Source organism: Myxine glutinosa, chromosome 4 (assembly GCF_964187855.1).
Source record: "Myxine glutinosa chromosome 4, kmMyxGlut1.1, whole genome shotgun sequence".
Classification (NCBI taxonomy): domain Eukaryota; kingdom Metazoa; phylum Chordata; class Myxini; order Myxiniformes; family Myxinidae; genus Myxine; species Myxine glutinosa.
In genome coordinates, this window is record NC_136264.1 from 109,256,249 (window position 1) to 109,400,131 (window position 143,883).

At 42.1% G+C, this 143,883-nt stretch overlaps 1 protein-coding gene across 1 annotated transcript; it reads right to left on the bottom strand.

Moving 5' to 3' along the window:
* Window positions 1-53,780: 53,780 nt before the first annotated feature.
* C4H10orf105 (chromosome 4 C10orf105 homolog) lies at window positions 53,781-121,689 on the bottom strand. The gene is made up of 3 exons (XM_068114911.2): window positions 121,622-121,689; window positions 62,613-62,788; window positions 53,781-55,195 (listed from the first exon to the last, which is right to left on the bottom strand). Exons 2-3 carry the CDS (start codon window positions 62,763-62,765, stop codon window positions 54,953-54,955), a joined length of 396 nt encoding a protein of 131 aa, XP_067971012.1. The 5' UTR covers window positions 62,766-62,788; window positions 121,622-121,689; the 3' UTR covers window positions 53,781-54,952.
* Window positions 121,690-143,883: the final 22,194 nt, after the last annotated feature.

The window sequence follows — 143,883 nt, forward strand, 5'->3', positions numbered from 1 at the left end:
TGTATGAATCACTGGTATCTATCTCCGAACCATTGCTCAGTTTGCTTTTCCTGTAAAACCCAAGTCTGCACACAATTTTTTATAGTTCCATACACAATTTTCTCAAAACCTAGTTATAACATCAAATTGAAGATGGATACGTGAATTACCATCCCCCAGAAGTGACGTAGGCAAAAGTGGGAGGGGACACACCTTTCAAATAATTACAAATATTTGCATCTCATTTTTTTTAACAATGGTAGTTTCAGACCTCGTACTGAGACGATTTGTCACAACGAAAACTTGTTTACCAAGCGCATTGGCAAGCCACCATCGATTGTAATTCGTTTTACCAAACACAATGGAAATTGTAAACCAGTTAAATGAATGCTAATTACTTCAGACAACCTGGTCAGACCTGGTCAACCTGGTCAACGTGGCACCAGCTGCCAGAAGTATTATTTACCTTGAAAACAATATCCTTCTACAACCTACTTATAGAACTCAATAAAAACATTTCATAAAATATATTTGAGTATATTTTAAAGACACAACGTAACGGGATATCCTGAATCATTATGGGATATTATTATTATGATATGATTTATTATATACATTATTATGATACAGAATTATGACAATAAGTGGTGTAAAGTTGCCTTTACTTTCTTGAGCACACAAATTTGGTCAGAGTGTCGGAGATAATTCACCTACTGGAGGAAATCTCAACTTCTGCATGGAAATCACAAAAAAACTTGCACACGAGGTGAGCAGGTTGTAGCTCATAAAATCACTCGATAAATTTACACTTCCACAACTGACACTCCCCATCCAACTCCCACTGACGCTCCTCCACATCCAACAGACATACCCAAGATGACTCAAACTGTAATCACTGGCAAAATTGCTTCTACGAAGTATCGGCTCAGGGGATTGAATACTTATGTAAATTTGATATTTTGTAAAAATTTCTACAAAATAAAATCCCACTTTGACATTTTGGGGTGTCATATTTACATAGGTGACCAAGATGTTCAGGTGTAATTCAGGTTCAGGGAGTACACTTCTGCTACCTGTATATAGATGCAATTTTGCTTTACATTAATATCGGTCAGTCGGTGCATCAATGTTTAGAAAGCTTTATACTGTATATTAGATATATTCCTTTCTAACCCAGTTGGGCCGTTAGCCCTGCCCCACCCAAAGCGCACCTCTTTTCAAATTTCCAGTTTTTCCTCTTGAGAGTTTGAGACCCCATGTGTCCTCCCTACCTTCCTACTCCTATTGTTTGTCCAAGTGTTCCTCAATTTTGGCCTTCAACCCTGGTGTTGATGTTTCTCCCCTCTTTCTAGCTCTTCCACGAGCCTTGACTGTATATGTAAAGTGGCTGAACATAAGCTTTGTGTGGGAATGTATGCACCTTGGCTAGAACTTGAGATGATCTGTCTTTGTAAACAAGCATTTAATGACAGGTGAGCACAGAGATTTTTTATTTTTGATGTGGATTCTTGCCCTAGTTAGGATTTCATCAAACTGAGAAAATGTCGACTTCGTTGAAATTTGATGAAGTGAAAGATAAAAGGAAGTGATCGACATTTGTTAAAACGTCGCATCATCTTCGAGCTCTATTTATAAATGCAATGTCCTGGAAAGGATTTCATTTCTGATGCTCCTGACCTCCAATGCTTCCGCGAGTTGAGTTGGTGCTCTTCAATCATTATTATTTAATCTTTTTTTATTCAATCTTCAATTAGGGTTAGGGTTAGGTTAACTCATCTACCATTGATGCATACACATTCCTTCAAGGTGAACAACACATCCGCAGATGGCGCAGACCCATCGGCCGATGGGTCTGCATTGTCATTTCTCGTGCATCCACAGATGGGTCGCCAAACGGGTCAGACCCATCGGCCGATGGGACCGATCCACAGATTGGTTCCAACAGCCATACCACAAGCTACCATTCACCTTCACCTTCCGTGAAGACTCCAGATTGGTGTTGGAACCACGTGACCAAATGCTCATCAGTGTAGAGCACCGGTACCGGCCGGTGTACTTGTACTATGTGCTTGTACCGCCCGCAGGGAAACCACGAGGCCCATAACAACCGCGACTCGCTCACCTGGGCCATACGTCAATCGCCTTTTTTTCCTTGTGTATCGTAATAGCGAAGTTCGTTTTCATGTGGATACATGAGCCTGGTGTTGGCTTAGCGGTTTGGGTGCCGCCCAGCTTGGGATCCCAGGATCCTGGGCTCGAATCCCGGTCGATCACCGAATTAACACCAGGTGGGTTGACTCAGCCTGTCATCCCTCCGAGGTCGAAAAATTGAGCATCAGTTCACTGGTAATTCCCTGTGTGCTGCAAGAGGCGACTAAGACAGGAAGGGCATCCCACCATAAAACATTGCTTCAAAAAGGGGACCACGGTGCCTGAAAAAGGCCAACCCCTGCTCTGTGGTAGAGGCAAAATGGCCTCCAAAGATGGTTGTTGTTTTTGTTGTTTTCTTGTGGATACAGGGGCAGAAGAAGAACGTCTCCTCCAGCTTGATTTGGGTTTACATTGCTCATTTCTGTGGGTGTTTACTATTGTCGACACCAGATACTCCATCCTAGATGCAGATTTTTTTTGCGTAATTTTCACCTCCTCGTCGAGTCCAAACATCACCATCTATTGGATGCCTCAACACAGCTTGATGGTCTCAGGAAAAAAAATCCACCATTTCGTCGCTGAATATCACGTGTCTTCCATCCATGCCCACATGCCCTTTTCAGAAAGTACTATGTCACTTCCCATCCATAACACACCTATCAGGCACCAGATCACACAACACATTAAGACCACGGCCCAGCTGTTGTCGTGCGTGCTAGTCGACTATCACCTGAGAAATTATGTATCGTCCTCCAGTAGTTGACGACATGTTACAACGTGTGATCCTCAGGCCATCGCCCAGCAGTTGAGCTTCACTGCTGCACATGGTACCTAAAAAGACATGGGAATTTCCGGTCCACAAATCGACTGTTTGAGACCGTTACCACATTCCACATATTCAGCATTGTACCACCACAATCCATGGAGCTACATTCCATAAGATTGTAATCTTATCAAAGGTCGACCTCATGTCGTGCATGCCATCAGATTTCTGTGGATCCAGATGACATCCCGAAAACAGTAGTAACCACGTCTTTCAGCCTGTTTGAACTGCCTTTGTATGCCGTTTGGCCTATGGAATGCCGCACAAGCCTTTCAACGTTTTATCCGTCAGGTGCTCCTGGGAATGCACTTCTGCTCTGTGTATATAGATGATATTGTAATCGCCAACGCAACCACAAAAAACATCAGGAACATCCACGTCGCTTCTTCAACTATTTGCAGGACTTTGGCATCATCATCAATCCATAAGTACATATTTGGCATTCCTGAGTTGAATTTCCTCAGCCACTGTGTTACCTGCACAAGCATCCATCCGCTCAGGGAGAAGGTGCATATTATTTGGGATTTACCACTCCCTTCATCTCAATGCTGTGGAAGTGTAACTCAGTGTAACTTATTAATTAACACTGGTAACGAAGCAGATACATTTTACCTGCAAACTCTGTGAAAGACGAGTTCGTAAATGAGTGTCAGGAATGTGCCCGAACATGATAATCTCTTGTCCACCTGGTCACAGCCCCAGGCTGGAGCACCCCTCGCAGCAGGAGGGGAGCGAGCTGATGCCAGGACTTGGTGCATGCATGACCTCGGGGCATTAGCGGAGAAAGGATTAAGATTCAGCGGACAGGGGATTAACTCCAGTTTTGTCCATATAAACCAGAGCAAACATTGAGTCGGGAGGACTTGTCACCAGGAGCTCTGACCGACGGAACGGACGAGCACTCCTCATCATCAGACCCTCTGCCCGACGGGAGTGGCGGAGGAACATCGGCCGAACGAGAAGGACCATGCGAAAAGAGTTAACCTGGTCCATTGTACGAATTGGTATTATTTGGTAATTGGAATGAAGTGAATAACCAGTTAATAAACCAGACCTTTTGTAAAACCTGTGTCCGGTCATTGGAGTCTTGAGTCTCCCCCAAAATACTTCCCCTACAATTTGGAGGCACCGCTGGGATCAATTGTACAAACAAGTCTTTAAAAGGTGAGTGTGGCTTGTTTTTGTCCAATATGATTACGAACTTGGAAATAGTTTTGTACATACATGGGGAAGGAGGTGGTTCTGGGGGTTCCGTGCGCACCGATGCCGCGATAGGTGGCGTGACCCATCACGAAGGGTACTTCGATAAACGACTGTAGCTATTATTCGTGTTTTCCTAAATGATTTCTGTAAATACGTATTTTTTGCGCTGTCTAAATAAAATGCACCAGGTCGGCGCTGGCCATTAAAGGCCTTACTGTGACCTGGGAGCAAACGGAGCATGCGTGCACCATGCGACCATTTGCTTCCAGGACGTGTAAGGCCGGTACTTACACACCCGTACACGTGTAAAGTAGTTTTTTTTTTTTTGCACTTGGTCAAAGCACGCGACTTGCTCAGCGTGCGACAGGGAACCGGGAAATGGAATTATATTTATATATATATATTTTTACCTCATTCCAATTTATGGTATTGCGACAAAACGGCTTATATCTTTGGAACGACTATTTTGTGGAAGAGCAATGGCAGACCACCCATTGTCACCACTTTCATGAGCTCAGAGAAATAAAACAGCTAGTGGAAATCGGCAGCAGAGTGGGAATCGGCAGACAATGGAACAGCTAGCGACGAGTGTTTGTGAGTAACAACCACCCTCTGGTCGAGGCTCATAGGAGGGGTGATGCTTACTGATTCGGCACGCTTACAATAGGTGTTAATGGTGGGATGTCAGAGGTTTTGGTGTGGTTTAATGTTCACACTGTTTTGGAAAATAATGCTCGATGCAACATGATCCTAAAAAGAACCCATCCCTATATCGAAGGATCAGGAAGGGAAGGAATGGAAAATTTGAAGTATTAAAGTTACGGAACTCAAAATGTCTGGGTTTGGATGTAGTCATTAAAGGATTGAGTCATTCATTGGTGTGATGATGGTCCTAATATTTTGATAAATGTTTGATAATGGTCCTGGTAATTTAGTCCTAGGAATAATATTGCTAGTGGTTTGTCTGAAGGTTTTAATGGGATCGGATTTTTATCTATCTATAATTCCACTAATCTCTGTCTGTGTGTGTGTGTGTGTGTATGCGACCGCTGTTTCTCGACAACTACCGGTCCGATATACTTGAAACTTGCCAGGTATATTGCTGGGGACCCGAGGATGTGCCTTTTCAAGGTTTCATATTAATCGGACAAGTAGTTACCGAGCTATGTCCAAAAAACGATTCAACCAATCAGAGAGCAGCGAGCTATCACGTGTGCCGAACGTGCCGAACAGACTCTGCCTCGGACGGCACATTTGAGAGCGTATTCATTTATTTCACGTTGGCAAACTATGTTGGCGTTAAACTATGTTTTAAAACTAATTAAAACTACTTTGCGATTCATCGTAACTGCGATTCGTAACTGCCGTTCGCTTTGGCTTTGCGAATGGACCAAACCATTTCATGTAAATAGAGGGGGGGGGGGGGATTGTCACCGTACTCGCAAGCCGTTCGCTTTGGACCAAACCATTTCATGTAAATAGAGGGGGGGGGATATAATTTTAGATATAGATATAGTACGGGCATGCCCTAGTCTATCTATAATTCCAGTAATCTCGGTGTGTGTGTCGGTCTGTCTGTATGCGACCGCTGTTTCTCGACAACTACCGGTCCGATATACTTGAAACTTGCCAGGTATATTGCTGGGGACCCGAGGATGTGCCTTTTCAAGGTTTGAAATTAATCGGACAAGTGGGTCCCAAGGTATGGTCACCGTACTCGCAAGCCGTTCGCTTTGGCTTTGCGAATGGACCAAACCATTTCATGTAAATAGAAGGGGGGGGGGGTTCTGTGGTCGTTCGCTTTGGCTTTGCGAATGGACCAAACCATTTCATGTAAATAGAAGGGGGGGTTCTGTGGTCGTTCGCTTTGGCTTTGCGAATGGACCAAACCATTTCATGTAAATAGAAGGGGGGGGGGGGTTCTGTGGTCGTTCGCTTTGGCTTTGCGAATGGACCAAACCATTTCATGTAAATAGAAGGGGGGGGGTTCTGTGGTCGTTCGCTTTGGCTTTGCGAATGGACCAAACCATTTCATGTAAATAGAGGGGGGGGTTCTGTGGTCGTTAATGCCACGTGGTTTCAAAGTTTTTTTTTGTTGTTGTTGTTCGCACGCATGTTTTTTTGCAAGCACGTACGGGCAAGCACGTACGTGCGGGCACGCCCTAGTATATATAAATTGAGGTAATATTGAGTTATGGAATTAATTGCTTTCAACAATGCAAAGGGTGACAAGATATGGGATTTTAATGGGATTTTAATGGGATTTTAATGGGATATTGGTTTAGGAATGTTTAGAGGTCATTGCAATGTGATAATTACTTGTGATCATTTGTTGTTGCAACGTTTTGTGAACATTTAAATGTTGGGTTTTGCTGACGTTTCCACAATGTCGCCACAACGTTTCACTTTCGTTGTTGCAACGTTTTGCTCCAACGTTTTGTGAACATTTAAATGTTGGGTTTTGCTGACGTTTCCACAACGTCGCCACAACGTTTCACTTTCGTTGTTGCAACGTTTTGCTCCAACGTTTTGTGAACATTTAAATGTTGGGTTTTGCTGACGTTTCCACAACGTCGCCACAACGTTTCACTTTCGTTGTTGCAACGTTTTGCTCCAACGTTTTGTGAACATTTAAATGTTGGGTTTTGCTGACGTTTCCACAACGTCGCCACAACGTTTCTCTTTCGTTGTTGCAACGTTTTGCTCCAACGTTTTGTGAACATTTAAATGTTGGGTTTTGCTGACGTTTCCACAACGTCGCCACAACGTTTCACTTTCGTTGTTGCAACGTTTTGCTCCAACGTTTTGTGAACATTTAAATGTTGGGTTTTGCTGACGTTTCCACAACGTCGCCACAACGTTTCACTTTCGTTGTTGCAACGTTTTGCTCCAACGTTTTGTGAACATTTAAATGTTGGGTTTTGCTGACGTTTCCACAACGTCGCCACAACGTTTCACTTTCGTTGTTGCAACGTTTTGCTCCAACGTTTTGTGAACATTTAAATGTTGGGTTTTGCTGACGTTTCCACAACGTCGCCACAACGTTTCACTTTCGTTGTTGCAACGTTTTGCTCCAACGTTTTGTGAACATTTAAATGTTGGGTTTTGCTGACGTTTCCACAACGTCGCCACAACGTTTCACTTTCGTTGTTGCAACGTTTTGCTCCAACGTTTTGTGAACATTTAAATGTTGGGTTTTGCTGACATTTCCACAACGTCGCCACAACGTTTCACTTTCGTTGTTGCAACGTTTTGCTCCAACGTTTTGTGAACATTTAAATGTTGGGTTTTGCTGACGTTTCCACAACGTCACCACAACGTTTCACTTTCGTTGTTGCAACGTTTTGCTCCAACGTTTTGTGAACATTTAAATGTTGGGTTTTGCTGACGTTTCCACAACGTCGCCACAACGTTTCACTTTCGTTGTTGCAACGTTTTGCTCCAACGTTTTGTGAACATTTAAATGTTGGGTTTTGCTGACGTTTCCACAACGTCGCCACAACGTTTCACTTTCGTTGTTGCAACGTTTTGCTCCAACGTTTTGTGAACATTTAAATGTTGGGTTTTGCTGACGTTTCCACAACGTCGCCACAACGTTTCACTTTCGTTGTTGCAACGTTTTGCTCCAACGTTTTGTGAACATTTAAATGTTGGGTTTTGCTGACGTTTCCACAACGTCACCACAACGTTTCACTTTCGTTGTTGCAACGTTTTGCTCCAACGTTTTGTGAACATTTAAATGTTGGGTTTTGCTGACGTTTCCACAACGTCGCCACAACGTTTCACTTTCGTTGTTGCAACGTTTTGCTCCAACGTTTTGTGAACATTTAAATGTTGGGTTTTGCTGACGTTTCCACAACGTCGCCACAACGTTTCACTTTCGTTGTTGCAACGTTTTGCTCCAACGTTTTGTGAACATTTAAATGTTGGGTTTTGCTGACGTTTCCACAACGTCGCCACAACGTTTCACTTTCGTTGTTGCAACGTTTTGCTCCAACGTTTTGTGAACATTTAAATGTTGGGTTTTGCTGACGTTTCCACAACGTCACCACAACGTTTCACTTTCGTTGTTGCAACGTTTTGCTCCAACGTTTTGTGAACATTTAAATGTTGGGTTTTGCTAACGTTTCCACAACGTCGCTACAACGTTTCACTTTCGTTGTTGCAACGTTTTGCTCCAACGTTTTGGGGACACTCAAATGTTAAGTAAATCGGATAAGAATTCACGAGTTATTTAATTATGAGCGATTAATGAAGTACTTATTTAATTAATTACATTTCTTATTAAATTACAGTAATTACATTACAGTAATTACCTGAGGTAATTACAGTAATTACAGTTCCGGTAATTACAGTAATTACAGTAATCATTACAGTAATTGCAGTAATCTTATTACAGTAATTACATTACATTAACTCAGGCACCTTTTGAGTAAGGAAGCTGATATTTGGACATGACACTGACCAAGTGATGTGGCTGTCAAGGAAAATATTGATTTATTGATTAATCATTTAATAAATTAACTCGTTGATTTATAAATGACTTATTTAATTAAAAGTCCTCAGAGATACATCTTCGGATGAAATACTTACAGATTGGTTATGCTATGAGCCAATTGATTAAGGAAAATATTTTGTGATGGCCATATTGGCAATTTCGTGGCCATATTCGTGGCAACTCAGTTAGTGCCACTGCACCTTTAAAATGCATCCCTGCGTTCATTTTTCGATCGATTGAGTTGAAATTTTGAACAATCGGATCTGGACTGTCGTTGTTAACGACTCTAGCATGCACTCGTCCAATCAGGATGGAGCGGTATGGTCCCCGGATCATCACTGCCCGCAGTGTTAATTAGTTTTACTTTTTTCTCTTGGTCATATAATTTTGAAGACATGCATGTCATGATAGAGGAAATGTTTGTTCTGTTGAACGGAATAAATGTTGTTTATTTGTGTGGGTGTGTATTTTTGTGTATTTTGGATATATTTTTCACGACTAATTCCAGTTAACATCCTGCAAAATTTGCTCGTTTGCTGGCCGAGTCGAAATTGCGTTGAGTTTCTATGGCATGCGCCATTAAAAGCGCTGTGTAATGGTTGAGCTCCCTTTATTTCGTTTTGGTCATGCGGATGAGCAAACAAAGTGACAAATGCTGCGGCTGGAGCAGTAGAAGCGATGTTTTTTTAAATGGAAACGATGTAATGAGTAATTAAAAGTGGGAGGGGGCAACACCACGCATACCTCTTTTAAGGTGTGTATAAACCCTGGAATAAACGTGGGAGGGGGCAACACCACGCATACCTCTTTTAAGGTGTGTATAAACCCTGGAATATTTCAGCAATCAATACAATGCTGAAACTATGTAAGTTAAGTTAATGAGTAATTTAATGAGTAACTTAATGAGTAATTTAATAAGTAATTTAATGAGCAATTTAATGAGTAATTTAATAAGTAATTTAATAAGTAATTTAATGAGGAATTTAATGAGGAATTAAAAGTGGGAGGGGGCAACACCACGCATACCTCTTTTAAGGTGTGTATAAACCCTGGAATATTTCAGCAATCAATGCGAGGCTGAAATGATGTAATTTACTGTGTAAGAGGGTCGACCTTGGGTTTGTTTGGGTTTGTTGTTTATTTTTGTGGGTGTGTATTTTTTGTGTATTTTGGATATATTTTCACGACTAATTCCAGTTAACATCCTGCAAAATTTGCTCGTTTTCTGGCCGAGTCGAAATTGCATTGAGGTCCTATGGCATGCGCCATTAAAAGCGCTGTGTAATGGTTGAGCTCCCTTTATTTCGTTTTGGTCATGCGGACGAGCAGACAAAATGACGAATGCTGCGGCTGGAGCAGTGGAAGCGATTTTTGAATTGTTCAATGATTATTCGATATTGTTATGACTTATTGTCAATAGGTATACTAAGTGGCCATGAGGTAGCCTGTTGCTATGTACAGTTTTATTCTATTGTTGATTATACCACATAGCTGTGGTGATAAAGGAAATGTTCGTTTTAAATAGATGATTATGATATGACCATGACTATAGAATCATGATGATTATTATGAATGATATCATAGGGTTCAAATGCAGAATGATTGCATGAACTTGGGAAAGAACTTTCAAGCCCTATGGGATAAATTGGGTGTTACAAGCGATGGAATTTCAAAATTTAGCATGATTGAAGGAATTTTACAGTCTTATTTCAGGACGGTGATTCATCAATTGACATGAGGTACGAACCCGAGGTGACGACCGATGAAATTCGATCTCAGTCAATGGATGGACCTGTCCTGACATCATTGGGGAAAGGGCTTATGCAAGGAGTCATCCAAAATGATTAATTTGATTTATTGATGAATATTGATGAATTAATTGAAATTGAATAATTGATTGAATTGTTGATTGATTGAATCTAATTGATTGAATTTAATTGAATAAATTTAACTGAATAAATTGAACTGAATAAATTGAATTGAATATATTGATTGTTTGATTGATGAAAATGCGGTCTCAAGAAAGAAGCTTTGATATCTTTGCGAGATATTATCAATGTGGAGACAACCTGGGAAAATTGAGCAAGGTGGTGAGTTCATATACAGATATATATGTGCGGTTACCATTGTGTGATTTCCCCGTCAACAGAGCGGACACCTGAGGATTCACCCATTTCATACTGACCCTCCGGCTCATCTGCAAATACTGATCTGTGAGATTGGATTGTGCAAAAGCCACAGCTGAGGGAGATTCTCTGGAAATCACCGTGTGAACAGGTGGAGAGATCCTTCCTGGAGGTACGAGTGAAGCTTTAGAGGAACCTGGAACAAGCTACAACACATCCAACGCTACTTTGATAAAAGGCAGAATGGGAAATGGAGCCTGCAACAATACACAAGGACAACCAGAAATTCCACAAAAAGGTACTTGTACACATCATATGTACGACCGTTATGGTGCCGAAGCTATAAGGCAGGTCGAGAATTGGTATTTGTGGACAAAGGGACATGATGAGGAGTTTCCAAGAGATGGTACATTTGAGCGAAGTCGATTGGAAAGATTGGAACAAAGATTGAAAGCCAGGAAGAGACAGAATCTAACGGTAGACTGGCTTGCATTCCATCTTTGGGATGGTGAATCCAGACAACGGGAACAGCAAGAACGGATAACGGATCTAGAACTTAAAATAAAAAGGATACAGGATACAGTGGAGGAGACAAATGCACAACTGCCCTCGAAATTAGGAATGAAAGGGACAGTTGTCCCATCTGATTTCCAGTTGTCTCCCCAAAAAGGACGGTACAGAGAATTTTTTCGTGTTTCGGGAGATAACGAGAGATTGCAGTGGCAACTCAGGGATGTAGAGATGCAGCCCAGCAATACAAGTGCACAGGTGCACAGACCAGGCAACGACAGAAACCGGTGTTTCAAGTGTGGACGGATGGGACATTGGAAAAGAGGATGTCCGTATACCAAAAGGAAGACAAGTTCATAGGGTAAACTAAGATCAAGGGTACCAGTGCTGACCGATACCTCAGACAATGATTAGGCCTTCATTGCGACAAATCCCAAATGACGATTGGCCTCAACAAATTAGATTACTGGACAAACATGAATAACTGTCGATGATTCTTGGGTCTGAAAAGTTTTCGGAGCAAGAATTATTCATTTTTTTCTTTTGCTTGTAAGCAAATTAGTAATTAATTGATCACATGCCGAAATTGGATCTTTTATGTTGGGCACACAATTTTAAATTTACAAAGTTGGAACAATTGCTTTGCAAATTTTTGAAACCAAGTGACAAGGGTCACATGATGATCAGGTGGGAATTTCGGACTAGTGTTCCGCATGATTGATAAGTCAGTGGTCGACTGACATGTAAATGGGTGTGTAGTCAAATTTGGATAAATTATTGTGGGAACTGAAAGGGTAATTTCAATGTGACATCATAGGGGTTTTCTAAGAATAAACTTTTTGGTCCATTTGTGTATTAGCATCTATCTATAATTCCAGTAATCTCTGTGTGTGTGTCTGTGTGTATGTCTGTGTGTCTGTGTGTTTGTCTGTGACCGCTGTTTCTCGACAACCACGGGTCCGATATACTTGAAACTTGCCAGGTATATTGCTGGGGACCTGAGGATGTGCCTTTTCAAGGTTTCATATTAATCGGAGAAGTAGTTACCGAGCTATGGCGATTTATTTACCAAACTCCGCAAGCCGTTCGCTTTGGCTTTGTGAATGGACCAAACCATTTCATGTAAATAGAGGGGGGGGGGTTGTCACCGTACTCGCAAGCCGTTCGCTTTGGCTTTGCGAATGGACCAAACCATTTCATGTAAATAGAGGGGGGGGATTGTCACCGTACTCGCAAGCCGTTCGCTTTGGCTTTGCGAATGGACCAAACCATTTCATGTAAATAGAGGGGGGGATATAATTTTAGATATATATATATAGTACGGGCATGCCCTAGTTTCTAAAATTGAAGGACAAATTTTATGAAATTGAAATAAAATTGACACCCATCTTGATCTGTAAATAATAGTTCCAACGCAAACAAATACGCATAATGCATGTGTGTGTGTATTTTTGTGTGTCAATGTTAGTGTTTTTTATTGTTTTGTGTATCAATCTTACAAGATTGTTGACACCGACAGTGTGCCTGTCTGGAAATGGATAGTTTTATGTGGATGGGATTGAATATGCAGAGAATCCGTAAAATAAAATAGAAATATAATTTGATTATGAACATTATCTCTTTTGTCAAGGGAGATGGAATATAAAGATTTGATGTGCTGGGTTATGAGCAGCCATTAATTAATAGTAAAATTGTGAGTAATTTGGGGATTCCATTTTGATAGAATTTATATGAGAATTTGTAATTTGATATGAGATTTGGGGATTTATGAGAGTAATTTGAGAGATTTATGAGAGAAATGAGATTTTGAGAGAGATTTGAGAGAAATGAGAGATTTATGAGAGAAATATGAGAGTAATTTGGGGATTCCATTTTGATAGAATTTATATGAGAATAACAGCTATTTATGGATATGAGCTTCATAAAAAGAAATGAGGGAGTACAAAATTAGCCAAATTTGGGAGAGGTCTTACACTGACTTTCCAGAATACTCTGCTCACGGATTTATATATATATATATATATATATATATATATATATATATATATATATATATATATATATATATATATATGTCAAGAAACAGCTCTTGGCTCTTAAAAGAAGTTCACCAACAGCTTGAGAATGACGAGGCTTTATTAAGAATACCACTTATACATATCCGGAGGAAGCGAACTTCTACAGCACGAACCAGCTTCATGCCACGTCCAGCCTTCCTGCATGCATTGATTCACAGTCCGCTTAAATAGGAACACGTTTATCAGAAAATCTCCGAGAGAACAAAGGAACTGGCGAGAGTTCCTCCCACCATTATCCCTAGCCCCCACCGTCATCCGTTCTTTCATCTTGGGGGAGTGCAGCACGCACCATTAGTATCAGGACCAGATGTGGTTTCAAGGCTCCGAGGCGACAGAAAATGTAACTCACTGAAGGGAGAGTGCATTCTTTGGTTCCTGATAAGACCATTATCCAAAGGTTTATGTCTGCGGTCCGAGCATCCTACATGAAGCTACACATTCCAAGCGCCTAATCCGTTTGTCCATCCGCGGCTCGAGGCGCCGTCTGCGAATCAAAGAGGGATTTTACGACCGGACTTATCTAGCCTCGAAAGGGCACACGTATACAAAAAAACCATTTGTCCAGCACGACCGAAGCGAGTACCTTCTCATTTAACCTATAGCAAAGCGAAAAACCCTTTATTAACTTTATGAAATAGCATTTTTAAACAACATTTAAATCATAACATATTATTCGACCGACGTCTTATAACAGAACATTAAGCAATAACAAATCTACGACTTGACATTCCTTCCTCTTGTCTCGTCGAGACAAAGTATCTCAAGAGACAACGTGCCACATCGGGCTTTATTGAAAAATAATTGTGTAATGCGGGTATCTCCCAAGGGCATACCGTGCGCCCATAGCGCCTCGCCCGTGCATTTGGGGAACGTGTCGTGTGGTGCGTGCTTGGAGCCTGAGGGCTCAGAACATGAAAGTCCATTAACGTTTAGGATCCACAATGAAGGCGTCTGGTCCAGATGAGGTTCTGCCCCGCCAGGGGGCCACCACCTCCCCTGCGGAACTTGCTCCCCCCACCCTTTGCAGACGCGGTCCTTGCAGATCTTCGAAGTTAATCAACGATCATGCCCATGAGATCTCTCACGTGCTGCTGTTCTGGGGAATACATAATGTCGTCAGTATCTTGTGTCTCATTTTCCTGGTCAGGGTACAGAGCGTAAAAATCCGATTCACTTGAAGCATTTGAACTTAAAACATATGAAGCAAAGAGAGGGACTTCCTTTATGTCAAAGTCTCCCATGGACGCCTGGTCGGCTTGCGGGTCTAGGATATCCACGTCGGGTCCCTCGACCGCCAGACCCAGCGTCGCAATCAGATCCATAGTTGGGTCGGAAGGGGGTGTACAGCTGTCAGCTTGTAATACATAAGCAGCGTTAGCCAGTACACGCAAGGGGTTTATAGCACAAGTATCACAGTCATCACAGACACCATTACAGGCAGCAGCCAGTTCCCACATGGGATCAACACAAGTATCACAGTCATCACAAAATTCAATACAATTTTCTGGAGCGCTGGTCACTTCTGCCTCGTTGAAGGGCTCATTCAGGTCGACGGCCTCTGTGGTCAGGACCATAGTCGTTGTCGGCGGCTTCTTCACTTTCCATCCTGTAAAATACTTTCTCATACAGAGGAGGACTAGAGATTTCATTAGTGCCCCCCAAATTACTACCCCGATTATCACGGCCAGTGCGGTCAATAACCACTTCACTATGGTGCCCGTCCATCCCCGGAACCAGTCAGTGAGCCAGCTAAATTTATAAGAATTCTCGCGCGCGATCCGATCGATCGTCAGGGCGTGGCTAGTTTCCCTTAGTCTCACTATTGCGGCTGACACTCCTTCAGACGGATCAGGTATGTAAGTGCAACATTTTCCCTCTATTATTCCGCATACCCCTCCTTTCTCTGCCAGGAGCATGTCCAAAGCCACCCGATTCTGCATCACCATTGTACGCATGTGAATTACCGTGTCCAATAGTATGTCATGAGCCGTAGCGGTGTCGTTTGCCACCTTTTCTAGGGCCAAAGCCAATTTATCTATCCGGAAACTATCCATGACTGTGCCCGCTCCTGGGAAGAAGAAACCAAACACCTTTTCCCATAGGCTCCCGTGTAGTTTAGTGGTTCCATCTTCGTTCATGACTGACCTCTTATAACGCCTGTCCAAGGACTTTGGGTCTAGCTCATCCAGTATCTCAACGTCAGGAAGGACTGAACCCAGATAACATGTGCCCCCCCAATTATTTGGTAAATAGGGGTAAGCCTTGTCGCCGCATATAAACATTGTCCCATGGGGTGGGACCAGGTGGGTGGATAAGCACTGGAGTCCCTTTACCACCCCATTAATCCTACTAACCCCCCTAGAGAATGTTATAGCCGTTATGTTGTGGTTGTGTTTATCTTGCAGTACTATTCGTAATGTAATCCCCGAGCTCCCTTGTCCCAGCTTCCCGGGGAGAGTGTAGGCGCATTCTGATTCTCCCATACGCAAGTGGCCGGAACCCTGGAGGCAGACCGTCCCTTTCTGTGGTTTGACCCAGACGGGGGCAGGCCTCTCGGCCACATGGGCAATCATTGACGGGCGATAATTAAATTGTCGATTGCAACTCTTGCCGTTGTCAACCCCTTCTCTTTCCAGCATGGTGACTAAACATGGGGAATCGATAGGTTGTGAGCAGAGGTCATTGAGGGACAGAGGTAGCACTATCATGTGTATTCCTGTGGTGCCTGCTTGGGGAAAGTGCATGCACGACCAGCAGTGTGTCCTATTTTGAATTGTTGCCACCTCCCTGGCCACTTTCCAATATGTGTTTTCCCCCTTCTTTGGGGCCTTATCCTGGGGGTGTGGCGTGAGTATGTATTCGATGCATGGTGTGTGTTTAGTTTCGCCACTGGCCGCTCCTGGGGTCCAGACGCTGCACCGGACCTGCATAGTCATGCCTTTCTCTAGGCGCGTGCGTGTTTGTAGCTTGAAATCAGTGGTTCCCCATTTGTATCCTGGTTGGGCCAAGGTCTCAATGCTAGCTTGCCCGTCTTCCCGGAACTCTCGTTGCTTTCGTAGTACAATGCCAACGCGTCCAGGCCCTGCCGACAGTGCTAGCCATTTTACGCTTACCCAATTTGTGTGCAGGGCTTTCTGTTCGAAACATGGTAGTGATACTCTTTGTCCCCATGTTACGGTGAGGTGTTGGGTTTCGTTTTCGCATCTATTGGAATCGGAGCTTCCCCTAGCTGCTGTCGCTATCAATAGTATCGTACCTATGATTAGGCCCATCCTTACTGTGGTTGCTGTGGTGTAGTGTCTGGTGCTTGTATGGCCAACTTACAGTGCGTGGCGTGGATCCACGAGGTCTTGCCCTCGCAAAAGACTGCCGTTGGTGTAGTCAGCAACACCTGGACTGGTCCCTTCCACCTTGGGTCCAAGGCGTTCTTGCAGGTGAAGTGCTCCACGAACACCTGGTCTTTTTCCTCTGGTGGAACACCTGGTCCACAAGCGCCCTGGGAACACCTGGTCTCCAGGTCTCCAATTCATAGATTCAATTCATTCAATTCATAGTTTCATAGAACACCTGGTCTCCAATTTCCTAATCCACTTTTTCCAAGTGGATCCAATTTTATCCAATATTCAATTTTAAATTCAATCCAATTTAATCCAATCCAATTCTTCTCTCAGCATCCCATTTGCCTGTTTCCTACATCAATAATAAATAAAAATAAAATTAAACGAAAATTTCAACTAGAATTACCACAAACAAACCACCATTAACCTCCATGAACCTCCCCCTATTATTTATTTATTTTCACGAATAAACAAATAATAGAAATAACCTGGTCTAATTCCAATTCCAATTATGGTCAGTTCTGGTGTCTGGTCACACACAATGTTTTCTCACCCACTGTGATTCGCTCAAAATAGATTCTCACTGTTATGTCTGAAATTCGTCTCATGAAAACCCATTCAAGAGTCCGGTGTAACAGACAGACAAACACATAGACACGCTGAAGACCCCAGGGTACCCATCAAACTAGCTAGTCCGCAGATTCACAACACAGCGAAACATGTAACTTTACTAAAATAATCACTTACTCATAACTAAAACTCATACCACTAATTACTCATGCCAATACTTACTCAAAATAATGTAATATCCCAATCTTCACCCCCTATGCAAATCGAAGCACCCCGGACAATCCACAACCAATATCAACCACTGTAGCCACCTTCCCGACTCCAGGCAGCCACACACAGCCACATACATCTCCACCCACGTCACACAAGACAACAGCCAACGAGTGTGTCCACCACACAGAAACCTTTGGCAATGCAACAACCGAACTCCCAGACAACCAACAACAAAAACATCCAATCCATCTCCATGGCTCACCAAGCAGTTCCAACTTAATCCAGCTTCACATACCGATTTCCCCAAAAAACTCGTGAAACTTCACCCCCATTCTGGAAAAACCCTGGACTAAACCCTGACACCCTAAATAACTTCAGACCCATCTCCAACCTACCCTTTCTGTCAAAAGTTTTGGAACGTGCTGTGGCCACTCAACTCAAACATCACCACTCTGCCAATAATCTATATGAAACATTCCAATCCGGATTCTGCTCCAGCCACAATACTGAAACTGCTCTCCTCAACATCACCAGCGACCTTCTCTCTCCTCTGACGCCGGCAACCTCAACATTCTCATCCTCCTCACCTCAGCGCCGCCTTTGACATCATCAATCACACCATCCTCCTCACCCTGCTTAGACCAGCTTGTGCCTATTAAACCCAAATCAGTTCACTCCCAAGCCTACAAGGACCACCTACAGCACTACAAAGATGCCCTCTACTCCGCCTACTACTCTCAAATTATCCACTCTGGCTCCGGAATCCCAAAAGCACTCTTCTCTACAATAAACAAACTAAATAAACAAATAAATAAACAAACTTTACAACGTGAACAAACTCCTCAGCGCCCTGGATACCACCACCTGTCATTCAGAGTAGACAACTGCATCTCCTTCCTTTCATTCATCCAAAGCAAAATTGACAGCATCTACAACAGCTTAATCACCACAATTCGCTCTATCCTGACAAACTGCATCACTGAAATAAAATTCTGGCTTCAAATCAACTTCCTCGAACTTAACTACGCTAAATCTGAATTAATCTTCATTTACCCAAAACCACTCACCAAATCCACCCATAACTTTGCCCCCAACATAGGTGGTTTCCCAGTATCCACATCCACTCACAACCGGAATCTTGGCATCCTCATTGACCAAACCCTCTCCTTTGACAAATACACTAAACAGATCATAAAGACAGCCTTATTTCACCTTAGAAACATTGCCCGTCTCCGTCCATCCCTTTCCTCCATGGCTGCAGAAACCCTCATCCACGCTTTCATCACCTCCTTCCATCTCCACCGCCTCTTACACTTAAACAGATCACAATTACTCACTCATACACTGTTGCATCATCGAAGCTGACTACTCCCTTCTGAGACCTGCGCTTCCCAGTCGCCTCTTATACTATTGCGCTCCCCCGTCATTATAATCCACCCATCTGTTACGTCCCCTACTACAGGTAACTCTTCCTCAGCGAGCTTACACTGCCATATTTACCTTACCTATAGCTTATTTATGCTATATTTCACACCTTATGTATCTAAATTTACTTCCAACTTTGATCTCGTTTGGTCCAGTCAAAAGTAGACTTTTATCAACGCATTCACCATGCCGGGTGACATCATGAAATCCCAGTAGGTTGTTCTTCAATCCCAACCATCATGTGATTGTCGACGTCTCCATTTATTTCGTTCCTCATGGGGTTGGTGTTTTATGGCCTTTACCTCCTACCCAATCACACTGCACATCATCCCCGTCCTTGATGGATATATTTGCTAGCAGTCAGTATTTACAATTCTACATCCAGATGAGCACAGCATCCCATTTTTGCATCCAAAACATCCCCAAAACCCCTGAACCAAACCCCTGGACTCCTTGCAGGCTGGACCAAAACCCATGGACGAGGTTGTATCCCAGTACTGACTCTGCTGTCTTCTTGCAAATCACTTCAACTCCATGAATTTTACATGTTTCGTGAACAGAACAAAACACTCTGTAATCATCAGATTGAAACTGCCCCAAACCCGTCCATATAAACTCCATTGTTGTCCTGTCCATCTCTCTGTGTTACATCTACCTTTCCCTGATTCATTGACCTTATATCCCATCCCAGGTCCAAATTTTGTGACTACTTGAGAAGCCCAGAGTTCGATTTTCAGTTCTGGCAACCTCAGCGACTGAATTTCCTTGTGGGTTTGATCCATTCCCATGAGTACCTGGGCCCAACTCGGCCCAAGGTACACAGTACTTGCTTCCATGGAACAATGATGCCTGAGCACTCAATTAGCCCTCCATCGTACCAAAGACTTACAATCAGACCGACAGACAGACAAATAACAGAGGCGTGTCACCAGCCTCAGCACAGGACATTGCCTCTCCAGACAGGCACAATATAATCCACAGTATCGAAATGCCAACTTCTATCTAGAGCCTCGCAAAGCCAAAATCGGGCCTATTCACTGCATTTCAACCTCCAACCACACGGGGTGTTCCACCCTGCGCATGCTCCACCATGCAACCCGATCTGTACTTGGTGCGCCCCCTATAATTAGCGAGTTATAATAACCGCAATATACCTAGGCACCCACCTCTTGATACCACAACTTAATCCATGTTACTTGCATCTCTTCATCCTCCCAAATATCCTCCATTTAACATGACTATCCCCACAGCTCGATCAAGCACGTCACTGTACTCGACTTGGTTAAATTAGATTCAAGCATACTGTACCTGACGCTTCCGGTCGGCACCGGAAATCTGTTTATTTCTTGAGTCCCCTGAATCGAGACGTCAACAACAACCACAACAACAAAAAAGAACTCGATATTCTCTGTTCACTAATTACGTACATGATTTCGGTTTTAACCAACAATATATGTCCCGATATTCTCTGTTCACTAATTACGTACATGATTTCAGTTTTGACCAACAATATATGTCCCGATATTCTCTCCAGATTTAAGTTCTATCCTGCCGTTAAAGCAACACCCAGTAGACTGACAGCCTGTCGTTCTTCCAAGGTTAGTGAATTACCTCTGACCTCTTTCCCTTACAAATCTCGAAAAAAGGTCAAATGAACTTTAAAAGGTCAAACTTCAAATTGGGGTAACCAGCGCTGTCATCCCACAACTAATACAAGTCCGGCGACATTCCCCATCCTTGCAAGAACTCCACATCCGGACAGACAAACGACCATTATTGAGGCTCTACATCGCAAGATGCTAACGCCCTACGAATCCAACAACCGTCACAATCCGCCCAGGAACTTTCGTGGGAGACATGCTTTACAATGCAACACCCTTACCACCTGGACACAACTGCAGTCCCAGTGCGCACCCAGAGTGCCCAATCCGCGATCCACAATTTTCTCAGGGCACACACCTCCTCCTTAAAATCCATGCCTCATCCTGAAATATAATCCTGAAATATCCTGAATATCCTGGAAAAAATTATATCCTGAAATAAAACTCCACAGACAGACAAACACAACCACAACCTCCTCGCACCCACACCTTGGCACAAGCCACACCACATACCGACAGTTGAAACCTCGACCGTCCTCCTTCCTCGGATAAGCGTTCTGTTGAAAACGTGACATTTCTGCTCGAATTATTGAATTTCCAATACTCTCCCTGCAGCGCCCGTGAGGCAGCTTGTCCCACATTATCTGCCCCCAGACCCATATGCATTTTAATAACTTAACCTTATCAGCATCGCTCGCCAGCAAACCCTTTGTCCGGCGCATCGATCAACACAAATGCATCGATGCATCTTCCAGCCGCCACTCCGCACCTTGATCTTGCAACTGCTATTCTATATTTCATCTGCTCACTGCTCTAGACAACCTAATCTACCTCAATCAGAGATCTCTCTGAATCTCATCATTCGCAAATCGCACTGTACCTTACTTACTGTATGAACAAGACTTCCTGTTGGCACCGGAAATTAATTACTCTGTCTTGAAATCCTTCATTCGACTACGACAATCACCTCATTTTATATACTTCGCGTACTATCACCGTTTATTTAGCATTCCCCTTATATGAATCCATCTTAAATAACGTATTCCTCCTGTGACATTGCATGGCATGTATGTCGCAGGCACCCACTATTCTGACATGGCTCATGACTCATGTCTGATTCTGACATGAATGTGCTGGACAAATGGCTCACAGCACTCTGCCTGAAACACACGAACGTCTGACATGAACGTCCGACATCCAGCGTCCGACATTCAGCAAAGTCGTAATGACCCACAACCCCAATGCATTTGGGCACACATCCTCCGAGCAACCTCATAGCAGTATTCTCCCCCTGTGCGGGACACGTCCCCTCTGAGAGTGGGCAAGTTATCGCCGGCACTCTGAGCAAATCCCATGCTCCGAACCCAATTCAACAAACTCAAAACCCCTGCTCTTATTTCCCATCCAACAACAACAACTACAACAACAACTGCCCAAAACCGAGAGCCCCCCCATACAGCGCACACGTGACTCGCGGCTCGCTCGGCTCCTGCCCGAACGCACAATAACTATACCCAAACTTCCACGGAGCCGCACGGCGGAAACCACAGGTTCGTACCACACTTTAATTAAACGAACATCGCCAGGATCCTCGGATAGACGTTAAAATTCACAATACACACGACAAAAATTCAATTTAAATTCAGAGATCGCCGATCGGCCTGGCACAACCAACTCAACGCGGCGACGCCACGCCGCCCCCTGTCCCGGCGCGCACCCTCGTGCCTCCACACGAATCCCAACACTCCCGCCTCGCGGTTTCCTGCGAGGCCCGTTGCCATGGCAACCAGACTGCTCGCCGCTCTATTCGCGTTCACGGCGGGGTTTACCTCACGTTGGGACATGAGTCCTTTCAAATGAGTTTGGCACCTGTCAGCCAATCAGCTGTCATAACATTGAGCTGTCATAACATTGAGCTGTCATAACATTGAGCTGTCAGAACAGTCAGCTGTCATTAACTCATCCCTAGCTCGTAATCATCGCAAAAAAACAGGATCTCTGACCTTGACCTCTCTGACCCAAAATGCACTACATGACATCATCATCACCCCGTGACATAGCATCATCCTAAAGGTGAGCTGCCTCAGGGATATACCCCACACACAATACACAATATCTGCCATTGAATGAACTCTTCAATTCAAGTCAAACACACATTTCGATTCGAATTCTGAATTTAGTTCAACAAATTCCAAATTTCTGCCCGACTGCCGCTCGAAAGACAAAAGCAGCCCATCTTGTAACCATCTCCAAGAAACCACTTCATATCAACAGTAGGTCGACAAGGGCACTCCGAGTGCTCTCCTGACCCGATTTGTATCAAATCGCTCCCAAACACTCCCAAACAACTGAAAATCCGGACTCAGTTAAGGACCTCACCAGGTCCCTCGGATAGACGCTAAAATCGACATTCCCGGCCTGAATTTACCGCACGTCAAGCAGACCACTTACAAAGCTTCACACCAAAACCCTCTGCTTTGCATATGTCATACAGACAAATACATTGGCCAGATACACACGCCAATTAATATCCCAATATACATTCATTCCTCATTCATATACCAGTGAGTCTCCCAGACTTCGCGCGAAAATCAGATCGACTCAAATCATGCCTTTCTCCAGCCACTCGATGTACAATCTTTGTTCATTCATATTACGTCTCTCATTCAAGGAAAAGGATTTTTGGGACGGGTTGGACGGGGTGGGTTGAGGTGGAACGGGTATGGCAGGGCGGGGGGTGTTGGGGTGTTGCCTAGAGCCCCGGGACTGAGCTCAGGTCTTGGGGGGGTGGGGGGTCTTGGTCTGGCATCTGGTCCAGCGGCATCAACCGCTGATTTACTTGCTTAACTGCTTACTTAATTGTCCTCTGTCCTTGTAGCTTCAATAACCATAGCTGCAATGCTTAAAATTTCAATATTTCAAAAACCACTTCTGTCCTTCTTACCTGTGGTTACCTGGCCCCTTGCTGGGAGCCTTTTTATTTTCTCTTGTTCACCTGGTCCTGGCCTGTGTCCTATCTGGACCTCTGTTGCTTGCTTCCTCTGTCCCCACAGCTTCAGCAACTTTCCTGGCTTGACCTCGTAGTTGTCACTACCTTCTTGTCAAGCCTACCTGGTACCTGCGCATTTCCCTTTTCCTGGCCATGTCCCTTTGGCCCTCTAAGTTAGCCACAGCCCTTCGTTCCCTGGCATGCAATGGCATACCCCATCTTGTCTCTGGGCTGTTCCTTCCTGGAAAGATCTTGGCCACCTGGCTCAACCTTTATGGCTGTCCGACCTCACGTTTCCCCTCCTTGCTAACTAACGTTAACCTTACTGTTAAATCCGTTACCCTCTTAACGTTATCCTGGTGAATTTAACAAAGACACGTCATTCTGAGGCCTGAAAATTAGCCTCTACTTACAATTTCTGTTCGGAGTGCAGGCAGTACAGGTGACAGGGGAGACGAACTGTTCCCGTTCGAGGAGGGGGGTACGAATTTGGATTGCCCTCTGATAAAAAAAAAAAAAATTCTCACCTTAAACAAATCAGCGTGCCGGCGTCCCGGCCTCAGGCAGCCCCCCTCGGGTCGTTCAGGATTCGCCTCGACTGTCACTGTCCCGTTGCACCCCACTCCTGGTACCAAAATGTCAAGAAACAGCTCTTGGCTCTTAAAAGAAGTTCACCAACAGCTTGAGAATGACGAGGCTTTATTAAGAATACCACTTATACAGATCCGGAGGAAGCGAACTTCTACAGCACGAACCAGCTTCATGCCACGTCCAGCCTTCCTGCATGCATTGATTCACAGTCCGCTTAAATAGGAACACGTTTATCAGAAAATCTCCGAGAGAACAAAGGAACTGGCGAGAGTTCCTCCCACCATTATCCCTAGCCCCCACCGTCATCCGTTCTTTCATCTTGGGGGAGTGCAGCACGCACCATTAGTATCAGGACCAGATGTGGTTTCAAGGCTCCGAGGCGACAGAAAATGTAACTCACTGAAGGGAGAGTGCATTCTTTGGTTCCTGATAAGACCATTATCCAAAGGTTTATGTCTGCGGTCCGAGCATCCTACATGAAGCTACACATTCCAAGCGCCTAATCCGTTTGTCCATCCGCGGCTCGAGGCGCCGTCTGCGAATCAAAGAGGGATTTTACGACCGGACTTATCTAGCCTCGAAAGGGCACACGTATACAAAAAAACCATTTGTCCAGCACGACCGAAGCGAGTACCTTCTCATTTAACCTATAGCAAAGCGAAAAACCCTTTATTAACTTTATGAAATAGCATTTTTAAACAACATTTAAATCATAACATATTATTCGACCGACGTCTTATAACAGAACATTAAGCAATAACAAATCTACGACTTGACATATATATATATATATATATATATATATATATATATATATATATATATATAAACTTGAATTTTATCAGCATATAAATTGTGCTGTATGAATGGATGTGTATTAGGCATAGATGATATGGGAAAATAGTAAAGAAAATCTTGCTGATTTGAACTATTGTGAGTTTTAAAACGGAATGCATTGTGAATCTTAAACCAAGGGGCAGACATGAACGCGCTGTTACGTTATTTATACTCAGAACGCGCTGTTACGTGTACCTGCAACATATTTGTTAATCTCGCACACCTATATTGGCATACTGGTGTCAGTAGTACTCACTGGGTGCATAGAAATGGATGAGCAACAGTTAAGGGGGTGTAAAAAAAAAAACACTTACTTGGATATTTTCTACAAAAGTAGGGGTTTCAATAAGTGGTAGCTGTACACATGGGATTCATCAAATTAAGTTTTGGAGTTCAAACAAAGTCACTGGTTAACAGATGGGAATGGATAGTAAATAAATTCTTCGATGCTGGGTAAATGAAGTGAGATATTACAAAGACTTATGAGAGCTATTGTTCTGCCTTACAGCAGTGGAAAATTATTGGAAAAAAATTAGATCCAACATAATGAATCTATAAAAGAATGTGATAGGGATAATATCCTCAATTTGTACTAATTATTTGATTGTGGGTAAAGGAATTAATTTATCGTAGTGGATTGTTAACAAGCAGCCTGAAATGTCCTGAGAGTGTGCATCCATGTAATCAGAAATCCCAGATTTGTTTTTACAAACAACATTTTGGTAGAGATCTTATGTGGACGAATACTTGCTTGGTAGATAAAAACGGTACTGCATGTTGGCAGCCACTTCGGTGGCCATTTCGGCCGAACAAATAGGGAAAAACTGTAATTGAATATGTAATTTACAGATGAGTATTTGGGAAGTAAAAAGGGAATTTATTGATTTGGGAGACATTTTTCGAAGGTTTATTAAAGTGTTGCAATATGACATTTGGCAAGGAAAATTATTGGATGGGAAAACTAGATCTGTTTATAAAATGAGTTTGTTGACCCATTGAAGTTAATTCTTTGAATTGTTGTTTAATTAGCATTTTGAGTTCAAATTGGAAATAGTTTGGTAGAGCTTTGGTTAAAACCTTTGGTTGCAGTGGTTTGGAACAAATTGATAAACCGTAGGAGGTTGATAAGAATAGAAACAAATATGGACCTAAAATAGAAAGATTGTTATGATGATATAAATAATACCGAGATTAAAAGAATGAATCAAGCGATGTTGCAAATGAATAGTGAATACAGTAGAATTAAGATAATGGCATAACGACAATGTTATGAGTTGTGTCAATTACAATATCAGTGAACTCATATCACCACGAGTGACACACTGTTAGGAGAAAAAAAAGAGGGAAAAGAAAAAGTGGAGAGGAATTATGGTAATAATACATTATGTTTAATTTGTTGGTTTGGGAAAATTGTTGTTGGGAATTAGGTATTCCCGTTTGTGATTGTAATCATATACAATTTATTTTCTTAGAGTAGTGCTAAAATACCTGCATGAGTTAATTTTTGAACTATATTAACCTGAAAGCAATTGTGGATGCTATTCTTAGTTTAGTAATAAAATACATACCTGATTGAATATTATTTGTGTGACGCATATAAATGAATATAACTTTTGTGTTAAGGAAAAACAACAAATTGTTGAATGTGAAACTGTCGGAAGATATACATGATTATGCTGATTTCATTGTAAGATGTACCCTATCTGATTCAGTGTGTGCGGAAAGCAGATTCAGATGTGACTGAGCATAAGGATAAGACGAGATCACATTTTGGAGGGATTGCTAACGGAATTGGGAAGGAGTTCGAGAAAGAAAATTTGTGGCTAAAAAAAAATGAAGTTAATCATGGCATACACCCTCTTTCTCAAAGAATGATGAAGACATTCTCCCGTGTAACTTGGAGATGAATGCTTACCTTCACCAAGGAAATCTATGTGACCATTTGCCTGGATCACACTGCAACATATGAAAGAAAGGCGATCACTTACTCTTGTTCGAAGGCTTCGAACATTCACCACATCAGAAGTTGCAGGACAACGACATTTTACCTGCAACCTCTGTGAAATGCGGGAACATATGTTATTACTTCACCAACGTCCGGGGAACCAGCATGGAGCTGCAAAAACGGCTGTACCCTTGTCACAACAGCTGTGCACGATTCTGCTGGTTGCTCCTGGTAAGGACCATGAATGACCTGAACACCATGGTCCCAACATCATTGTGGATGCATCCGGCATCCCTGTTCCATATCTTGCTGGCCAATCAACGTCACACCAATACTTGCTGCCCACTCACAATGAGGGAGGAGGCGAGTCGACTACAACTGGGTGAAGGCCTTGTTCAGGAATTACAATGGTTTACAGCAAAAAGTGGCAAGAATGCTACAAGGAGAGCAGGGTCAGTCTATGACTCCGCAATGTTACCACAACAGCGAAATCCTACACGAAGTAGTGCAGGAGCTATGAAGACATTAGGAGAAAATGTTTCATACCAGGATTCAAACACAAGTGATCAGCCCTTCCTTTCAAACAAAGTCAACATTTGTGTGGAGGCAAACGTTTTTTGCCAGATGGTGCAGATGCTTTACAAAACTTGAAAATGAAGTGAAATTGTTGTATCTTGGTGATGGTGAAGTGTTGTTTTGAAAATATATTTGTGATGCAAATGCAATAGATTGAACGATATGGAAGGAGTCAATGACCAACGAAATGTTTTGTGATTCTTGCAGGATGACGGTGTATGCCCAAGGGAATTTGATTACCAAAGTGATTGATTATTTACTTATACTTGTAATGATGTTTACTTGTAGTGATTGATTGTTTACTTATATTGATGTTTAGATTAATGGTTAATATAAACAAAAACAAAAAGATGAGGGAATTGTGGAAGTGTAACTCAGTGTAACTTATTAATTAACACTGGTAACGAAGCAGATACATTTTACCTGCAAACTCTGTGAAAGACGAGTTCGTAAATGAGTGTCAGGAATGTGCCCGAACATGATAATCTCTTGTCCACCTGGTCACAGCCCCAGGCTGGAGCACCCCTCGCAGCAGGAGGGGAGCGAGCTGATGCCAGGACTTGGTGCATGCATGACCTCGGGGCATTAGCGGAGAAAGGATTAAGATTCAGCGGACAGGGGATTAACTCCAGTTTTGTCCATATAAACCAGAGCAAACATTGAGTCGGGAGGACTTGTCACCAGGAGCTCTGACCGACGGAACGGACGAGCACTCCTCATCATCAGACCCTCTGCCCGACGGGAGTGGCGGAGGAACATCGGCCGAACGAGAAGGACCATGCGAAAAGAGTTAACCTGGTCCATTGTACGAATTGGTATTATTTGGTAATTGGAATGAAGTGAATAACCAGTTAATAAACCAGACCTTTTGTAAAACCTGTGTCCGGTCATTGGAGTCTTGAGTCTCCCCCAAAATACTTCCCCTACAATGCAAACTGTGGGAGTTTTTGGGACTCGTGAACTTTTACCATCAATTTATTCCAAATGCAGCCACAACACTGTAGCCACCGAACGAGTTACTCACAACTAGTAAGCAAAGTGTTCTGATGGGCGGCGCCAACCTTTTTATCGTTGTACACCATGAAAGATGGACTGGCCAATGCCTTCTAAAATGCTGAAACCAACAGAGTGCAAGTACAACGTCTTCGATCAGAAATTATTCGTTGGACACGTCGCCATCAAGCACCTTCACCACTTCTTGGAGAGCAGACATTTCTCTGTCCTGACTAACCACAAACCTTTAACTTTCACTCGATCCACCCATTCTGACTCTCGCTCACCGAGCACACTTTGCCAACTCAGTTGCATACGTACATCTTGAAATTTACCACCAACATCTGGCACATCAGAGGAATCGCGAACTGGGCATGCGACTTTCTCTCTCGCATTGAGGTATTGGTAATATCTTCTGTCATCACACTGGCCATCAATTATTTTAATGCAGCTGCAGCAGCACAATGTGTGAACAATGAGCTCCACTGTCCACAGCCAGTTCGCTTACATTTTGTGAGGTACCGCTCCCTGGGACAAACACTGCCCTCGTTTGTGATGCATCAACAGGACAGTCAGGACCTTTTTTTCCTACGGCATTTCATCGTACAGTCTTTGACACTTTTCACTCACTCACGCACCCAGGTATTTGAGCAACCCATCAACTCATTACCATGTGCTACATCTGGCCAATCATCAAGCTAATGTATGCCATTGGACCAAGCAATGTCTTCAGTGTCAATGCTCCAAGATCTAACGTCATACTATCACACCACTCAGTAGCTTTTCAACACCAGATATGCATTTTGACCGGGTCCATGTGGATCATGTCGGTCCCCTACCACCCTCAAACAGGCAACGATATTTACTCACTTGTGTTGAACGCTTGATGCGTTAGACAGAGGCTACACCGATAGCTGACATAACTGCACCTATGATCGCCAGGGCTTCAGTCCACACCTGGATGTTTTGATGTTCCATCAACCATCACTACGAATCATGGTAGCCAGATTGAATTGGCTCTATTCCGCAAGATGACTCGACTCCTGTGTACGACCTATGCGAACCATCGCTTACCATCCAGCAGTGAATGGTATGGTGGGTCTTTTCCACGGCAAATCAAGTCTTCCCTGGCAGCGCATCACGACTCCACGCACTGGACGGATGTCGTACCGATGGCCCTGCTTGTTATGTGAGCTGCTCTAAAAGACGATCTTGGATGGTCCACTGCAGAGCTAGTACACAGTGCAACGCTTTGTCTCCCAGGTGAATTATTCACAGCGTCTGAAGCCTTTCATGAAGGTTAGCCATTATTTCTCTTCAAAAAGTGTGTTTATATTTATCCAAACATACTGCATTCATTCATGCATTCCGTTGGAGTTCTCTTCGTTTGCATTAAAAGTTTTGGGCCGCTAGGTTTCATGGTTTTGGAGTTATGGAGGAGACACACACACACACACACACACACACACACACACACACATTCTCTTTTTACCTCCACCACCAAAGGTGGATGGAGGTTATGTTCACCCCTGTCTGTCTGTTTGTTTGTCTGTCCCTTTGTGAACAAAATATCTCAAAATGTTGTGGACGGATTCGGACGAAATTTGGCAATGATGTTGCGTATGTGACAAGGACGAAATGATTCGATTTTGGTTAAGATCCGGATTCGGATCCGGCTACTAGAATTTTTAAAGTGATTCTTTCACCATTGGGAGATAGGGCCAAAACCGATACAAAGCAGGATATCTCAAAAAGTTGTGGACAGATTTAGACTAAACTTGGTGGACTTGATGGTTGGGTGTCTCACAAGGACGCTACGATTCGATTTTGGTGAAGATCCGAATATGGATTCGGATATGAGAATTATTTCATTTTTTAAAGTGATTCTTCACCATTGAGTGATGTGGCCAACCAGTTGGAGGGATGCTCTCTACTGAGTGCCGTTCTAGTTTATTATGTGTTTAAAATGCCACAGCTCATCTTGCCGTCCCTATCTCTTTTTCTGCTCCACCCTCATTCATGAGAAAGGACCCTATAAAGTAGAACCTTTATTATATTTAAAAGCTCACTATTTGCTATAACGTTTGGTTGTCATTCATCAACCACCATAATCGTTATCTTGTCAAAAATGAAAATATTTGTACTTTTTCAGAAGCAATTCATACTCTTTCAATCAGGTTTTGGATCTCTTGAAGTATTGGCTTTGCATTATGGTATTGGGTGCATAGCAAAGGTTGTTGATCATTACTCCACCAATGTATATCCCTCCTTCATCTCCAAATGTGTTATGCACGAGTATCCATCTTACATAACCAATCTGGTTTCTTGTTCTACTCTCTATTTGGTAACATATTTGCTGTTTTGGCATCTTTCAGTTTAAATATATATTTTATAGCATTATGTAAAGTAAACTTTTCCTTGCATATAATATAAAATACATCACTGTGTTTCTTTTCAACACTCCATCTTGTCACCTTTCTTCAACACGATATAAATGAAGATTGTTCTTCTGCAGTTACTCAGCCAATCTTTGCTCTTCTAGATTTGGTTACAGAGTTTGTGATTGTCTTCACACCTTCATCCCCAGTTGCCTTTATGGGTTAAGTTGATAGCTCATCTGCTCCTAGTGCTTTCCTATACTCCATTCTCTTTATTGCATTTTCCACTTCCGACCAGAGTATACCTGGCTCATTCATCATAGTACTCTCATTTTACTCTCTGTGTTAATTTTTTTAATCTCATACAGTTTTTCACAGTCACAGCCTGGTGTTGGCTTAGCGGTTAGGGTGCTGGCTTGGGATCCTAGTGATCCTGGGTTCGAATCCCAGTCGATCGCTGAATTAACACCAGGGGGGTTGACTCAGCCTGTCATCCTTCCAAGGTCGGCAAATCGAGTACCAGTTCACTGATAATTCCCTGTGTGTTGCAAGAGGCGACCAACAGGTTTGGCAGCAGGAAGGTGCATCCGGCCATAAAACATTGCTTCAAAAAGGGGATCAAGGTGCCCCAAAAAGGGGATCAAGGTGCCCCAAAAAGGGGATCAAGGTGCCCCAAAAAGGGGATCAAGGTGCCCCAAAAAGGCCAACCCCTGCTCTGCGAGGAAAAATGGCCTCTAAAGGTGTTTCCTACACAGTTTCTCACAGTAGTCTTTCCAACGCTTCCTGATGTCCACGCATTACATTAAGAAGTATTATCTTCACTCCATGTTTAGTTGCAGTTCTAATTATTTCCATGCACTTTTTCTCACTCACTTATTAGTCTCCTACCGGTTTCACCAGAGAGGACTATAGGTTTGCTGTCCATCTGTCTGTCCATCCGTCTCACCTGTGGTTTTTCAAACATTTTCTCCATACCCTTTAAACATATTTTACTGAAACTTGGTACATGTCTTTATCATGATAAGATATAGAACAAGTTCCTGTTTCAGTGCATTTCATCAATTTTTCAGAGTTATGCCCTTTTTGGACTTGGAAAATATCACATTGGTAGGGCACATGTACTGTAAAGCAATTATCGATCTTGCTGTTTGTAGTTGCTGATTACCTCCACCACCGAAGGTGGAAGGGGTTTATGTTTTTCACCCCTGCCTGTCTGTTTGGCTGTGAACAGAGTGTTTCAAAAAGTTGTGGACGGATTCAGATGAAATTTGGTGGAGTGGTTGGGTGTGTGACTAGGACGAAATGATTAGATTTTGGTGAAGATCTGGATTTGGATCCAGATACTATAATGTATTAAGGGATTTGTCAGCACTGAGTGATCGATATATTATAACACGATATCTCAAAAAAGTTATGGACGGATTCGAACGAAACTTGGTGGACAGGTTGGGTGTGAGACAAAGACATATTCATTCGATTTTGATGAAGTTCAGAATTCAGATCCGGATACGAATTTTTTTAACTGAATCTTTACTATTGAGTGATGGAGCCAATAACCACATATAGCACGATATTTCAAAAAGTTGTGGACGACTTATAGCAAAACTAGGGGAATGAGTTGGGTAAGTGACACGAACAAGACGCTTAGATTTTGGTTCAGATCCGAATCCAGATCTGGCCTATCACTGGGATACAAAACGTAAACTGTTCAGCCTGGCGGAGTATTTCTCTCTAATGCTCTCTAATGGAGTATGCTCTCTAATGAGTGTCGTTCTCGTTATCATTTTGAGTTTACTTGGTTTATCTCCTTCTCTCTCCCCCTCACTCTGACATGGCATGAACACTTGCTGATTTTGCCTTTTCTTCTCCTCCATCACACTCTTTCAGTAGAAAAGTCATTATGCGGATGTTTTGTTACATCATTTCCAGAATTGTTTTGTGATTTTTTTTTGGTAAAGTGCAAATTGGTCATCAGCAAATTGCTACATATAAATTAGTTGATGAGACCTTCACCGGTTTCAAACTGCAGTGGATGTAAATTGACTAGTGAACCAAAGCCAAGCCATGAAAGTGTTCCTGGGACATTGGCTATTTTTTGTATGAGATTTATGACATCAAACATAAAGCCATTTAATTAATTTGTTAGTGCTTATAAGCCACTATAATGTTATCCGTGATAAATATGTCATAATGAGGAAGCCATTTTAAATCACAGATTATGGTAAATCAAAAGTGACACGATCTCATTGATTTAATGTGAAATAAAATGAGAAATGATCATCAGATGATCAATATTTATATTTCAATCGCATTTGTTGTCTGTGCATCGTTAAAATATGTCAAAAAGTTAGAAATGAAGGATATGCGGTTAGTAACAACAATCATGACTGTTCATCTCATATGCTTGACAAATTTGTTGACAAAATTGATATCCAGAATGTGTGCGCTGCCCCGACAGCCATCTGGTCCACCCACACGGTGAACTCCACACGTGTTTGATAAAAAAAAAATTCGCCAGAAAAGAAGGTTCCTTTCTCCCAAGGGCTTTTAAAGTTATTTTGACCAGAATTGTGCGGGAAAAAAAACTTGGGGGAAAATGAGTCCATTTTTATTCAAGTCATTCACCCCCACGCAATGCTGAGCTAGTAGGTGGTTCGTGTGCAGCCACCCGACTGCTGGTTGCATCATTTATTTGGTTGCATCATTTATTTGGGCACGTCTGCCGCTGATGCAATCCCTCTCCAAAACCAGTTATCTGGTACTCATTTTGCCGACCTCGGAAGGATGATTCAGGCTGGGTCAACCCCACCTGGCGTTAATTCAAAGGGATTTGAACTCAGGACCTGAGGATCCCAAGCCCGCCGTCCTAACCATTAGGCCAACACCAGGTATGCTGAACTAATGACCGCCTCCGAGTCCCGGGGCCCCGACAGAAATTAGATTGTCAACCCCAAACTACACATGTTTCGAAACAAATATTTAGGAACTGCCATAAACCTTTGTCAGAATGATCTTGGAAGACTGCAGCAAACCTTTCACAATCATTGAAATGCAGTTTTAGGAAATGCATATATTTACACGACTGTGTGTCCACTGTAAAAGCAACTAAAAGACTCTTGAGGACCCAGAAGACCCCAATAACCCAGAAGACCCCCAAAGACCCGATGGAGCCCAAACACTCAAAATACCCAAAGACCCAAAATACCATGTAGACTGTTAAAGACATAAAAGATAATGAAGGCCTAGAAGACCCCAAGGACCCAGAAGACCCTAAGGACTCTGAAGACCCAAAATACCCTGAAGCCCCAAAATATCCAAAAGACCCAAAGGACCCCAAAGACTCTGAAGACCCTCGCCAGAGGAGAGAGTATTTCATTTGGTGTTTGTTTGTCTGCACAGAACAATTGTATGCTTTTCTTTGCAACTGTTGGTCCGATTGCCAAGAAATTGTCACCATGGGAGTGACTCCTCCTATAGATTTAGTTATAATTATGACGTCATAAATCACGTGATACGGTCACCATCTTGGAAAAACCGAAAAGCGTTGCACCTCTATATCTCCAAAACCACTCCAAACCAAAAAATTGAAACATGGCTAATTGTCAAGTACTCCCCATGGGGAATAACATATAGTCATGATGATGTCATAATATTAGACAAGTATACGCTTGATCCGATCAGTTTGAAACTTCTTGAACATGATGTACACAAAACTTTATGGGAGAATTAAATTTATGACATTATCGGTCACGTGGTTTTGCAGCCATATTTGGACTGAGCATAAATCTACGTCATCGATAAATCACACAAACACAGCAGCTAATAAACACCACTCAAAATTCACTACACCAACACGTCCTGGCGAGGGTCTGCATTCACTGGTTGCTCTTTCTTGTTTTGTTTCTTGACTACTTTAGGTTTGCATCACATTGTTTGCAGAAATCCGAAGATCTTGTTACACTGTCCTTTTGAAAGCCCGTTCACGCAAAAGGTCTTCACATAGCACAGAAATACATCAGTGGCAAGATTATGCCACCAGTTATTGACAAGCCGTATATTTTCGCCAGTGATTTGTTTTGTGTCACAAAATAAATGCTTTCCTCCATCCTTTACATTTGTCATTGTTGCAATGAATGCTTTGCCATCTACAATTTTCATGTGGAATTGGGCAATTCATGAGATATCCCAAGTTGAAAAGCAGCCTTGATTTCAGCTGCTTCATTCTTCCTTGGCGAATGCAAGCTCTTTGCCAAATTGGCAGGAGTGAAAGAAAAGTGCATCTGGCAAATAAAAATACAGCCAGCGTTTGCCGGAATAGCAAGAATAGATTTCCCTTGTTGATGAAGTGCCAAAGGCACTTGCCCACAAAAAAGAAGAGATCAGCCACCTTTGGTAATTTTTGCTATATTCGTGTGATAATATCGTCGTCACATGTGGTGACCCGAGATTACTCAACCGTGACATCAACAACAACAACAACAACAACAGGCATTTTAAGGCCATTTTCCCTACTAGAGCGGGGGTTAGCCTTGCGTTCCCCATGACAATCTTCTCCATTTTGCCCTATTTTCTGCATCTCCCCTTGTTAACCCCCTTGCCCGCATTTCTTCTTCCACCATCTTTAGCCAAGTCTTTCTCGGTCTTCCCCGTCCTCTACTTCCTTCTACATTCATTTCCATCACTCTTCTCAACCAGTCACTTTCATCCTTCCTCAACACATGACCAAACCATCTCAACCTGTTCCTCTTCACAGCATCCATCACAGGCTCTATTCCCATCATCTTTCGCAATTCATCATTTGTCTTCCTCTCTCTCAACGATACTCCGCACATCCACCGAACCATACGCATTTCCACCCTTTCCAGCCTTCGTTGCTGCTCTACATTCATGACCCATGTCTCGCTCCCATAAATCATAACACTTCTCACACATGCAGCACACACCTTTCCCTTCAGCTTCAACGACACTCCCCTCCTCATCAGCACGCCACTCAGTTCCCGAAACTTCTTCCATGCACATCTCACTCTAGCAACCGTTGCCGTGTCTGATCCACCTTCTCCATTCAGCATGTCTCCGAGGTAGAAAAATCTTTTCACACCTTCCAGCTTCACGCCGTCTCCAAAATCCAACTCAACATTTCCTCCATCTGCAGCTCCTTCTGTGCACACCTTACATTTGAATGTAGCTGCCACACTGGTTAATGACCCTCTCAGACCACTACATTTTTGATGAACCCACTCAGAGCACATTGTGCATTGAATGGAGTTCACTTCGACACCCTTCCTGCACACAGCACATGGCCACTTCCCAGTTCTTTCCACCTCACCACATGCTTTACCACTTGCCATCACCTTCGTCTTTCCTATATTCACATTCAGACCTTTTGTCTCCATACATTCCTTCCACTTGTTCATCTTTTCCTTCAGTCCATCCATACTTTCCGCAATCAACACCAGATCATCTGCATACAACAACTCCCACGGTAAACCCTCCTTTAGGTTCTGAGCCAGCACCTCCATCACAGCTACAAATAGTAGTGGACTTAGCACCGACTCCTGATGCACTCCCACCTTCACCTCAAACTCACCTCTGTTCCCGTCCTTCGTCCTTACAGCTGTGCGTGCTCTTTTGTACATTGCCATCACTACTCTGATCAACCATTCCTCCACTTCTAACTTCCTCAATGCCCATGTCAATACTTCGCGTGGAACCCTATCGAATGCTTTCTCCAGATCAACAAACCCAAGAAACAACTTCTTCCTCTTCTCCATGTACTTCTCCTGCAACTGCCTCACAATAAAGAGCGCGTCTGTCATTCCTCTTCCTGGCATAAATCCAAACTGCATTTCGTCGATCTTCACCTTCTTCCTTATCCTTCTCTCCAACACCCTTTCCAATACCTTCATTCCATGCTCCAATAACTTTATCGCTCAGTACAAGCCACACTCCAGAGGGTCACCTTTCCCCTTGTATAGAGGGACGAGGGTACTCACTCCCAACCACTGGAATGCGGCCTTCTTTCACCACCAGATTACAGATCTCTGTCATTCTCTTCACACCCCAACTTCCTGCTGCCTTCAACATATCTCCCACAACTCCCGTCGGCCCTCCCGCTTTTCTACCCTTCATTGCTTTTATCGCTTCCTCAACTTCCTTCTCAGTTATCTTCTCTGCCGGTCCTAAAACTGGGTTACTCTCAATGTTGCCATCCCATTCATTCTCTGTGTTCAACAGCATTTCCATATATCTTTTCCATCTTCCTTTAATTCCATCTGGGTCCACAACGATTTGTCCCACTTCATCCTTCAAGCAACTCACCACCATCACATCACACCTCTCTTTCGCTATCTGCTTTGCAATCCTGAATACCACTCTCTGACCCTCTTCCAAATCCAAGCGTTCTCCGAACATTTTCCGACATGCCTCCTGCGCCTTTGCTACCTCTTTCTTTGCAGCCTTCGTGGCTGCCTTATAACTTTCATGCTCTGCTTTTTCTGTTCCCGTACCCCTCGCCTTCTGCCACTCCTTGAACTTCTTCCTCTTCTCGTCAATCCTCTTTCCAACTTCATCATCCCACCACCATGTTTCCGAGTGCCTCGGTGGTCCTTTTGTCCATCCACATACCTCACCATCGGCTCCCAACAGACTATCTTTCATTGACATCCAACCACGTTCAAGCTCAACCACATCATCCTCTACCCTACTCAGCTTCTCTTTTAATGCCTCCCTTACTGTCACCTCTTTCGACCTCCACACCTTCATTCTCGGTTGGTACTTTACCCGCCGAGCTCTCCTCGCACCTTTCACCCTTATGTCGCAGACAAACAAGTGGTGCTGTGAAACAGCATCCTCCCCCGGGATCACCTTTGTGTCCCGGAGGTGCCCCCTATCTCGTCTACGCACCGTCAGGTAGTCAACGGTTGTCGTCGACCCACCTGACGTGTATGTAACAAGCTTATTATCCCCTTTCTGGAACTGAGTGTTACAAATCAACAAATCAGCTCCATCAGCAAACTCCAAAATCCTTTCACCTTCTCCATTTCTCACACCATATCCGTAACCCCCATGAACTCCCTCAAAACCGTCCATACTCCTTCCCACATGTCCATTTAGGTCTCCTCCTACCACAACAACTTCCTCATCTTTCACGTTTTCATCAGCTTCTCTATTGCACACCAGAACTTGTCCTTCTCTTCATCGCTCCGACCAACCTGCGGAGCATATCCCGAGATGACGTTCACCAAGAGCTTTCCAATCATCATTTTCACCATCATCAACCTATCACTCACTCTAGTCACACTCACCACACTGTCTACAAACTCCTCAGAAAACAGGACACCAACACCATTCACGCCCTCCGGGCACCCTTGCCACACAAACTTGTATTTCTGTCCCTGCCTACCCTTCACCATTCTCACACCACTTCCCTTCCATCTCGTCTCTTGCACACAACATATGTCCACTCTTCTTCAGACCAATACTTCCACCACTTCTCCTGATCTCCCTGTCATTGTCCCTACATTCCATGTCCCAAACCTCAGAAACCGATCTCCACTTCGGGCTGTACCCTGCCCATATGTAGTTGTGATTGTCACGGTTCTCTTTTTTGAGGCAATGTTTTTTTATGGCCGGATGCCATTCCTGACGCCAACCCTCTTTGTCGCCTCTTACGACACGCAGGGATACGGTGTACCTATTCTAACCAGGGTACACACCGGGATCAACCGTGACATCCATGGGAAGAAATGAGGGAGACTAAACACAAGGTTTTTGATAAATCAAAAGGTGCAGTTTTTGAAACCTTCAAGACAGTGCTGTGTATTTACTGACTTGCTCAGAACATGCTAGAACGCCAATGCGAATGTAATGCTCACCTCGTCACAAAACCTTCACATATTCAATGCGTTGGACAATAAGGTATGGCCAAATCCAATGTCGAATCAGTTGTGAATCTACCACTAGAAATTATAAGTCAACGTCTGACAGCAATTGTTTTCATTTATTCCAAAGTAATCATTCGTTACTTCTGCCACCGAAAGTGGATGGAGTTTATGTTTTCAACCATGTCTGTCTGTCTGTGATGAAAAATTTGTGGACGGATTCAGACGAATTTCGATGAAGACGTTCGTTATGAGACACTGACAACATGATTAGATTTTGGTGAAGATCTGGATTTGGATCTGAGAATTTTTTAAGTGATTCTTCACCATTGGGAGATAGGGCTAAAGCCGATATAGAGCACGATATTTCAAAAAAGTTATGGACGGATTTGGACGAGACTTGGTGGACTGGTTGGGTGGTTGACAAAGACAAATTAATTCGATTTTGGTGAAGATGCGGATCCGGATCCAGATACGAGGGTTTTTTTTAATTTTAAGTGATTCTTCACCAATGAGTGATAGATATGGCCAAAAACGCTATATATATATATATATATATATCATGATATTTTAAATGTTATGGAAGACTTTTGACAAAACTAGGTGGAGTTGGTTAGGCGACAAGAACAAGCCGATTCGATTTTGGTTCAGGTCTGGATCCAAATCTGTGGGATATGAAACGTAAACTGTTAAGTTTGGCGGAGGTATGCTCTCCACCGAGTGCTGTTCTAGTTACTCTATGGTTCCATGATGTACAGACAATAATCCGCCCAAAGTTATATTAACATGTTTACAAGTTTGTTTCCATTCCCTCTTCTGCAGGTTCATCATGTTACACAGGATTTGTTTTGCCTAAAGATGTCCCAATTGGACGAAAAAAAATTCCGGGGCCTTTAGAAAAGTGATAAAAGGAAACGTGTATATACATATATATATATATATATATATATACATATATATATATATATATATATATATATATATATATATATATATATATATATATATTACTTTTTTACTTTACTGCGTCGAGCTAGCTCGGCATTCCATGACACGTTTCTTCCATTCATCTCTGTCACTCATGGCATTAGGTAGTTCGTTAACCAGACACCCAGTATCATTTGTAAGCTGATCTATATATGTTTTCACAGGTCTCCCTGGTGCCTGTTTGCCGTGAGTTGGTAACCAAAGTAAAACATCGCTTGCGAGCTCATCTTTGTTTCTCCAGCAGTGCCGAGCGAAGCTTAGTCTGCGTTGACGTATGGTTACACTGATTGGTGGGATTTTTGCATACAATTCATATTTTGTGGGGTGCTCTTTCCATGAGATGTTAAGGGCTGCTCTGAGCATGCGAGTGTATGCACCATCCAGGGCCTTTTCTAGTGACGATGTCAAGGTCCATGTAATTGCCCCATATACAAGAACTGATTCAACAGCTGCTCTAAAGAAGTTTCGTTTCAGCTCCATTGGAAGCGCAGATTTCCAAATCTTGCCGAGACTGTTTAAAGCTCCCCAAGCCTTTCCAAGTCTGATGTCGACATCTCTTTTTGTGGAGGTGATGTTGCTTCCCAGGTATGTGAATTCGTCAACCTTTTTGATGTTTTCACCAGTGAGTGATTTTATGTCTACAACTTGATTTTGATTAAGACTGATGTACTCTGTCTTCGAGGCATTTATGTAGAGACCAATTTGGCTGGCTACTTCTTCAATCTTGTGTAGTAGTGTCGCTGCATCATTGTTATAGTCTGCTAGAACCGCAAGATCATCTGCATAATCTACATCTGTAATCTTCTTGGATGGGTATCGCCGACTTTTCCGTTTACTTATGGTAAATCCAAGTTCATTGTTGGTGTCTATTGCTTTGCGTAGCACATAATCGAGACATGTTATGAATAAGTAGGGAGCGAGGGTATCACCCTGTAAAACTCCTGCCATGATGTCAAAACAGTCTGTATCGCCGTCAGGTGATCGGACTATTGCATGCGAGTTCTTATACAGCATCATGATGGCATTAACTGTCACCTGAGGGTATCCCGAATGCTAGCATATATGTATATATGTATATAAGATGTAATATATGTATATAAGAAAGTTTTTGTTTGTTTGTTTGTTGTTTGTTTGTCTGCACTCGCTAATCTCCTGAATGGTGAAAGATAGGAGGAAACCTCTGAAACAAAAAATGTCGGGACGGGCCCCCGGGAAGGTTATAGGCTAGGTGGTGAGGCCGGTCGAGGCCTCCTCGGCCGGGGTGGGCCCATTTCGCAATTAAAAGCTGAGCTGAATTATAGTAGTCAATCTTCTACGGCCGCGTGTAAAGCTGAATTATAGTAGTAAATTCATTCAAAAATGTTGGGACGGTCCCCGGGAAGGTTATAGGCTAGGTGGCGAGGCCGGTCGAGGCCGCCTCGGCCGGGGTGGGCCCATTTCGCAATTAAAAGCTGAGCTGAATTATAGTAGTCAATCTTCTATGGCTGCGAGTAAAAGCTGAATTATAGTAGTAAATTCATTCAAAAAGAACTAAAATATCGGCACGGCCCCGGAAAGGTTATAGGCTAGGTGGCGCGGCCGGTTGAGGCCGCCTCAGCTGGGCTCGGCCCATTTCGCAATTATAAGCTGAGCTGAATTTTCGTAGTCAATCTTCTACGGCCGTGGGTAAAAGCTGAAAATTATAGTAGTAAATTCATTCAAAAAGAACCCGGACAACGCCGGGTGCTTTCGGCTAGTGTATATATATATATATATATATATATATATATATATATATATATATACATACATACATACATACATACATACATACATACATACATACATATATATATATATATATATATATATATATATACATACATACATACATACATACATACATACATACATACATATATATATATACGTATATATATATATATATATATATATATATATACATACATACATACATACATACATACATACATACATACATACATACATACATATATATATATATTGTTGCGAATATGGAATTTGGCCTCCATATCCGCTTGTAAATATTCCCCTATTTCTCCAATACTCCCCAACTTTCCCCAATCCCCCATTCCCTAGTCCCATTGCATGTAAATAACACTCAGTTTAGCCGACCTTCCCCTTATTCCCCCATTAAATGTCGTGCCCAGGTCCACCGCACCACACGTAGACAACTTTCGGACATCTTGCTAGTTATTCTTAGTCTATGTCAGTTAAGGCCTCGTTTCCATTAATTATGACTCTTCGTTGCACCAGAATGTGATTATATGGCATCAGTAGTGAGTTTAGGACCTTTCCCATACCTCCTTCCATCTTCTTCCCCAACAATTACAACAACAACAGAGGAGATGGCGGCGGCGCGGGGGAGGATGCGTCCTCACACCGGCTCGATTAGCGCCATTGACCACGCGCTCCACGGGGTTGCCACGGAGGGGCTGGCTGTCAGCTCCTCCTCAAGGGCGGAGCCTGGTAACCCCCCGCACCCAATCAGAAGGGCGGACCGATTCCATCTGGGGCGGCGCTAGCGAGCCGAGGGCGTGTCACTCCCCGCCGGATATACGTGGCGACCTACCGGAAGTGAGAAGAGATGCGCCCCCAGCTGGAGAAAGAGGTACCTGCGAGCACTGAGTCAGATGCGCCCCGCCTGAGAAAGAACGTTGCCTGCGATCGCTGAGAGAGAAAGACCCGCCTGAGAAAGAACGTCCCCTCCGAGCGCTGTGACCTCCCCGCATCTTTGGACCGGACTGTACCCTGCTTTGAGCCAAGAGTGCACCTTGAGCCATCGCTATCTGCCTTTCCCAGCCATCAATCCCCGTGTGAGTCAGCCGTTGTCCCGTTCACCTGTCGTCTGTCCGGGGTTAATATAAGAGTGTGTCTAAGTGCCTGTCTTCCTGTGATATACCTCTAGCCCCTGTAATCTAACCTTTCCTTACGAATATAATTGAGAATCGAAACATTGGTGTCTGTCATTATAACCCAGCCGGGTGTCTTCTTTTTCCTTATTGAGCCAGCGTGGCGCGGCTTCGTCAACGTTCGGGTACAATCGGGTAATTTGTGCGGACACGACGGCCATTCCGCTCGGCCCACCTTAACATCAAAGTCGTGTCTGTAACAATATATATATATATATATATATATATATATATATATATATATATATATATATATATATATATATATATATATATATATATATTCTAATGATAGAGTAATGGTTTTCACAAAGGAACCAATGAACTGATGTCATTAATGGGTTCTGCCGAGGAAAGGTAGATCACTTAAAATAACAGCCCAATACGTTTTCTGCATTTTGGAGTTAATATTTCAACTTGAACATAAAACCAGTGTTCAGATTATGGTCAAAGGATGTCAAACAATTTTATTTAAAAAAAAAAAAAATACAAGATCACTATATGCATTCACGGGGTTATGATGGAAATGTACTGGATGCAGCTTCAACGGAGTGATAGAAACTGCTGAACTGCAGGTATTTCAATCATCGAGTCAGTTTGTATCATAATCTTTTGTGGAGTGCTGAAGGTGTTCCAAACGTATCAGGTTAACTTGTGAAAAGTTTGTGAGCAAAAGCACCCGATGCTTGGAAGAGTGAATTTGTGAAATACTTTCGTCTCGCTAAAATATCATTGCATACATTCATTTGGGTACCTTTGGATTAGCCTGTATGGATCATTTAATACCTTTAAATTAACGCATGTGGATCATTTGGAACCTTTGAATTAGCCTGTGTGTATTATTTTGTACCTTTGGATCCATATGTTTTATACCTCTACCAACTCCCCCCAAGCCCTCTCCCTCCCACAGTTCTCTCGATGTCCCTGCTCTCAAATGTTGTGTTTGTGTCCTTTCCCCTCTCTCCCCATCTTGTCTACCGCTCCCCTAATTTTGTGTTTTATGTGTCGGTTTGACTTTTTGTGTGATTCATGTTCGCTCTTTCACGAGCCTAGAACTTGTATCCAAAAAGAAAAAAAAAAGCCTGTGTGGATCATTGGGTACCTTTGGATTAGCCTGTGCTGATCATTGGGTACCTTTGGATTCGCCTGTATGGCTCATTTGATACCTTTGGATTAACCCATGTGGATCATTTGGTACCTTTGGATTAGCCTGTATGGATCATGTGATACCTTTAGATTAACCCATGTGGATCATGTGATACCTTTAGATTAACCCATGTGGATCATTTGGTACCTTTGGATTTGGTACCTTTGGTACCTTTGGATTTGGTGCTGATCATTGGGTACTTTTGGATGAGCCTGTGTGTATCATTTGGTATCTTTGGATTAGCCTGTGCTGATCATTGGGTACCTTTGGATTCGCCTGTATGGATCATGTGATACCTTTAGATTAACCCATGTGGATCATGTGATACCTTTAGATTAACCCATGTGGATCATTTGGTACCTTTGGATTTGGTACCTTTGGTACCTTTGGATTTGGTGCTGATCATTGGGTACTTTTGGATGAGCCTGTGTGTATCATTTGGTATCTTTGGATTAGCCTGTGTGTATCATTGGGTACCTTTGGATTAGCCTGTGCTGATCATTGGGTACCTTTGGATTAGCCTGTGTGGATCATTTAGTGCCTTTGGATTAGCCAGTGTGTATCATTTAGTGCCTTTGGATTAGCCTGTGTGGATCATTGGGTACCTTTGGATTCGCCTGTGTGGATTATTTGGTATCTTTGGATTAGCCTGTGTGGATCATTAGGTACCTTTGGATTCGCCTGTGTGGATTATTTGGTACCTTTGGATTAGCCTATGTGGATCATTAGGTACCTTTGGATTAGCCTGTGTGGATCATTGGGTACCTTTGGATTAGCCTGTGTGGATCATTGGGTACCTTTGGATTAGCCTGTGTGGATCATTTGGTACCTTTGGATTAGCCTGTGTGTATCATTGGGTACCTTTGGATTAGCCTGTGTGTATCATTGGGTACCTTTGGATTAGCCTGTGTGGATCATTGGGTACCTTTGGATTAGCCTGTGTGGATCATTTGGTACCTTTGGATTAGCCTGTGTGGATCATTGGGTACCTTTGGATTAGCCTGTGTGGATCATTGGGTACCTTTGGATTAGCCTGTGTGGATCATTTGGTACCTTTGGATTAGCCTGTGTGTATCATTGGGTACCTTTGGATTAGCCTATGTGGATCATTGGGTACCTTTGGATTAGCCTATGTGGATCATTGGGTACATTTGGATTAGCCTGTGTGGAGCATTGGGTACCTTTGGATTAGCCTATGTGGATCATTGGGTACATTTGCATTAGCCTGTGTGGCTTATTTGGTACCTTTGCATTAGCCTGTGTGGATCATTGGGTACCTTTGGATTAGCCTGCGTGGATCATTTGGTACCTTTGGATTAGCCTGTGTGGATCATTGGGTACCTTTGGATTAGCCTATGTGGATCATTGGGTACATTTGGATTAGCCTGTGTGTATCATTGGGTACCTTTGGATTAGCCTGTGTGGATCATTGGGTACCTTTGGATTAGCCTATGTGGATCATTGGGTACATTTGGATTAGCCTGTGTGTATCATTGGGTACCTTTGGATTAGCCTGTGTGGAGCATTGGGTACCTTTGGATTAGCCTATGTGGATCATTGGGTACATTTGCATTAGCCTGTGTGGCTTATTTGGTACCTTTGCATTAGCCTGTGTGGATCATTGGGTACCTTTGCATTAGCCTGCGTGGATCATTTGGTACCTTTGGATTAGCCTGTGTGTATCATTGGGTACCTTTGGATTAGCCTGTGTGTATCATTGGGTACATTTGGATTAGCCTGTGTGGATCATTGGGTACCTTTGGATTAGCCTATGTGGATCATTTGGTACCTTTGGATTAGCCTGCGTGGATCATTTGGTACCTTTGGATTAGCCTGTGTGGATCATTGTGTACCTTTGGATTAGCCTGTGTGTATCATTGGGTACCTTTGGATTAGCCTGTGTGCATCATTGGGTACCTTTGGATTAGCCTGTGTGTATCATTGGGTACCTTTGGTTTAGCCTATGTGGATCATTGGGTACCTTTGGATGAGCCTACGTGGATCATTAGGTACCTTTGGATTAGGCTGTGTGGATCATTGGGTACCTTTGGATTAGCCTGTGTGGCTTATTTGGTACCTTTGCATTAGCCTGTGTGGATCATTCATTGGGTACCTTTGGATTAGCCTGTGTGGATCATTGGGTACATTTGCATTAGCCTGTGTGGCTTATTTGGTACCTTTGCATTAGCCTGTGTGGATCATTCATTGGGTACCTTTGGATTAGCCTGTGTGGATCATTGGGTACCTTTGGATTAGCCTGTGTGGATCATTGGGTACCTTTGGATTAGCCTGTGTGGATCATTGGGTACCTTTGGATTGGCCTGTGTGGATCATTAGGTACCTTTGGATTAGCCTGTGTGGATCATTAGGTACCTTTGGATTAGCCTATGTGGATCATTGGGTACCTTTGGATTAGCCTGTGTGGATCATTGGGTACCTTTGGATTGGCCTGTGTGGATCATTAGGTACCTTTGGATTAGCCTGTGTGGATCATTAGGTACCTTTGGATTAGCCTGTGTGGATCATTAGGTACCTTTGGATTAGCCTATGTTGATCATTTGGTACCTTTGGATTAGCCTGTGTGGATCATTAGGTACCTTTGGATTAGCCTATGTGGATCAATGGGTACCTTTGGATTAGCCTGTGTGGATCATTGGGTACCTTTGGATTAGCCTGTGTGGATCATTGGGTACCTTTGGATTAGCCTGTGTGGATCATTGGGTAACTTTGGATTAGCCTTTGTGGATCATTAGGTACCTTTGGATTAGCCTGTGTGGATCATTAGGTACCCTTGGATTAGCCTGTGTGGATCATTAGGTACCTTTGGATTAGCCTGTGTGGATCATTAGGTACCTTTGGATTAGCCTGTGTGGATCATTGGGTACCTTTGGATTAGCCTTTGTGGATCATTGGGTACCTTTGGATTAGCCTGTGTGGATCATTGGGTACCTTTGGATTAGCCTGTGTGGATCATTGGGTACCTTTGGATTAGCCTTTGTGGATCATTAGGTACCTTTGGATTAGCCTGTGTGGATCATTGGGTACCTTTGGATTAGCCTGTGTGGATCATTGGGTCCCTTTGGTTTAGCCTGTGTGGATCATTGGGTACCTTTGGATTAGCCTGTGTGGATCATTGGGTACCTTTGGATTAGCCTTTGTGGATCATTAGGTACCTTTGGATTAGCCTTTGTGGATCATTAGGTACCTTTGGATTAGCCTTTGTGGATCATTGGGTACCTTTGGATTAGCCTGTGTGGATCATTGGGTACCTTTGGATTAGCCTATGTGGATCATTGGGTACCTTTGGATTAGCCTGTGTGGATCATTGGGTACCTTTGGATTAGCCTGTGTGGAGCATTGGGTACCTTTGGATTAGCCTGTGTGGATCATTGGGTACCTTTGGATTAGCCTGTGTGGATCATTGGGTACCTTTGGATTAGCCTGTGTGGATCATTGGGTACCTTTGGATTAGCCTGTGTGGAGCATTGGGTACCTTTGGATTAGCCTGTGTGGATCATTGGGTACCTTTGGATTAGCCTGTGTGGATCATTGGGTACCTTTGGATTAGCCTGTGTGGATCATTGGGTACCTTTGGATTAGCCTGTGTGGAGCATTGGGTACCTTTGGATTAGCCTGTGTGGATCATTGGGTACCTTTGGATTAGCCTGTGTGGAGCATTGGGTACCTTTGGATTAGCCTGTGTGGATCATTGGGTACCTTTGGATTAGCCTGTGTGGATCATTGGGTACCTTTGGATTAGCCTGTGTGGATCATTGGGTACCTTTGGATTAGCCTGTGTGGAGCATTGGGTACCTTTGCATTAGCCTGTGTGGATCATTGGGTACCTTTGGATTAGCCTGTGTGGAGCATTGGGTACCTTTGGATTAGCCTGTGTGGATCATTGGGTACCTTTGGATTAGCCTGTGTGGATCATTGGGTACCTTTGGATTAGCCTGTGTGGAGCATTGGGTACCTTTGGTTTAGCCTGTGTGGATCATTGGGTACCTTTGGATTAGCCTGTGTGGATCATTGGGTACCTTTGGATTAGCCTGTGTGGAGCATTGGGTACCTTTGGATTAGCCTGTGTGGATCATTGGGTACCTTTGGATTAGCCTGTGTGGATCATTGGGTACCTTTGGATTAGCCTGTGTGGATCATTGGGTACCTTTGGATTAGCCTGTGTGGATCATTGGGTACCTTTGGATTAGCCTGTGTGGAGCATTGGGTACCTTTGGATTAGCCTGTGTGGAGCATTGGGTACCTTTGGATTAGCCTGTGTGGAGCATTGGGTACCTTTGGATTAGCCTGTGTGGATCATTGGGTACCTTTGGATTAGCCTGTGTGGAGCATTGGGTACCTTTGGTTTAGCCTGTGTGGAGCATTGGGTACCTTTGGATTAGCCTGTGTGGATCATTGGGTACCTTTGGATTAGCCTGTGTGGATCATTGGGTACCTTTGGTTTAGCCTGTGTGGATCATTGGGTACCTTTGGTTTAGCCTGTGTGGATCATTGGGTACCTTTGGATTAGCCTGTGTGGATCATTGGGTACCTTTGGATTAGCCTGTGTGGATCATTGGGTACCTTTGGATTAGCCTGTGTGGATCATTGGGTACCTTTGGATTAGCCTTTGTGGATCATTGGGTACCTTTGGATTCGCCTGTGTGGAGCATTAGGTACCTTTGGATTAGCCTGTGTGGATCATTGGGTACCTTTGGATTAGCCTGTGTGGATCATTTGGTACCTTTGGATTAGCCTGTGTGGAGCATTGGGTACCTTTGGATTAGCCTGTGTGGATCATTGGGTACCTTTGGATTAGCCTGTGTGGATCATTGGGTACCTTTGGATTAGCCTGTGTGGATCATTGGGTACCTTTGGATTAGCCTGTGTGGATCATTGGGTACCTTTGGATTAGCCTGTGTGGATCATTGGGTACCTTTGGATTAGCCTGTGTGGATCATTTGGTACCTTTGGCTCTCCACTGCACATCCTTTGCCAAGTGCTTTTAGTGTTATTTCTTTGCACTCGGCAGATTGCAGAACGATGTCGCCGATGAAAAAGATGGACGTGACTCGTCCCGATCAGAGAGCATCATCTGTGCGAACATTTGCCTCTTTCTCATATGCATTTCTCCCATGTGCATTTCGTCAATACTTCTTTCAATACGAAGTGGATGTAGGCCTACGTCACTTGTTCGTTAGAAAAGAAAAAAAGGAAATGAAATAACATCTCAAAATGGCTGAACAAATAGGCCACCCGAGTTTTGTGGAGTGCCGAAATTAAAGCAATCATTGTAACTTTCTTTTGCAAAACTGGATAATAATTCTTGCAACGGGTTTTCATGGAAATTGAAGTCCATGCGATGTCAGTGGAAGTGGGCATGAAAAATGGCAAATGCTTGACCCCAGCAACTGAGCGAAGTGTAGCATATTGATTTGATGTTTATGCTGGCGCATCGTGCAGTTAAACATTTTGCAATAATTGAGAGAGAAGCATGGATCAGATATATTTATTCTGCTCTTCTTCAGATGCATCATAGTCACCTACTATTAGTTGCCCAATCTGGGGTTTCATTCTGTATGAAAGAGTAATCGCCACCACACTTTTCCTGGTGATCCGTTGGCAGGGTGTTGCGATAGAACAGTACACCATCCATCGCCGAGGACATCATGCTGGCAGTCACATCTGCTAGCACCCGATTAATGGTGTTAGAGATGCCACAGTGCCTTTAAAATATATTCGGCTATTCAGTGCTAGTAGCCTTCTCCGTGTAACTTCCAATGTCTTTCATCCTCGTCTGCAGCCAGTCCGCATTCCCGTTTGTCACAGTCTCTCTGTGCTGTCAAAACATGTTAAATTTTTTTCAAAAAGAGTGCTTCACTGGCTGCATTATTATTATTTATGGTTTTTGAAAATAGAGTCAAGGCTCGTGGAAGAGCTAGAACACTGAACGGAACAGGACACATCAAAACAATAGAAACAGTAGAGAGAGAGAGAGGGAGAAACACCAACAGCAGAGTTGAAGGATAAAATAGAGGAAGACTTGGACAAACAATAAGTGTGGGAAGAATGATGGGTAGGGTAGGATGCATGGGGTGAACATGATGAATGCAGAAGCAAATTCTTTGGAGGAAAAACTGGAAATTTGAAAAGAGGTGGGCATTGGATGGAGGGTAGAAAAAAATCATGATTTTTGATGGGCAGGGTGATCTGAGGTGGTGGTGAACACCTGGATGGGAGAATAAGATGGATGAGAATGTGGAAGTTGGTTTCACATGTGGGAAAAGAGCAAAAAATGAGTGGAGGTGAGCAGTGATCCTGGATTTAGGTAGTTTCACCAGAAGGGGGTTAATGTTGGACCATGTGAGCCCGGCAGAAACCTGGGGGGACAACGCACTGAATGAGCAGAGGGTGCAAGACCAGAAAGGAGGAGGTAGAAGACAGAGAGACCACAAAACTATCTAAGATGGGAAAGTGAAGGCCCATAGAATCGGCTTCATCGTGGGGGATTCCAATAATCTTGAAGGACTTGGTTTCCAATGGGTCAAGTGAGAGGAAGGGGTACCAACACAGAGTACTCCATCAAGCCATGGACGTTTGTAGGTGGATAGGAGTTCAGGTGTTCCAAGGAAGGACTTTGTACAATGCAGAATGCCCAGTCAGCGGCTAGCTTTGGAGGCCAACTTTGAAATGTGGTTTTCCCAATGAGGATCATGGCTGATAGTCAGACCCAGGAGTTTGAATGACTGAACTTTCTCAAGAGCTTTGCTAAGAAAATGGATGGTAGGGTTTAGAGGGTGGTGTCCTCAGCAAATAACTGAATGGTATTTTCCAAAAAGTCAGAGAGATCGTTGGTTAAGATAAGTAATAGGATGGCGTCTTGGGGAATTCCAATTCACAGGGAGGTGAATTGAAAGAGTTTAATATATAGCCACACCTTGGTCAAGAAGGTAGAGGAAGTTAGTGTGCCATGTGTGGAGTTGGCCTTGGATGCCATGTGTGGAGTTGGCCTTGGATGCCATATGTGGATTTGGCCTTGGATGCCTTAGGCAGAGTTTGGGGAGTAGGGCAGTATGCCAGACTGTATCAAAAGCATGACATTTCTCTAGAGAGATGGCCCTCATCTCATGTCTGACATTGAGGACCTCCATCCATTGTTGGTTGAGTAAAATAAACATGTCCAAGGTAGCATGCATGACCTTGTCAGAATCCAAATTGCTGATCTGAGATAAGGCCATTGGAGAAAAGGAAGGATTTCATATGAACTTTGATGATGGATTCCATGACTTTACTGTTGATTGGAACTAAGCTAATTGGTCTGCAGTTAAGAGGATCCATTTTTGCACCTTTTTATGTAATGCTGTGATGTTGACTGATTTACAAGCAGATGGAATATGACCTATGGTAAATGAAAGGGTGAAAATGGCAAAGAGAGGAAGTGCAAGAGCAGCAGAGCAGGTGTTTACGACATGTGAGCTGATGCCGTCCTGTCCAGTAGCAGAGTCAGGGTCGAGGATTGACTTCTCCAACTTTTCAGATGCAAACGATTTAACACTTCAACACCAACTGAACACAGGGACAAATATATCACAGAAAAACACAAATCCAGTTCAGAAAACAACTTTAATGAGGTGTAAGCAGCTGCTGCAGATTCGACCAACACGTGGAAAATCCACGAACCATTCTTTGGGAGATTCTTGCTCAAGTTACATGTCCTCCATGTAGAGATGTCCTTAGTTGCTGGACATGCTACAGGGTGCAGCTACAATACTAGTGCCTGTGGAGGCTATTAATCCTAGATAGGTGTATGACGGTTTGTGCCACACCACGCGAAACGCCATTCCCGTCTCCTCCCCCGGTTTGCCACATATCAGACCCATGCCTCACTCAGTACCTTCAGTGTGTGACCAGCCATCATCAGTGAAGCACATGCCTCACTTGCTCCTCCAGTGCTTCCTGAGATATAAGGTGAGTTGGAAGTGTAGGCTAGCCACCTACGTGGTACATATACGAATAAGATTGTATACCTATGTCATTCACTGCGGGGACTGTGGTGCAACAAGACACCAGTGATGGATGAACAGGCGCAGGTTCTTGAGTGATCTAGGAGGTAAACTTGTTCGACCGTGGGCCAAGAAGTGTCTCCATCAGGAGGGTATTAGGAACAGTGTGAAGGATGCCATCAGGTAGGTCTTCGACATCAATCCCCTATTCATACCTATCGCTGCCACTGGATTTGTACAAACACAGAAGTGTCGTGTCAATTGCAGCAGAAATGAAGATCGAAAAAACCAAAATTGGTGCAGTATGTACAATAAGCCGGTCTGCAGTCAACATTCATTTGTGACGTGCCTGGACTGTAAATAGACGAGTGACCTAACCTGATGTGTGAAGTGTCTGTGAAGTTAGCATAACGATAACTTGTATAATCTATGTAACACTTGGGTGTTTTCAGTCGTCTTGCAACATGTACAAAAAAATTCATCAAATTCGATGACCTGACCTGAATAAACTCCATGCCCTATGATCCTTATTCTTTTTTTTTCCTAAGAGCTTGTATCCATGGTCTCTGCTGTGAATGAATTTGCTTCAAATTTGACAATAAGTGTTTGCTACAGAAAAGGCGAAATATGTGTAACTTTTCCATGATTTTTTCCAAAATTAAAATTTACATTTATCATGTAACATATTTGTTGATGTTTGAGATATGAAACACCTGCAGAAAAGAATAATATTTAAGATTGCATACACCAATATGATCTATCGGGTCTCTAAAAATGTTTTTGTTTTTTTCCGCTAATCACAAATCCCCACATTTACTACTTAAAGCAAAGTGGACAGATGGCAAAGAAGTTTCACCAAGAATGACCCAATATCAAATTTTGAGTTAAGAAAAATCTTCTGTTTTGACTCATGTCACTTTAAGTCCCCTCCATTTGGGGCATGAACTGGGGGTCAAATCAAAAAATTTGTTGCATATTTCATGCCCCCAATGTTGATTGCTTATACAAGGTTTCATTTTAAAAATATTTTAAAATGTGCTCATAATTGCATTTTGGGGGGGGGGGGGGTATTTCACCTTTTCACCGTCCCCCAGAGCCCCAGGTGGCGACGCCAAAAATGATGCTGATCTCGCACCTTCATGCCACTTAGTGACCCTAACTACCAAGTTTGGTGAATTTCTGAACCATTGAATTTTTTTGAAAAGTTGAAACTTTTGTTTGCCTCATGAAGGTTGTGCAGAAATCGTTTTCAGAAACCAACCAACCATTTAGTAGGAGATATCGTGACGGACGGACAGACGGATGAACGGACAGACAGACAGAGCTGATTACAATATTCCCACGGTTTAAAAAAACCTTTTAAGCATGGGGTAATAATTGTGAACATGTCATAATTTTGTGGGCCACCCTGTATGACGGCTGGCATTTTCTAAGTGTGAAGGATTATGGTTTTAAGCATATCAAATATATAGTTTGCGTTTTGAATGAGATTCACATTTGCAGAAAATCTCATATTTATCAGATCATCAAGACGACCATTTTTATGTGTCACGTTTGCGGATGAGGATGATCGAAGAAAGTGAAAGAGAAAATAAATTGGGTAGAAATCTACTTGAGGTCTTTATAGGTCTCGCAGGTTGTCTTTCCGTGCCTATGTTTCCCTAAAGGCTATGATGAGCGTAGAATGCGCATTTTGGACGATGTGTAAGATATTCCTCGACAGATGTCGAAAAACACGGATGACAATGATGCGGGTATTTTGTAGCAGTTTGTCCATCTGTCGTAAACGCGAAGCAATTCTCGGTATTCATTTTCACCAGAAATGTTACTTCATGCTGGGTGATGCTGCTGTGAGCAGCTGTTAAAGGCAGAGCAACTCTAAGTACGCAGGAAGGAGAACGGGATTTGGGGGAAGGTATCAGGTGTGTCCTCAATTGCTGTGCTTTATACTTGTCAAGCCTTGTCTGTCTCCGGAGAGCATTTCCACACCATGGTACAGAATCCTAAAATCGAAGTAAATCCACAAATCGTTTTATTTTCCATTAGGAGTTATTTTAACTGACTCTCCATTATCCTATTCTATGTATTGAAATAATTATGTAGATCATATAGTTAGGATTGTTAGCATTTGGTGGGAATAAGGATCCTTGAGTGCAAGGGCACAACATGAATGTCTAACTTGAGAGCTAACATCATGCACAGATCATGTAGAAAGTCTCCTATATTGTAGATGTCCCGCATGTCATTGGTCTCTACGAGGGGTCTACCTATTATTTTGTCTTTCCATCTGCTCCCATTACAGACATACACTCATGAATCAGAGGCTGATGCATTTAGACATCATGAATACTTTAGTGCACACATGTCTCTGTTTCTTAAAAAAATGATGTTTCAGGTCACTGTATGAGAGTTCAAATTTGAATGGTTGTCTCTCCCTCTCCCGTTCTAATTTTTGGAGGACACTGGAAGCTGTAATAATTCTCCGGGTCTCTTCTCTCTCCGACTGAAAAGTCATTCCTCTGTGTATAAGTGTGCTTATTACTCACTTTTTGTCTGGTCTAAATTATCTTACCGAGCCAAACTATTGCATCCTATTTAATCAACAAGAGCCAGCCTTTCTTCCCTGACCATTCCCAAAATGCAATATTGTATATTTCATGCTGGGCTGATACTATGGTTATGCAAAAGTCTGTCCAATAAATCAATAATATATGATTCGGTGCCTCACATTATCCTTAAGCAAGCTGATTCACATTTTATATATATATATATCTCAACCCCCCACTCCATCTTTCTCTCTCCCCCCGAAGATAGGTTCAGTACTGCCAAAGTAGTTCCACTGTAAGGATTACACTAAGTGGTTTGCCTTTCCATTTCCAGCGGTAGTCAGGAATTTGGGATTTCTTCATGTTGCCGGAACTAACTTGCCTAATCTGTGCAAAAGACACTGTATGATCCTTAACATCCACCGAATAATGTTAGCACATGGTACCCCCATTAGGGAGACACCACACTGCGTGATGCAATGGCCTGCCCGCGAAGCACCAATCTGGCAGATTGTACAAATGGATTGTGATTTTATAACGGAATACATCTTTCTTATACAATGCAACTAACGATGCCATCTTCTCCAAAGTTACTGTCACACTCTCATCAGAAATAGTTTCCAGAACAGACACTTTCATGCAGAGGCCTGCTCCTTCATCCTGAATTCCTGGTCAGTGTCTTGGTGCATCCCTACGGCCATATCAGTACACTTCCCTCGCGACCGGTGTTGCTGCTGATGTATAGAGCTAAAGGAATAGCGTATGGATCCCAGACGTTGCCAAATGGTAAGCTGGGGTTCACTGCTGTTCGTAGGGTCATGGGGAAGAGGGTCTCGGCTGTGCCTCACCATGTCCAGCCCTCGGGGGCGGCACAATGCCTGGATGGAAACAAGAATGGTAAGTATGAGAATGATGAAAATTATGCGGAGGAACATAATAACATTAGGGGACAGGGGGCATAGAGGCTAAAAGTCATAAAATTGGCAAATGCTGACATAATTTTATTTTAGCTTTAGTGATAAAAAAAAGATAACTACCATCCATAGAGTTGACATTTACCAGAATTTGCAGCATGCCTATTCGAAGATATATTGTTTGAGGGTGTCAGTATCAAAGGTGAATGTTTTCGCTGTTCTATTAGTGACTCCTTGAACTGATTCTGGCAGTTTCAGTACAATATCTTCAATCACGTGACAACACAGATCTTCTTTTTCAGGGAAAATGAAGACATAGTTGTGCGCCCTTGACCTCTTTACTAGCCCCATGAAAGAAGGCTCCATGAGTGTAATAGTGGTGCTATGGTCAACACTATTGATTTTGTCTACATAATGCCTGTAGCTCTTCTTGCCTGCAAATCGAACGAGCGCATGGTCACCAACACTGGCAGAGTCGATGCTTTCGGAGGTTGTGACCTTTAGCCCCAAACGGTTTATTTGTGTGTTGTGTACAAGTTTTTCGAAGACCAGATGGCCTGGAGAATATCATCCATCGCCATCAATAGCCACAATCAACAAGGCATATTCTCAACTCCTAGTAAGTCTTGAGGTATTACACTTGTGGAAGCAATTTTAATTGAAGTCCAAAGTAATTGTTCAAGCAGGAGTTGAATTAAATTTGAGTTGTTGGAGAATGCCACAAGTGGTTATATGTTTTACAAGGCCACTTGCTGTGCTCCAAGCAGGAAATGCCGGGCACTTTGAACGCTGGTGTGTCGACGCTCGAGAGCTCACTATTAAATAAACAGGAAATAGTGCTGATTGCTTGTAAACAATGAGTCTAAAACTATACATGCATTTAAGCTCTATATTAAATCATATGAAGGTGAATAGTACTTATAACTATAAGAATTAAGGAATTATAGTCTTTATAAGCTGAGGTTAGATATGTACACTAAAGGGGACAGTAGGAAATGCAATAATACAGAGGAGACATAGAGTCTGGGAGGAGAGACAAAGTAATGTTGTTTGATCTTAGGACAAGGACACCACTACACAATGCTTACCACCATCTGTGCTGACAAGAGTTGAATAGACCTTTGGCCGAGTGGATGATTTGTGCAGGAATTCCGGAGTAAAGTCACAATAAATCAGGGTTGGTTCTGATTTCTGACGAGACTTTCCTCTTTCTCTGACTTCTTGTTCCATCCTTGCCTTCTTACACGAGTTCCTACTATTCTCACTCATACCGGGCGGACAGAGATCCTTACCTTTAAATAGATAAAGTAATTTGTGCCTTACATCCACCCGCCCTCTGTCGCATTCTTGTGCTGTTACTTATATAATTGTGTTTCTTTTATACTTGCTGCCGGTTTTTTTGTAATTGCTTTGATTTATTGGTCTCCCCAATTAAACACTTCAACCCAACCCAAGAGCAGACGTTGAATTTGTCCCTCCGCACACTACACCATAACCAAACCTGTTTTTGTGAAATGTCTGATTCTGATTTAGGGGTAAAGAAAATCAAAGGTTCTCTAGTTATGTTTATCATGCCTGGATTCAACTCTGTGTGCAATTTATAGACCTGACCTAGAAGTGATCACTTATATTGGTGACGTAATTAGATGGAATCCCCAGCAACTTTAGAGATATGGCTCTGTCCTCCCACCTCATTCCACAAGCCACAAAAGTCCTTTTTGCATAAAGGCTTTTACATCCTTTTGATTGGTTGTGGTCGTATTGTCCCATACCCATGGAAGCTAGTCTTCAAACTACTCTACTGGCAGTGTAGAAGGGGGTATACATACAATATTTAATGTTTGCATATGTAGTAAATGATGTACTGACTTTATTAATTACTTCCACTTGAACGATTAATTAGATAAAATAATGCTTTAAACCACAATCGATCCCCAATACAGGGAGGGAACTCTAAGACAACACAAGCATATAATCTCGGCAATATATATATATATATATATATATATATATACACACACACCACATGGGATGCGGATATCACTTCTAATTAGTGGATTCGGCTGTTTCAGCCACACCCATTGCTGTCAGGTATATATAATCAAGCACACAGCCATGCAATCTCCATAGACAAACATTGGCAGGTAAAATGGGCCGTACTGAAGAGCTCAGTGACTTTCAACGTGGCACGTTCATAGGATGCCGCCTTTCCAACAAGTCAGTTCATCAAATTTCTGCCCTGCTAGAGCTGCCCGGGGTCAACTGTAAGTGCTGTTATCGTGAAGTGGAAATGTCGAGGAACAACAACAGCTCAGCCACGAAGTGAGAGGCCACAAAAGCTCACAGAACGGGACCGCCGAGTGCTGAAGCGCATAGCACGTAAAAATCGTCTGTCCTCGGTTGCAACACTCACTAACGAGTTTCAAACTGCCTCTGGAAGCAACGTCAGTTCAACAACTGTTTGTCAGGGGCTTCATGAAATGGGTTTACATGGCCGAGCAACCGCGCACAAGCCTAAGATCATCATGCCCAATGCCAAGCGTCGGCTGGAGTGTTGCAAAGCTCCTCGCCATTTGGCTCTGGAGCAGTGGAAATGCGTTATCTGGAGTGATTAATCATGCTTCACCATCTGGCAGTCCATCGGACAAATCTGGATTTGGCGGATACCAGGAGAACGCAATCTGCCCGAATGCATAGTGCCAACTGTAAAGTTTGGAGGAGGAGGAATAATGGTCTGGGGCTGTTTTTCATGGTTCGGGCTCAGCCCCTTAGTTCCAGTGAAGGGAAATCTCAACACTACAGCATACAATGACATTCTAGACGATTGTGTGCTTCCAACTTTGTGGCAACAGTTTGGGGAAGGCCCTTTCCTGTTTCAGCATGGCGATGCCCCCGTGCACAAAGCGAAATCCATACAGAAATGGTTGTCCAGATCAGTGTGGAAGAACTTGACTGGCCTGCACAGAGCTCTGACATCAATCCCATCGAACACCTTTGGGATGGATTGGGCTGCGAACCAGGACGAATCGCCCAACATCAGTGCCCAACCTCACTATTGCTCTTGTGGCTGAATGAAATCAAATCCCCTCAGCAATGTTCCGACATCTAGTGGAAAGCCTTCCCAGAAGAGTAGAGGCTGTTATAGCAGCAAAGGGGGGGACCAACTCCATATTAATGGCCATGATTTTAGAATGACATGTTTGACGAGCACATATGGGTGTGATGTTCAGGTGTCCACATACTTTTGCCCATGTAGTGTATATATACACATATATACAGTCACGTGAAAAAGTAAGTACACCTCATGTAAAGTTTTGACTTTTTCAACATATTTCAACATACAACTATTTGATCTTCATTTCAACAATATTGATAGATAAAGGTGATATAATATAAAAAATATCATGAAACATTTACATTTTGTAGTCCATTGTATAATTTAAATAAACATAAATGCAAATTTCGCATGTGGAAAAAGTAAGTACACCCCTACATTTATCACTACTTGAAATACCTAAAATTACAATCAGGTGCACCAGCTCAGGTGCAAATGATTAGAACATCGTTAGAGAGGATCTTGGAGGAACCTGTCTTATTTAAACCTCAGACATTTAGTTTGGTTTGCTCTTTGTTGTTGAAGTGTGCGTCGTCATCATGCCGAGATCAAAAGAGCTTTCTGAGGCCTTCAGAAAGAAGGTTATAGATGCCTACGAGTCTGGGAAGGGATTTTAAAAGATCTCCAAACAATTTGAAATCAATCATTCAACTGTCTGGAAGATAATCTACAAGTGGAGAAGATTCCAAACAACTGCCTACTTGTTCAAGCCAGGCCGCCCCACCAAGTTCAGCCTGAGAGCAGACCGCAAGATGCTGAAAGAAGTCTCTCAGAACCCCAGAATGTCATCACGGGATCTGCAGGTCGCTCTTGCCACTGTTGATGTCAAAGTGCACGAGTCTACCATTAGAAAGAGGCTGCACAAATTTGATCTACTTGTGAGGTGTGCCAGGAGGAAACCTTTGCTGTCCAGAAAGAACATCAGGGCTAGACTAAAGTTTGCCAATGAACACCGAGGCAAAGACCAGCACTTCTGGAACAATGTGCTCTGGACAGATGAGTCAAAGGTAGAGCTATTTGGCTACAGTACCAGAAGACATGTTTGGCGAAAACCAGACAGCATTTGACGACAAGAACCTGATACCAACTGTAAAACATGGTGGTGGAAATATTATGATTTGGGGAAGCTTTGCTGCATCAGGGCCTGGGGAGCTCACCATCATAGAATCCACTATGAATTCTTCATTGTACCAGAGGGTGCTTGAGGATAATGTGAGGCCATCTGTCGGAGAGTTGAAGCTCAACCTAAGGTGGACCTTGCAGCATGACCCTACACATTCCAGTAAATCCACCAAGGAAAGGCTGAAAAGAAAGAAATGGAGGGTTTTGGAATGGCCAAGTCAAAGCCCGGATCTAAATCCCATCGAGATGTTGTGGGGGGATTTGAAACGAGCTGTGCATGCAAGAAACCCCTCAAACATCGCACAGCAGAAAGAATTCTGCATGGAGGAGTGGGCAAAAATTTCTCCCAGTCGATGTCAGAGACTGGTAGACAGTTATAAGAAACGCCTACTTGAGGTTGTTTCTACCAAAAGGGGCAATACCACCTGTTGGAGCCAAGGGTGTACTTACTTTTTCCACATGCGAAATTTGCATTTATGTTTATTTAAATTATACAATGGACTACAAAATGTAAATGTTTCATGATATTTGTTATATTATATCACCTTTATCTATCAATATTGTGGAAATGAAGATCAAATAGCTGTATGTTGAAATATGTTGAAAAGGTCAAAACTTTACATGGGGTGTACTTACTTTTTCACGTGACTGTATATACACACACACGCACATATAATATATATATATATATATATCCTTTTTGGCCGTATCTCTCAATGATGAAAAATCACTTTATAAATTCTCTAACCCGGATCCGGATCTGAATCTTCACCAAAATCGAATCATTCGTCCTTGTATCACAACCAACCTCTCCACCAAATATCGTCCAAATCCGTCCATAAACTTTTTGTGATATCGTTCTCACAGACAAAGATTGCTGAAAACATACAGTCGTGGCCAAAAATATTGGCACCCTTGCACTTTTTCCAAATCACTCACAATTATTTCTAAAATAAGTTTAAATTGACAAAAGTATTTGGTCGCCACAATTCTTCATTTCCCTGTTAATATCACAGAACCTTTGTTTTTCATTCAGAACTTAATTTATCCTTTTAAATCATAAAATATGAAGAAATGGCATTGACAAAATTATTGACACTCTCGACTTAATATTTGGTAACACAGCCTTTGCACAAAATAACTGCAGTCAAGCGCTTCCTATAGTCATGAATTCGGTTCCTACATCTCTATACTGAAAATTTCGCCCATTATTCTTGGACAAACTGCTCCAGTTCTCCCAGATTTGAAGGGTTTCTTCTCCCAACTGCTGTTTTCAGATCACCCCACAGGTGTTCAATGGGATTTAGATCCTGGACTCATTGCTAGCCACTTCAGCACATTCCAGCGTTTTTTCCTGAACCATTCCTGGGTGCTTTTTGAAGTGTGTTGGAGTCATTGTCCTGCTGCACGACCCATTACCTTCGACGGAGCTTTCTAACACTGGGTTGAACATTGCGCTCCAAATTGCCTTGGTAATCTCCTGATTTCATGATGCTATGCACACATTCAAGGTACCCAGTGCAAAGGCAGCACAGCAACCTCCAAACATCACTGAACCTCCTCCATGTTTGACTGTAGGGAACATGTTCTTTTCTTTGAAGGCTTCATTTTGTTTTCTGTAAAAATAGAGATGATGTGCTTTACCCAAAAGCTCTAATTTAGTCTCATCTGTCCACAGGACATTCTCCGAGAAGGATTTTGGTTTGTTCAGGTGTGTTTTGGCAATCTTCAGTCGAGCTTTCTCAGCAGTGGGGTCCTCCTGTGTCGACTACCATAGAACCCCCTTTCATTTATTTGGCGACGGATGGTGCGAATTGAAACTGTCGTACCTTGTGTCTGAAGATTTAGCTTGAATCTGTTTGGCAGTTGATCGAGGTATTTCTCCACCATTCGAACAATCCTTCGCTGCAATCTTCGATCAAGTGTTCTCTTGCAGCCACGTCGAGGGAGGTTGGCCACTGTGCCATGGGCCTTAAACTTCCTGATAACATTGCGTATGTTGAATATAGGAACATCAAGGTCTCTGGAGATGGACTTGTATCCTTGAGATTGTCGATGCTTGGCTACAATCTTGTGTCTGACCTTCTCAGACAATTCTCTGGTTTTCTTTCTTTTCTCCATGCTCATTGCGGTACACACAGTGACACAAAACAGCAAAATGACTCCTTTTCTCTATTCAAACTGGTTAAATGAGTGATTTTCATATTACAGGCACCTGCAACTCACCATAGGTGAGTTCAATTCCAAAGTAAAGGAAAATCACCTGCTTGAAATATAATTTTGCTAACAACTTCTAAAAGGTGGCAATAATATTTTCCGGACATTTTAGGATTTCTGTGTTGAATAAGCTAAGTTTTATTGATTTTTTTCACATTTTTTGTTTGTTCCACTGCAAACCAAAGAAAAACATATGTGGATACCAAAATATTTTTTTATTTGAACAATTTTCTGGAAGAAATGGTGCATTATTTGAAAAAAGTGCAAGGGTGCCAATATTTTTGGCCATGACAGTAGGTTATGATTGGTGAACCAATTATGTGACCCAATATGCAAATTCTTAAAATTTCAGGTCAATTGGGTGAAAATTGTCGATTTAACACAACCTTTGACCTTTTGATCGAAAAAAAAAAATCAGATTCTAGCTTTTGATTGGTGAACCAATTCAGTGACACAATATGCAGTTTTAAAATTCCAGGTCAATATGATGAAAATTGATGATTTTATTTGCCGCTGACCTTTGACCTTTTGACAATTATTAATTTGCCTTCTCCGTATTATCATAATAAAGCTTTCATGAAAATTTTATGACAAAAGCTCAAATGGTAAAATCTGGATGACTGACTGACTGACTGACTGACTGACTGACTGACTGACTCACAGACACACACACACACACACACACACACACACACACACACACACACACACACACACACACACACACACACACACACACACACACAGAAGTGATTGCAAAACCCAGTCTCACGCTGCGCATGGGACGGGCTAATGAGTTCAATTAATCGATAGTGAATAAAAAACGCTCCACACATGTAAAAACGAATTAGGAGAAGCTTGAAATACATTCAGTCGGTTCATTTTACTTGTTCCTTTTCGAGGTATCTATCGCTCGCGAACACATACCATAAAGACGATGCAGGAGGCGATGACCAGAAAGATCCCAATAACTGCAACGATTATGGGAAGTGGGTCGTTTGCTTGAAGTGGTGAAGTGGTTGATGTGATCCAGCTCTCGTTATGACCTCCATTCAGGTTCATTGAGGTCAAGTTGCTCATTGGTCAAAAAACGATGGAAATTCCTGGGAAAATGGGGGAAAAAAACAACCGATAAAGTGAATCCAATGTGCAGGAGAAATGCTGAATTTGCATGTTTATTTACTAGTTTGATGGTTTCACACAACATTTATCGACTCGCTTGCAGGATACTTTTTATCGGAGAGCACACTCAACGGTCACATCGAGTTTTTTATGAAATGCACAACAGCACCCGATGGATCCCTCCTCGGTCTTTAGAATAATGCTTTGGACGTTTCATGCCAGATGAACCACAACGATTCAGAGCATTATCTCTAAAACACGACCTGTCTGCCCTTGGCTGAAACTAGTCAACTGAAAGCTGAAAACTAGACAGCTGAAACTGTCTTTTCCACTTACACTGCCAAATAAATTAGTTTTATATAACTTTAATTAAACTCCTGTGGAGATCGTGAATGTCAGATCAGATGTTCTCTTGTGAAGCCCTCTTCATATCAAGACTTCCTTATTGTTCCTTTATGACACATCCACCGACAACACCCGTAGACAACACCCATAGACAATACCCATGTGCACAGACAAGACCCACAGACAAGATCCACAGACATCACCCGTGTACACAACCACAAATAATTCCGGTCGGTTGAAGACTCTGAGAATGTTAGAAATGTCATAATATGAGCATCATTTTTTTTTGTGAACAACTCAGTCGTTTAAAATACATTGACAATATTTTTATTTACAAGCAGCTGAGTACCCGGCGTTTCCTGGGGGGGGGGGGGGGGGAGGGTGGAGGGGTAAGGTAGGGGAGTGAAAGGTTGGGAGGGTGAGGGAGAGGAGGGGGAATAGGTAGGGGAAGAGGAGGAGAGGGAGAGGGGTAGGATATGAGGGAAGGGAGGGGAAGTGTAATGGGGAATGGTGGAGGGGAGTAAGAGTGGAGGGGTAGGATGAGGCAGGGGAGGGGAAGTTCAATGGGCAATGGTGGAGGAGAGGGAGAGGGGAGGGGTAGGATGAAGCAGGGGAGGGGAAATACAATGGGGTAGGGTGAGGGAGAGGAAGGGGAAAGAGGAGGAGGACAAATTTACCTGTGGAAAGATTGCTTTAACCTCATCGTTGCTCAGGTATAAAAAGGAATTATAATACCCTCTGCCACCACCACAAGGTGGCGATACATGGTATACATTTACATAGATAACTTATGCCCCCTCCCCCTGGCCCCCAACAGCCCCGCGTGAGGTCACAGCCACATAGCCGATGTACAGTTGTACAGTGTACACCCCACTCAAAATTGCATTTGTACACCAAGTTTGGAGCTTGTAACTTAAAAGATGTGGGTGGCTGTGCATAGAACACGTACAAACAAATGTTTGCCTTTTTTAGGTATATATATATATCTATATACATACATATATATATATATATATATATATATATATATATATATATATATATATATATATATATATATATATATATATATATATACATACATATATATATATATACATATATATATATACATATATATATATATATATATATATATATATATATATATATATATATATATATATATCGTCAATTCGTGCCATTCTTGCTCAAGTCAAAAAAAGCGTTTACGACATAATCACAAAAAACGTTTTTTTTTTCAGCCACCTGGATCAGTACTGAATTTAAATTCTGTTAAGTGAAGAAAACCTTGATTTATCATTGCATGCAATTGTAGAGAAACATGTAACTAAGCTAAATTTATAAATAACAGAGATTATAAATCACCGTGAGCAATTATGGCTTGGGCAATTAGGGCACGGAGAAGTGCTAGAGACAATATTGCTCACGGTTCTACCTAAATGCTGACAATAATTCAGCATTCAGCATTCCGTTTCTGTGGAACGAATAATTAATCAAAAAATTAATTTTTATGATACATTGACTTTGTTTTCATTTATACACTAGTTTTTTTAGGTCATCTCCTTCCGGAGATAGGTCACTAATAATGGCGGTCTCGATGTCCGTCCGTCCCCACTTTTTTCAACGATAGGCTATGGGCTGTGCCTTCCTTATTCCTCTAGAAAATGATTCTTGTGGTCCACTCATGGGGGGGGGGGGGGGGGGGAGATGAAATTTGGTTTAAAGTGAAGCTAATATACAGACTTAGCATTTAATATGGAATATATTTTTTTGTGGGGGTGAACTTACTTTTCAATATGTCTTAGAACCAAAAGTTCATCGGAATTATGTTGAAATTATTCTAGATTTTGTTAATGTGACCTTTAAAAGAAACAAAAACCACATTTGACATTTCGAAACAAATAAATTGATCCTTGAAAGTGATGGAAACTGATATCGAACTCAATTCATAGACAGTACTGTGTTAAACTTCTGTACGTTTTCCAGAAGTAGCTCTTTATTTTGCACATTAGCCAAAAAATTTTTTAACAAAAACAAAAGTTAAATTACGACTGGGATTACGGACAGTAAAATTACAGTTCAGTACTTCGTGTAACCCCCACGAGCATTCAGGAGAGCACGTACACGTTGAGGCATGCTGTTCACGAGATTTGCCAAGGTTTGGATAGGAATTGCTTGCCATGCAGTGACAATAGCCTGCTGCAATTCACACACAGAGGTAGGCTGCTGGTCCGAGTGGTCGATTTAACGTGTTAATTCTGCCCACAAGTTCTCTATCGGATTCATATCCGGGAACATGGCAGGCCACTCCATATGCTCTACACCATGGTCAGCAAGAAAGTGTTTGGATCATGCGAGCACGATGAGGCCGTGCATTGTCATCTTGGAAGACAAAGTTTCCTCGAAAGGCTGCACAAGCAAATGGAAGCAATGTTTCTTCCAGAATGGCCATGTACTTGAACTGGTTCAGGTTTCCATTCAGAACAACCAGGTCAGTTTTGCCCCCTGCATGAAAAGCAGCCCAAACGGTCACCCCACCACCTCCAGCTTGGACTCTTGGCACTATACAATCTTTGTTGTAGGCTTCATGCACTTGTCTGCGCACTCGGACGTGGCCATATTGACATTAGATCAGAAATTTAGACTCGTCACTGAAGATTACGTGATTCCAGTGTCCTGGCTGCCATTGACTGTGCTCTCTGGCCCACTGCAATCGGCGCTGGCAGTGTTGTCTGGTCAGGCGTGGCTTTCTCAGGGGATGCCTGGCACGATAGCCTGCTTGAACCAGTCGATGGTTGACTAGCCTTCTGGATACAGGCACATTTGTCAGTTGCTGCCACTCAGCCCTAAGCCGATTAGCTGACTTGGTACGGCCATTGTGGACTAACCGGTGCAGCTGGCGATCATCCCTCCTTGTGGTTCTGTGGGGATGTCCTGGCCTCGGTATTGGAGTAGCGACTCCCCTCTGAGCATTTCGTTTCAGGATCTTTGACACCTGTCCTTGAGTGATGCCATACTGCCGAGCAATAGCACGGTCTTTCATGCCGTAATTTCGTAAAGCCACCACTCCATGACAAACAGCATTGTCGAGTTGACGGACCATCTCCAGAGGAAGCGGCAATAACTTTTGGAGATGTGCAGCAGTTGTTTTCCACTAATACAGAACGCAACAACCCTTGTATACCCGACTGTGACGCCAATCGTCAAATGCACCTGTCCGTACATTTTGCCCCGCCACCTGTGATATAATCCTGTTGTTGACTTCTTGCTGAGACAGACAATCAGTGACATGGTTCTTTTAACAAATAAATCACCAAAGTGTAAAAGAAACTCACCAGATTGATATACTGAGTTAAAAAAGTAAACCCAAGTCAAGAAAAAAAAAAATTCCATATTAAATGCCAAGTCTGTATGTGTCATCACTATTATACCTCATCCCACATCCAGAAGTTGCACATTCGCAAAGGGTGCGGGCTCAAAGTTTTGGGGGTAAACAAGGAATTAATGGCATGCATCGTCACTTCAGACCAAAATGTTGTTTTTCTACTTGTGTGCTCTGTATGTATTTAACCATTTTTAAAATATTAAATATGCAACTGGTGTATTTTTATTATAAATATACACATCTGGGTACTAGAAAAACCTAATGTGCACAAAAAAAATAATGACCTGATAAGAAAGGAACTATCAAAGTTGGTATAATTTTATATAAAATGTGTTCTGGACTATTTTGATGTAGAGTGTAATGTTGTGTGATGTAAATATGACGGTAGACTCAACAGATCGTCGGTTGACAGTTATCTACATGGTATTTTGTATTTTATTCAGGAGTTACTATGCTTGTGACTCGTACATCGTTTGGAAACATGTGGAGAAACTTTGTATTTGAAAGTTTGATTCCACAGGGAACATTTTATGTACAGTAGCCTGTTTTGCGAATGAATTATGATTTTTTTTTAAAGCTAATGCCCAATAAGGTCTGGTTTACAATACATATATATTGCATCAAATGTTATATTTTAAATACTTTTACAATTTAAATATTGTTTTACTTCACATATATATCGCGTATAAAAACATGGCTAATTTAATACATGGTAGATGATTGCTCAACTTTATTAGTGGTTAGAACTTATGCCCCCCCCCCCCCCCATCAAAAGTAATCAAAGAAATCTGATACAAAACAGCAAATTGTGCCTTGTCTTGTACATGAACTTGATCTTTTCATACATGTATAGTAGAGCCATAATTTTTCCAAAGTTAAAATTCTGTTTTGGTAAAAAGTGCATTTTCAAATTTCTTCGGTCAATAGCAAACTGCATGCTCACCTGGGTCAAAACATGTATGTTGTTGTATATTTTGACAATTTGGACTGATTCAAGTGTAAAATCCAACAAATTGTGTCCCTAAAGCAAATATAAGTTACATAATTTTTGATTGTTGTTAAAAAAAAGCATAACATTGTTTCCTGGTATAACAGAATAATTAGGGCTCTAATGTATCGGCATTACAATTGAATTCTCCTAGTATCAATTGAACATGTTGTGATTTGTATTTATATTAACATTTACAATATTAATATTTTCTTGTCATAGAGTCAATCAATTCATGATTTGTATAATACGTTTACATGAAGAGTGATTTTCTTGCTGTAAAGTCAATCAATAAACTTGAATTGATAAATGAATCAATGACTTGAATAACATTCTTTCTTCTTTTTTTTACAGTTTTTACAATTCATCATTTGTATGTACATCTACTAGAGAAGTAAAATTTGGAAATCAGAAATCCATAAAATCTGAAATCTGACCATCAATATCTCATTGCTCCACAAAAAAAAATACAATCTGGCATCACTACTTGTTAAAAATAAATGAAATATTTACAAAATGTATACATGTACCTGATCCGTCATACATGTAGAGTGACTACGTTTACAAAACGTTGTCATGTACGACTATGAATTGTCAATGTACATGTGGGGTTTGGATAACATTTTGACAAGGACCATAACTCAAAACCCCCTGACCTATATATGTTACAAAATTTACCTCAATTTTAGAATTCCTTGCATCACCTCCCATTACATGTAGTGATGTAGATCCATGTCTACTTTTTTAAAAATCCAAACATTTGCTTTTAAGGTGCATTTCATGATTCTAGCATCATATTTGATGTATGGTTCAGTAGATATCCAGGAAAATGGCTTATTTCCTAAAATTCAGTTGATTCAAACATTGAATTTGAATTACTACAGTTAAATTAAGTGCCTCATAGGCCACTGCAGTGTGTTGCAATTTCTGTCTGCCTTCAGACAGAAATACCAATCGGACAATGTTTTTATCAAACGACCGAATCTGCAAGAAAGGTTACGCATTCAGACATTATGTAGTCCGAGGTTTCTGATAATATAAAAACTCAACTTTTTTGGAGTAAGTGAATAGATGAGGCTGTGGATCATGAAATGGCCATTTAATTTTTGAGAAAAATCAAGAAAACATCTTGAGAATAGGGTGCCAACCCAGCATTTCTAAACCCATTACTACATGTATCACATGTTTCTTTGGTTGTTACAATGTCTTTAAAAATCACAATCAAATACATTTCATTCACAGTAGAATATTAAGTTTTGACTAAAATATGTGTACATGGTTTCCTTCCAAAATTTATAATTATAATCAATGGGTCTGTTGATTAGTAAAGAAGCCACACATTAATGAAATGCTCAATGATCCGTCGATGTTGCTTTATATGGCTGAACTTTAAAAAAAAAACTTTCTTCATAATATTTCCATCACAGAAGTAAACTCATCACTGACATTTTCTGTTTTAGGCCTATTTTTTAAAATGGCAAACATTGCCTTTTTTAGCTTATCCAAATTTGATGTAAAGCATCATTCAAGTACTTTTAGTCAAGTTAATGATTCTTGTCACAGGAAGAATTCTTCTCTTTCAAAGCAATCTTCAACATCATATTGTTCATCATCTTCATAGTCGGTTTCCTGTGCATCTTTTTTTTTTTTTTTTTTTCTTTTTGAATACAGAATCGAGGATCGTGAAAGAGCTAACATTTATTTCACAAACAAATCAAACAGACAAACAAAACACACAAAAGAGGGAGCGGTAGACAACATGGGGAGAGAAGGGAAAGCACACAAACACAACATCCGAGAGCAGGGACACCAGGAGATTCGTGGGAGGGAGAGGGCCTGGGGGGAGGAGGCGTGGGAAGGGGGTGGGGGGGGGGGTTTGGGAGAAGTATAAAACACAAGGACTTCCAGGACAGAAGTTGGTATTTCAAAAAAGTGGATTAGGGGTGAAATTAGCAGGGGTAGAAAAGATCAAGGTTTTGGATGGGGGAAGATAAGAGATGGTGGTGAACAGCTGTTTTAAAGACCTGGAGGGAGGAGTGGGATTGAAGAGAGTGAGGGAGTTTGTTCCAGAGGCGGGAGAAAAGAGGAGTGAAGGTGAGCAGAGAGTCTTCATTTTGGCAGTTTAACCATAAGAGGGTTGCAGGCAGGTCTTGTGCGACCTGTAGGAATATTTGGGGGACAGAGCCCAGAGAGAGCTGGGGTGGAAAGGCCGGAGAATAGTCGGTAGAAGACGGAAAGACCACCAACCTGCCTGCGGTGAGTGAGTGAAAGGCCCTTGGAGTTAGCTTCATCACGGGAGATTCCAATGATTCTGAACGCTTTGGTTTCAACAGCGTGAAGACGAGCTAGGTGTGAGGCAGGAGCACCAGCCCAGAGGGGAGAGCAGTATTCCATTGAGCTGCAGATGAAAGCCTTCTTCAACAATAACTGCTTTGTGTTGCTCCATATTTTCACACTTCTTGCACATGCACAACTCAGTACACGGAATACCCAATGATACGCAACACTGGTCATTTGCTTCTCTCGCTTTGCAATTAGATTTCTTGAATGAACACATGGAGAGTTCGAAGATACTATGCTCAGCAGACTCCATATCCATCCAGTCAATGCCAAGATTATTGTCCACCATCTTCCAACCATGCCCAACAGGTGAAGGAATTGACGGATGTTGCTCAAAACTACGCTTGAAGATGGCTATCTGATAATTTGCCCGCTGAATGTGCTTATGCAAAGCATCGCTGTTTGGAGGCATCACATTTTCAGCCCTTGCAGCTACTGAAAACATATGATAGTGAGCTGAATTCACACTGGAGCATCCATTTTCGCCATAGAGATTGCAAACAAATTCTTCCAGGACTGATGTTGTATCCTCAGAAATTATGAATGATTCTCCTAGTGCTTGAAATCCTGGTAGATATTCAGGGTGCTTTACGAGAAGTTTAGCTGCTTTTTTCTTGCCCTTACCAAAGAAACCACTGACGGAATCACACCCGGTGAAGCTGTGTAGTCCAATGAGGGCACTGGTGACGTCATCCCCAAAGTGTTCTTGGATTTTTTGCAGATGCAAAGTGCGTAGTTTCTCATCTTTCCCAGTGTTAAAGTATAATTGTGGGATGTCCGCTCCCTTGTCCCTTTCCGCAGCCATCATGCCACTTTCGACACATAATTATATGTGTTACGTGCTCCTCCCCGACCCCCTGGTCACGGTGTACCTCCGTGCCCCGAGAGGAGTCACGGTAGAAAAATGTGTTATTCTGTAGGTCAAAGATCAATGGAGAAGCCACCCCAATTGTTACTCACAAACAAATATTGTATTAAGATCACACAAGAATAACAGTACAACAATAATAGTATTCAAAAGTACAATCAATATGTCCTATGATGGTACCATCAGTTTTGTAATATATAACTCACTGTGCTCCAAGTGAGTGAAACAAGAACATCCCCAATGTCTCTTATTCCTAGCTTCAAGTCAAAGTTGATTCACTCCAGCGATCGCCAGAACGATGTCCAATCAAGACCAGAATCCCGTTCGGATGACAAGAACAGTCCTGCTGCCAAAGCGAGGCAAAGGCGCCCTCAAGGCGACTGAGAGATCACACCCTCGGGTATGGACGTTCCACAGCTCACAGTCGGCGACACGCAGACTTTCCACTCAAAAGCCACGTCACACACACACACCCCAGATCGACGTCTGAAGGTGGTGAAAATGGTCGAAACGAGACGAAACCGTGAGTGAAGCGCAAGTCCTGCGTGAGTCAAAATGGCCGACGGCCCGGTCTCGTGGTGCAACGGCACGACGATGATTCTCCCCTGAATCGATCGCAAAACCTGACACGCAGGTTAATCTGTCACAGCGATAACCACTCTGTCGCAGGAATCCCTTTCCCGGGAAACCAAAAGTTCACTCGTGACTCTTGCTCGCCAACGTTCGCTCCAGACCAAGAAGCAGCTTTGCTTCTTGTCCGACTTCACTCGCTCTGCCCTCTTTTTCTCCTCTTCCTCTTCATCGTCCGGTTCCCGATCCGGTTTCCGATTTCTTTTAACACTAACTTTTTCACCTTTTGTAAACAGTTCATAAACAATAAACCTTTTGAAAACAATAATAGAACATGGAATCAGAAATGTTTACAGTGGATAAAAACCACCACAACGGAAGTGACGAATCCGTAACATATGCGATCAGCTGTTTGTGGATATATATATATATATATATATATATATATATATATATATATATATATATATATATATATATATATATATATATATAATAATAATGCATTTATTTTATATAGCGCTTTTCAGGAAGCCCAAAGACGCTTTGACAGAGTGCAAAACATAATGCATAGCAAAACATAAAGACAATTGCAAAAAAAGAAGAATCAATAGGGAAATATTCAAAGCACAAAGGAGGGAGAAGAAGAGGAGATAGTCAGGGGTTAGATGCTGTGGGTTAAATGTTGAATGCAGTGTTGAACAGGTGGGTCTTGAGTGATGTTTTGAATGTGGTGAGTGAGGAGGAGTCTCTGATGGTGTGAGGTAGCGAGTTCCAGAGGGTGGGAGCAGCGATGGAGAAGGCCCTGTCCCCCCAGGATCTAAATTTGGTCCGGATGGGGGGGGTCAGGAGGTTGGTACCAGCAGAGCGGAGGTTGCGGGTGGGAGTGTGTCTGGAGAGGAGGTCAGCCAGGTAGGATGGGGCCAGGTTATGGAGGGCTTTGTAGGTCAAGAGGAGGATTTTGTACTGGATTCTCTGGGAGATGGGGAGCCAGTGAAGCTTGTAAAGGACGGGGGTGATGTGGTCACGGGTCCGGGAATGGGTGAGTAGACGGGCGGCGGAGTTCTGAATGTATTGGAGTTTATTGGTGATTGTTGAGGGTGAACCATAAAGGAGGCTATTGCAGTAGTCCAGACGGGAAGTGATGAAGGCGTGGATCAGGGTTTCTGCAGCCACGGAGGAGAGGGATGGACGGAGACGGGCGATGTTTTTCAGGTGAAAGAAGGCTGTCTTTGTGATCTGTTTAGTGTATTTGTCGAAGGAGAGGGTTTGGTCAAAGATGATGCCAAGATTCCGGATGTGAGGGGAGGTGGATACTGGGAAACCGTCGATGTTGAGGGCAAAGTTATGGGTGGACTTGGTGAGCGTTTTTGGGCCAATGATGATTATTTCAGATTTATCACAGTTAAGTTTGAGGAAGTTGATTTGAAGCCAGGATTTTATTTCAGTGATGCAGTTTGTCAGGATAGAGTGGGTGGCGGTGGAGATGGACTTGGTGGAGATGAAAAGCTGGATGTCATCGGCGAAGCAGTGGAATTGGAGACCATGACGGCGGATTAAGTGACCGAGGGGGGACAGGTAAAGGATGAAGAGGAGGGGGCCAAGAACTGAACCTTGGGGGACACCTTGGGGGAGGGGAGCAGTGGGGGATTTGCAGTTATTGATGGAGATGAACTGACGTCTGTCAGAGAGGTATGATTTAATCCAAAAGAGGGCAGTGCCGGTAATGTTAAAGGTGGTTTCAAGTCGGGTGAGGAGGATGGTGTGATCGATGGTGTCAAAGGCGGCGCTGAGGTCGAGGAGGATGAGAATGTTGAGGTTGCCAGCATCAGAGGAGAGGAGAAGGTCGTTGGTGATTAACAGGAGAGCAGTTTCAGTACTGTGGTTGGAGCGGAATCCGGATTGGAATGTTTCATACAGGTTATTGGCAGAGAGGTGATGTTTGAGTTGAGTGGCTACAGCGCGTTCCAAAACCTTTGACAGAAAGGGTAGGTTGGAGATGGGTCTGAAGTTATTTAGGGTGTCAAGGTTTAGTCCAGGTTTTTTCAGAATGGGGGTAACAGCAGCAATTTTGAGGGATGGTGGGACGATGCCTGTAGACAGGGAGGAGTTTATTGTTGCAATGATAAGTGGAGAGAGAGCAGGAAGGGAGGCCTTGACAAAGCTGGAGGGGATGGGGTCAAGAGTGCAGGTGGCAGTTTTCATTCCGATGAGGAGTTCAGAGAGGTCAGTAGGGGAGACTGGGGAGAATTGAGACAGGGGATGGCAGGATAAGGGGGGCAGGTGGTTTGAGGGGGAGCGGGTACGGCGGTGGTCAAGCTGTTGTAGATGTTTTCAATTTTGCGTTGGAAGAATGAAAGGAAGGAGATGCAGTTGTCTATTGTGAATGACTGGGTGGTGGTGTTCAGGGGGCTGAGGAGTTTGTTTATTGTAGAGAAGAGTGCTTTTGGGTTTCCGGAGCCAGAGTGGATAATTTGAGAGTAGTAGGCGGAGCGGGCGCAGGAGAGGGCATCTTTATAGTGTTGTATGTGGTCCTTGTAGGCCTGGCAGTGAACTGTGAGACCTGTTTTATTGCGGAGTCTTTCAAGTTGGCGAGCATGAGTTTTCATCAGGCGGAGTTCAGGGGTAAACCAGGGAGCAGCATGGGTGAAAGAAACTGTTTTGGTTTTTATAGGCACAAGTTGGTCAAGGCAGGGGGAGAGAGTGTGGCTGTAGTAGTCAGTGAGGTCAGAAGGGGTGTGGAGGTCAACGAAGGGAGAAGTGGACATTTTTTCAGAGAGGGTCGATGAGAATGAGGCAGGTGAAAGAGCGTTTAGCTTACGGAAGTTGATAGTGCGATAATGCCTTGGTGCTGGGGTGGGGATGTTGATGGTCAGAGTGATGGCTAGGTGGTCAGAGAGAGTGAGGTCGGAGCCAGAGAGATGGTGCAAAATTAGTCCAGTAGAGCAGACAAGGTCCAAAATGTGACCACGGTTATGGGTAGGAAAGTTGACATGTTGAGTGAGGTTAAAGCAGGTGAGTAAATCAGTGAAGTCAGTGGTTAGCGTGGAGTCAGTGGAGTCCATGTGGATATTGAAATCACCAAGGAGGAGGATTGAGGGGGAGAGGGAACATAGCTGGGTCAGAAAGTAGGAGAAGTCAGACAGGAATGATGGGTGTGGTTTGGGAGGGCGGTAGACAACAGCCATGACTGACTGTGTGTGACCAGAGAGTTTAAAAGCCAGGTGTTCAAATGATGGAGCAGATGAGATGGAGATGAGGTTGGTCTTGATGTCTTGTCGGTGAATAACGGCAATTCCACCACCTCGGCCCTCCGAGCGTGGTTTATTGATGTAAGAATATCCATTGGGTGTGGTGAGGTTGAGCGTGTAGTAGTCCAGTGGTTGTTGCCAGGTCTCAGTGAGACAGAGAAAGTCCAGTTTATTTTCCAGGATGTAGTCGTTCAGGATGAGGCATTTGTTGTTGAGGGACCGGGTATTGAACAGGGTGAGCTTGATGTTGTTTTGTACGGCGGGTATGAATCCAGGTGATTTGGCCAGGGTTCGCAGACAGGAGGTGCGATTTTGTGCGTTGTTGTGACCAGGTGTGTTGGGACGATGAGTGGGAGTGCGCTGAGCCGACCAGAGGATGGGGATGGAGTGACCTGATTGTAAATAAACAAACTTACGACCGGAGCCACGGTGAATGTACCTGGGTCGACGCAGGAGTCCATTCGATTTGATTGCAGAGATGCATGATGGGGTGGAGCGGGTTTTAAGCAGGAGAAGCCTTGCGGCGGAGTACCGCAGAGCCATGCCAGCAGGAGCGAAGGGACGATCACGAGGCCAAGGGTGAGGAGGCGAAACAATCGACACAACCCACGGGAGTGGGCCCGAGGAAACAGCGAAGGAGCCGAGCAGGTGAAGCCAGGAGCAGAGCCGGGACCATGCAGAGGGCAGACAGGAGCGAAGAGACGAGCACGAGGCCAAGGTTGAGGAGGCAAAGCGGCAAATGCAGCGGCAAACGACCGCCGCCGCTAATCAAGATCACGGCGGAAAACCGCCACCACCGCCGCTGCAAACAATGGGCGGCACAACCCACGAGAGTGAGCCCGAGGGAACAGCGAAGGAGCCGAGCAGGTGAAGCCAGGAGCAGCAGAGCAGAGCCGGGACCGTGCAGAGGAAGACTCAATGGCCAAAAATCCGCCACGACCACCAGGAAAGCAAAATACGGACAATGGTCCAGTCAGAGAAGCGGCGAGCAAGTGACGCCAGCGTCCTCTCACGACCGGACCGGAAACGGAAATCCAAGCCACACATGCAAGTCGGAGTGTACGTGCGAGGGTGAGAGTGACCCGGAGAGTGAGTTGTTGGAGGAGCGGGTGCGAGAATGCACGTTTGGGATGGACGGCGAGAGTGTGCGAGAAAGCACACCTGAGTTGGTTGTGGCGCGGGTGTGGGAGAGCCCATGGAAGCGCGTGAGTGGGTGGATGCAGGAGTGCACGCCCATGGTGAGTGTTAGTGTTCCAGAGGACGTAACGGAGGAGAGGTGTGGAACGAAGTGTGGAACGAAGTGTGCGAACGATGAGGGTGCGCGAGAGGTGTGGTGTGTAACAGGGAGTGCGGTGGTGGAATGGACGGAGTGTGTGGGATGCACTGGAGGCGCCGAGACGCCGGAACAACAGAGGTCTTCTTCTGAGTCGGCCCCAAGTTCCGTTGAACTTGGGGCCGACTCAGAAGAAGACCTTTGTTGGTCGAAAGCTTGTCAAATTAAAGATCGAAGTCCTGAAGCTACGTCCGCGTGTGATTTAATCTCCCGATTATATATTGTTGCGAATATGGAATTTGGCCTCCATATCCGCTTGTAAATATTCCCCTATTTTCTCCAATACTCCCCAACTTTCCCCGATCCCCCATTCCCTAGTCCCATTGCATGTAAATAACAATCAGTAGAGCCGACCTTCCCCTTATTCCCCCATTAAATGTCGTGCCCAGGTCCACCGCACCACACGTAGACAACTTTCGGACATCTTCCTAGTTATTCTTATTCTATGTCAGTTAAGGCCTCGTCTCCATTAATTATGACTCTTCGTTGCACCAGAATGTGATTATATGGCATCAGTAGTGAGTTTAGGACCTTTCCCATACCTCCTTCCATCTTCTTCCCCAACAATTACAACAACAACAGAGGAGATGGCGGCGGAGCGGGGGAGGATGCGTCCTCACACCGGCTCGATTAGCGCCATAGACCATGCGCTCCACGGGGTTACCACGAAGGGGCTCCTTGTCAGCTCCTCGTCAAGGGCGGAGCCTGGTAAACCCCCCGCACGCACCCAATGAGAAGCAACGTGCCGATTCCACGAGGCGGAGCTAACGAGCCGAGGGCGTGTCACTCCCCGCCGGATATACGCGGCCCCGCGCCGGATGTGACGTGAGATGCGCACCCAGCTTGGAGAAGGAAAGCCACCTGCGAGCGCTGAGTCAGATGCGCCCCCAGCTTGAGCAGACAAGACGCCATCCGAGCGCTGCGACCTCCCCGCATCTCTGGACCGGACCGAGTCGATTCTGACCTTTGAGCCCAGGTGCACCTGGAGCTATCGCTACCCGCCTGTCCTTTCCATCAATCCCCGTGTGAGTCAGCTTTGTCCCGTTTATCTGTCGTCTGTTGGGAATAATATAAGATTGTGTCTAAGTGCTTGTCTTTCTATGCTGTCCCTCTTGTAGTTGTAATCTAACCTTCCGCCTTAATATAACCTCCTCCGGAGGTCTTGAGAACTGAACCCCTGGTGTCGTATTGTGTTATTGTAATCCAGCCGGGTGTCTTCTTTTTCTTATTGAGCCAGCATCGCGCGACTTCGTCAACGTTCGGGCACAATCGGGTAACTTGTGCAGACGTGGTCATACCATAAAACCGCTCGGTAAATAACATCCAAGCCACGTCTGTAACAATTGGTGTCGAGGAGTGGAATTCGAACCCGGGACTAAATTTATTAGGCCCAAATTGGTAACAAGTAGAATCGATTCGGAGCGCGTTTCCCGCGCGAAATTATAACGGCGAAATTTGTATTTGTTTTACGAAACTCGAATTTTGCAAGTCGCGCTATGGCGGATCAAGACGGCTGGGGTCCGGTAGGGGAGAGTGAAGCAGGGTCGGTCCAGGACCAAAATGAGGGACATGAGGAGAGCGAAACAGCGGGGGTAGCAGACGCGCGAAATGGCGCCTCGCACATAGCTACGGCGGCCGCACCCGCTGCACAAGTGGGAGGGATGGCCCAGATGCAGGTCCTCATGGAGCAATTTATGGCGCAAATGCAGGCGTCCCTCAAACTGCAGAGTAACCAATTGGGGGTAATGGGGAACCGGATGGATGCTCAGGGTGAGCGATTGGAGGACCAAATGGGGGTAATGGGGAACCGGATGGATGCTCAGAGTGAGCAAATGAGGGTTGATAGTGGGCGATTAGAGGGCCAAATGAGGGGTACCGGTGAGAAGTTAGACAATAATTTTGAGGAGTTAGACAAGAAAATTGGGAAGTTAGACAATAATTTTGAGGGGTTAGACAACGGGATAAAAGAGGTGAAACATGGGTTAACGGGGGTAGAAAATAGAATGGCTGCCCAGGAGAATCAGATAGAGGGAGTGAAAAATGGGTTAGAGGGGTTAGAAAACAGTATGGAAGGCAAATTGAGGGACATGAGGGACCAAGCGGAAAGGGAAGTTAAACAAATGGAGCAGCAGATAGAGGGGGTCAGAATGGGGGTAGAAACCAAACTGGATGCTCACAGGGAGGAAATGGAGCAGATGAGGGTGGCATCTGGGCAGGAGATGCAAGTGATGGGAGAGGAGATCAGAAGAGGAGTGAGTGAGGAGGTCGGAGGAGTGCGCGAGGAGGTGAGGCACTGTAAGGAGCACATGGAGAAGGAGGTGAGAAAGGGGACTGTAAAGTTACAAGGGGGCATAGAGGACCTGACGCAGGAGGTGGAGCAGCTGACGGTGGGACAAACGGAGTTAGTGGAGCAGGTTCAAAGGAACACTGCGGTATTAGGAGGGTTAAAAGTGACACAGAAAGAACTAAAAAACGACTTGATAGCGACAAAGAGGGAATGTCAGATGGTACGTGAGGGACTGACAACGAGGTTGGACGAGGTGATAGAGGTAATGGAGACGACGGACCGTCAGGTGAGGACGCACATGGAAACGGTCAAGGTAGCCTTAGAGGATGAGCTTGAGGAGACGTACCGGGGAATAAAAGAGGTGAAGCAGAAACTAGAAGAAGTGGAAGAAGGGATGAGCGAAATTAAGAAGCGACGGAGAGGGGATAAGAAAGAGATAAAGGAGGAAGTAAAAGAATTGGTCCAAAGCCTGTGTTCAAATCGTGATGATGTGCTCATTAACCGGATGAGGGATTCGCAGGTGATGGAGGAGAAGCGAAGAGGAAGAGGACCCGGTGTAAGTGGTGACCAATATGGTCGTGCGTATGATGCGCCAGGGGATTTAATAAGCTTGGGGGTCGAGATAGACCCGGGTGTTCGTGAGAGGCCGTTGGTGAAGTGTGCGACAGGTCTGGTGTGCGAAAAAGGAGGTGTGCGAGAAAGTCCGACTCTGGGGTGTGTGAGGAAAAAGTGCACGCCGAGGAGTGAGGGTGCTGGCGAGAGTGAGTCGGTCGTAGCGTGTGTGCGAGGGAGCACATGGAAGCGTGGTGTGGTGAGTGTTACAGAGGGTGTGACGGGAGAGTGTGCGCAGGAGTGTGCGCGAGAAAGGTGTGTGACGGACAGGTGCATGAGGAGAGAGTGCGCTGTCAGAAGTAAGGAAGAGTGTCCACCTGTGGTGAGTGTTACAGAGGGTGTAACGGGAGAGTGTGCGCGAGAAAGGTGTGTGACGGACAGGTGCATGGGGAAAGAGTGTGCTGTCAAGAGTAAGGGTGAGTGCGTTGTCACGAGTGGAGGTGAAAGTAGTGAGAGTGACATGGAGCGTGAGTTAGTTGTGACAGGTGAGCGAGGATGTACACCTGGGATGGAAGGATGCACACCTGGAATGGTAGAGCGTGAGTGGGAATGCACGCTGGAGTTGGTGGTGAGGCACGTGGTTGGGTGTGCGAATGAGAGCACACCTGTGATTGTCACAGAGGAGGTGACCGAGGAGGGGGCGCGAAGAGGTGTATTGGTGAGGTGTGCGAGCGACGAATGTGTGCCAAAGTGTTCGGTGGTCAGGTGTGTGACCAAGGCTGTGAGTGGAATGAGGGTACCTGGGTGTGTAAGGAAAGGTACGAGGAGCATGAGCACGGCTGGATGTGTGAGCAAGGAACGGGCTTCGGGGTGTAAGCATGCAGGTGAAGCATCGACATTAAACGGGTTAGAGGTTAGGTCGACTTTTAGCCGAATCGGGCCCTCGGTGCGTGCCGGGCCTCGCTTTGAACGGTCGCGTCCGTGCTACACTAGGCGGAGCTGGCAGCCCGATAGAAAGGGTCGTCATGGCGACCACTTTTTGGTGAGACGTGCCGGCAGGTCGAGAGCGGGACATTGGATGGCTCCGTGCCGAGATGGTGCGTGGGATCTCGGCACGGGTAAGCCCCCGTCCCTGCCCCGAATGCCGGACGCATCCAGCCGCCGGCACAGAACAACCCGCATTCATGGCTTGGCGTTACGAAGCCGGGCTTTGGACAGGAATTGGCGCACCGAGAGGCATTAGTGAGTAGACTGGGTGATGAGGTTAGTGTTTTGGACCCAAAATTGGAGAAAAACAAAATTTGATGATTGGCAAGGGATTGGCAGTAGTGATTGGCAGATGATGGGCAGTGATTGGCAAATTTTTGATTTATTGAAATTTGATGTGCAAAATTGGTAGTGAGAGACCCCCGATGTGGTGGGATGGCAAATCCACCATCCTTCCCATGTGGGGGGCAAAGGAGCACTAGGTTTATGGGGTGTATGGCAGTGAAAACTAGCCCGGGTGGGTTAGGTTATATGGATAGGGCCCTAGAAGATGACATTAGGTAACGTTAAGATTAGTTAGTGACTGATACCTGTAGTGGGGACGCAGGTAGATTAGTATGGATGATAATGACGAGGGAGCGCAATAGTTTAAAGGGACGACTGGGAAGCGCAAGTTTCAGAAGGGAGTAGTTAGCTGAGATGATGCTGTGTGTGTGAGGATTGAACAAGTGTGATTGCACAGGTGTGCAACTGGACAGGTGTGTGGAGCAGTGTATGAGTAGTGAGTGTGTGGATCAGCGCGAATGCGCTTGGGGAGAGAAGGGTGCAGGTGGCACCAGGTGTGAGAGCACAGGTGTGCAGGTACAGGTGTGTGGAGAGAGTTGGAGTGAGTGGTACGGAGTGGTGTGCATGGTGCGAAGGTGTGGATGGGGGAAGAGTGGACCCCTTTCACGAGCACCCGGGGCGGGTAGTGTAAGTGTTAGGTAGAGGGTGCAGGTAAATTGTGGTTGGATATTGGCATTTGTGGTGCGGTTGCAGAATGGTGTTGTGAATGGGTGCATTAGTGTTGTGGAAATGGCTGGGCGTGTAGCCTGTTAGTGTGTGTAGTTGGTTGGGCACTCCACCACTGTGAGGATGTCGGCCAGGTGAGGCCGCAGGTGGGCTCTGGGAGCCGGTAGTTGTGAGTGGGTGCCTGAGGATCCCGGGTGTGGATCGGGCAGCCCAGTGCCAGAGAGGGCACGGAGTGGGGAGGGAGCCAGAGGGCCTTCCCCTGGTAGTTAGGTTAGGGTAAGGAGCAGGTAAGCTCGGAGGCAACTGCAGTGGTGGAGGTGTGCAGGTGGGTAGACCCACTGGGAGAGGTACACGTCGCAGCCCAGAAATTGTACGAGGGCACCAGGAGATGAATCGGGGGAGTGAGACCCCAAATTGAAGAGCACCACAGTTTGGCCAATGGGAATTGGTTTTTAGAACCCATAGTGTAAGAGGGCCAATGGTTTGGCCGGAGAAAGACCCCGGGTAGTGTAAAGTTGTTAAAGTCATTTAGGAAATAGTTAGGATTGAAGAACCTGTCGCACCATACGCAGCCACTTACCTGAGGTGATGATGATGACTCCACACCTGTGTTTTCTTTGTTTTGTTGCAGGAAATGAGAATTGCTGTGTGGATTTGTGAGACGCATCACGACGTGGATGAGACATTGGGGTGATTCCATCTCTCCCTCCCTAGGAGGGACTGATGATGAATTGGTAATGGCAAATTTTGATGTGCAGTTGGAGATGGCAAATTTTGATGAGAGTTGAAAATGGCAAATTTGATTGGTTAGGAGGGAGAGAAGACGAATTTGGTTTATGGGAGGAACGGGGAAGACAGTAGGGATGTTTGTTGATTTGTAAAGTAGATGTTTATGGGTAGTGTTGTGTTTTGTGGATACAGTAAGGGGTAAGGGAGGGGCCATGTAGGTTACCTGGTGGGGGGGGGGGGGCGTACGATAGGAACGTACCTGTCTCACCTGGTTCCCATGTGCCCCCAGTGTGCATCACCTTACATTGCGTGCACTTTTGCGCCCTTACCACCTTACTCACTTGTCTGCTTCTTTTGTCTCCCACCTCCGAGGATCTGGCTTTGGGGTAGAGAGAGAGGAGAGAGAGGTGCTGGCTGCGCAGTTGTGGGCCTGCACTTTCGCTGTTTGCTGCCGGGATCGATACACCATATGGACCGCAATGTTTGTGGCCACCCACAATGGACCGCAGTTCGTTTGCGGCCAAGCACCACCCGGGGATGGACCTATGGGTCAACGTGGCACCTATGCCATACAGGTGAACCACTAATAGTTAACACCACCAAGTGCACCACAAGAAGAGCAAGAGACACCTGCAGGGTTAGGGGTTGTCGAATTTATTTTTATTCCAATGAACAATGGTGACTGCACCGATTGGTGGTGGGGTGGTGCTGTTGATGCTCGGGAAGGGTGCTCTGCACGTTATTAAAGGCCGTCGGCCACAGAGCACTCGTGGGTTGGTGTATCGATGTTGGCAAGCGCGCTCTCTCTATGCATAACATCTGCATGTGTTCCTCCAAAAACAGGTCCTGGATCGTAGTGTAAATAGCAGCGTAGTCTTGTAAATAATGCTCCCTACCGGCTGTATGTTTAGTTTGAGAATTCTTTCCGGATTCGGTTATCCTGTGGGTGTGTTTCTGTGAGGAGAAGGGTGCAACGTCGCAGGGGGACATATTTACTCATTTGTGAATATCTGTAAAACTGTCGCACTCAGGGTAGAGTTAATAGTAGAGGGAACTACATTGCGTGCCACACTAAAGTAGGTAAAAATTTATCGGGTCGGGACGCCCCGAGGGTAGAGAAGGGTGCAATGTTGCGAATATGGAATTTGGCCTCCATATCCGCTTGTAAATATTCCCCTATTTTCTCCAATACTCCCCAACTTTCCCCGATCCCCCATTCCCTAGTCCCATTGCATGTAAATAACAATCAGTAGAGCCGACCTTCCCCTTATTCCCCCATTAAATGTCGTGCCCAGGTCCACCGCACCACACGTAGACAACTTTCGGACATCTTCCTAGTTATTCTTATTCCATGTCAGTTAAGGCCTCGTCTCCATTAATTATGACTCTTCGTTGCACCAGAATGTGATTATATGGCATCAGTAGTGAGTTTAGGACCTTTCCCATACCTCCTTCCATCTTCTTCCCCAACAATTACAACAACAACAGAGGAGATGGCGGCGGAGCGGGGGAGGATGCGTCCTCACACCGGCTCGATTAGCGCCATAGACCATGCGCTCCACGGGGTTACCACGAAGGGGCTCCTTGTCAGCTCCTCGTCAAGGGCGGAGCCTGGTAAACCCCCCGCACGCACCCAATGAGAAGCAACGTGCCGATTCCACGAGGCGGAGCTAACGAGCCGAGGGCGTGTCACTCCCCGCCGGATATACGCGGCCCCGCGCCGGATGTGACGTGAGATGCGCACCCAGCTTGGAGAAGGAAAGCCACCTGCGAGCGCTGAGTCAGATGCGCCCCCAGCTTGAGCAGACAAGACGCCATCCGAGCGCTGCGACCTCCCCGCATCTCTGGACCGGACCGAGTCGATTCTGACCTTTGAGCCCAGGTGCACCTGGAGCCATCGCTACCCGCCTGTCCTTTCCATCAATCCCCGTGTGAGTCAGCTTTGTCCCGTTTATCTGTCGTCTGTTGGGAATAATATAAGATTGTGTCTAAGTGCTTGTCTTTCTATGCTGTCCCTCTTGTAGTTGTAATCTAACCTTCCGCCTTAATATAACCTCCTCCGGAGGTCTTGAGAACTGAACCCCTGGTGTCGTATTGTGTTATTGTAATCCAGCCGGGTGTCTTCTTTTTCTTATTGAGCCAGCATCGCGCGACTTCGTCAACGTTCGGGCACAATCGGGTAACTTGTGCAGACGTGGTCATACCATAAAACCGCTCGGTAAATAACATCCAAGCCACGTCTGTAACAATATATATATATATATATATATATATATATATATATATAATATATATATATATATATATATATATATATATATATATATATATATATATATACACTACTGGTCAAAAGTTTAGGTACACTCAACATTTTTTGTTATTTTACTGTTTAATGTGCAAAATGAACGTAAATTTTGAACAAAACTCTTACCAAAGATATATCTGCTTATCCACTGACAATATATTGTGCTTCAATGCATCTTTCTTGTGCGAAATGTAGGTTTAAGGCAATTTTTGGAAATAGGTCAAAAAGTGCAATACTAAATCCAAACTGAAACAAGAAGTTAATGTTATTAATGTTTCATCTCAGGAGCAACAACTGTTTACAAATACTCTGCTCTGTGTAGAATGAATGTTTGTGCTTAGTTTCTTCATCACGTGCATTGTCTATTATTGCCCAGCGTTGCAAAAAAATGTTTACAGAAAGGACAGCCATACAATCTAATGAGTGTTTTTGTGTTTCAGATTGCATGAACGTGGGTGCCAAAGCTCAGCTAATGCCAGAAAAAGACAGGCGATTGTAACTTTGAGAAAAGATATGTAACTTAACGTGTAACTTTGTGCACGGGGGCATTGTCATGCTGAATCAGGAAAGGGCCTTCCCCAAACTGTTGCCACAAAGTTGGAAGCACACAAACGTCTAGAATGTCATTGTATGCTGCAGCATTAAGATTTCCCTTCACTGGAACTAAGGGGCCTAGCCTGAACCATGCAAAACATCCCCCAGACCATTATTCCTCCTCCACCAAACTTTACAGTTGGCACTATGCATTCAGGCAGGTGGCGTTCTCCTGGCATCCGCCAAACCCAGATTCGTCCATTGGACTGCCAGATGGTGAAGCACGATTCATCATTCCAGAGAACCCATTTCCACTGCTCCAGAGTCCAATGTCGGCAAGCTTTACACCACTCCAGCCAACGCTTGGCATTGCTTATGGTGATCTTAGGCTTGTGTGTGGATGCTCCGCCATGGAAACCCATTTCATGAAACTCCCGACGAACAGTTGTTGTGCTGATATTGCTTCCAGAAGCAGTTTGGAACTCGGTAGTGAGTGTTTCAACAGAGGACAGACGATTTTTATGTGCTACGCACTTCAGCACTCTGCGGTCCTGTTCTGTGAACTCGTATGGCCTACCACTTCGCAGCTGAGCTGTTGTTGCTCCTAGACATTTCCACTTCACAATAACCGCACTTACAGTTCACCGGGGCAGCTCCAGCAGGGCAGAAATTTAACGAACTGACTTGTTGGAAAGGTGCATCCTATGAAGGTGCCACGTTGAAAGTGACTGAGCTCTTCAGTATGGCCCATTCTTCTGCCAATGTTTGTCTATAGAGATTGCATGGCTGTGTGCTTGATTATATATACCTCTCAGCAATGGGTGTGGCTGAAACAGCCGAATGCACTAATTAGAAGGGGTGTCCGTATACTTTTGGTCATGTAGTGCAGGTGCAAACCAGAAGTTTTGTACGATTTCACAAAAGTTTTAGGGAGTAGTTCAGTGACAAGACAGACACTGCACAGATATGTATATGTCTATATCTATATATATATATATATATATTATATATATATATATATATATATATATATATATATATATATATATATATTGTATATATATATACATATATATATATATATATATATGGGTCAGAATTTTGAACGAGGTACATTTGGGCCTCCCAGGGGTCAAAAAAATTTTTTGGGAATAGCTAAAAATCACCTTGATATCCTTAAAGCCCTAAGCCTGGGCTATCAAACGCAGCCAAACTGACACCGATCGGCCCAGAGGTTCCGTTTTTATTCATGGTCAAAGTTTCCCTTCCTTGTTAGCATAACGTAAGAGACCAAAATAAGATATATGAATTCCTTCTTCTTCTTCCCGAAGATGCTGTTTCGGCTAGTTTTGCGTAATTAACGCACCAGGAGCGTCCCGATCTTTTGAAATGGCATAGAATTCAAGCTAATGTGATGGTCTGATGGTATATTTCACTTCGATATGCACTTACCTGGCTTACAGGGAGCGTGACGTGCGTAACGTAAGAGACCGTTATGGTTTCTAAATTCACACTCAAGCTTGTTGTGTCTCAGAGAAACAAAGGAGGTCAATAATTTTTACAGAGTTAATACATACGTATAAGTGCTGTTTGTTGCGCCCTAAAGAAGAACTATGGAACACCCTGATATGTGTAAAACAGGGCTTATATAAATATCTCTTACGTTACGGTTCATCTGCTTCATCCTATATGAGGAGGAGCTGTGACTCAGGAACTGACATGAGTAACACAAAAACACATTCAGTAGAGTAGTTATATAGATCTACTTTTATTCCAGCTGTGAAAAGTATCTGAAAAAGGCTTTTATAATGAATGCATGGCTTTGAAGGGTAACGAAATACTAAACAAATGCCCTTTTTCACCATTTTTTGAGGTTCAGAGGCTTATAACATGTAGATAATTGATAAAAAGTATATAAACCTATACATTTTCTGAAAGCCGTGATTGTGTTCTGCAAGATGACACCTAAATGTACTAATTCAGAACATTTGCGACAAAGTTATATAGGTTTAAAGCAATCAATGTGTGTTTTTGGGATTTGTACCTCGTTCAAAATTCTGACACATATATATATATATAATGGTATGAATGCAGCTTTGCTTATACTGTTTGTAATGAATCTCGCATGGCGAACTCGAGTCGTTGCTGTAGAAGAGAGAGGGACAATTTTTATTTTCTCAATCAAACAACATTGCCATAATATTTATGTACATGCAAGATAAAATCCTCCCGTGACAGTAGGCCCTATCTACTAACCGATCTATTCTTTAAAATATGCAATTAAATATTATTCTCTATGAAAAAGTAAGGGACAAGTACAGATACATTCAAAGTACACCGCCCCATGCCAAATAATTAAATATGCTGCAGCGCGGCATTGCCGGGGCGCCTCCGGCGCCCGGCAATACCGCAGTGCAGCTCATTGAGGCTGCATTGGGAGGGAGAGGTGTACACTAATTGATTGATTAATTGTATAATTAAAATCAATAAAAGATTATCACAAAATATTTTCATAATCAATTGGCTAATCGCATAACTAAACCACTAGTGCTTCATCCGAAGATGTATCTTTTAGAAATTTAATTAAATAAGTCATTTATAAAAAATTAAATAATTAATTGATTACTCAATAAATAATTAATCGATTAATCAATAAATAATTAATAGATGAAATGATTAATCAATAAATCAAAAATATCCTTGATAGCCACATCACTTGGTCACTCATGTCCAAATATTAGCTTCCCAACTCAAAAGGTGCCTGAGATATTGGCCAAATGAGAAAGAAAATAAATAAATGATTAATAATGAAAATAAATAAATAATAATCATAAAAAAATTAAATTATTAATCAATTTGGTCAGAGAACACATAAACTACCACTATTTCATCAGAATCTGTAACTTTAAAAAAAAAAATTTTTTTGTCATTAATCAAATAATTAAATAATTAATCGATTAATTGATTAATTAATAAATCAAAAATATCCTTTGCAGCCAAATCACCTGGTCATTGACATGTCCAAATATCAGATTCCTAACTCAAAAGGTGCCTGAGTTAATGGTCAGAAGAGAAAGGAAATTTGATTAATTAAATAAGTACTTAATTAATCGCTAATAATTAAATAACTCCTCAATTTATTGATTAATCAAAAAAAAAAAAATACCGTTTTTGACAAAGGACTTGCTCACTATTGTGCCGAAATTTCAGCTTCCTAGCTCAAAGGATGGCTGAGATATCGTCCGGACAACCAAGAAAGAAAACAAATAATGAAAATAAATAAATAATAATCATAAAAAAATTAAATTATTAATCAATTTGGTCAGAGAACACATAAACTACCACTATTTCATCAGAATCTGTAACTTTAAAAAAAAAAAAATTTTTGTCATTAATCGAATAATTAAATAATTAATCGATTAATTGATTAATTAATAAATCAAAAATATCCTTTGCAGCCAAATCACCTGGTCATTGGCATGTCCAAATATCAGCTTCCTAACTCAAAAGGTGCCTGAGTTAATAATGGTCAGAAGAGAAATGAAATTTAATTAATTAAATAAGTACTTAATTAAACGCTAATAATTAAATAACTCCTCAATTAATTGATTAATCAAAAAACAAAAAATACCGTTTTTGACAAAGGACTTGCTCACTATTGTGCCGAAATTTCAGCTTCCTAGCTCAAAGGATGGCTGAGATATCGTCCGGACAACCAAGGAAACAAGAAAACAAACAAGTACAAATACATTCAAAGTACACCGCCCCATGCCAAATAATTAAATATGCTGCAGCGCGGCATTGCCGGGGCGCCTCAGGCGCCCGGCAATACCGCAGTGCAGCTCATTGAGGCTGCATTGGGAGGGAGACGTGTACACTAATTGATTGATTAATTGTATAATTAAAATCAATAAAAGATTATCACAAAATATTTTCATAATCAATTGGCTAATCGCATAACTAAACCACTAGTGCTTCATCCGAAGATGTATCTTTTAGAAATTTAATTAAATAAGTCATTTATAAAAAATTAAATAATTAATTGATTACTCAATAAATAATTAATCGATTAATCAATAAATAATTAATAGATGAAATGATTAATCAATAAATCAAAAATATCCTTGATAGCCACATCACTTGGTCACTCATGTCCAAATATTAGCTTCCCAGCTCAAAAGGTGCCTGAGATATTGGCCAAATGAGAAAGAAAATAAATAAATGATTAATAATGAAAATAAATAAATAATAATCATAAAAAAATTAAATTATTAATCAATTTGGTCAGAGAACACATAAACTACCACTATTTCATCAGAATCTGTAACTTTAAAAAAAAAAAATTTTTTGTCATTAATCGAATAATTAAATAATTAATCGATTAATTGATTAATTAATAAATCAAAAATATCCTTTGCAGCCAAATCACCTGGTCATTGGCATGTCCAAATATCAGCTTCCTAACTCAAAAGGTGCCTGAGTTAATAATGGTCAGAAGAGAAATGAAATTTAATTAATTAAATAAGTACTTAATTAAACGCTAATAATTAAATAACTCCTCAATTAATTGATTATTCAAAAAACAAAAAATACCGTATTTGACAAAGGACTTGCTCACTACTGTGCCGAAATTTCAGCTTCCTAGCTCAAAGGATGGCTGAGATATCGTCCGGACAACCAAGAAAACAAACAAACAAGAAACCAGAGTGAAAACTGAGTACTCTCTTTCAGCGTGCGTCACTGCCAAGCCCCCTTCGGTGCCCGGCAATGACGATTTGCAATGCCTGGAGGTGGCATAGGAAAGGAGCGGTGTACAACAAACAAGAAACCAGAGTGAAAACTGAGTACTCTCTTTCAGCGTGCGTCACTGCCAAGCCCCCTTCGGTGCCCGGCAATGACGATTTGCAATGCCTGGAGGTGGCATAGGAAAGGAGCGGTGTACAACAAACAAGAAACCAGAGTGAAAACTGAGTACTCTCTTTCAGCGTGCGTCACTGCCGAGCCCCCTTTGGTGCCCGGCAATGACGATTTGCAATGCCTGGAGATGGCATAGGAAAGGAGCGGTGTACAACAAGTACACATACATTCAAAGTACACCGCCCCATGCCAAATAATTAAATATGCTGCAGCGCGGCATTGCCGGGGCGCCTCCGGCGCCCGGCAATACCGCAGTGCAGCTCATTGAGGCTGCATTGGGAGGGAGAGGTGTACACTATTTGATTGATTAATTGTATAATTAAAATCAATAAAAGATTATCACAAAATATTTTCATAATCAATTGGCTAATCGCATAACTAAACCAGTAGTGCTTCATCCGAAGATGTATCTTTTAGAAATTTAATTAAATAAGTCATTTATAAAAAATTAAATAATTAATTGATTACTCAATAAATAATTAATCGATTAATCAATAAATACTTAATAGATGAAATGATTAATCAATAAATCAAAAATATCCTTGATAGCCACATCACTTGGTCACTCATGTCCAAATATTAGCTTCCCAGCTCAAAAGGTGCCTGAGATATTGGCCAAATGAGAAAGAAAATAAATAAATGATTAATAATGAAAATAAATAAATAATAATCATAAAAAAATTAAATTATTAATCAATTTGGTCAGAGAACACATAAACTACCACTATTTCATCAGAATCTGTAACTTAAAAAAAAAAAAATTTTTTGTCATTAATCGAATAATTAAATAATTAATCGATTAATTGATTAATTAATAAATCAAAAATATCCTTTGCAGCCAAATCACCTGGTCATTGGCATGTCCAAATATCAGCTTCCTAACTCAAAAGGTGCCTGAGTTAATAATGGTCAGAAGATAAATGAAATTTAATTAATTAAATAAGTACTTAATTAAACGCTAATAATTAAATAACTCCTCAATTAATTGATTATTCAAAAAACAAAAAATACCGTATTTGACAAAGGACTTGCTCACTACTGTGCCGAAATTTCAGCTTCCTAGCTCAAAGGATGGCTGAGATATCGTCCGGACAACCAAGAAAGAAAACAAACAAGTACACATACATTCAAAGTACACCGCCCCATGCCAAATAATTAAATATGCTGCAGCGCGGCATTGCCGGGGCGCCTCTGGCGCCCGGCAATACCGCAGTGCAGCTCATTGAGGCTGCATTGGGAGGGAGAGGTGTACACTAATTGATTGATTAATTGTATAATTAAAATCAATAAAAGATTATCACAAAATATTTTCATAATCAATTGGCTAATAGCATACCTAAAGCACTAGTGCTTCATCCGAAGATGTATCTTTTAGAAATTTAATTAAATAAGTCATTTATAAAAAATTAAATAATTAATTGATTACTCAATAAATAATTAATCGATTAATCAATAAATAATTAATAGATGAAATGATTAATCAATAAATCAAAAATATCCTTGATAGCCACATCACTTTGTCACTCATGTCCAAATATTAGCTTCCCAGCTCAAAAGGTGCCTGAGATATTGGCCAAATGAGAAAGAAAATAAATAAATGATTAATAATGAAAATAAATAAATAATAATCATAAAAAAATTAAATTATTAATCAATTTGGTCAGAGAACACATAAACTACCACTATTTCATCAGAATCTTTAACTTTAAAAAAAAAAATTTTTTTGTCATTAATCGAATAATTAAATAATTAATCGATTAATTGATTAATTAATAAATCAAAAATATCCTTTGCAGCCAAATCACCTGGTAATTGGCATGTCCAAATGTCAGCTTCCTAACTCAAAAGGTGCCTGAGTTAATGGTCAGAAGAGAAAGGAAATTTAATTAATTAAATAAGTACTAAATTAATCGCTAATAATTAAATAACTCCTCAATTTATTGATTAATCAAAAAAAAAAAATACTGTTTTTGACAAAGGACTTGCTCACGATTGTGCCGAAATTTCAGCTTCCTAGCTCAAAGGATGGCTGAGATATCGTCCGGACAAACAAACAAGAAAGAAAATAATGAAAATAAATAAATAATAATCATAAAAAAATTAAATTATTAATCAATTTGGTCAGAGAACACATAAACTACCACTATTTCATCAGAATCTGTAACTTTAAAAAAAAAAATTTTTTTTGTCATTAATCGAATAATTAAATAATTAATCGATTAATTGATTAATTAATAAATCAAAAATATCCTTTGCAGCCAAATCACCTGGTCATTGGCATGTCCAAATATCAGCTTCCTAACTCAAAAGGTGCCTGAGTTAATAATGGTCAGAAGAGAAATGAAATTTAATTAATTAAATAAGTACTTAATTAAACGCTAATAATTAAATAACTCCTCAATTAATTGATTATTCAAAAAACAAAAAATACCGTATTTGACAAAGGACTTGCTCACTACTGTGCCGAAATTTAAGCTTCCTAGCTCAAAGGATGGCTGAGATATCGTCCGGACAACCAAGAAAACAAACAAACAAGAAAGAAACCAGAGTGAAAACTGAGTACTCTCTTTCAGCGTGCGTCACTGCCGAGCCCCCTTTGGTGCCCGGCAATGACGATTTGCAATGCCTGGAGATGGCATAGGAAAGGAGCGGTGTACAACAAGTACAAATACATTCAAAGTACACCGCCCCATGCCAAATAATTAAATATGCTGCAGCGCGGCATTGCCGGGGCGCCTCTGGCGCCCGGCAATACCGCAGTGCAGCTCATTAAGGCTGCATTGGGAGGGAGGGGTGTACACTAATTGATTGATTAATTGTATAATTAAAATCAATAAAAGATTATCACAAAATATTTTCATAATCAATTGGCTAATCGCATAACTAAACCACTAGTGCTTCATCCGAAGATGTATCTTTTAGAAATTTAATTAAATAAGTCATTTATAAAAAATTAAATAATTAATTGATTACTCAATAAATAATTAATCGATTAATCAATAAATAATTAATAGATGAAATGATTAATCAATAAATCAAAAATATCCTTGATAGCCACATCACTTGGTCACTCATGTCCAAATATTAGCTTCCCAGCTCAAAAGGTGCCTGAGATATTGGCCAAATGAGAAAGAAAATAAATAAATGATTAATAATGAAAATAAATAAATAATAATCATAAAAAAATTAAATTATTAATCAATTTGGTCAGAGAACACATAAACTACCACTATTTCATCAGAATCTGTAACTTTAAAAAAAAAAATTTTTTTGTCATTAATCGAATAATTAAATAATTAATCGATTAATTGATTAATTAATAAATCAAAAATATCCTTTGCAGCCAAATCACCTGGTCATTGGCATGTCCAAATATCAGCTTCCTAACTCAAAAGGTGCCTGAGTTAATAATGGTCAGAAGAGAAATGAAATTTAATTAATTAAATAAGTACTTAATTAAACGCTAATAATTAAATAACTCCTCAATTAATTGATTATTCAAAAAACAAAAAATACCGTATTTGACAAAGGACTTGCTCACTACTGTGCCGAAATTTCAGCTTCCTAGCTCAAAGGATGGCTGAGATATCGTCCGGACAACCAAGAAAACAAACAAACAAGTACACATACATTCAAAGTACACCGCCCCATGCCAAATAATTAAATATGCTGCAGCGCGGCATTGCCGGGGCGCCTCCGGTGCCCGGCAATACCGCAGTGCAGCTCATTGAGGCTGCATTGGGAGGGAGAGGTGTACACTAATTGATTGATTAATTGTATAATTAAAATCAATAAAAGATTATCACAAAATATTTTCATAATCAATTGGCTAATCGCATAACTAAACCAGTAGTGCTTCATCCGAAGATGTATCTTTTAGAAATTTAATTAAATAAGTCATTTATAAAAAATTAAATAATTAATTGATTACTCAATAAATAATTAATCGATTAATCAATAAATACTTAATAGATGAAATGATTAATCAATAAATCAAAAATATCCTTGATAGCCACATCACTTGGTCACTCATGTCCAAATATTAGCTTCCCAGCTCAAAAGGTGCCTGAGATATTGGCCAAATGAGAAAGAAAATAAATAAATGATTAATAATGAAAATAAATAAATAATAATCATAAAAAAATTAAATTATTAATCAATTTGGTCAGAGAACACATAAACTACCACTATTTCATCAGAATCTGTAACTTAAAAAAAAAAAAATTTTTTGTCATTAATCGAATAATTAAATAATTAATCGATTAATTGATTAATTAATAAATCAAAAATATCCTTTGCAGCCAAATCACCTGGTCATTGGCATGTCCAAATATCAGCTTCCTAACTCAAAAGGTGCCTGAGTTAATAATGGTCAGAAGATAAATGAAATTTAATTAATTAAATAAGTACTTAATTAAACGCTAATAATTAAATAACTCCTCAATTAATTGATTATTCAAAAAACAAAAAATACCGTATTTGACAAAGGACTTGCTCACTACTGTGCCGAAATTTCAGCTTCCTAGCTCAAAGGATGGCTGAGATATCGTCCGGACAACCAAGAAAGAAAGAAAACAAGAAAACAACCAGAGTGAAAACTGAGTACTCTCTTTCAGCGTGCGTCACTGCCGAGCCCCCTTCGGTGCCCAGCAATGACGATTTGCAATGCCTGGAGATGGCATAGGAAAGGTGCGGTGTACAACAAGAAACCAGAGTGAAAACTGAGTACTCTCTTTCAGCGTGCGTCACTGCCGAGCCCCCTTTGGTGCCCGGCAATGACGATTTGCAATGCCTGGAGATGGCATAGGAAAGGAGCGGTGTACAACAAGTACAAATACATTCAAAGTACACCGCCCCATGCCAAATAATTAAATATGCTGCAGCGCGGCATTGCCGGGGCGCCTCAGGCGCCCGGCAATACCGCAGTGCAGCTCATTGAGGCTGCATTGGGAGGGAGACGTGTACACTAATTGATTGATTAATTGTATAATTAAAATCAATAAAAGATTATCACAAAATATTTTCATAATCAATTGGCTAATCGCATAACTAAACCACTAGTGCTTCATCCGAAGATGTATCTTTTAGAAATTTAATTAAATAAGTCATTTATAAAAAATTAAATAATTAATTGATTACTCAATAAATAATTAATCGATTAATCAATAAATAATTAATAGATGAAATGATTAATCAATAAATCAAAAATATCCTTGATAGCCACATCACTTGGTCACTCATGTCCAAATATTAGCTTCCCAGCTCAAAAGGTGCCTGAGATATTGGCCAAATGAGAAAGAAAATAAATAAATGATTAATAATGAAAATAAATAAATAATAATCATAAAAAAATTAAATTATTAATCAATTTGGTCAGAGAACACATAAACTACCACTATTTCATCAGAATCTGTAACTTTAAAAAAAAAAATTTTTTTGTCATTAATCGAATAATTAAATAATTAATCGATTAATTGATTAATTAATAAATCAAAAATATCCTTTGCAGCCAAATCACCTGGTCATTGGCATGTCCAAATATCAGCTTCCTAACTCAAAAGGTGCCTGAGTTAATAATGGTCAGAAGAGAAATGAAATTTAATTAATTAAATAAGTACTTAATTAAACGCTAATAATTAAATAACTCCTCAATTAATTGATTATTCAAAAAACAAAAAATACCGTATTTGACAAAGGACTTGCTCACTACTGTGCCGAAATTTCAGCTTCCTAGCTCAAAGGATGGCTGAGATATCGTCCGGACAACCAAGAAAGAAAACAAGTACACATACATTCAAAGTACACCGCCCCATGCCAAATAATTAAATATGCTGCAGCGCGGCATTGCCGGGGCGCCTCCGGCGCCCGGCAATACCGCAGTGCAGCTCATTGAGGCTGCATTGGGAGGGAGAGGTGTACACTAATTGATTGATTAATTGTATAATTAAAATCAATAAAAGATTATCACAAAATATTTTCATAATCAATTGGCTAATCGCATAACTAAACCACTGGTGCTTCATCCGAAGATGTATCTTTTAGAAATTTAATTAAATAAGTCATTTATAAAAAATTCATTGATTACTCAATAAATAATTAATCGATTAATCAATAAATAATTAATAGATGAAATGATTAATCAATAAATCAAAAATATCCTTGATAGCCACATCACTTGGTCACTCATGTCCAAATATTAGCTTCCCAGCTCAAAAGGTGCCTGAGATATTGGCCAAATGAGAAAGAAAATAAATAAATGATTAATAATGAATATAAATAAATAATAATCATAAAAAAATTAAATTATTAATCAATTTGGTCAGAGAACACATAAACTACCACTATTTCATCAGAATCTGTAACTTTAAAAAAAAAAAAATTTTTTGTCATTAATCGAATAATTAAATAATTAATCGATTAATTGATTAATTAATAAATCAAAAATATCATTTGCAGCCAAATCACCTGGTCATTGGCATGTCCAAATATCAGCTTCCTAACTCAAAAGGTGCCTGAGTTAATGGTCAGAAGAGAAAGGAAATTTAATTAATTAAATAAGAACTTAATTAATCGCTAATAATTAAATAACTCCTTAATTTATTGATTAATCAAAAAAAAAAAAATACCGTTTTTGACAAAGGACTTTCTCACTATTGTGCCAAAATTTCAGCTTCCTAGCTCAAAGGATGGCTGAGATATCGCCCGGACAACCAAGAAAGAAAACAAACAAGTACACATACATTCAAAGTACACCGCCCCATGCCAAATAATTAAATATGCTGCAGCGCGGCATTGCCGGGGCGCCTACGGCGCCCGGCAATACCGCAGTGCAGCTCATTGAGGCTGCATTGGGAGGGAGAGGTGTACACTAATTGATTGATTAATTGTATAATTAAAATCAATAAAAGATTATCACAAAATATTTTCTTAATCAATTGGCTAATAGCATACCTAAAGCACTAGTGCTTCATCCGAAGATGTATCTTTTAGAAATTTAATTAAATAAGTCATTTATAAAAAATTAAATAATTAATTGATTACTCAATAAATAATTAATCGATTAATCAATAAATACTTAATAGATGAAATGATTAATCAATAAATCAAAAATATCCTTGATAGCCACATCACTTGGTCACTCATGTCCAAATATTAGCTTCCCAGCTCAAAAGGTGCCTGAGATATTGGCCAAATGAGAAAGAAAATAAATAAATGATTAATAATGAAAATAAATAAATAATAATCATAAAAAAATTAAATTATTAATCAATTTGGTCAGAGAACACATAAACTACCACTATTTCATCAGAATCTGTAACTTTAAAAAAAAAAAATTTTTTGTCATTAATCGAATAATTAAATAATTAATCGATTAATTGATTAATTAATAAATCAAAAATATCCTTTGCAGCCAAATCACCTGGTCATTGGCATGTCCAAATATCAGCTTCCTAACTCAAAAGGTGCCTGAGTTAATAATGGTCAGAAGAGAAATGAAATTTAATTAATTAAATAAGTACTTAATTAAACGCTAATAATTAAATAACTCCTCAATTAATTGATTATTCAAAAAACAAAAAATACCGTATTTGACAAAGGACTTGCTCACTACTGTGCCGAAATTTCAGCTTCCTAGCTCAAAGGATGGCTGAGATATCGTCCGGACAACCAAGAGAGAAAACAAACAAACAAGAAAACAAACAAGTACAAATACATTCAAAGTACACCGCCCCATGCCAAATAATTAAATATGCTGCAGCGCGGCATTGCCGGGGCGCCTCTGGCGCCCGGCAATACCGCAGTGCAGCTCATTGAGGCTGCATTGGGAGGGAGAGGTGTACACTAATTGATTGATTAATTGTATAATTAAAATCAATAAAAGATTATCACAAAATATTTTCATAATCAATTGGCTAATCGCATAACTAAACCACTAGTGCTTCATCCGAAGATGTATCTTTTAGAAATTTAATTAAATAAGTCATTTATAAAAAATTAAATAATTAATTGATTACTCAATAAATAATTAATCGATTAATCAATAAATAATTAATAGATGAAATGATTAATCAATAAATCAAAAATATCCTTGATAGCCACATCACTTGGTCACTCATGTCCAAATATTAGCTTCCCAGCTCAAAAGGTGCCTGAGATATTGGCCAAATGAGAAAGAAAATAAATAAATGATTAATAATGAAAATAAATAAATAATAATCATAAAAAAATTAAATTATTAATCAATTTGGTCAGAGAACACATAAACTACCACTATTTCATCAGAATCTGTAACTTTAAAAAAAAAATTTTTTTTGTCATTAATCGAATAATTAAATAATTAATCGATTAATTGATTAATTAATAAATCAAAAATATCCTTTGCAGCCAAATCACCTGGTCATTGGCATGTCCAAATATCAGCTTCCTAACTCAAAAGGTGCCTGAGTTAATAATGGTCAGAAGAGAAATGAAATTTAATTAATTAAATAAGTACTTAATTAAACGCTAATAATTAAATAACTCCTCAATTAATTGATTATTCAAAAAACAAAAAATACCGTATTTGACAAAGGACTTGCTCACTACTGTGCCGAAATTTCAGCTTCCTAGCTCAAAGGATGGCTGAGATATCGCCCGGACAACCAAGAAAACAAGAAAGAAAACAAACAAGAAAACAAACAAGAAAACAAACAAGAAACCAGAGTGAAAACTGAGTACTCTCTTTCAGCGTGCGTCACTGCCGAGCCCCCTTCGGTGCCCGGCAATGACGATTTGCAATGCCTGGAGGTGGCATAGGAAAGGAGCGGTGTACAACAAGTACACATACATTCAAAGTACACCGCCCCATGCCAAATAATTAAATATGCTGCAGCGCGGCATTGCCGGGGCGCCTCCGGCGCCCGGCAATACCGCAGTGCAGCTCATTGAGGCTGCATTGGGAGGGAGAGGTGTACACTAATTGATTGATTAATTGTATAATTAAAATCAATAAAAGATTATCACAAAATATTTTCATAATCAATTGGCTAATCGCATAACTAAACCACTAGTGCTTCATCCGAAGATGTATCTTTTAGAAATTTAATTAAATAAGTCATTTATAAAAAATTAAATAATTAATTGATTACTCAATAAATAATTAATCGATTAATCAATAAATAATTAATAGATGAAATGATTAATCAATAAATCAAAAATATCCTTGATAGCCACATCACTTGGTCACTCATGTCCAAATATTAGCTTCCCAGCTCAAAAGGTGCCTGAGATATTGGCCAAATGAGAAAGAAAATAAATAAATGATTAATAATGAAAATAAATAAATAATAATCATAAAAAAATTAAATTAGTAATCAATTTGGTCAGAGAACACATAAACTACCACTATTTCATCAGAATCTGTAACTTAAAAAAAAAATTTTTTTTGGTCATTAATCGAATAATTAAATAATTAATCGATTAATTGATTAATTAATAAATCAAAAATATCCTTTGCAGCCAAATCACCTGGTCATTGGCATGTCCAAATATCAGCTTCCTAACTCAAAAGGTGCCTGAGTTAATAATGGTCAGAAGAGAAATGAAATTTAATTAATTAAATAAGTACTTAATTAAACGCTAATAATTAAATAACTCCTCAATTAATTGATTATTCAAAAAACAAAAAATACCGTATTTGACAAAGGACTTGCTCACTACTGTGCCGAAATTTCAGCTTCCTAGCTCAAAGGATGGCTGAGATATCGCCCGGACAACCAAGAAAACAAACAAACAAGTACACATACATTCAAAGTACACCGCCCCATGCCAAATAATTAAATATGCTGCAGCGCGGCATTGCCGGGGCGCCTCCGGCGCCCGGCAATACCGCAGTGCAGCTCATTGAGGCTGCATTGGGAGGGAGAGGTGTACACTAATTGATTGATTAATTGTATAATTAAAATCAATAAAAGATTATCACAAAATATTTTCATAATCAATTGGCTAATCGCATAACTAAACCACTAGTGCTTCATCTGAAGATGTATCTTTTAGAAATTTAATTAAATAAGTCATTTATAAAAAATTAAATAATTAATTGATTACTCAATAAATAATTAATCGATTAATCAATAAATACTTAATAGATGAAATGATTAATCAATAAATCAAAAATATCCTTGATAGCCACATCACTTGGTCACTCATGTCCAAATATTAGCTTCCCAGCTCAAAAGGTGCCTGAGATATTGGCCAAATGAGAAAGAAAATAAATAAATGATTAAAAATGAAAATAAATAAATAATAATCATAAAAAAATTAAATTATTAATCAATTTGGTCAGAGAACACATAAACTACCACTATTTCATCAGAATCTGTAACTTAAAAAAAAAAAATTTTTTTGTCATTAATCGAATAATTAAATAATTAATCGATTAATTGATTAATTAATAAATCAAAAATATCCTTTGCAGCCAAATCACCTGGTCATTGGCATGTCCAAATATCAGCTTCCTAACTCAAAAGGTGCCTGAGTTAATAATGGTCAGAAGATAAATGAAATTTAATTAATTAAATAAGTACTTAATTAAACGCTAATAATTAAATAACTCCTCAATTAATTGATTATTCAAAAAACAAAAAATACCGTATTTGACAAAGGACTTGCTCACTACTGTGCCGAAATTTCAGCTTCCTAGCTCAAAGGATGGCTGAGATATCGCCCGGACAACCAAGAAAACAAACAAACAAGAAAACAAACAAACAAGAAAGAAACCAGAGTGAAAACTGAGTACTCTCTTTCAGCGTGCGTCACTGCAGAGCCCCCTTTGGTGCCCGGCAATGACGATTTGCAATGCCTGGAGATGGCATAGGAAAGGAGCGGTGTACAACAAGAAAACAAGAAACCAGAGTGAAAACTGAGTACTCTCTTTCAGCGTGCGTCACTGCCGAGCCCCCTTTGGTGCCCGGCAATGACGATTTGCAATGCCTGGAGGTGGCATAGGAAAGGAGCGGTGTACAACAAGTACACATACATTCAAAGTACACCGCCCCATGCCAAATAATTAAATATGCTGCAGCGCGGCATTGCCGGGGCGCCTCCGGCGCCCGGCAATACCGCAGTGCAGCTCATTAAGGCTGCATTGGGAGGGAGAGGTGTACACTAATTGATTGATTAATTGTATAATTAAAATCAATAAAAGATTATCACAAAATATTTTCATAATCAATTGGCTAATCGCATAACTAAACCACTAGTGCTTCATCCGAAGATGTATCTTTTAGAAATTTAATTAAATAAGTCATTTATAAAAAATTAAATAATTAATTGATTACTCAATAAATAATTAATCGATTAATCAATAAATAATTAATAGATGAAATGATTAATCAATAAATCAAAAATAAGTCATTTATAAAAAATTAAATAATTAATTGATTACTCAATAAATAATTAATCGATTAATCAATAAATACTTAATAGATGAAATGATTAATCAATAAATCAAAAATATCCTTGATAGCCACATCACTTGGTCACTCATGTCCAAATATTAGCTTCCCAGCTCAAAAGGTGCCTGAGATATTGGCCAAATGAGAAAGAAAATAAATAAATGATTAATAATGAAAATAAATAAATAATAATCATAAAAAAATTAAATTATTAATCAATTTGGTCAGAGAACACATAAACTACCACTATTTCATCAGAATCTGTAACTTTAAAAAAAAAAATTTTTTTGTCATTAATCGAATAATTAAATAATTAATCGATTAATTGATTAATTAATAAATCAAAAATATCCTTTGCAGCCAAATCACCTGGTCATTGGCATGTCCAAATATCAGCTTCCTAACTCAAAAGGTGCCTGAGTTAATAATGGTCAGAAGAGAAATGAAATTTAATTAATTAAATAAGTACTTAATTAAACGCTAATAATTAAATAACTCCTCAATTAATTGATTATTCAAAAAACAAAAAATACCGTATTTGACAAAGGACTTGCTCACTACTGTGCCGAAATTTCAGCTTCCTAGCTCAAAGGATGGCTGAGATATCGTCCGGACAACCAAGAAAGAAAACAAACAAACAAGAAAACAAACAAGTACAAATACATTCAAAGTACACCGCCCCATGCCAAATAATTAAATATGCTGCAGCGCGGCATTGCCGGGGCGCCTCCGGCGCCCGGCAATACCGCAGTGCAGCTCATTAAGGCTGCATTGGGAGGGAGAGGAGTACAATAATTGATTGATTAATTGTGAAATTTAAATATATAAATGATCATAAAATATTTTCATAATCAATTGGCTAATAGCATACCTAAAGCACTAGTGCTTCATCCGAAGATGTATCTTTTAGAAATTTAATTAAATAAGTCATTTATAAAAAATTAAATAATTAATTGATTACTCAATAAATAATTAATCGATTAATCAATAAATAATTAATAGATGAAATGATTAATCAATAAATCAAAAATATCCTTGATAGCCACATCACTTGGTCACTCATGTCCAAATATTAGCTTCCCAGCTCAAAAGGTGCCTGAGATATTGGCCAAATGAGAAAGAAAATAAATAAATGATTAATAATGAAAATAAATAAATAATAATCATAAAAAAATTAAATTATTAATCAATTTGGTCAGAGAACACATAAACTACCACTATTTCATCAGAATCTGTAACTTAAAAAAAAAAAATTTTTTTGTCATTAATCGAATAATTAAATAATTAATCGATTAATTGATTAATTAATAAATCAAAAATATCCTTTGCAGCCAAATCACCTGGTCATTGGCATGTCCAAATATCAGCTTCCTAACTCAAAAGGTGCCTGAGTTAATAATGGTCAGAAGATAAATGAAATTTAATTAATTAAATAAGTACTTAATTAAACGCTAATAATTAAATAACTCCTCAATTAATTGATTATTCAAAAAACAAAAAATACCGTATTTGACAAAGGACTTGCTCACTACTGTGCCGAAATTTCAGCTTCCTAGCTCAAAGGATGGCTGAGATATCGTCCGGACAACCAAGAAAGAAAACAAACAAGTACACATACATTCAAAGTACACCGCCCCATGCCAAATAATTAAATATGCTGCAGCGCGGCATTGCCGGGGCGCCTCCGGCGCCCGGCAATACCGCAGTGCAGCTCATTAAGGCTGCATTGGGAGGGAGAGGTGTACACTAATTGATTGATTAATTGTATAATTAAAATCAATAAAAGATTATCACAAAATATTTTCATAATCAATTGGCTAATCGCATAACTAAACCACTAGTGCTTCATCCGAAGATGTATCTTTTAGAAATTTAATTATATAAGTCATTTATAAAAAATTAAATAATTAATTGATTACTCAATAAATAATTAATCGATTAATCAATAAATAATTAATAGATGAAATGATTAATCAATAAATCAAAAATATCCTTGATAGCCACATCACTTAGTCACTTATGTCCAAATATTAGCTTCCCAGCTCAAAAGGTGCCTGAGATATTGGCCAAATGAGAAAGAAAATAAATAAATGATTAATAATGAAAATAAATAAATAATAATCATAAAAAAATTAAATTGGTAATCAATTTGGTCAGAGAACACATAAACTACCACTATTTCATCAGAATCTGTAACTTAAAAAAAAAATTTTTTTGGGTCATTAATCGAATAATTAAATAATTAATCGATTAATTGATTAATTAATAAATCAAAAATATCCTTTGCAGCCAAATCACCTGGTCATTGGCATGTCCAAATATCAGCTTCCTAACTCAAAAGGTGCCTGAGTTAATAATGGTCAGAAGAGAAATGAAATTTAATTAATTAAATAAGTACTTAATTAAACGCTAATAATTAAATAACTCCTCAATTAATTGATTATTCAAAAAACAAAAAATACCGTATTTGACAAAGGACTTGCTCACGACTGTGCCGAAATTTCAGCTTCCTAGCTCAAAGGATGGCTGAGATATCGTCCGGACAACCAAGAAAGAAAGCAAGAAAACAAACAAACAAGAAACCAGAGTGAAAACTGAGTACTCTCTTTCAGCGTGCGTCACTGCCGAGCCCCCTTTGGTGCCCGGCAATGACGATTTGCAATGCCTGGAGATGGCATAGGAAAGGAGCGGTGTACAACAAACAAGAAAACAAACAAGAAACCAGAGTGAAAACTGAGTACTCTCTTTCAGCGTGCGTCACTGCCGAGCCCCCTTTGGTGCCCGGCAATGACGATTTGCAATGCCTGGAGATGGCATAGGAAAGGAGCGGTGTACAACAAACAAGAAAGAAACCAGAGTGAAAACTGAGTACTCTCTTTCAGCGTGCGTCACTGCCGAGCCCCCTTTGGTGCCCGGCAATGACGATTTGCAATGCCTGGAGATGGCATAGGAAAGGAGCGGTGTACAACAAACAAGAAAGAAACCAGAGTGAAAACTGAGTACTCTCTTTCAGCGTGCGTCACTGCCGAGCCCCCTTTGGTGCCCGGCAATGACGATTTGCAATGCCTGGAGATGGCATAGGAAAGGAGCGGTGTACAACAAACAAACAAACAAGAAAACAAACAAACAAGAAACCAGAGTGAAAACTGAGTACTCTCTTTCAGCGTGCGTCACTGCCGAGCCCCCTTCGGTGCCCAGCAATGACGATTTGCAATGCCTGGAGATGGCATAGGAAAGGAGCGGTGTACAACAAACAAACAAACAACCAAGAAAACAAACAAACAAGAAACCAGAGTGAAAACTGAGTACTCTCTTTCAGCGTGCGTCACTGCCGAGCCCCCTTCGGTGCCCAGCAATGACGATTTGCAATGCCTGGAGATGGCATAGGAAAGGAGCGGTGTACAACAAACAAGAAACCAGAGTGAAAACTGAGTACTCTCTTTCAGCGTGCGTCACTGCCGAGCCCCCTTTGGTGCCCGGCAATGACGATTTGCAATGCCTGGAGATGGCATAGGAAAGGAGCGGTGTACAACAAACAAGAAAGAAAGCAAGAAAACAAACAACCAGAGTGAAAACCGAGTACTCTCTTTCAGCGTGCGTCACTGCCGAGCCCCCTTCGGTGCCCGGCAATGACAATTTGCAATGCCTGGAGATGGCATAGGAAAGGAGCGGTGTACAATATTACAAAGCTGTAGGTAATTGTGTAAAGTCTAATTTTGAGAGTATTTTGTGTTAAAGACAAAATCAAAGCAAACTGTAGATCATTCAATAAACGCAGAGGCAGCGAGACACCCCAAGCAATAAATAGGCGCACCCACTCCAAGCTCAGGTTTATGCGCCTCTGCATCGCCACCTCAAACAGAGTCGACTCTTTACACTGTTGCCTAGCAACCTGCCTCCTAGCGTTGTGCTCCACACAATGAATGGCCTTCTGGCCTGAGTTTCTTTGCCTGCCTTGGCAAAGGCATAACACCGACTCAGAAACACTGATCGCTGTGTCTTGCACCGAATTCCGATCAGACTTCAAGATAAGGACATGAGGAAGGAAGATGGCAGGAGAGCACAGAGGGAGCACACTTCCCTTTGAGCTTTGAGCAGTACAGTCTCGGTTTGATTCCAAGCCCAACACTATGAACTGCCGTCCTGTTCTTTCACAGGCAAGGTCTTGCATCAATGATTATGTCAAACATCGAATGGGAGATTAATCCTGTGATCCGTCTGCCAGCATGTTTGCCAGGGATATTGGATATCTCATGGCGTCTTTTGTAAAGAGTAGGCGATTGTAACCAGGATCCTGACCAAATTCTAAGTATTCCGGCCCAAACCTGACGTAGAGTCTTTCACTCTCATGTGCTGTTGCATAGCCCTTGAGGTACTCTAATTGCACCAAAGGACTGGCAACCTGCAGTACCTATGAAGATATGGATTACACTATATACAATGGTCCTACTGTCTTCCTTCAATGTATTCAACCAGTTCCACTGGTCCAGAAATCACAAACACACACATACACACATACATACACAGATATAAACATACACACACAGAAACATACACACACATGCACACACATAGACATACACAGACATACACATATACACATACACACACAGAGACATACACACACACACACACATGTGGTGATATTTTCATCGAGGTGCGAGGAATCCCTGGGTATCGACCCTGACAGCAGACGTAAGTCCTGGCAATGAAGGTGGGAGTAAAGCGAGCGGAATGCCATACCGTGTAATTCATGCATGGTCCAGACTCTTGGGCGAGCTGCACAGTTGGTCACACCTGGGGGGGGGGGGTTGTCCCCCCCCCCCCTCGTTATGTTAGTTGTCGGTAGGTTTGTTCCTTTCCTGTTTCATCCACATTTTCCCCTTCCTGTTCTTGCTGTGTTTCATCCAGCATGTGTGCAGCTTGTTCACCCTGGCCATGTGTCCTTCACCCCCCCTTCTCTTCATCTCACTCACTTCTACACTGCTATTGGTATTTCCTCCCCCCTTTCCATTTATTCCAGTCAAATTACAAAAGGAACCACCACTAATTGCAACAGAAATGAAACCACTTGAAACTTGTTAGATGGGGTCTTCTGAAACCTGTGTTAAAAATCAAATCAAATATTTTCAGTGCAACACATTTTTTTTGCAGGTATATTAGTACACATTTTGTTTCATCCTGGCGGCTCAGAGAAAACAAACAAATGCACCTACCTTGGCCATTTTTCTTCAGAAATGGTTAATTCTGGTGCCTGCACCTAGGTTTTTATGGTTGATCTTTTCAATGAACATGGTCCCTAAATTATTAATTGGCCACAATTCCCATAAATCGGGGCCCTGCCTGATATCCATCAAATACAACCACTGCATAACCATACTTACTGGCTACATAATCTTACTATAATTCACCAAATGTCCGTCTGTCCATCCGTCCGTCCGTTCGAAGGTACCGCAAAAACGGCTGAACCGATCGCAACGATATTTTGGGTGGGTAATGCTGATACCCCCTGGAGTAAAATGGGCTATATTGTTTTTCAAATTTCAGCTTTGGTCTCCGGCAGTTTAAGGTTTGGACTCCCGCATAATGTTATTTTCCCGGGTACCGCACAAACGGTTGCACCGATCACAACCTGACGAATGAAAACAAACAGCTAAAAATAATTACCTTGGACAAAGACCTTTTAAAAGGACATAGGTTGAATCCCTGCTTGAGAGAATGCCAACCCCTTCCCCGCCATCACGGTCGTCTCTCCAACTCACATTCCCATGAGATATGCGGAAAGGACGACCCAAAACCAATTATCTTCTTTTTGATTCGTGTATAAACATCATTAAAAGTAAATAATGACCTCAGCCAAAGTTCAAACGGCGTGGGTTTAATCTCTACTTGAGAGAATTCCACATAGCTATTTGGGCGGTGTATACGCTAACAGATCGCTGTCTCCATCGATCTTGCCAAGGCCGTAACACCTATCGGCTCAAAATCCTTTTAACTGTTGACTTGGTAGTTTTTACAATGAAGGAAACATTAACAATGTTGTTAAAAGTTTATTTTGTGATTAATTTGTGATTGGAGTTGTGTTGTTTGGAATGAAAAAAGAGATATCGAGTTCAAGAAAATGACGACGTGCCGCGATGGTTTCTACTTTCTAAACGTGAACTTCGTGGATCACCATATGCAGATTCGCCACGGTCCCACGATCGATGTTTCTATACGTGAACGTACCCATTTGTTTGTGTACGGGTACGTTTTTCATGGAAGTCCTTCACGAACTTGCTGTCCATGTCTGACGTGCGACGGAAGGTGCTACAGGAATGTGGAATGTATTGGTTTCATGCTTTAGCATTCACCATATCAGCATTGCCTGTTTGCTTCTGACTTCCCACCCATGCATAGCACGGGTATCTCACTAGTCACTATAATCCTGCAATACCTTGTCATATGCATCACCTGTTTACCATGGAATATGATGGAGAAGACCACCACCATCAATCACATATTTGGAATCCTGATGTAGTGGTACTTGCGAAAGTACAGATTGTTGTTCTTTGGGAAAAGCAACACTGTTGTCTTCCTGTAACAATGCACTTTGTAAAGTGTTATCACTGATACCATAAGTGATTGCAGATTTGTCGGATTCCTTCTCATCGAATGAAAGAGAAAACGTTGTACCAAATACATTGCCCAATGAAAGTGTGTTCAAGATAGCATCTCTGAGGAAATCTCAATGGATTGATCTAGAGATGGCTTTGCCACTGAGTATGTGACTTATGTAATGCTTTGAATTTAAACCAAAAAGTTCAATTTTTGTGTCATCTGACCACAAAACCTTTCTCCACGTGCCTGTAGTATCATTAAGATGCTTTGTATGCAAATTCCATCTGAGCTTTCAGATGCATCTTTTTCATTAATGCCTTCTTTCTTGCCACCTGGCCATGGAGGCCAGCTTTGTGAAGGTAATGGGATATTTAGTCCAGTCAATCTGTGGTTTGACCTACACAAAATTGCAACAAAAATGCAGGTTGCTGGAACTAACTCCCCATCCACTCTAAAACAACATATCAAAAGTAGAGATTATGTAGGTGGAGCAAATTTGCATAAATCCAAAATGGCCACTCAGCCATTTTTTCCAAAAATACAGTTCTGTCATTTGTACATTCAATAGAGTAAAGTTTGAATGATGTTTATTTGAAAAGTGTGTGGCAGGCATGTAGATATTCATTTTGATTAATTGTATGCAAAGCATTTTGTCCAATGAAATCAAAGATGTCAGCCAATTCAATATGACCGACAGACACTCATCTCGATTACAAGTATAGAAGATTTCTGTCTTGTTTGGACAGGCACTCTGACGATGCTTGCTCTTCCCCTAATGGTTGTACCCTCCCAATGCTGCTGGCAATGTGCTCTGATCAGCCAATTTGACTTGAGGAAGTATGATATTGTATGCCTGTGCAGTAACGATTGCATTTAGATCAGAGTCAACAAGCAAATATCCTCTGTCTGCATTTGCTGATGCCTTTCCACTGAGCATATGACCAATGGTGTTTTGAGCATAAGCAACTTCAAACACCTCTTCAAATCCTCATGCTTACATCACATGACCTACGCAGCCAGGAAAAATCGTTTTTGTATGGAATCCATATGTATATTGTGTATATATATTGTGAGAAACCACCGGTGAAACCACCTGTTCTCACCCAGATTTGGTGCCCCGCCCACCGCGTGACGTGGCCTCTTTTGAGCCTCACGCGATTGGTGGAGGGTCAGAGAGCGCGGTCGCCATCTTATGCAACGGACGCGACTCGAAGGCCCCGAGTGGAAAATAGATAAAGGGATTTCCCTGAATCTTCACGACAGCCGCGTTGGGCTGATCGTTTACCGTTCTGTATTTTACGAGTGAGTAACTCCGGAAGAGAACGAGTGAGTCCCGGAGATCGTCGATTGGAACCGCGAGTGATCTTGCCTGCGTCCTGTTTGGAGCTTCTGGGGCCGACAGTTCCTGCAGGCCTTGTGCGGTGTATTCCACTCTGTTACCCTCCGAGTCCCGGAGATCGTCGATTGGAACCGCGAGTGATCTTGCCTGCGTCCTGTTTGGAGCTTCTGGGGCCGACAGTTCCTGCAGGCCTTGTGCGGTGTATTCCACTCTGTTACCCTCCGAGTCCCGGAGATCGTCGATCGGAACCGCGAGTGATCTTGCCTGCGTCCTGTTTGGAGCTTCTGGGGCCGACAGTTCCTGCAGGCTTTGTGCAGTGTATTCCATTCTGTTACCATTTATGGTTTTTGTGATCGAGCCAATAAAGCATCGTGCCTTACCCCTAGAAGGCCGATTAAAACACAATTGTGTTTATTGAGTTCTCTCTGTCCACTCCGTGGACTACTTGAAGCCCGGACATTAACGTCCGTATTCCGTGCTGGGAACCATTTCACAGCCGGGATCGCGACAAATGGGTTGCTCGTCCTAGGATCATTCAAGTAAGAGACATTCGAATTGAGACGGGAATTCTGCATCGGCATCTTCTTTGCATCTGCTCACCAGCGGACGCCGTCTTGGAGGAGCCTTCTCACCAGCGGACGCCGTCTTGGAGGAGCCTTCTCGCCAGCGGGCGCCGTCTTGGAGGAGCCTTCTCGCCGTGGGACGCTGTCTTGGGTGGTGCTTCACTGCCGAATAAGTGAATAGCTTCGGATCCCTCCAAACAACCGACAAAAAAAAAAAAAAACGTGAGTATTTGTACGTGGTATTTTTCTCATTGGCAATTTGATGTGCGGTGGTGATATTGTGTAGTTCGTGTCGTATTTCCCCAACAGAGCGTTGTGTTTGAGCGTTGTGTTTTGTGCCTTGTCTTATGATAACTCGTAGCCAAGCTATGTCGACCAGAGAAGTGAGAGTTCAACCTGATCATGTTGACAGTCGCGTGGGTGGCGATGCGAGCGACGCAATCAGCCTTGACCCAGTCACTAAACCCGATATGTTAGGAAGCGATTCCATCATGACTAAATGCATGCGTTCGCCCTTCTGGACCGGGCTGACTCCGGTTCAACAACTTGACATGTATAAATGGGAGAATGACAGGGCAGAGGCAGAGCGTGCGGCAGCAGAGAGAGAGCGTGAGAGAGAGAGAGAGCGTGCGGCAGCAGCAGAGGCAGAGCGTGCTGCGGCAGCAGAGAGAGAGCGTGAGAGAGAGAGAGAGCGTGCGGCAGCAGCAGAGGCAGCAGCAGAAGCTGAACACGTCAGAGAGCATGAGTTGCGAATGTTGACTGAACGACCGCGGGCAGAGGGGTCTGCTGCAAGAGTCCCGGAAACTGTTCATGTTCGTTTGCCGGACTGGACGGGAGACACGAAGCCAGAAGCGTATCTGGAGATGGCGGAGAAGTTGTTGGCTGCCGGTGGCATTGATGAGAGCTTGTGGGTCGGCCATCTTGTGAGCCATCTATCTGAGAAGGCGAGGGAGGTATATGCGAGGATGGCAACCGAGGACGCAAACAAATACAGGGCATTGAAGGCCGAGATTTTGAACGCCTATGCGGTGTCCGCATGTATTTATAGGAGAAATTTTTTCAGCTGGACTCGTGAGTCCAGTCAAACCTATGAGGAACATTCGCGGGCCTTGTTGGAACAGCTGCAGAGATGGTTCAAGGGGAGCAAGGTTGAGTTACCTCAAGCGGTTGCGGAACTCCTGGTGCGTTACCGTATCGATCAACAGCTTCCGCCTGACTTAGCATTGTTTCTTGTCGACAAAGACACTGTTTCCTTGGCAGACTGCGTCAACCTTATTGATAAACATGTTTTGGCGTGCAAAATGCTGCAAGTCACGCAGTCGCGTCGTAAGACGGAGGAGTCTGCGATCAAGACCGCCCCCCGTCTGCCCGGCGGCTGGATCAAGGGGAGGGGTTCTCCGATGCCCTCCACTGGTGGCGGTCGCGAGCCGCAGACCAGGGCAGGGCCCTGGTGCGATTTCTGCAAACGCGTGGGGCACGGTGAAAACCGCTGCTTCTCTAATCCCGCTAGTCCGGCCTACCGAGGCAACCCTCCTGTTAAGTCGGAGGGAGATCAGTGGAGCTCATCCGCCGGGCCCTCGCACACGACGGTGGCATCGGTGACCGAGGTCACTGCCACCGAGGCTAATTCCATTCATCCACTGTACCAGGATTATTCAGGGACAGCCTTAGTGGGTGGCCCTGATTCGATGCTGAAGTTTGAGGCCCAATACCTTCGGGATACTGGGGCGACACGGTGTGTTCTCCGGGCGGGGGTAGTTCCGGCCTCTCAGATGCGTTATACCGGCGAGTACACCCTCCTTCGGGGCATTGACCGGGTTCTTGGCCGGTATCCCCTTGCCCTCCTCGAGGTCCGGAGTGACATTTTTAAGGGTCCAGTGACCTGTGTGGTGGTACCCTACTACCCGATACCCGGGGTCTCCTTGCTGATTGGCAATGATGCCATGGCCAGGGAGGAGTCATTGACTCTGACCTGTGGGGGGGTCACTAGATCCCAGAGTAAACAGGCGGAGAGAGTGGCGGAGTCAGACATATCTTCACTCTGGCCCGAGGAGCCTAGCGCCTCGACTCCAGTTCCCGACGGTGACGTTGCGTCAGCTGAAGTCCACCCGAGCCTCCCGTCAAGCCACCCTCAGGTGCCGTGCTCCTCAGGGACCGCTCCCGCCATGTCGCGATTCAGCAGGAACGCTAATGCTAAGGTATATGTGGGAAACCTGGGCAATGGAGCAGCGAAAGCCGAGCTAGGGAGGGTCTTCGAACATTACGGACCACTCCGCAACGTATGGGTTGCTCGAAACCCACCTGGATTTGCAGTTGTTGAGTTTGAAGAGCCACGAGATGCTGAAGATTCGGTCAGAGCCCTTGATGGAAGGTTAATTTGCGGATCGCGTGTGTGCGTCGAGATGTCGAATGGCATGTCGCGGCGGCCTCGTTTCAGACGCCCTTTGGTCCGCAGGCCTTTCGACCCGAACGATCGATGTTACCAGTGCGGTGAAAGGGGTCATTACGCATATGACTGTTGTTCTCGACACCGGAGGAGTACCCGCCGCTCTAGGTCTCGGCCCGTTTCCTTCCTGTCAACGCTTCCCCCAACTTGAGTTTGGCCCCCTTGCCTCTCTATTGTGCTTTGTGTGAAGTGTAACTCTTGTAGGGTAGATATTAATGTGGTGTATGGTGTTAAAATTTGTGTGTGAAAAAAAAAAACCAAACTGGTTCATTGTTAACCTGTTAATGCCTGTTAATTGCCTGTGCGTTAATAATTGCGTTATTGTTGTTAATAAGTGTTAATAATTGTTAATTGCGTTAATTGCCTGTTAGCGATTACCGCCATCATCTTGCCATGTGATTTGCACCTACTACAAATACTGGTTTTAAAAACGCCGTCTATTCGACGGGGTTTTTACTTAGGGGGGGAGGACTGTGAGAAACCACCGGTGAAACCACCTGTTCTCACCCAGATTTGGTGCCCCGCCCACCGCGTGACGTGGCCTCTTTTGAGCCTCACGCGATTGGTGGAGGGTCAGAGAGCGCGCCGCGCGGTCGCCATCTTATGCAACGGACGCGACTCGAAGGCCCCGAGTGGAAAATAGATAAAGGGATTTCCCTGAATCTTCACGACAGCCGCGTTGGGCTGATCGTTTACCGTTCTGTATTTTACGAGTGAGTAACTCCGGAAGAGAACGAGTGAGTCCCGGAGATCGTCGATTGGAACCGCGAGTGATCTTGCCTGCGTCCTGTTTGGAGCTTCTGGGGCCGACAGTTCCTGCAGGCCTTGTGCGGTGTATTCCACTCTGTTACCCTCCGAGTCCCGGAGATCGTCGATTGGAACCGCAAGTGATCTTGCCTGCGTCCTGTTTGGAGCTTCTGGGGCCGACAGTTCCTGCAGGCCTTGTGCGGTGTATTCCACTCTGTTACCCTCCGAGTCCCGGAGATCGTCGATCGGAACCGCGAGTGATCTTGCCTGCGTCCTGTTTGGAGCTTCTGGGGCCGACAGTTCCTGCAGGCTTTGTGCAGTGTATTCCATTCTGTTACCATTTATGGTTTTTGTGATCGAGCCAATAAAGCATCGTGCCTTACCCCTAGAAGGCCGATTAAAACACAATTGTGTTTATTGAGTTCTCTCTGTCCACTCCGTGGACTACTTGAAGCCCGGACATTAACGTCCGTATTCCGTGCTGGGAACCATTTCACAGCCGGGATCGCGACATATATATATATATATATATATATATATATACATATATATATATATATATATATATATATATATATATATATATATATATATATATATATATATATATATATATATATATATATATATATATATATATATATACATATATACATACATATATATATATATATACATATATACATACATATATATATATATATATATATATATATATATATATATATATATATATGTATGTATATATGTATATGTATGTATGTATGTATGTATGTATGTATGTATGTATGGCGAAGAATGGTACCGAGCGGCAATATTGGATTTATGCAATTTTTTGTTTGTTTTTTGTATACTGAATCGAGGCTCGTGAAAGAGCTAACATTTATTTCACAAACAAATCAACCAGACAAACAAAATATATAAAAAGAGGGAGCGGAAGACAAGATGGGGAGAGAAGGGGAAGCACACAAACACAACATTTGAGAGCAGGGAGAAGTGTGGGAGGGAGAGGGCTTGGGGGGAGGAGGCGTGGGAAGGGGGGGGGGGAGAGGTATAAAACACAAGGGGACCGAAATTAACGGGGGTAGAAAAGATCAAGGTTTTGGATGGGGGAAGATAAGAGATGGTGGTGAACAGCTGTTTTAAAGACCTGGAGGGTGGAGTGGGATTGAAGAGAGTGAGGGAGTTTGTTCCAGAGGCGGGAGAAAAGAGGAATGAAAGAGTGAAGGTGAGCAGAAAGTCTTGATTTTGGCAGTTTAACCATAAGAGGGTTGCAGGCAGATCTTGTGCGACCTGTAGGAATATTTGCGGGACAGAGCCCAGAGAGAGCTGGGGGGGCAAGGCCAGAGAGGAGTCGGTAGAAGACGGAAAGACCACCAACCTGCCTGGGGTGAGTGAGTGAAAGGCCCTTGGAGTTAGCTTCATCGCGGGAGATTCCAATGATTCTGAACGCTTTGGTTTCAACAGCGTGAAGACGAGCTAGGTGTGAGGCAGGAGCACCAGACCAGAGGGGAGAGCAGTATTCCATAGAGCTGCGGATGAAAGCCTTGTAAGTGGTGAGGAGCTCAGGTGTACCAAGGAAGGACTTCGCACGACGGAGGATGCCCAGTCGGCGACTGGCTTTGGAGGCCAGATTTGAAATGTGGTTTTCCCAGGAAAGATCATGGCAGATAGTAAGACCCAAAAGATTGAGTGACAGAACTTCTTGGAGAGGATTATTCAGAAAGTGGATGGGAGGGTTGTCCAGTCGGTCTTTTCGGAGAGACATTGTAAGAGTGTGAGATTTGTCAGGATTGAAAGACATGTTCCATTTGTTTGCCCAGTCTGTTATTTTGTCCAGGTCTGCAGAGAGTGAGGAGGCTGCAGACTGCCGATCTGAGGGATGAGGAATGGAGCGACAGAGAGTAGAGTCGTCAGCAAAGAGATAGAGAGGATTTTCAAGAGAGTCAGAGAGATCATTGATGAAGACCAGAAAAAGCACAGGGCCCAGAACACTGCCTTGGGGAACTCCAGCCTGAACAGGAAGAGGAGATGAGAGAAACTCATTCAGGGCCACACGTTGACTATGACCAGAGAGGAAGTCCGCCAGCCATGCGTGGAGATTTCCATGGATACCAAAGGAGGAGAGTTTGGTGAGCAGAGCGGGGTGCCAGACCGTATCGAAGGCACATGAAATGTCAAGGGAGACAGCTCTAATTTCCTGTTTGGTGTTGAGGACCTCCATCCATTGTTGAGAAAGCAGAAGCAGCATGTCCAGAGTAGAGTGACCAGGTCTGAAACCAAATTGATGGTCAGAAATCAAGCCATTGGAGAAGAGGAAAGATTTCATATCTGAAGCAATGATGGATTCCATGACTTTGCTGATAATTGGGAGAAGGCTGATTGGTCTGTAGTTGCTAGGATCTGTTTTTGCACCTTTTTGTGCAAAGCGGTGATGTTGGCTGATTTCCAAGCAGATGGCAGATGACCTTGAGCAAAAGAGAGGGTGAAGAGAACAGAAAGAGGGAGTGAAAGAGCGGAAGAACATGATTTTAGGACCCGTGAGCTGATGCCGTCAGGACCAGTTGCAGAATCAGAGTCGAGGGTTGACAGAAACTTTCCCACCTTGTCAGAATTTAAGCAACATGCCCCAAATGTGGTATTGTCTCTGCTTTTGAAATGTTGCTTGGTAGGTGTCTGGTGTGGATTTCTCGCAAAGTTTGTTTCTGTAGAAAATTTGCCTGTATCAGGTAAGTTTTAATCTAGATTTACTGAACTAATTGAAGAACATAGAATTATAACCAGGCTAAGTGACATTTTTACATAAAATATGGCTCTCTTCATTGTCTAAAACCACTACCTGGGTGATATCTGCATCATGGCCCGAACTAGAACCGAGTAAATAGGCCAAAATACAGAATTACATTCAGGCTAAGTCCACATATGTGACTTAGCCTGGTTGTAGTACTCGACACGAAGTGGGCACATGGCTCATGCCTGTCAGCCATTTTGCTGAAGTCAGCTTAGCTCATGTTTTTATGACCTGATACATTTCATAAAATATAAAGGTAAGCTTAAATAATATTTCATTTATCCTCTGGAAAGCATAGAACACAAAATGCATCATTACATGGTATATCTTTCATTTCGGGGAATACATTCATTTTCTTCAGATTGGACTTGGCCCGATTGTAATACTAGACAACATGTACAGGCAAATGTATTGAAAATCACATGATGTCCTATTCATAGTCAGATTCGTTGTCCATAAGGACGCAATTCTATATTTTAACTCTCACAACCCCAAGCTGATGAGCATGCATAGGCCTATAACAGACATACAGGTACTTTCAAGAAGTTCACCGCCCAGTATGATGACCCCCCCCCCCCCCCCCCCATTCAGATTTTTATGTGACCGCTTTCGCGTATGGGAAATGTAAGAAACAGGTTCAGAGTACAGAGAAGTTTCCATACAAATCATGCAAAAAGGGTTGAAAAACTTAGCTGGTTATAATATTAGCCATATTGGGATGTTGGAGTTTTGCCCTATTTTTACCCCATAGGAGTGATGAAAACATACATAACTATTTAATTGAACCTTTTGGTGATGCAGGAATGAAACAAATATGATCACTTAAACGTAAGTGAGCAATATAAACATAAAAATATTTTTCACGTTTTTCTCGAAATGACTAAACTGTGACTTAGCCTGGTTATAATTCTATGGTCTTGAATTGTTGATTGATGAACACCGACCCCCATCTCGGACATACAGACTTGCAGATCTTTTATAGTCATTGTTGGATTTACAGTGACATCCTAAACCAGTTTCCTCCTTGCCCGGCTGCTGGGTTTGGATGGGTGACCTGATCTAGGTGGAATCCGGGTAGTACGATACATCTTCCACTTCTTAATGATGGATTTTACCGTTCTCAAAGGGATAATGAGTGACTTTAAAATCTTCGTTTAACCCTCTCCTGAACGGTGCTTCTCCACCATTTTATTTCTGACTTCTTTGGAAATCTCCTTCGTCTACATGTTTGCCTTGTTGGTCGTCCAAGTGAGTTGCACCTTAAACTCCTTAGATAAGTGGGAGAGATTAATTGTTAAGTTAAACCACTGATTACATATAAGTGTAAGTTAAACCTTACACTTAAGGTTTAACCTTAAGGTTTAAACCTTACATATAAGTTAAACCACTGATCAAGTGCCTTTGGGCTTCTGGAAAAGCGCTATACAAAATAAATGAATTATTATTATTATTGTTAAGTGAAACATATTCCAATTATTTTGTAACCTTTAAAACAAATCATTTGCTCCTGAAGTGATTTAGGGTTAATTAAGCAAAGGATTTAAATACTTATGCAACTGAGAATAATCTCATCCTCTCCGTTAATCTACCTTATTCAAATTTTATTTGCATTTGTACTTTGTAGCCCACAGGGCAAAGCTGTCTAGAACAGTGTTTGTCTCCCCTCAAACGTACACAAATCAGAGCTGAGGATCTGGGAACATGACAGGGGTGATGTGATGTCATTACAGTGGTACGACGGCTGACTCCACACTCGGCCATTTTGATTCCTATGCCGTTCAGGCCGGACGTATCGTTGAACCTGTCATGTATCACAATCTGCATGCTCTACCTTCACGTTTTTCATTCAGTGTGAAACACAAACAAATCGATTGTTAAAATGACCATCAAATATCGAAAGCATAGACGTTACAGATCTTCCAACGACACAGTATGTATAGGCCTTAGGCTTCGTGCCTTCATGCCTCACCTTCAGGCCACTTTGGGCAAATTAAGCCCAGCTTTCTTAATACAGTGGTATCGTTTCAGTAGTGTCGGTTTTGCAATAATAATAATAATAATAATAATAATAATAATAAAGTAAATATAACCATACCACTTTAATCCCAATGTCATGAATGCAAAGTTAATGGATTGAAGCGGTGTATGGTTTATGAATTATTGATAATCGGTGCATGGTACTATAACCGCGGAAGTGAGGAATTAGCCACAGTTTTTTTAAATAGTAATATCATTTTCGTAATAATGATAACGTAACGTTAATATTATAGTAAATATCATAACACTAATCCCTTTGTAGTGACTGCAAAGTTATTGGAGGTTAAAATAAATCATCTTCAATATATTAAAGTAGCGGCAGTTTTGTGTTTGTACGTCATGCTACGTCATTACGTCTCTGATGTCATTACGGTGTACGACTGCATACAACTGCTGACTCCACCGACCAACGTTTTAATTTATATGCCGTACAGGCCGTACATGTCGTCAATGCGGTCGAACCGGTGGTCGAAGCGGTTTAACCTGACGTGTTTTTCACACGGACAGCTGTACATTGCAGCGAGTGGAGTAAGAGACCCACTCGATCTGTGCATCTTTGCCAACAAGAGTGAATTCCAGATAAGGACAGGAACTGCACATGCTGCAGACCGACTAACCGGCAACGTTATTTATAGTGAGATCATATAAACTCGAGCAGATCGAGAGTGAAACTTGGAAGGTTAATATCTCACAAGAAAATGGTGCTTTCAAATATTGATGTTGCAAAATGAGTACCAACTCATGGGTCCTCTCTCAAGGAGGTTGGTGGCTGGATTTGCACTCCGGCCGCAGTAGTGTGTGTCCGGATGGTGCTGAGGTCACTTTGATAGTGTTGACTAACTGACCAACATGTTGTATAAACCAGTCTCAATGCAATCTCTTCACTTCTATGATGACAGACAGCTTAGAGACTTAGAGTACTTCAAAATAATTTAAAACTTACATTATTTGCTAACTGGTATCTCCACCCAGGTCATACAATCCTCTTCAACTAAAGTATCAAACAAGCCCGGCTATGCTGCTGTTAGACTTTCGGTCTTGTTCAGCCTGATCACTTTGGAATATTTTGTGAAGGCCCTATATATTAAGTTTGATTTCAAAGCGTTGTGAAATAAGCTCAAGTGGCAGCATAATGTGAAAACTTTGTAGGGGGGGGGGGGGGGGGGGGGGTTGAATAATTTTGCAGGCCACTATACCTACAGGATTGGATGCAATTCTACTTCAAGGCTCAAAGTTCTCATACAGAGAGACCTGAAATATGTCAAGAGAAAGGACCTCAAGGTAGAATAAGAGAATAATGATGATTATATTCTAATTAGAGAGGAACCATACGGATGTACATTGTACAATCTTCTACAAAATGGGAACTTCGTAATAATAATCAATTTCTAGCAACAGGAGTTTCAGTAATTAATGAGTATAATGGAGGAGGATTCCAAAAGCCTGTTTGTGTATCCACCACACACCACAGAGAAGCAGTGCACCGCCGGGTGCCTGAATAAGGGATCCCATGTTTGAGAGTGCAGAAAACCTGGACCCTTTCAACTGGAGCCGTTCCATGTTGAGTGGAGCAGATGAGTGCATGACCACAAGAAATGTTCACATTGCAGGAAGTATGGCTGAGGGAGGATCAGTAACAGCTCCCATTTCATGATGGAGTGCATGGAGATCTTGCAGTTATAGTTTGGCAAGAGTGAGGAATACAGTGCCATGAGGGGGAACCCTCCAACAGGCAATATTATGAAGCTGAGCTTTATCTGAAGTTTTCCCACAGTTTGTAAATCGTTAGCAATGAACATTTCTGTTAATGGAAGTGGTAAATGATGTTATCGATTGTGTACTTTGCATTGCATGGGCATTGCCCTTGGTTTTTCTTTGGGATTGAATAAAGAGATTCGATGGAGGCGTCATTCCAAATTGAATTCTGATTGCACAAAATAAGCTTCTCACTCGAGATGGAATTTATAGCAATCCTTGCTTACACACATGAGATTTAAATAAGTTTTCTGATCTAAAAAAACAGCTAAACGAGAAAGGATCCTAAATTCCACCCAAAACATGGACCTCATTCGTTCATTTTTAACTTATTTTCCTTTCTGGCATCCTTGGGAATTGGTACCGGACCGTGGGATTGACCGGCCAAAACTTCAAAGGTGGAACGATTGGAAAGCTATGCATCGATCCGGTGCTGCAAGCACCTGTTTTGCTGACTTTGAGAAATCAAACAAGCGGTAACAACAAGAAAAGCCAATATCATCAGAGAGGAACATCAAAGGAAAACAAAATATTCGACCTTTTGTTGCAACAATGTTCAAAACACTGTATCGGTATAGAGCAGGAATACATATTTGTGATTCATGGTGTGTTGTTATTGCCATGTACAGAAATGTATTGTCTGCCCTATGTGATAAAATCCAAGGTTTCCCTTGTACCATTAGCAGGAGTACAAGGTTTTCAATTGTTAGGCAACGCACGCACTTCCACAGATAACTCATTTTTGCACTTTTCTCCATGCACTCTTTACTATTCTTATGACTGCAAATCACAGCAGGGCTTAAGGATGAGTTTACCATGAAGAGTCTTTCAGTTCAAGTAGTCCCATACGGATCTGGATTGGTATAGGCTCTCAGAATACACAGGAACACCACTAAATTTAGATTTAAAATTACAGTTTGCAGTTTGGACAGGATAACGGAGTGGACATTTAAGACACATTTTGAGTAGCTTAAGTATTTAATTATGCAGGAAGGCTACCCAAACAATTTTTTTCCATTCAAGAAAATGGGTGGTTAATTGAATATTGTGGCGGTTACCTTATGTGCAGGTAACCGCATGTGGCGGTTACCTTATGTGATTACCTTATTTGGGCATATTACACGTGCACGGGCCTGTTGGACTTGTGGTTGTGCGGACGTGACGCACGCGCGGTTGCCGGAGCCACGCCCTCCGAAGAGGGCTTTTGGCTTTATATAAGCGTGCCGACTTCCGTTCGAGTTTAGTGTGCTGGATCTTGCTGTTACAATAAACCACCTTCGAACCCTACGAATGGCCTCGTTCTCTCGCCTTCCGCGACTCCTAAAATATGTCAATAAACAGCTTGTAACTGGTACTTAAATAGGCAAATTCACCGCGGACATTCTTTACCGTTAATTGTGCCCCTATCGTGAAAATGACCCGTATATTACTAGATGCCGCATGGCCTATCAGCGCTTGTTGTCGCGATACGTCGGAAGCGCCGCCATCTTGAGGAGGTACAACCAGCATGTGTGATCATTGGATCCAAGGCTAAAAAATTGACTCCTGGACCGTAGCTCGGTTAATAATGAACGGATCTGTACGAGTAATACCTCATTTTAATGCTGAGGAAAATTTCTATTTAATAAGAGCAAAGTTTTTCATAGGAGGAAAGTTGGGGGTACTGGAAAAAGCAGACAGGCCAGAATAAGCGGACCATCCAGAATCGCAGACCACCCACACAGCAGGAGCAGACCAGACACTGAATAAACATTCTCTGTGATTCACAGGAAATTCATTAAGATTAGATGTACAAAAACATGATGTTAAATATGGACTAAGCAAATAATACTTTTTAAAAAGGCTATCAATTAAGCTCAATCAATGAATCCCTACCTCAAACAATTGTTGTGTTTAAATGCATGTACATGGATAAAACACATAATCCTGTCATCTCAGAAACTCGGTTTGTGCTTGGATGGGAGATGTGTGCATGGAAGGCTGAGTGTTGTTCGCTTGGCGCGGCAGAGACAGACACACACCTGTGTCGAGAGACAGACACAGACTGGCACGGATCGACAGACACATACTCAGACTTGCACGACAGACACAGACTGGCGCAACAGAGACAGACCGGCGCAACAGAGACAGAAGACACAGACAGACCGGCTTGGCAGACAGACACCCACAGGCACGGCAGAGACAGTGTATGTATGCATGTGTGTGTGTGTATGCCTGTGTTTGTGTGTGTGTGTGTGTGTATGTGTTTATGTGTGTATGTGTGTGTATGTGTGTGTTTGTGTGTATGTGTGTGTTTGTGTGTATGTGTGTGTGTGTGTGTGTGTGTGTGTGTGTGTGTGTGTGTGTGTGTGTGTGTGTGTGTGTGTGTGTGTGTGTGTGTGTGTATAGATCCATAGATCTCCCGATGTCCCTGCTCTCTACTATTGTGTTTGTGTGTTTCCCTCTCTTTGCCCCTCTTGTCTCCCGCTCCCTTCATTTTATGTTTTATGTGTCTGTTTGTGTTTTTTTGTGTTTAATGCGTTAGCTCTCACACGAGCCTCGACTTCGTATACAAAAAAACAGTTTATTGATGGAAAAATTACACAACACGCTCGACCCCTTTACCCCCGGCCTTCTTGTACATGGTGGTTTACTGTATTTCCAAAATCACACTGTATATGTACAATAGCAAACAGGAAGGCGAAACAAAATACCATTCAATGATGTCCACCTGCACGATCTCTGACCAGTGAGCCCCCTACCCCAGCCAAAGCCTCAACCTACCCCTCACAACTCTGTCCCATCTCCCTCCCCCCCAACCCAACTTTGTCCTCCCCTGCTCACCCCCCTCCCTCCCCCACTCGTAACAGCAAACGGGCATTTCAACGGAACATTTCAACAGAACATTTAACGCTTTTCTCTCCCATATCAGGCTGTCACCCACTTCACAAAAACCACGATCGAAACAGTCATGGCCCGTCACGGTCACCTGTGCAATTCACAATCCCGAGATTTTCGGAAACCTCATGGAATTGCAACTGTCACGTGACCATGAGACCCGAAACCAAGAGATTGCAAAATCAACTTCACATATAGAGGAATGTACTGTACTGTACTGTACTGTATATGGTGATAACAAAATCAAGTTCACATATCGTGAAATTTACTGTACTGAACTGTACTGTATATGGTGATAACAAAATCAAGTTCACATATAGAGAAATGTACTGTACTGTACATGGTGGTTACAAAATCAACTTCACATACCGGTATAGAGAAATGTACTGTACTGAACTGTACTGTATATGGTGTTTACAAAATCAAGTTCACATATAGAGAAATGTACTGTACTGAACTGTACTGTATATGGTGGTTACAAAATCAACTTCACATGTACAGAAATGTACTGTACTGTACTGTACTGTACATGGTGTTTACAAAATCAACTTCACATATCGTGAAATTTACTGGACTGAACTGTACTATCTATATATGGTGATAACAAAATAAACTTCACATATAGAGAAATTTACTGTACTGTACTGTACTGTATATGGTGGTTACAAAATCAACTTCACATATAGAGAAATGTACTGTACTGTACTGTATATGGTGATAACAAAATAAACTTCACATATAGAGAAATTTACTGGACTGTACTGTACTGTATATGGTGGTTACAAAATCAACTTCACATATAGAGAAATGTACTTTACTGTACTGTACTGTATATGGTGATAACAAAATAAACTTCACATATAGTGAAATTTACTGGACTGTACTGTACTGTATATGGTGGTTACAAAATCAACTTCACATATAGAGAAATGTACTGTACTGTACTGTACATGGTGGTTACAAAATCAACTTCACATACCGGTATAGAGAAATGTACTGTACTGAACTGTACTGTATATGGTGGTTACAAAATCAACTTCACATGTAGAGAAATGTACTGTACTGAACTGTACTGTATATGGTGGTTACAAAATCAACTTCACATGTAGAGAAATGTACTGTACTGTCCCATACATGGTGTTTACAAAATCAACTTCACATATAGTGAAATTTACTGGACTGAACTGTACTGTATATGGTGATAACAAAATCAAGTTCACATATAGAGAAATGTACTGTACTGAATTGTACTGTATATGGTGGTTACAAAATCAACTTCACATGTAGAGAAATGTACTGTACTGTACTGTACATGGTGTTTACAAAATCAACTTCACATATCGTGAAATTTACTGGACTGAACTGTACTATATACGGTGATAACAAAATTAACTTCACATATAGTGAAATTTACTGTACTGAACTGTACTGTATATGGTGGTTACAAATTCAACTTTGCATGTAGTGGAATTTACTGTACTGAACTGTACTGTATATGGTGGTTACAAAATCAACTTCACATATAGAGAAATGTACTTTACTGTACTGTACTGTATATGGTGATAACAAAATCAACTTCACATAGAGTGAAATTTACTGTACTGTACTGTACACTACATGGTGGTTACAAAATCAACTTCACATAGAGTGAAATTTACTGTACTGTACTGTACTCTACATGGTGGTTACAAAATCAACTTCACATAGAGTGAAATTTACTGTACTGTACTGTACTCTACATGGTGGTTACAAAATCAACTTCACATAGAGTGAAATTTACTGTACTGTACTGTACTCTACATGGTGGTTACAAATTCAACTTCACATAGAGTGAAATTTACTGTACTGTACTGTACTCTACATGGTGGTTACAAATTCAACTTCACATAGAGTAAAATTTACTGTACTGTACTCTACATGGTGGTTACAAAATCAACTTCACATAGAGTGAAATGTACTGTACTGTACTGTACTCTACATGGTGGATACAAATTCAACTTCACACATCCAGAAATGTACTGTAATAACATGGTGGTTACAAAATCTCGTTACCCCCCGATCATCATCTTCCCTGGTACCGTACGTAACGTATATATTTTTTCATGTAAATACTTTGGTTTTTATGACAATAAAAGTCTTGTGTATTCATGGTTTATATTTATACCTTTGAAATACAGTACTGTATTCATTTATCAGGTTCTGCGAAGAGGGCAACAGAGGGGCCAGGTAACGGGACTTTGTAAACAGCCCGTAAATTAATTGGTTAAGAGACAGTGTAAAAGTGTTACCTTAAAAGTGTAATTGGTACTTTCATGTTATCCCGGACCTTTTACCTCAGCGTTTTTTAGGTTAGGGTTAGTGTTAGTGTTAGCGTTAGGGTTAGGGTTAGGAAACAGACCCCTGAGGTAAAAGGTCCGGGATAACAGGAAAGTACCGTGTAATTATATAGGCCTATGCTATCCATGGAATTGAGGCTGGTGAATGTGCCCTTGATTTTCTGGGTTAAGTTTTGCCGATCTATAAATATGGTGCCATTCATGAAGGAGGCGAAAGAAGAAGAAGAAGATGTACCAACAACCTCAACCGCTTCTGGAAGGAAGCGGTTTATTTGTATTTAAATGTCTGGTAATTGCTTCTTTTTTTTTTTATGCCTATGTACACTTGAATACAACTTTCATTAATCAAAAGGGTTTAGGTAGTATGGAGCGATTTGAAAAAGGAGAAATCAAAAAAAAAATCGATTTTTTCTTTTTTCCAAATTTTCAACTTTTAAATTTTTTTATTTTTGCCAAAAACATTCCCTGACACTCACTGATGAACTTTGAAAGTTGACGAATATCTGTTCGGCCATCTCTGAGAAAAATGGCGACACACAGGCAGACAAACAGACAAACGGCTCTCATACTCAAAAGTCATAGTATAGACTTTAGTTTAAGTATTAGAATAATTATTTGGTCGACCGAGGCGCATTGTTGTCGTCTCGGAAAACAAAAAGCTTTGGTGGTATCGTAATAATAATAAAAAAGACTTCATTTGGTACTAGAGCGACCACAAGACCAAAGACAGAACCAGCGTACTCAGCAACTCCCCTTCGAGGGATCGGCGTGACGTCACAGTCACGTGATTTTGCTTGGACACGCGACCGCCATATTGGCAAAGGGGAAAACAAAAGCCATTTCACGCATGATCACACGTATTATCGTCGTTCCCTTGTGCACAACGACTCTCACTTTCGGAAACATACTTGCTCATCTGTCGCTTTATTTTGGTTGAATTATTGATACATTTAGTTCATCCACTATTTGCAATGTCCCATCAGTATACGGAACATTTGCCAGTTCAGGCATTGGCCAGGTATTGAGTGAAACTGCAATTAATTGGGCTTGGTTCTTGTCCCTACCAGCATTCGGCTGATTCGTGTAAAAAGTTAAGTGTCTTGTTACTAAAGTTAGCCTAAATAAAGTTACATGTAAATTTACATCTAAGTGATGGTGGGGAGAGTAAGTAACAAATGTCAGATTAGAAATCGACTACGGTACCCAAAGTCCGTCAGATTGTCGGACTAAAAAAAAGTTAGCCTTGGCCTTGGCCTTGTCTTGGCATGGCTTCTGTTAAATTTAGCCATCAGCCCAGATAACATGCTAAATGTAGCCATAAGCCCAGAACACATGTTAAATGAAGCCAGAAGCCAAGATCACATGTTAAATTTAGCCATGAGCCCAGATCACATGTTAAAAGTCCAGTCATGTTGGTGGAACAATCACAGGATTACAATCCCAATCTTGACACAAGAAAGAGCAATAAGAGATTGCAGACCATCACCAGGACGTGTTTTCAGTGGTTTTTAAGGCTTTGGTGTTAAAACAAATATAGCAGCCGAACCACATGACCGATGACATCTTTTTTTTTTCTCCACCAATTTATCCCATGATGATGCTCAAGACATTTCATCTTGATCAGATTACTTGTCGAATTATGACGTCATAATGGAGGCACCTATGACATCATCATTAACATATGTTATCCCCCATGGAGAGTTCTTTACAATGAGCCATGTCTCAATTTTTTCTATGCAGCACTTTCAGAGATATAGAGGTGCAAAATTTTTGGGCTTTTCCAAGATGGCGCCTATACCACGTGACCTATGACGTCATAAGTATAATTTAAATTTTTTTACAAGTGGAGTTGCACCTATGGTGAAAATTTCCTGTCAATTGGATCAATGGTTGCAGAGAAAATCATATATATTCTGTGTGGACAAACAAACAGACAGACAAATTAAAAATCCCTCATAGAACGACACTTGGAAAAACAGAACAAAGTAGAATGGCACTCAGTAGAGCATCCTTTTGACCTCAAAAAAAATTAGTGGTTGAATTCATCAACACCAGTGACCTGATATGCAAATCGTCTTCAAAGTTTGTTAATCGGATGAAAATTGACAATTTTAGAAATTTGGCCTTTTGGCCTATGTCGACCTCATAAATAGTGGGTGGTTGGTTTCACTAAGCTGATATGAAAATCCATTTCAAATTTCAAGTCAATCGGATGAAAATTGAGGATTTTAGGAATTCAAACCAATTGGTTGACCTTTGGCCGATGTTGACCTTATGACCTATGTTGATCTCAAAAATAGTTGGTGGTTGAATTCAGTTTGCTGATATTAAATCCTATTCAAATTTCAAGTCAATTGGATGAAAATTGAGGATTTTATAAATTTGAAAAAAGTGGTTGACCTTTGGTCTATGTTGACATTATTATCTATGTGGATCCAAAAAATAGCTGGTGGTTGAATTCAGTTAACTGATATGAAAATCCTATTCAAATTTAAAGTCAATCGAATGAAAATTGACGATTTTTGAAATATGAAAATGTTGTTGACCTTTTGACCTATGTTGATCTCCAAAATAGTTCGTGGTTGAATTCAGTTTGCTGATATGTAAATCCTATTCAAATTTCAAGTGAATCGGATGAAAATTGAGGATTTAGAAATTTGAAAAACTTGGTTGACCTTTGGCCTATGTTGACCTTTTGACCTCAAAAATATATAGGATTTTGTCGGACCACTAATTCTTCCATTTGGTGCAGTTTAGTGAAGATCGGTTGAAAATGTGACCTTTAGGCAAGTATAAGTGAGCGGACAGACAAACACACACACAAATAAACACAAACCGGAGTGATCAACATACTTGTGAAATGTTTTTTGTGTTTTTTTGCCAAGTAACAAACGGACTCAAATGAAAAATAGGGAAAAAGCCTCTACCCTTAACCAACGCATTGCATTACACTCTAACCCACCACACAAGGGGAAGGAGCTATATAATCTTACACTATGTAAATATGTCATGGCCAAAAATATTGGCACTCTCGCACTTTTTTCATATATCTCACAATTTTCTCTAAAAATAAGTTAAAATTGACAAAAGTATTTGGTCTCCACAATTCTTCGTTTCAATGTTAATACTACAGAACTTTTTATTCAGAACTTAATATATCTTTTTAAATCAGAAAATAAAAAGAAATGGCATTGACAAAATTATTGACACCTTCGACTTAAAATTTGGTAGCACAACCTTTGGACAAAATAACTGCAGTCAAGCGCTTCCTATAGCCATGAATGAGCTTCCTACACCTCTCTACTGGCAATTTGGCCCACTCTTCTTGTGCAAACTGCTCTAGTTCTCCAAGATTTGAAGGGTGCCTTTTCCCAACTGCTGTTTTCAGATATCCCCACAGGTGTTCAATGGGATTTAGATCTGGACTCATTGCTGTCCACTTCAGAACAGTCCAGCGTTTTGTCTTGAACCATTCCTGGGTGCTTTTTGAAGTGTGTTGGAGTCATTGTCCTGCTGCAAGACCTATGAACTTCGACAGAGACCCAGCTTTCTGACACTGGGTTTAACATTGCGCTCCAAAATGCCTGGGTAACCTCCTGATTTCATGATGCCATGCACACATTCAAGGCACCCAGTGCCAGAGGCAGCACAGCAACCCCAAAATATCACAACCTCCTCCATGTTTGACTGTTGGGAAGGTGTTCTTTTCTTTGACGACTTCATTTTGTTTTCTGTAAACATAGAGATGATGTGCTTTACCAAAGAGCTCTAATTTGGTCTCATCTATCCATAGGACATTCTCCCAGAAAGATTTTGGCTTGTTCAGGTGTGTTTTGGCAAACTCCAGTCAGGCTTTCTTACAGTATGTCTCTCTCTCTCAGCAGTGGGGTCCACAATAAAACCCCCATTCATTGAGTTGGCGACGGGTGGTGCGAGTTGAAACTGTCGTACCGTGTGTCTGAAGGTCAGCTTGAATCTGTTTGGCAGTTGATCGAGGTGCTTTCTCCACCATCCGAACAATCCTCCGCTGCAATCTACGATCATGTTTTATCTTGCTGCCGCATCCAGGGATGTTGGCTAGAGTGCCATGGGCCTGAAACTTCCTGATAACATTGTGTATGTTTGACACAGGAACATCAAGGTTTCTGGAGATGGACTTGTAGACTTGAGATTGTCCATTAGGGCAGGCCATACTTTTTTTTTTGTAAATCAATCGAGAGGGGTGTTCATATTACGTATTTTGGTGTGTAGAACACAAATATGAGGTTTTTTAAAATTCTGATAACCCTAACCTACATCAATTTGCAGTTGATTTATTATTACATTTTTGATTATTTTGCTATTCTTCTGGAAAAAAGAGACTTTTTTATTTTGAAGTTAGGGCTTTTATTTTGGTAACTTCCTGTTGGGACGGCAGTTGTAGCCATCTTGTTGCTGAAAGCTCGATGTTGAGGAGGTTGGCAATCCTTATCCATCCGTCTTCTCTTCTCTTCTTATGGCATTGCCAGTAAGTACGTTTTTGATTAGGAACCTGAGCAACAAATAGATAATAATTTTAGATGTAAATTACCTTGTTTTATATTATATTTGTTAATTGATTTGTGTACTTACCTATTGCTAGCCTGAGTTACATGTGAAGGAAAATAGTGACCTGTGAAGTGAATATTTTGACGGTTTTCTGTAATACCTGTGTAATACCTTAATATCTGTCTGTCGTGGATACTTACCTGTGTATTATTGTTTTTATTTCAGTGTGAACTACTAAAAATGGCTCAAGTCAGAACAAGGATGAAATCAAGTTCTCATTTAAGTAATCTTGTTGGCACTGGGCAGGAGCTGTTGGTGTCTGAACTGCCAACTGTGAGGGATATCCTGAGGTATGGCATCTACTTGAGGGAGCAAAGTGAAGGTGACAGGAGGAACTACCCAGTGGACCAGCTCGTGTCTGACATCTACCCTGGTCTGATTTGTCAGTGAAGCAAAGCTAATGCTCTTTTCAAGCCTCCTGTTATCAATGAAAAGGTGACCATCATGTCCAAGCTCAAGGAGGTCTGGAATCAGGCAGTGAAGTTTTCTCTTGGGAAGGGCAAACTTGATGCCAAAGAGAGGTTCATTGTCAAGTTAGACAAGTTATTTGATATTTTGACTTGCAAGTGTCAGATTACCAGTTGTGAGGGGAGAGGCTGTGGGGCCGGTGAGGGCTGTGTGATTCAAGCCCACATTAACTGTTCCTGCAGCAGAGAGAAAATGATTCCTGTGAAAGATCTTGCCTACATCAAGGGACAGAAAGAGAAGGTTGGAAGTAAAGGACCCCACCAAATGGGGAGCCCTGATCTGCCAGAGCACAAGAGACAGGTGAGGACATTGGAAAGGCAGGAAAAGAAAAAGAATGCAGAGAAAAGGAGAAGGAGCAAGGAGGAACATGCTGCAGCAGCAGAGAAGGCAGCCAGGAAGAATGTTGAGAGATTTTTGTCAGATGGTGATAAGGATCTGGAATTGGAGAGAAGTGGTGCTGAAGATGAGTTTGTCACTGAAGTTGAGCTCTTCCTTGAAACTGACACTGAGCCTGCAGCTTCAGCAAAGGTCCAGAAAAACTATGATGAGATTCGAAACATTGCCCTTGCTAGTGTAAGGTATGGCATAGGGCTGAGGCCAACTGCAGCGATAGCAACTGCAGCTCTGATTGATGCAGGAATCATCACAGAAGACAATACAAGTAAAGTGATTGATAAGAACAAGGTCAATAGAGCACAGGAGAAGTTGATGACAGAGCTGGGGGAAGAGTTTGATGAGAAGTGCAGGGAGGAGGGGGGGATCTCCTGCATCCTCTTTGATGGGCGGATTGACCTGACCAATGTGATGATGGAAGCTGAGGGCAGTGACCAATCTTTTCCTGCAACGATCAAGGAAGAACACTATAGTGTTGTTAGTGAGCCTGGTAGCTACTATCTGTTCCACTTTACCCCAGAGAAAGCAACTAAAGAGGAGTCACATGCGGAGCAGATTGCTAAGGTCCTGTTTGCCTGGCTGAAAGAGGGGTTTTGATAAGACCTTGTGGGCCATTGGAGGAGACTCAACAAATGTCAACACTGGTGTGAAAGCTGGAGTAATGCGGAAGCTGGAGCTGCACCTGGGGAGAAAGCTGGTCTGGTTGGTGTGCAACCTGCACACTGGTGAACTTCCCCTGCGCCATCTCATTGTTCACCTTGATGGCCCTACTCTGTCAGACAACACATTTTCTGGGCCAATAGGAAAGCTCCTTGCTTCTGCTACAGACTTGGATATCAATCCAAATTTCACCCGGATCTTTGTTGGCCCTCCACTGATCAAGCTGTCTGACAAGGCCATTGAAGATCTCTCAACTGATCAACACTATGGCTATAAAATTGTCTGTGCAATCAGGGATGGAGTGCTTCCTGCCAGGCTGGCTCTAGTGGAGATTGGACCAGTAAACCACAGCCGCTGGCTCACCACAGCGAACAGACTTCTCAGGCTCTGGGTGTCAAAGCATGGACTAAAAGAAAAGAACTGGAAGAATCTGCAATTCATTGTGGAATTCATCATTGGAGTGTATTATCCATGTTGGTTCAACGTGAAAGTCAAGCACTCCTGGATCGAAGGGCCTAGGCACATCTTGTTTCAGCTGGACTGCCTCAAGTCCCAGAGGAAGGAGGTGCTGGACCTTGTGATGCCGACTGTGAGAAGATCTGCTTGGTATGCCCACAGTGAAGCCATCCTCCAAACACTGCTGTGCTCTGAGGATCAGAAGGAGAGGACTGAGGGGGTGGAGAGAATCCTGGCCATCAGGGGAGAGGGGGACCCAGACACTCAGCTGGGGGACTCATCTGTCAGGACCAGAAAGACACCTGACATCAACTGTGATGCTTCCAGCATTGGTAACTTGATCAGCTGGTCAGAAGGTGTGTCAGAGCCACCTCTCACCTGCTCCCTAAGCACCTCGGAGGTGAAGAACTTCATCAACACCCCCATGGAGGTGCTCACCTGGCCTTGCCACACACAAAGCATTGAGAGGGTTGTTAAAATGGTGACTGAGGCTTCTGCTAAGTACTTCTCACAGGAAAAGAGGGATGGAGGCATCAGGGCTCAGGAGAACAGCAGGAGGCTGATGTCCAAGAATGAGTCAAAGCAGGACTTGTGCAACCTGGTAAAGTTCAAGAAGTAAGGAGATTGATCTTTGTAATTGTAACCAGTGATATACATGCAGTTCACCTGTTAATAAATATGTACATTTGATTTGGCTGTGTCAATATGAATGATTTCCCTTATATCTTTTAATATCTTATGAAGGGGTTCGAAAGGGTAAAATTGGCAATTTAGAAATACAAATTGATGTAGGTTAGAGTTATCCTATCCAAAAAATAAACTCATATTTGAATTCCCCATTAAAAAAACACATAATATAGACACCCCTCATGTTAGGATTTCCTTCAGATTCATTTTGGCACCTGAGTATGACCCGCCCTATTGTCCATGCTTGGCTACAATCTTGTGTCTGACCTCCTCAGCAAATTTTCTGGTTTTCTTTCTGTTCTCCATGCTCATTGCGGTGCACACAGTGACACAAAACAGCAGAATGGCTCCTTTTCTCTATTCAAACTGGTTGAATGAGTGATTTTTATATTGCAGGCACCTACAACTCACCACAAGTGATAGTCAGGTTCACTATGTTTTTTCGTTCAAAATTTTGGTAGATTAGCAAAACTATACATTTTTGGAATATTCAGAGCATGAGGAATCCAAAAATTAATGTTTACATTTGCGTAGACACCTTTGCGAAAATGACACTCAGGACAGTGATGAAGATCTGTAAAAGCATATTCCTGAACGGTATAGACCTCGTAGATCCTGTGTATAGGACTTATAGTTCAATCTGATACTACCTATAACTTCCTATAACAACCTATAACTTCAAAGGACTTGCAATATCATGTATTATGTAATACAGTTATATCACAAATATAAAGACAATGGTTTTCAATTACCTTTGTTTGTTGCTTTTCTATAATCCTGAGCACTATTTTGAGGCCTTTATTGGATTCCTTGACCCAGAAAACATAGGATTAGCATATTTAATTAAGTCTCTAGGTTGACTAGAAGCCGAGATCGCGCAAAATATGTATTTTATGGCGGCCATTTTCAAAATCCAAAATGGCGGCCATGCAGGTGTCTGTGCAAATGCCAACATTGATTTTCAGATTCTCCATGCTCTGAAGATTCCAAAAATGTACAGGTTTGCTTATCCCAAAATTTTGAACGAAATTATATTTGTTAACATAGTGAACCTGACTATGAGTTAAATTCCAAAGTAAAGGAGAATCACCTGCTTGAAATCTCATTATTTCTAACAACTTCTAAAAGGTGCCAATAATATTGTCTGGGCCATTTTAGGATTTCTGTGTGGAATAATCTAAGATTAGTAATTTTTTCAGTTTTTTTCTAAAAGCGATTTTTTTAAAAACGCCAAAAAAAACGAACTTTTCTATTCAGTTTTAAAAAGAATTGGCCTAAACACTCCCTGGTAATCACTAATGAACCTCTGAAAGTTTGAGGAATATCCATTCAGCCATCACTGAGAAAAATGGCGACACACACACAGACAGACAGACAAACAGTTCTCTTATAGTATAGATAACAGGTTTGCAGCTGCAGAAGTGAATCACGTGGTACATGAGATACTCAGAATGCAGCATGATGGAGACTTCAAATTAAATGATGAACTACAACGACGCTCTTCGACGTCAGGACGTCGGCCGATATGCCTCCGCCCACATTATTACATCATTATAATACTTGTACCAAGTTTGCTTTAAACCCATTCAACTGTTCTCAAGTTATCACATTTTTACCTGATATGACCTCTGACCTTTGACATCTTGATCCCAAAATTTGATCAGTTCATGGTTACATCATTATATATACCTGTACCAAGTTAATTTAAATCCCTTAATCTAGTCACAAGGTATCACATTTTTACCTGACATGACCTCTGACCTTTGCCCTCAGGACCCCAAAATCTAATCAGTTAATCTTTACATCATTATACATATCTGTACCAAGTTTGAATTAGATCCCTTTAGCCGTTCTCAAGTTATAGACCTATTACAGACTTTGACCTTTGACTTCTTGACCCCAAAATCTAATCAGTTAATATTTACGTCATTATACATATGTGTACCAAGTTTGAATTAGATCACTTCAGCCATTCTCAAGTTACAGACCTATAACAGACTTTGACCTTTGACCTTTGACCTATTGGCCCCAAATTATAATCAGTTAATCTTTACATCATTATACATACCTGTACCAAGTTTGAATTGGATCACTTCAGCCATTCTCAAGTTATAGACCTATTAGGACTTTGACCTTTGAACTTTGCCCCCAAAATCTAATCAGTTAATCTTTACATCATTATACATACCAAGTTTGAATGAGATCACTTCAGCCGTTCTCAAGTTATAGACATATTACAGACTTTGACCTTGGACCTCTTGACCCCAAAATCTAATCAGTTCATATTTACCTCATTCTACATAAGTGTACCAACTTTGGTCAGAATCCCATCACTGGTTCACAAGTTATCGCGGTAACAGGATTTTTACCTAACATGACCTCTGACCTTTGGCCTTTGCCCTCGTGACCCCCAAAATATATTCAGTTCATTTTTACCTTATCATTATACATACCTGCACCAAGTTCGACTAAGATCCCTTCAGCAGTTCTCCAGTTATCGCGGTAACAAAAACCTATCACGGACAGACGGACAGATTAACAGCCGGACGGACAACCTGAAAACATAATGCCTCCTGCGACTTCGTCGGCGGATGAATAAAAATTAGCATTGTCGATGATCTTCCTCTACTTATGATTCGAGTTTTTTTCCCACAAAAGAGGAAGCACATTGAAATCTTCCATAATTGATCTCATACTGAACGAGGCAAATTCTCAATTATTTTCAAGTGCACTTTGAAACATGCATTTGATGCTTCACCGACTTCACAGCAAATCTGTAACATTCTCAAACATTGTAGCTTATAAAAGAGAAATTCCTATCATCCATGACACTTATGGTGCATGTCCATGGAAACATATACCGCAGTGATAATGCATAATAGTCAACCATTGTTTCCGTTAATCCAGTAAAATATCAACTGCACAGAGAGTGAGGGTCAAGCTAACCTTTAGGTAAGACTTGCTGGTGGTAGACTCTGCTGATGTCCTCCCGTACGCACTTTGCTTGGAGATCCAGCGCCTCGTTCTTTAATTGACACCAAAAGCCTAAGCAGAAATTCCCATGGCAGTCGCTCTGCTTCTGTGGAACTGCGCTAGCATTGGAAAGGCCCTTTATGTTGAGAAGGGAGGGAAAACAGGCTACCGAAGGGTTTCAATGAAAACTTTGAGGGCGGTTGTGCCTCACCGCAGTGGTGGTCACTCTTGGTTACTGTGCGACGCGCGATATGGATTAACAGCTCAGCAACTCCCTCTCGCTTTCTTTCCACCCATGCTGTGCTCGAAAGCCGGTCAATCTCCAGCGATTATCCTGAGTACAGCTGATGCATGCATCGAGCATGATGGAACTGATGGGAAATGCGCCAGAAATGAGCCATCACTTCCAGGAGATATCAGCAGCGTTGTTGAAAAGAGGAATGCTCATGCAGATTTGGAATTTTGACTTTTGCGTGTCCTTTGTAAAAAAAGCCAAAAGTAGTTTGTTCGTCCTTTTTTGTTATTCGTGACGGCACATCTTACTAGTTGCATGAGGAGCCATAATGCGGGAGTTGCGTATTGAGGGCACGCTCAAAAGAGTTCGATCCTTGCCAACCAGTAAAAGAAAGCGAACAAACGGCCTGATGGCTCATGTCTAATGTTCCACAGACAAAGGATGGAATTTTTAAGTCTTGACAAAAGGCCTTTGGATACATGCAAACGATGATTTTCCAACAGCTGACCAAGCACAACTGCAAAACTTGTCAGAGCAAGTGAGGAAAGTGTAACTCCAAGCCACAGGTTCATCCTCATGTTCATCCTAATTCAGAGGAAATAACTATAAAAGTACATTTTTGAGGGGTTCTTTATTTTTGTCGATTTGAAGCTAGTTCTTTTTTATTTTTTATTTTTAGGTCTTTTGACTCTATTGAGTCTATTTGTGATGCATGAGTTTTGGGTTATAGAACTGTATGAATTTCAATTGAGCATAATGATCATTTTGGCATACATCTGAAACCGGGATTAATTTGGCCATGTTCCAGGTCTAAAGTGGGCAGGGTAACCGAGAAGTGCTCTCACTCGCCTCTTAGCTGTCTGACATGGGTTTGAAACGATGTCCTTTGCAAAAATTAGGAGAGTTATTGCTGGCACCCTGAACAAATTACAAATGCCTCTCACAGTCAAACGTTCGACCTGGCCAGCTGATTCCATAATGATTTTAGTCACAACTGTACCCTCCTGCTGATTCCACGATGTGGGAAGAATTTTGATTTTAAAGAAGGGGAGTTAATGGTCTTGAGGCTCATTTTTTTTCATCTTGTGAGTAGGATATCTGAACAAGCTATGGATGGATTCGAGCGAAATCTGGTGGACAAGGATTAAATGGGGTGTGTGACGAGGATTAATATTGATTAGATTTTGTTGAGGATCTAGATTCTAGATAAATGTAAAGTCCTGGGGATGGGTAACAATAATGAAAATAGAGATTACATGATGCAAGGGGAAATATTGGATGTGTGTAACACAGGGGAAGGATCTGCGGGTGGTAATATGTTTGGGGGTTAAGCAGAAATGACAGTGCCAGGCAGCTAGAGGTGAAGCAAACAGGGTTTTAAGTTGTATTCGGAGGGGGATAAGTTATAAATCAAAAGAGGTGTTTTTCACACTTTATAGGGATTTAGTGAGGCCCCATCTAGAATATTTTGTGCAGTTTTGGTCACCACAGCTCAGGAAGAATATAGCTGCAACTAGAGAGTTTATAGAAGATGATACCCTGCACAGTGTTTATGTTTATATTTCAATCTTAACACAGTAAAAAAATTAAGAAGAAGAAAAAATTATTTAGAACAAAATCATCATCTGCACCTCACCCTCTGCGGAGGTTACGTTCCTGTAAACCTCCGTGAATGGCGAAATCGCAAACGGCAAACAGTTTCTAACATGTAAGTCAATGAGATACATTCCAGCCTCACAAAATGTAAGTTCAAAAATCATTAATAAGTTCGAAAATAAGACATTTAAATAGAAAAATAAGAACAATTGAATAAAATAAGATCAAATAAGGAACATTTACCATCAATAAGAAGGCGTTTCTGCTGAGAGTACCTGTACAGTACAGTTGGTCTTTTGTTTTTCTTTTGATGTTTGATGTTTTTTTCTCTTTTTTGTTTGATGTTTTCTTTGATTGATGTTTTCTTTGATTTTTGATTTTTTGATTTGATGTTTTTTTTTATTTTGATTTTTGATTTGATGTTGATGATTTTGATGATTTTGATGTTGATGTTGATGATGTTGATGTTGATGTTGATGATGATTGATGATTTGATTTGATTTTGATTTGATGTTTTCTTTGATTTTGATGTTTCTTTGATTGATTGATGTTGTTTGATGTTTTCTTTTTCTTTTTCTTTTGATGTTTGATGTTTGATGTTGATGTTTGATGTTTTGATGTTTGATTGTTTTTTTGATGTTTGATGTCTCTTTTGATGTTTGAATTAGTAGTGAGAAATGATTGTTTATAATCCATTCTTCTTTTGGTTTCCTTTTTTTGGGAGCAAATGCTAAGTGTGATGGAGTTCTTCACGATAATTAAATCTTCTTCAAATTAATACCCAATTTTTTTCTCATGTAATTCTACTTGGGTGGAGATAATATTTTTTAGAACTCTTTCATAATGTTTCTCTTTTACCCATTTTAATCCTCTAAGTCTAAGGTAATGCTTGAGACATCACCCATCTGTATAGATTGTTAGCGTCATACTACTGTACACAAGATAACAACAATCTTTTGCGGTATTATAATTTGGGAGGTATTTGTTATTTGCTTTAGTTAGAATATCTCTTTGAATAGACTTGAGAAATGCTACCTCTTTTGGCTTTCACTATCAACAACATATCCACATCTGAAATTAATTCAAGTGGTTGTTCAGTCATCTTTAGCATTGCACTCCAAGTTAATCCCAGAGCTGTATAATAATGAGGTGTTTCTAATCCATACGAATCCTTATTCTGGCAGATCTATCGAAAGGCTTCAAAAATGTCTGCTAACCACAGAGCATCAGTCTTGAGATTCAAGTGGTGATAGTCAACAATATTTTTATCTTGAACTTTCTCCAGATATTTTGTGCATGCTGCGAGTTTTCATCAGTTATATCAGATTTTATTTAACTCATTGCAGAAACTTTATTTTGAGGGGAACAGTGTTTCACTAAATCTGTCAAAGTTGTCCTTAAATCTCTAGGATAAACACCTTTGGGAGTTAAAAGTTTTGTTTCCTCTTCATTTATGAAATTAGTTTGGACATTTGGAAAATATGTGAGATTTTAATGCTGAGTTGGATAAAGGACCTGCCATAAATTTGTGTTTCAAGAAATCCAATATAAAGTTTTTAGTGTAGCAGCATAGCAAACCTGTTGTGCATTTTGTGATACAAGCACCAAATTTGGCACAAATGTACATTAATATGTTGCGAACATTTTCAGATATTGGGCCACTTGAAATTCCGTAATTTTTTTTTTCAAATTTTTTCAAATTTCGTAATTTCAAATTTTTCGGGTGACACCGTCACAATTTCGGTCTTCGAGGCCGGCCGATATAGTGGGGCGGCTTAGCCCAAATATTCAAAAGAATTGTGCATTTTGTGATACAAGCACCAAATTTGGCACAAATGTACATTAATATGTTGCGAACATTGTGTGGTCAGCAATGAAGACGAGAGTCTGAATTACATGTATGCAAAAGACCTTGTGAACCAGTGAAGCAAATACACGGGTAAGCATGAATTAAATCTAGGGCATGATATAATTTCCATGATGTTTACCTCTACACTCAATGGTGGAAGGAGGTAATGTTTTGATCCCAGCTTGTCTGTATGTCTGTTTGTCTGTTAGTCCACAAAATTCCAGACAAAGCTTGTAGTAGTGGTAGTTGTAGTGGTAGTGGTGATAACAGAAATTGTTATATAGAACTGAACTTATATTATTATTATATGCAGAAAATAACTACATTTCTATATGCCCTGCAGTGGACAGGTTAATTGGTTTATGCACTGAAGGGGTCACCCTGGTGTGCACTGCTGTGTTCTGCCTCACTGAGTTGTTCAGGTATGATGTACTCAGCACAAGCTTCCGGTCGGCCCGGAGGTGGGGGTGCGGGGCCTGTCACGGAACGTCAAAACAAACGGCCTGCCGGGGCCGCCCAAAAGTCGGGCGTGAGGGGCGCGTCCACTAATGGAACGCCTCTCGCTTCCCAGATCGAGGGCCACGTGGTCAGGAGAACCTCGTCCCTTCCGGTCACACTTTGCCTATCGGCCGGCCTCGAAGACCGAAATTGTGACGGTGTAACCCGAAAAATTTGAAATTACGAAATTTGAAAAAATTTGAAAAAAAAAATTACGGAATTTCAAGTGGCCCAATATCTGAAAATGTTCGCAACATATTAATGTACATTTGTGCCAAATTTGGTGCTTGTATCACAAAATGCACAATTCTTTTGAATATTTGGGCAAAGCCGCCCCACTATTTGTGTTTGTTGGAATTGATTAGGTAAATGAGATATGGTTTGTTGAAGGAATGGCTGATATATATCCAAAATTATTTGAGAGTTCGTGTATGAATAAGTTTGTGTCGTAGTGAGCAACGCTGTGAAAAAGACAGGAAAGAAAGAAGAAAATTTATAATTGAAATTACAACTTTGATGAGCAGGTCCTCTGGATTTACCCATAATATGACAATGGTCTTGAACCTTTGCCAAAATTATTTTATCATGGCAAATATGATAAATGTTGGATTTCTTAAAATCCTTTTCCTTATCTCGACATTTTACTAAAATACACAATTTGGTGTCTGTTTATCTGTCTAACGATTTTGACCGCGATGCATTTATTCGTTACTTATCCAATCTCAATCAAACTTCACAGAAGGACAAAGTGGCACACAATGGAGGTTGTCGTGAATTAATTTGTCCCTATCCGCAAGGGGGTTTTCCCCGCCAAGGGGGTTGCGTGTTAAGGTGTATATCTGTGTTAAGATAGCTTTATTGTGGCGTTTTCTTCTTCTTAAGCGGCTTCTAATAACAAAAGTAATGGCAATGACAATAGCATAATATTAATGTTACTAGTGGGGTCACCCGTGGGAATCCCATGGGCATGGACGTGTGTGACATTTCGACATATTGAGTTAGATGCTGCACATTCAATTTTACAAAATGGTTACTGGCAAGTCATCAGATCCAGAAATGGTGTAATGAACACAATTTATTTATTTCACATAATGTGACCCCTCACTCCTCTCCACCTGACACTCTCCTCTCTACACCCTCACACCTATCCAATCCCACTCCTCTCCAATACCTCCTTACACTCCTCTCCAATACCTCCTCACACTCCTCTCCAAAACCTCCTCACACGCCTCTTCAATACCTCCTCACACTCCTCTCCAATACCTACTCACACTCCACTCCAATACCTCCTCACACTCCTCTCCAAACATCCTCACACTCCACTCCAACACCTCCTCACACTCCTCTCCAATCCCTCACTCCTCTCCAATCCCTCACACTCCTCTCCAATCCCTCACACTCCCCTCCAATCGCACCTCACTCTCCTCTCCAGTCAGCCCTCACTCTCCTTTCCAGTCAGCCCTCACTCTCCAACTCCTCACTCCTCTCCAACCCCTCGCTCCTCTCCAACCCCTCGCCCCTCTCGAATGCCTCGCTCCTCTCCAACCCATAGCCCCTCTCCAACCCCTCACACTCCTCTCCAATACCTCCTCACACTCCTCTCCAATCCCTCACACTCCTCTCCAATTCCTCATACTCCCCTCCAATTGCGCCTCACTCGCCTCTCCAATCGCTCCTCACTCTTCTCTCCAATCGCTCCTCACTCTCCTCTCCAATCGCTCCTCTCCAATCGCTCCTCACTCTCCTCTCCAATCGCTCCTCACTCTCCTCTCCAATCGGCCCTCACTCTCCAACCCCTCGTTCCTCTCCAACCCCTCGCTCCTCTCCAAACCCTCGCTCCTCTCCAACCCCTCGCTCCTCTCCAACCCCTCGCTCCTCTCCAACTCCTCGCTCCTCTCCAACCCCCTCACACTCCTCTCCAATACCTCCTCACACGCCTCTCCAATAGCTCCCCACTCTCCTCTCCAATCGGCCATCACTCTCCAACCCCTCGCTCCTCTCCAACCCCTCGCTCCTCTCCAACCCCTCACTCCTCTCCAACCCCTAGCCCCTCTCCAATCGCTCCTCACTCCACTCTCCAATCGCCCCTCACATCGCTCCTCACTCTCCTCTACAATCGGCCCTCACTCTCCAACCCCTCGCTCCTCTCCAACCCCTCACTCCTCTCCAACCCCTAGGCCCTCTCCAATCGCTCCTCACTCTCCTCTCCAATCGGCCCTCACTCTCCAACTGCTCGCTCCTCTCCAACCCCTCACTCCTCTCCAACCTCACTCTCCTCTCCAATCGCTCCACACCATCCTCTCCAATCAGCCCTCACTCTCCAACCCCTCGCTCCTCTCCACCTTCACCCTCCTCTCCAATCGCTCCTCACTCTCCTCTCAAATCGGCCCTCACTCTCCAAATCTCACTCCTCTCCAATCCCTCGCTCCTCTCCAACCCCGAGCTCCTCACTCTCCAACCCCTCGCTCCTCTCCAACCCCTCACTCCTCTCCAACTTCTCACTCCTCTCCAACCCCTCGCACCTCTCCAACCCCTCGCTCCTCTCCAATCCCTCGCTCCTCTCCAACCCCTCGCTCCTCTCCAACCCCTCGCTCCTCTCCAACCCCTCGCTCCTCTCCAACCCCTTGCTCCTCTCCAATCCCTCACTCTTCTCCAACCCCTCGCCCTCTCCAACCCCTAGCTCCTCACTCTCCAACTCCTCGCTCCTCTCCAACTCCTCGCTCCTCTCCAACTCCTCGCTCCTCTCCAGCCCCTCACTCCTCTCCAACCCCTCGCTCCTCTCCAATTCCTCGCCCTCTCCAAACCCGGCTCCTCTCCAAACCCGGCTCCTCTCCAAACCCCGCTCCTCTCCAACCCCTCGCTCCTCTCCAACCCCTCGCTCCTCTACAATCCCTCGCTCCTCTCCAACCCCTCGATCCTCTCCAACCGCTAGCCCCTCACTCTCCAACCCCTATCTCCTCTCCAACCCCTATCTCCTCTCCAACCCCTATCTCCTCTCCAACCCCTATCTCCTCTCCAACCCCTCGCTCCTCTCCAATCCCTCGCTCCTCTCCAACCCCTAGCTCCTTACTATCCAACCCCGAGCTCCTCTCCAACCCCTCGCTCCTCTCCAACCCCTCACTCCTCTCCAATTTCTCACTCCTCTCCAACCCTTAGCCCGTCACTCTCCAACCCCTAGCTCCTCACTCCCCAACCCCTAGCTCCTCACTCCCCAACCCCTAGCTCCTCACTCTCAAACCCATAACTCCTCTCCAACTCCTCGCTCCCCTCCAACCCTCCTCATCGTTGTTGCAGCAGCATCCTGTGCAAGTCTGTGTTCACGTTCGTCGAGGGTCTCGTTCTCCCGTCTCGTTCTTTTTCTTGCTGCATCCTGTTCAAATCTGCATTGACGTTCGTCGACGGACTCGTTCGCCCGTCTCATTCGTTTTTTTGCTGCATCCTGTTCAAGTCTGCGTTCTTCATCATCCGTCTCATTCATTTTGGAAATGGAAGTTTTCCATGCAAAGCATGAATTGTCGCGATCCTCAAGAGGAAGTGTCTCGTAATCCTCAAATGACAAATGGCAAGTAAATTACATTGTGAAAATTAAAGATTTCAAATAAACCTATTTCAAGTGTATGCGCACATAACTAATAAATATAAAAAAACGCAGAAATATCTCTCAGTAATTTCCTGAAACATATTTTACTTCCAGATAATAATGTTGAATGAAATAAGAACGAAGAAATATATGTCGTTTTTGTGACGACTGTCATCAAAAGTAAAAGTATTATATCTTAACGGAAAAGAAAAAGCGAATTTTTAATATATGTCGACATTTTCCCCGACTTATTTTAGGCGGTGTATTTTCATGTATCACCGGGGCACGATTTAAAAATATATATCTCTGCATTTTCCCGTGTGTGCGTGAATGTTCTCAATTATTTCTGACACCGAGTCTAAAACCATCGATAAAAATTAAATCAGATGGTGAATTCGAGATAAAATCGTGAGGGTGACTCAATGAATGGGCTTTATTTTACAGGCCTTTGAGAAATCATTTCGTTCTATAAACGGAAACTTTCATGGGATTCTCTTCCCCTTTTTTTTCAACTGAGTCTAAAACTATGTTAGCGACTGTTAAAAATGAAATGATATATCGAATTTGAGTTTAAATAAACCTGTGAGAGAGAGAAAGACAGCACGGGCCGAACTAAACAGGCCTCAAAGCTATTCGAGTTCATAAAATGGTGGATATTTGTTTACATGAAGCCTCTCCAAGAATGGGTGGAGCTACTTTGAAAACGGAGAAAGCCACACCCCCGGACAGACAGACAGACAGACAGAATCACCTTCGCCTATTATTATATAGACTAGTGGGGTCACCTGTGGGAATCCCACGGGTATGGACGTGTGTGACATTTGGACATGTTGCTTTAGATGCTGCACATTAAATTTTACAAAATGGTTAAAATGGTGTAATGAACACAATTTTTTTATTTCACATAATATGTGACCCCTCACTCCTCTCCACCCTCATGCCTCTCCAATGCCACTCCTCTTCACACTCCTCTCTAATACCTCCTCACACTCCTCTCCAATACCTCCTCACACTCCTCTACAATACCTCCTCGCACTCCTCTCCAATACCTCCTCGCACTCCTCTCCAATACCTCCTCGCACTCCTCTCCAATACCTCCTCGCACTCCTCTCCAATCGCTCCTCGCTCTCCTCTCCAATCGCTCCTCACACTCCTCTCCAATACCTCCTCACACTCCTCTCAATACCTCCTCACACTCCTCTCCAATACCACCTCACACTCCTCTCCAATACTCCTCACACTCCTCTCCAATACCTCCTCACACTCATCTCCAATACCTCCTCACACTCCTCTCCAATACCTCCTCACACTCATCTCCAATACCTCCTCACACTCCTCTCCAATACCTCCTCACACTCATCTCCAATACCTCCTCACACTCATCTCCAATACCTCCTCACACTCCTCTCCAATACCTCCTCACACTCCTCTCCAACCCCTCACACTCCTCTCCAACCATTCACACTCCTCACCAACCCCTCACACTCCTCTCCAACCCCTCACAGTCCTCTCCAATCTCTCACACTCTTCTCCAATCCCTCCCACTCCTCTCCAGTCCTTCGCACTCCTCTCCAATCCCTCACACTCCTCTCAAATCCCTCACACTCCTCTCAAATCACTCACACTCCTCTTCAATTCCTCATACTCCCCTCCAATCGTGCCTCACTTGCCTCTCCAATCGCGCCTCACTCTCCTCTCCAATCGCTCCTCACTCGCCTCTCCAATCGCTCCCCACTCGCCTCTTCAATCGCTCCTCACTC

What these genes read in the sequence shown, in the direction of transcription:
- C4H10orf105 (XM_068114911.2), bottom strand. Translation starts at nt 62,765, where the DNA reads ATGAGCAACTTGACCTCAATGAACCTGAATGGAGGTCATAACGAGAGC. An exon ending in CCTCCTGCATCGTCTTTATG is followed by an intron (nt 55,196 to 62,612) that starts GTATGTGTTCGC and finishes GTTTCCATCCAG; the next exon opens with GCATTGTGCCGCCCCCGAGG.